General features: G+C 34.2%; 5 protein-coding genes across 11 annotated transcripts; 3 read left to right on the top strand and 2 right to left on the bottom strand.

Annotated features, from left to right (window-relative positions):
• Positions 1–6,987: 6,987 nt before the first annotated feature.
• LOC150032160 (uncharacterized) lies at positions 6,988–7,604 on the top strand. The gene is made up of 2 exons (XM_090308425.1): positions 6,988–7,087; positions 7,168–7,604. Exons 1-2 carry the CDS (start codon positions 6,988–6,990, stop codon positions 7,602–7,604), a joined length of 537 nt encoding a protein of 178 aa, XP_090164551.1.
• Positions 7,605–15,081: 7,477 nt separating this feature from the next.
• Positions 15,082–17,137, bottom strand: LOC120067595 (polypyrimidine tract-binding protein homolog 2-like). The gene is made up of 5 exons (XM_090308424.1): positions 17,063–17,137; positions 15,998–16,090; positions 15,831–15,904; positions 15,469–15,564; positions 15,082–15,311 (listed from the first exon to the last, which is right to left on the bottom strand). The coding sequence occupies exons 1-5, from the start codon at positions 17,135–17,137 to the stop codon at positions 15,146–15,148; spliced, it is 504 nt and encodes a 167-aa protein (XP_090164550.1). The 3' UTR covers positions 15,082–15,145.
• A 37,717-nt stretch (positions 17,138–54,854) lies between these two features.
• Positions 54,855–91,629, top strand: LOC120067208 (metal ion-binding protein). Of its 7 annotated transcripts, none has more exons than XM_090308173.1 (22): positions 54,891–55,141; positions 62,905–63,420; positions 72,749–72,988; positions 76,313–76,444; positions 78,620–78,691; positions 79,752–79,822; positions 80,144–80,243; positions 80,779–80,877; positions 83,332–83,458; positions 84,278–84,411; positions 84,497–84,556; positions 84,741–84,976; positions 85,741–86,170; positions 86,536–86,859; positions 86,979–87,578; positions 87,711–87,884; positions 88,337–88,567; positions 88,652–88,935; positions 89,856–90,135; positions 90,293–90,415; positions 90,795–91,291; positions 91,383–91,629. In XM_090308173.1, exons 3-19 carry the CDS (start codon positions 72,836–72,838, stop codon positions 89,977–89,979), a joined length of 3,351 nt encoding a protein of 1,116 aa, XP_090164299.1. In that variant the 5' UTR covers positions 54,891–55,141; positions 62,905–63,420; positions 72,749–72,835; the 3' UTR covers positions 89,980–90,135; positions 90,293–90,415; positions 90,795–91,291; positions 91,383–91,629. The 7 variants fall into 7 exon arrangements, with proteins under 7 accessions (XP_038874640.1, XP_038874639.1, XP_090164299.1 ...); XM_090308171.1 differs by having other exon boundaries at positions 89,848–90,135; XM_090308170.1 differs by lacking the exon at positions 62,905–63,420 and adding an exon at positions 55,712–55,774 and having other exon boundaries at positions 54,893–55,141; positions 89,848–90,135.
• LOC120067209 (Polyketide cyclase / dehydrase and lipid transport protein) lies at positions 91,558–96,145 on the bottom strand. The gene is made up of 3 exons (XM_039018714.2): positions 95,534–96,145; positions 92,099–92,266; positions 91,558–91,923 (listed from the first exon to the last, which is right to left on the bottom strand). Exons 1-3 carry the CDS (start codon positions 96,065–96,067, stop codon positions 91,741–91,743), a joined length of 885 nt encoding a protein of 294 aa, XP_038874642.1. The 5' UTR covers positions 96,068–96,145; the 3' UTR covers positions 91,558–91,740.
• Positions 96,146–124,363: 28,218 nt separating this feature from the next.
• On the top strand, positions 124,364–136,997 carry LOC120068073 (Cytochrome P450 superfamily protein). The gene is made up of 10 exons (XM_039019750.2): positions 124,364–124,542; positions 125,480–125,713; positions 127,322–127,649; positions 128,435–128,584; positions 129,645–129,881; positions 131,023–131,106; positions 132,930–133,008; positions 134,333–134,454; positions 135,420–135,547; positions 136,771–136,997. Exons 2-10 carry the CDS (start codon positions 125,490–125,492, stop codon positions 136,862–136,864), a joined length of 1,446 nt encoding a protein of 481 aa, XP_038875678.1. The 5' UTR covers positions 124,364–124,542; positions 125,480–125,489; the 3' UTR covers positions 136,865–136,997.
• The last annotated feature ends 7,182 nt before the right edge of the window (positions 136,998–144,179 follow it).

Here is a 144,179-nt window from a genome sequence, read left to right as displayed (position 1 = left end):
TCTCCTGATGATAGCAAAAACCGTTGGTGGATACCATATTTCCCAACGAGCTATCGGGAGATCTTCATGTATCGTGTGATATGTTCAATGCATTTTATTATTATTATTATTTATTTTAAATTTCCCACTTAGATTTGATTTCGATATTAATTGTATTATTTAGTTATTTGAGACTGAATAGATAAATTGGTTTAACGTATTTCTAACTTATATATCTTTATAGTCTTAATTAAGTCAAACTTAATTCAAACATGTCCAAAGTTCAAAATTTAGAAAACTGAAAGTAAGATTTCACAGTAAATCTTTTTTTAAATGAAAATTGGAATAAAAAATAATATTTTGTTTTCAAGGCTGGGCAGTGATTCTCTTTATTGTTTAAATTCCATATAAATACATGAAATGCCTAACCCTAATTGATTTTGTCATTTTACCAAAAAAAAAAAAAAAAAAAAAGAAACAAAATTTGAATTTGAAAATTAGTAGTGTTCTATTTGTGAATTTCTTGAATTCATAAATACATGAAAATTCTCTATTTTTTTAAAATAAATTTGAGAAAATGTAGTGTTCTTTGATGGGTTCTTTTTGTTAACATTCTATAAATACATTAATTAACTTCTCCCTAATTTAATATTCAAAAATTGAAATCATTTTCATAAAATTTTAAGAATTTGAATTGCAGCAATCACTAGCAATTTTTTACTAAAAGTGGGATTAAATGGTATTGTCTTTTTGGACTTTATTAAGTTTCTTAATTACATAAAATTAAAGTTTGATGTTTTAATATCCTTGAGGTTCCGAAAACTATTTTCGGAACCCAAAATAAATTTTTGTTTTTCTTAAATGCATTAAGAAAAATATGAACTAATAAATATGAGTTATTTTAAAAAATGTAAAATAATATTTTATGGACCTTCTTGATTTCTTTAATCAAATAATAAAAGATAAATTTTGGTAACCGTTTTCATGAGTGTTGTAGGGTACTATCTTTCTTACACAAAAATGACTCCCAAACTTGTATATAAATTTTGGTAATTGTTTTTATGGGTATGTTTATAGGATGCTATCTTTCCTACATACAAATGACTCCCGAACTTATATATGAATTTACATAGACCAAAATACTTTTTTTTAATTAGGCAACCAATACCTTTAACATGATTCGTGACGATCCCAAAACTATTTTAAGGTACTAAGATTTTTCTTACATACAAATGACTCTCTATGACCCCAAAACTCTTTATTTTAATAGATCCTTAAAAGAGATTGACCGCTTTGAGTTGTAAGTTGTTTGGATTTTTGATATTTTATAATGTAAAAAAAAAAAAATACATATTTTATTTTATCTCAAAATGTATGATTCATTACTATATAAGCATTCATATTACTATACAATATGAATCTGGTATGACTGCTGATTGCTTATTTATATATGTGCCATCGTGGATTTATAAATCTTTTTATGACTTTCAATGTATAGCTACAAAACACAGTAATAGTAATATCAACCTATTTAGGAAGCTATAAAATATGTAATAAAAATATTCATCAAAGCTATAAAAGATTTATAGAAGCTAAGAACAATTTTTGAACCATTGAAGGTTTATTATAGGCCTCACTAAATAAATAATTATAGTAGCAAATAAATGCTAAAAATATGTTTTTAAACTTCTTAAAATGCTATCTTACATTTTACCATGTGCTATTTAAAAGTTTATTTTTATGACTTTACAAAAAGTCAGAGGATTAAATAGAAACTCAAAACTTAGATATCACAAAAATATTTCTTTTTTCAAAATATTATTAATGTTTTCAATATCTTATCAGATAAATGTTTATATAGGGAATATATATATTTATAAGCTACAAAGATGAAGTGTTTACTTATTAAAATTGCACACATTGAGACTTCATTTTAATGAGATTTTTTTACCATAACTAGACTTAATTTTTGGCAATTGGGGCCTTAATAATTTAGATGTAGATGAAAGTAGTGTCTATACTTAATTTTAAAAAATTTAGATAATTTAGATATAGATGAAGTGGTATTGGCCGAGATTAATAAAAAAAAAAAAAAATTGGAGATGAAAGTAATGTCTATAGACTAACTTGTTGAATATTTGAATATAGACATGATCATAAAATTCCCACAAACATTAATATTGTTTGGCAATATTTTGGCAATATTTGAATATGAAAACATATGAATCTTCCCAATTAAAAGTTATAATTGGGGAAAATAAATGACATATTGACCATATGTTCCAAAAGCTGGGGTACTCATTACACTATGAGAATTAGTTATTGTCTTATAAAACCATACCTTATTGGCTTTATATGTAAAATTCAGAAAAAACATCATCGGACGCAGAATTATTTGGAATTGCGTTTCAACTTCTCCTTCATAACCTACGATTTTGCACTGTCCACTCTACACAACAACATTAACCAACAACAACCTTAATTCAAAAACATATCTATCAAATTTCAAATAATTTTGTTTTTGTTCCTAAACTTTACATATATATAAAAGTTCATTATTGTTCATAGTGTAATAAAATACCAAATATTTGTTTTGAAACTTATATACATTATATGAAATTTGTAATTCAACGACAAAGCTCTCACAATTCTTAAAAATAGTTTAAATCACTTAAATATAACACTCTCACAATTCATTTGAAAAACATTTCTATATTATGAGATTAAGGCCAATGAACAATACCTCTTTGGTAAGAATAATCTCCTTAGATTGAATAGCGAACTTGACTCGAGAACCCGTTACAGTAACACAAACTGCGACACATACACGAGTTATGTTAAAATCATAAACTATTTTATTTCAAGTAATTATGAAATAGGAAAAAAAAGAGAGTGTAAATAGTAACAAATACCAGTATCTTGATGGAAGAGAGGTAATTCTTTTATAATCCTTCTTAACTCTTTAGAAGTAACAGTGAAAAAATTTCCATATTCAACTTGGCCTAAATTCTCTGCTTGGGGAGGTGACAGTGTCAATTCATGATGCAGTGGTGGGACATCATGGCCTAAAAGTTATATAAAAATTAGAAAACAATATGTAACTACATATGTTCTTGAAACCAAAATGTAACAAGATTCTCACTATAAGAATTTTGATCTCTCCCGACGGAAAGGATTCTATCTAAGATGTTGCTTAAAAATGACAAGAATATATAGTATGATGTAATTAGAAGCAAAAAGGGTAGAAATATACGAACTTGGAGTCTCAAATCTAAGGAACATTTGGTTTGTTTGATCCAAAAGATGTATTGTCATTGAAGAAAAACTTCCACCATCCAACATAGCATCATGGAAGGGTTCAAGGGAAACCTTAGAACTTTTATTATGATCGACGGAAAAGTTGGTGAACAATCGTCGTGACAATTGCAGCGTTGCAACGAAGCGAGGAGAACGGTGCGAGGCGATTATCATGAGCATCAATGGCGTAAATTTCACGTCAGCATCCTTAGCAATTTGAGCCAGCAAGGAGGTTGCGTCGATAAGAGGTTCAAATTGCTCAAGCCTGACTAAGAACATGGTGAGGGATGGAGAGAATGACCAAAATTTTGTTTTTCAATTATATTTCTCAAGTTTAGACTATTAGATATATATTCGAAATTTGAATAAGTCTATAGTTACTAAAATATTTGGAGTTTGTTAGTCAGTTTTATTAGAGTTATGTTTTCCTTATTTTTAGTTGGATTAGTTGCTGGAAATCAGCTAAGTAATTAGGTTTTAGCTTGATATTTTCTTTGTAGATTGCCTATATATATACATATAGTTCACCAATATATGATCTTTCTTTATTAAATTCTTCAGCAGCCACTTTCTTTTCCTTTTATATTCATCAACTATATAATTCAAGAGGTTCCATTCTAAAGTTGTCACCTTTGAATAGATAATTAAATTGGAACACGACGGCAATAAGTATGAAGAAAGAGATGTTGCTAACCCTTCATTTAAAAGACTTAGGAGTTTGAGATATTTAACTTACATTATTAAGAATATATTATTTTTTAGTGTTAAATTTGTGATTCCTCATTTAAAAGTGGCTAACAAAATTCTTCGTTATTTCAAAAATACTTTTGGATATGGATTATTTTATTTATCATCTAAAAAATTTTAACTTGAAGATTATTATAATCAATATTTAAAATATCAATGTGGATGAAAATGTCGAGGTTTCAATTTTAAGGAAATGTTGATGAAAATATTGGTAAAATATTGATGTCAATAGGTAATTTTTCTTGGTAAAATGTCGAAGTCAATGGGTAATTTTTCTTGAATATTTATAGGTTTTTTAAAAATAAAATCATAAAATAAATATTTATATTATATTCACATTGGTGACATTTTAATTTGTTGCTTATTTTTTTGTTTCATGAATATTTTACGATACAATATAAAAAGTGAATTACCTTAACGTCGATGTCAAAATCATTAAAATGTGAAAATATTGATGAAAATTAAAAAAAAAAAAAAAAAAAAAAAACAACCATGATTGTAATAATAGTGATTATAGATCCTAATCTTTAAAAGGGGCAATAAGAAGAGAATTTGTATCTTCTTCCTTAAATCTTTTAGGGGTGTAAGTTATTGAGTTGGGTAGATCCATGTTTGTTAAGCCCATAAAGAAAGCAATATTGTTGTTTTGCTAGAAGTCGCTAATTTTGTGATGAGGATCTCGCGAAAATTTGGAAATCTCTCTCGCTAATTTTGTGATGAGATCTCGCTCTAGAAGAAGGAAATCTCGCTAGAAATGAGGATCTTGAAGATTCTTATGAGTGAGATCCTCATTGTTTTTTTATTTTTTTTTTTATAGAAATATGTTATTTCTATTTACTTGACTTATTTGTATTTACTTGACTTTATTACCAATTGGCTACTACTTACTTTCAACTAACATTCAAATTAATTACTACTTACTTTCAACTAACATTCAAATTAATTTCACTCTTTAATTAATGAGGTTAAATTAATTTCACTCTTTAATAAATGCACTCAACTCTCTCCAACAACCACTTTTTTCTCCAATGCACATAACTCTCTCCAACAACTCTTCTATTTATAGATGACTTCCTTTTATATTTCCACTGTCTTTCTCAACTATATTTCTACCGTCTTTTTCCACATTTTATATTTCCACTGTCTTTCTCCACTAAAAAATGTATGCTTTTGTTGGTTACTCTTTAGTTCAATTTACTTTTTTTGTTGGTTACTCCTTAGTTCAATTTCTTGTGGGGTCCAAACTAATTGCACAAATCATTCCTAATTAGTTTGAGGATGTTTGTTATTTTGAGGTTCAGAGTATCTCCTATTTTTAGGACTTATTTTTTTATTTTTTTTATGAAAATATGTTATTTGTTAATTGTTGGTCACATTTTTTTGGGAATACTAGTTCACAAATTTTTTTATTATTGGTTGGCGACATTATATTTTTTAATCTGATACTTCTCAAAATTTTTATGAATTATGGGTGAAATAGTACTGTTATGTAATTTTTTTTATCTAATAATACGTTCATTTCAATTCTTTTTTTTTCAGCTTCAATAAGAACATATTCTATACATTTTGGTGTGTTATTATCAAGCTAGTTTCAGGATTAATTTTTTGTATGTCTTACTATCATTTCACAATCAAAATTGATTTTTTTAAAAAAAAAATTATGTAATTGTAATGAAACAATGGTATTAATATTATAACCAATGTTTAATTTTTGAAAAATATAGTTTCTAATCGGTGACATAAGAATTAAAAAAATATTGCACATCAATATTCATACAATCGGTTCACCAAGTTTTGAAAGTATGGAAAAATGCATATTTTTTTCTATATACATTGTTTTAACACATCTTTCGCTGAAAATTTGTTGTCCTAGGAACTAGGAGTATGAAAAGTTTTAGAAGTTGATACAAATTGTTCATAAACCAATCTAGGGAAAAATTAAGAAGAATAAGAAAGAGAGAGAAAAAAAAAAAAAAAAAAAAAAAAAAAAAAAAAAACTAGGCCCTTAAAAAGACTTAACTAAGATACCCTCAACCCTATCCTTAGGGAAAAAAAACCCACTAAGCCCTTGAAAACATGTATTTTTAGATTATTATAGGTACATTGGGAAATAACACCATAAATCTAAACTATAACCTAATATGTCCAATATCGATGCTTGACATCGTTTGCTATTCTTTCTTAATCATGAAACATAATCCGCCAAATACCTTACACCCTTTCAGGAACAACTTGTGTATCCCTTTCCCTATAAAGATGGATACTGTTGAAGACCTCTTTTCGATCATGAGAATTATTTCGCACTCTCAAATACAGTTGTTCATAACACTAACCATGTTATTGAACAACTACTGAAGGATAGAGAGACAATTGACATATGCTAGGCACTGCATTAGGCAGTTGACCTTCTTTCGCCTAATTTACGAGAGTGACTTGGCATGCTGTGAAAGCACCCGAATGGATAGACGAACCTTTACGATTCTATGTAATATGCTACGGTCGACTGGTTGTTTGGAACCAACAAGATGTATGGACGTCGAAGAGATGGTTGTGATATTCCTATATATTCTTGCAAACGATGTCAAGAATCGAGTGGTACGCAGAAACTTTTCGAGGTCTGGTGAGATAGTTTCGAGATATTTCAACGCAGTTCTTAGGGCAGTCTTACAACTTCATACTGTTTTGTTAAGAAAACCAGAACCAATCACAAATACATGCACCGATGGAAGATGGAAGTGGTTTCAGGTACAAAAAGTACTTAGTTTTTTATATGAATACGTCATAAATATGCATGCAACGATAGATTTTTTTTTTAATTCATTCTGATCACTTGAGAGAAACAGAATTGTCTAGGTGCACTAGATGACACATACATTAAAGTGAATGTTAGTGTCGTCGATTGACCTCGATATAGGACGAGAAAGGGAAAGATTGCCACAAACATTCTTGCGGTGTGTGATCAAAATGGGGAGTTCGTCTTCATTTTGCCAGGTTGGGAAGGGTCTGCAGCCAATTCAAGGGTTGGATGCGGTTTCACAACCGTACGGATTGAGGGTTCCAAAGGGTATAATAATAACCGTATACATTATTTAAACATGCGTACATATCACAACACATGTGCATGACATTTCGAAATGTGTACAGGGTACTATTACCTATGTAATGCTGGATACCCCAACGCTGAAGGATTCTTGGCGCCGTACAGAGGGAAACAATACCATCTCTCTGATTGGCGTGGAGTAGGAAACGCACCGACAACTGCAAGAGAAATTTTTAACATGAAATATTCTTCAGCAAGGAACATTATCGAGCGAGTGTTTGGGTTGCTAAAGGGGCGGTGGGCTATTCTTAGGGGAAAATCATTCTACCCAATACAAGTCCAATGTCGAACAATAACTGCATGTTGCCTTATTTACAACTTGATCACAAGGGAGATGGGAATCGGTGCAATGCTTAACGTGCCTGATGAGGAGAATTCTGCATCAGTTGATCTTGATGGAGATCATATTGAATTTATTGAATCATCGGAGGAATGGACCAAGTTCAGGGATGACTTAGCGGTCGAAATGTTTACTCAATGACAAAGAGCCTGATTATTAAATGTTCATTGCTTACTTTTCTTTTACAACTGAATGAAATTTAATTATGGAACATTCCAAGTATGTCGTGAAAATATTTTGTGCCAAGACTCTGTGTGAACAAGTTAAATTGGAACATATAATTTCAACAGTTTATCCTTTGTTTGTGCATGTGTTTAATTTATAGCATTTTTTCATTCAACAAACATATGCATGCAGCATAATGGCAGGTAATGGTAAGAGGTATAAACATGTATGGTCAAAGGTGGAAGACACTAAGTTGGTGGAAGCTCTATTGTATTTGGTGGAGACCTGTTGGAGGTCCGACAATGGGACATTTCGACCAGGATACCTACAAGATTTTGAGCGAATTCTGCATGAGAAAGTGCCCGGGTGCACACTGAATCAGAACACCATTAAATGCAAGGTGAGGAGTCTGAAGAAACAATACAATGCAGTATCAGAGATGTTAAGTCAGTCGAGGTTCGATTGGAACGAGGAGTTCAAATGTGTCCAGGTCGAGAGGGAGATTTTCAATCTTTGGGTTCAGGTAAGATTCTAGAAAAAAAATGTACAGGTACGTATTATAATATAAATATTAATAATGTGTATGTGTATCAATGCAGAGTCATCCTAATCTAAAGGGGATGTGGAACAAGTCATTCTCACATTACGATGACCTCTCCACCGTATTTAGGAAAGACAGAGCAGTAGGGCAATCAAGTGAGGACCCATACGTGATGGCGACGAATGCATTCAGAGAGTTTGAAGATGAGATTCGACTTGGATCACAGGACTGTCACACCCCTGAGGTTCGCCAGACAGAATCACCATTAAATCAAGATGAAATAGATGAAGAACCAGCAGAATAATCTACAGGTAGAGCGAGTGTGCCTGCCGAGTCATCTTGAGGCAGTAAGAGGAAGAAGCCATTATTCCAAGCTGAAATGATCGACATCATGAGATCGACTGTTGAAATGCAGAGCACACACATGGGTAGACTTGCATAGTAGAAAAAAGAGAAGTATGAGCTAGAGTTCGAGCGTCAGAAGGAAGTAGTAAATGCCATATACAGCATTGATGGCCTGGATGAGGATGATCAAGTCACCCTTATTGACCTCGTTGTCACAGACATTCAGAAGACAAATTGCTTCCTTGCAGTACCAGAACACGCACGGAAGAGGTACTGCCTCCGTCTACTAGGAAGAAACATGTAGATTGACCACACCCCTATATTTTGTTTATAGTTCTTTTGGATAACACAAATGGACAATGGACTGTCATGTCGAAAAGAATGATAACTTTTGTATACTTGAAAACATGTAATTTTTGTGTTTGTAAATATAACTAATATTATAAATATCGAAAAGAACATATATCTTGTGAATTTTTTTTGGATATATATACATACAAACATTCAATATGAAATATATATACAAACATTCAATATATACACATACAATATACAATATACCAATTAATTGAGCAGCAATATGAAATATATTTTGTTGGTATGTTTTACCGATTGAAGAGAATTAGAATTATTACAGTTTTTGAAAAGAATATATGAAAAATAATCTATTATGTTCTACAAATTGAGAAAAAAAAATTGAGATTGTCCAGCTTATGTCATAAATGATTTGAGAAAATACGTGTATATTTAAAAATTAATCAACAATAGCAAAGCATAAAACTAAAAAATAAAAGAATGAAATAAAAAACAAACAGAAAAAAATAAAACTAATCTCATTCACAAAAAAAACTGCATCAGATTCTCCAACTCAACTCAACTTAATTCTGCACGACAAACACAGACAATAATTACCAACTCAACTCAACTCTGCACAACAAACACAGACAATTTAACTCCCCAGATAATTTAACTCTTCAGATAATAATTACCAACTCAACTCAACTCAACTCTCTACTTTTATCACATACCAAACACACCCTTAAAAATTTCTATTTGACCCTCATTCAATATTTTCCATTTTGCCATCACACTTTCTCATTCTCGTTATAACTACAAAATTGCATCACTCCATACTTCATTTCTTTGTCTTAACTAATAGAAAGAATTTTATAATGAAGTTTTCATTCTCCATTTCAAGATAGTCTCGATCCTCCTTTGTATCTCGGTTGAATTGGTTACTTTTTTTAGAGGGTTTTTGTTGTCATCTCATAGTGAAGTCTTCTCTGGATCATGGTTTGTTTAAGAGAACAAGGGAGGACGTTTAGTTAAAAAAAGACTAAAAAATGGAGAGATTCGACTTTTTTTTCTTTTTTGTAAATTATTCCATAAGACGGCCAAACATGATACAAAGAAGACTTAAAATACACAAAACGAAGCTGCATGAGTTTGTTATTGTTCCAAGGAGAAGAAAAGTAAGAAAAATTTGTTAGGCCAATGATGTTTCTATAGATAAATTGTTATTAAATACATTTTATTTAATATATGAGTTGTATATATGTATTTGGTTGAGTAGTTACTCGTTTTCAGCTATTATATTTATGTATATAATTACATTGACGATGATAAAAAGTCAGATGGTTATCATCAGACTAGATTAAAATCTTAAATTGTTTTTAAATATAGAAAATGAACTAAAATATTTATAAATATAGCAAAATTTCAATGTCTATCTACAGTAGATCATGATGTACTACTATTTGTGTAGATCATGATAGACACACATAGTAGTTTCGATAGACTGTAATAATTTATTATTATTTGTAAATATTTTTTATAGATTTATCATTTAAAATTATTTTCAAAATAAAAAGTTAAATAATTATTAAATGGAGCCTAAATTATTTGTAATTTTAAAAAAACAATAGGACATGGCTTTTTTTAACTCTATTTTAAACTCCAAACGTAGTAGAGTTATGTCAAGCTCTCCTTAATTTTAATTGGCTTCTAGTATAGCCATTTTTGCTATAGAAAATTGGTAATAAGGAGAGATTGTTTTTTTAAGGGAAAAAAACAATTAGAATAATGGGACTTGGGAGTAAATAATTTTTTTTAAGAAAAAAAAAAGGTTAAAGACCATACACTTTCATTCAAGTAAGACTTACTTTTACCCTTTTAATTTTTTAACATTTTTTTTGTTATTTAACTTTAGAATAATGCAATGATTTTAATCTCGGCCTATACTCAATTTCGTTACCATAAAAAAATCTCATTAAAAATTAATTCTCAATGTATGCAATTTTATTATGTAACCCTTCCATCTTTGTAGGTTATAAACACATTTAGTCCCTTAACATTTATTGATCTACACATAGGTAAGATATTATTGTAAAAATTATTAATAATGTTTTGGTTAAAAAAAACATTTTGTCTCTAAGTTTTGGGTCTAATTTACATTTGGTTCCCAAGTTTCAAAATGTACTATAAGAGAAAAATGTACACTTAGTAAATATTATGAAATGCTTGACTTTTTATAGCATTTTGTAAACATCATAAAGACAAACTTTTAAATAGCACGTTCGATCTTTGTAAAATGTAAGATGGCATTTTAAAAAGCTATAAAAATATTTTATTTTAGCATTTATTTGCCACTATAATTATTTATCTAATGAGGGCTATAATAAGCCTTCAATTGTTCAAAGTTTGTTCTTAGCTGTTACAAACCTTTTATAACTCTAATGAATACTATTATTACATATTTTATAGCTTCTCAAATATGTTCATATTACTATTATTGAGTTCTATACCTTACTACACATTGAAAGTAATATATATATATATATATATATATATATATATATATATTTATAATCTACATAATCAAGATGTATATATCTAAATAAGCATTCATACAATATTCATATTGTCCAACAAAAAGGAGATATATAGTCATGAATATCATACAATTGGAGATGAAACAAAACATGTTTTTTATATATTACAAAACCCATGAAAACAGTTACCAAAATTTGTGTGTAGGAAAGGGGTTAGCACCCTACAACACCCTTTATTGAAGAGGAAATTTTGGACCAATCACAAATTTTCATGTCATTCACTAAATGAATGATGAAACTCCAAATAATTGATCTTGGGACCAATTAAATGTTGACATGTGTCCCCAAATTGAAGTTGAAGATATAAATAGGCAAATTCTATTGATGCCACGTGTTTTCATCGCAGATATTGGATTAAGTGAAATTAATTTGGCTAATTTGATATTATAATTTGGGCTAAAATCCAGTTGAGCCGAGAAATTGGCTTAATTTGGCCGAAAGGCCAAAGTAGGTTCAAGTCCAACTAATTAGATCCAAGGGTCAAGCCCACTAGAGAACTCTATAAATAGAAGAGATCTTTTCATTTGTGGGGTCAAAAATTTTACAAAGAGCCTAGAGAGAATTCTCCTAACAATCAGAAGACTCATAGACTCCTAAAGCTGCACACTCCTTGAGGATACACGTATCCTAAAACTACAAAGACTTTTCAAAGACTTCAATTTCAAGAAAATCACGTGCTCCGCTTCTTCAAGTCAAGCGTACGCATTCAACTGAGAGAGAATCAGAAGATCGGGTACTAAAGATCGAACCACATCGCATCAAATCAACATCAACATAAATTACACTCCACGAAACAAGTTTCTCCGAAAACCTCGTGCGAATAAATTGGCACGTGCAGTGGGACATCTCTACCTCTTATCACTCTCTCAACATCCAAAAAAATCAATGACACCAAATAAAGTTGCATCCAAATTAACTACTGCAAGCGACTCTTACATGGGACATGTCACCCGCATTTGCTCAAAAGAGATTCTACAAGGACAAGAGCAGAGCTCCTTCATCGAGCATAGCATTCTGAATCAGATGACAGAGTCTCCTAAAGGTGGGGTTGTCATCAAGGAAAATCCTTTGTTTGACAACTCTACTTCTGCCTCCAATAAGTCAAAGAAGGAATCATACCTAGATGTGATGTCTGTCATGATGGCAGATGTGACGGCCGAGGTAGCCATAGAGGAAATAGAAAATAAAAAAAAAAAAAAGATAAATTTTCTGATGAAAGATGTTGAGGAGCGAGAACATAAGATCGCTGCCTTAAGAGAGAAGATGCAGGCTCATGAAACTACTAAGTCAAGTCAAATCCCTACTGTTAGGTCAAATGAAAAAGGGAAGACCGTGTTGCAAGAAGCTCAATTGCAGCAATCAAACTTTTTTGCCTCTTTATCGATCCAATAGTTGTAAGATATGATCATGATCACCATAAGGGCTCAATATGGAGGCCCGTCTTAACCTCCTTTATGTATTCCAAGTCACACACCTACAGAATTGATAACTTGAGGATGTTTGTTGGGTACCAACCCCCAAAATTTCAGCAATTCAATGGAAAGGGTAACCCGAAACAACACATTGCACATTTTGTCAAAACATGTGAGAACTCAAGAACCAGAGGAGATCTGCTAGTCAAACAGTTTGTCAGAACCCTAAAAGGAAATGCTTTTGACTGGTACACTGATCTAGAGCTTGAGGTGATCGACAGTTGGGAACAGTTGGAAAGAGAGTTCCTGAATCGCTTCTACAGCACCAGACACAATGTCAGTATGATGGAATTGACAAATGCCAAACAACAGAAAGAAGAGCAGGTCATCGATTACATCAGCCGATGGAGAGCTTTGAGCTTGGACTGCAAAGACTAACTCACCGAACTGTCTGCAATAGAAATATGCACCCAAGGTATGCGCTAGGGACTTCCTTATATTTTACAAGGAATAAAACCTCGTACGTTTGAGGAATTAGCAACTCACGCCCACGATATGAAGTTGAGTATTGCCAATAGAGAGATGAAGGATTTCCTAATCCTTGAGATGAAGAAGGACAAAAAGAAGATAAAAGGCGCTAAGAAGATTGTGAAAGCACCATGAAGGAATCAATGGTCGTTAATACGAATCAACTAAAATTTTCTTCGAAAGGAAAAGAGAAGAAAATTGAGAAGAAAGACGTCGCCTAACTTTAAATGAGAGGCAGGAAAATTTTTATCCCTTTCCTAATTTCGATGTTGCAGATATGCTTTAGCAACGGCTAGAAAAGAAACTTATTTAACTTTCGAAATGCAAACGACTAGAGAAAGTCTAAATGAGAGATTTTCAAAATGAAGAAGAACATGTTGATGATGAAGATGATGAGGGATGGATTCTCATAATGTGTCGTAAGAAGAGAAAATCGAGTTCTACCTGAAAAGATTTGCGCTCCTATTGGAGTTACAGAAGAAGGAATAGGACTCATAAAAGGAAAAGGAAAAAGAAGGCTTGAAAGCCCAGACTTGTTAAGTAGGAAGATGAGGACTTCCCTCAACCAGGCGACAGGTGACGTTAGCAAATTTCCTGCCGAAAAACTTCTATGGCCATTGTTCGAGGAAAGTTCCAGAGGTTGTTTCATGTCACGCTGTCAGCACGTCAAAAGAAGAAGATACTCCCCTAAGTTCATCGAAAGTGATGGAAGAATCAAAAGACTTACTATCATTCAGCATAGATGACCTGCTGTCACTCTCCCAAGCAAACTAAGACGGCTCTCATCGACGCGTTGTTGGAGTCTAATGCATCTAGTGTGCCGACCTCTATGATGCATGTGTATGCCTTTTGCTGTACATCCATAGGTTTCTCAAACAAGGATTTATTGTTGGGATCAAAGTTACATAATAGGCCTCCGTACGTCTCAGGATCGTTCGAGAATAGAGAGTCGGGCGAATTCTCATTGACAATGAGTCAACCGTCAATATAATGCCTAAGAAAATCATGAAGCAATTGGGCATCCTCGTGGAAGAATTGTCGAATAGCAAGTTGGTAATTCAAAGTTTCAACCAAGGCAGCCAAAGGGCGATAGACATAATATGCTTAGAACTCGTCATTGGCGACCTAAAGGCCAACACATTGTTTCATGTCATAAACTCGAAGATCACCTATAATCTGTTGTTGGAACATCCTTGGATTCATGAAAATGGGGTGATAATGCCAACACTGCATCAATGTTTCAAGTTCTATCAAGACGGGATTAAGAAAGTTGAAGTAGACTCTAATCCATTTTCAGAAGATGAGTCTCACTTTGCAGATGCGAAGTTTTATTTGAATAGTGAGGGTGTTGGTGAGGTAATGTTTGTGGAGACTCCATTAATAAAGGATGGAGTCCAAGTCGAAATCACAAGTAGATGCAGGGAAGGAAACAGGTGACAAGGCTGAGCCTCTAGCTCCAAAGAGGGTGAGGCATCCAACAAGTTACAAATACATCGATTTTAAAAGATGAAAAGGCTCCAAGTCCTCTAATCTTACGCTATGTTCCTTTGTCGAGGTGTAAGGTGACTGCATACTGCATATTCTCAATGGAGGCAAGAAGAACATTACTCTCTGGTTCAAGTTTCTTTCCATCCAAACCCACGGTGAACTGCAAAGGTGACTGACGGAAAATTCAATCAATGGATGAAAAGGATTTAGAAAACATAAGAAACAAGGTGATAAGAAGAAATGCCAAGAATTGTACTGATAAGCCAGCACTTTGGTCAAAAGTATATCATTTGAAGCTTTATTTTTATTAATTTATTTGACTACATTTGATGCTTTTTCTGTATCACATGCGAGTAGGATGAATGGAAAGGAGAATTCATGAGCACAACTTAACAACATGCCACCTAATGCATTCCTTACCTGACCACATCCATCTATGGCTGACGGAGCAACAGGAAGATAAGGATTAGTGTAGTCCCTGAATCAACATACTATCAGAAAGTAGAGCAGGAAAAAGAGAGTGATAAAATAGACAAGGTACTTAACAGGGGAAATTTATCTTAGATATTGTGAAATGTTACACCGAGTAAAAATAACACATTCATAGAAAAATAGATGCAGAAAGGTGGGAAAACCTGCTTCGGTGGCTCTGAAATTTCACAGTCAGATCAGTATGGGCAGAGTAAGTAATTCTAAGGGAACATGGTCCAACGTGATCAGGAAGCAGATACCTGCAAGTAAAAAATAATTGATAATACATGTGAAAAAAGAATAATGACATACAAGAATCTAAAACTTAGTATCTTTTTAAAGAAAGGCCGAATACTGCTGGCAATGGAATGAAAAATTTTCAGTCAATATTCTACAATGCTTTGACTACTATGAACAAAAATAATCATAGACAGACACCAAGCTCGTGCATGTGCACCTCTTCTACTGCTATATACTCCATAAAAGAGGGCAAAAAACCATGTGTAACATTCAATACAATTGTCACCTAGGGATGCTTCTCCCATCCAAGGCATTCTTAGCAGATGAGGCAGTCTCAGCATCCGAAAATTGCACCAACGCCTAAAATGTTCACATCAATATATGATGAGATTTTATCCAAGCTCAGAAGAAACAATAGTGCAATTACCACTAAGATTATAGATATTCACGGACCTGAAATCCAGCTGTTTTCTCAAAGGTAGTAATCTTATGCACAAACCCAAAGGCAGAAAAGACCTGGCATATTATTGAATAACCTTCAGAATGCAATGAAACAAAATGATATCACACCATTTATCACATTTTCAGTATATCCCAACACCTATTAAATGACTACTATCATGTGAATTATTTACAATCATAACCAAAGCAAACCTACCTAAATCTCCAAATATAGACCAAGTAGGATGTCTAAATGGAATAGCTACAACTAACCAAGTAGGCGTAAGGTGAGTTTCCTTTTAGAGAGTGCTCAAAAGGCTTGAAGGTCGGGGTATTGAAATCTTAAAAGAAAGATTTGTTACACCACTCACGCCGATAACGAGCAAGAAATCCATGAACCTAAGGGAGACTTGACAAAGGTAAATCTGCCTGAAACACAAATGAAAGACAGAATTAATCTTAAAGCTTAAAATTGCTAGTAAAAGCAAGGTATGACTTCACAATTCACAACGAATATAAGAGTTTGAGCATTTATGAGCGACCCAAGCTTTCTTCAACCCAAAAGAATCTTTTTCATGAGGGGCATGTTATGCTTGCATCGAGGAAGGGACTTGGATATAAGTCGTCAAAGCTAGTTTGCACAACCAGAAGAGTGAAGGAAAAGGCGGTTGACAACAATCATATAACTACAGAAGAAGTCAATAATGCAGGAGAAAATGAGGGCAAGGATACAAAAAAAACCTCAGCCTTCAACCGTATCAGACCGCCTATCGTGCATGCTTTGGTCTTTGAGAGATAGAGCATTACGAAAGTAGAGAGAGAAAGTCTACACGTGACCCTTAGCTCTACCAGACACTCAGCCTTTTGAAGGTTTACTTTGCCTTACGAAGGAGAAGAGGAAATTGTCTGTCAATCTCTAGTAGTAACGTGACCATTAGCCTTTGAAAGATTAGGTGCGTTTCAAAGAAAAGCGAAGGATCTCGTGCGTCCATTTTTTATCACCTTAAGCACAAAGGTGTTGAGGATCACTTCAGCAAGTGTGTCTCCAGTTAGATAAAGGGTAAAGAAAAAACTCACAGTGTCATCCTTAATATAGCCATAAGAAAGAAGAAGTCGATATCTCATGCGCCAATCTGGTGGCACCTCAGCCATAAGGATACCGAAAGTCCATCAGGTAAGAAATCATCTTGTGAGGCAAGAAGTGACAAAGAAGTTCATAGTATTGTTCCTTCACGAATGAAGGGAAAGACTTATTATTCTCAACACAATTGAAGGTGCACTGAAGGTGAAAAGGCACGACATTGTCTTCACTAACCCTCAAATTGGAAGTTTAGAGCATGAGGAAGGTGAAACTTCATGTCACTACATTACCATCATCTAAGAGTCCGAAGATGAAATGACCGAAGAGGAGGTGGAAGATGCTCCACTAAGTCTGGAGGATGGTGGTCAATCCACGATGGACGAACTCAAAGAGGTGATCCTTGGCACAGTAGAGAAATCGCATCCAACTTTCATCTACGTATCTCTCTCTGGAGAGGAAGAAGGAAAATATATGAGTTTGCTTATTGAATATAGAGATGTTTTCGTTTGGTCGTACAAAGAAATGTCGGGGCTTGATCCAAAAGTAGCAGTCCACCATTTCACAATCAAACAGGGGTGTCGGCAAGTTAAGCAAGCTCAATGAAGCTTTCAACCAGAACTTATTCCCCAGGTTGAAACTAAAGTCAATAAGTTGATTAAAGCAGGGTTTATCCGTGAAGTCAAATATCCAACGTGAATAGCCAACATTGTCCATGTTAGAAAGGAGAACGGACAGCTTCGTGTTTGTGTAGACTTTTGTGATATAAAAAATGCATGCCCGAAAGATGATTTTCCATTGCCCATCACGGAAATCGTGGTTGATGTGACAACAGGGCACTTTGCCTTATCCTTTATGGATGGATCATTTAGGTATAATTAAATATGAATGGCTCTCACTGATGAGGAAATGACGGCCTTTCGAACTCCAAAAAGAATATATTGTTACAAGATAATACCCTTCAGGTTGAAGAATGCTAGCACTACTTAGCAACGCGCCATGCAGAAGGTGTTTGACAACATGTTACACAAACATGTAGAATGTTATGTTGATGATCTTATGGTCAAGTCCAAGAAACGACAAGATCATTTGAAGGATATGAAAGTTGTGTTCAATCGTCTTCGAAAATACCAGTTGAGGATGAACCCTCTCAAGTATACGTTCGGTGTAACCAGAAGGAAGTTTCTTGGTTTTGTTCTAAGGCATCAAAGGATCGAGATAGATTAATCCACGATCGATGCCATTCAGAAGATGTCGAGGCCAAAGAATTTACATGAGTTAAAAAGTCTTCAAGGATGTCTAGCTTACATCTGAAGGTTTATTTCCAATTTGGCTGAGATTGATGAAAAAAGAAGAAAATTTTGAATGGGATGAGGCTTCTCAGAATGCTTTTGATAGCATAAGGAAGTACTTGCTTAGCCCTCCTGTTTTAGGCGCTCCTTAGTAGGCAAGCCGTTGATATTGTACATTGTCGCATAAGAAAGATCGTTGAGGGTAGTGTTGGCACAAGAAGGGGAGAAGGGAAAATAACATGCTCTCTACTATCTAAGCAAAACTTTGATTGGAGCTGAAATCAATAACTCTCCTATTGAGAAAACATGTCTTGCACTCTTTTTCGCTATCAATAAGCTAAGACACTATATGCAAACCTTCACCGTTCATTTAATTACGAAAGTCGACCCCATCAAGTATGTCCTATTTAGGCCAATCATCTCTAAGCATTTGGCCAAATGGGCAATCATGCTTCAGCAATACGACATTGTCTATGTGCCACAAAAGGCGATCAAAGGAAAAGCATTGGTCGACTTCTTAGCAAACCACCCAATTCCATCAGATTGGAAGTTGCAGAAAGACTTGCCCGATGATGTAGTTATCTTCACAGAAATCACAGAACCTTGGATCATGTTCTTCAATAGTGTAACATGAATGAGTGGTGCGGGGGCAGGCATCATCCTCATTTCACCAATGAAACACTTGTTGCCCTATAGCTGTGCACTTACTGAATTGTGCTTGAACAATGTCGCCGAATACCAGGCCTCCAAATGGCTTTGGAGATTGGGGTATCGTGCATGAAGATTTCTAGTGACTCAAAGTTGATAATCAATCAGCTCTTACTCCAGTATGATGTGAAGCATGATGACTTGAAGCCTTACTTTATTTATATTAGACAGTTGATGGAGAAATTCGACAGTGTGACATTGGAGCATGTCCCGAGGTCCGAAAATAAGAAGGCAGACGCCTTGGAGAACTTTGTTGCCGCCCTGACAATTCTAGATGATGTATCCCTAAGTATATCACTTCATCGAAGGTGGGCTATACCTCCAGTCGAGACTGAATGTGAAGAAATGAATGCGATATCAGTTTGCTTACTTGATGAGGAAGATTGACGGTAACCCATTATAAACTACCTTGAGCATGGAAGGCTTCCAGACGACCCCCATCATAAAACTGAGATTTGAAGAAAAGCTAGTCACTTTATTTATTACAAAGGGTTTTATACTGCCACTCCCTTGAAGAATTCTTTCTTCGATGCCTTGGAAAAGAGGAACCAATGAAGGCTTTAGAAGAAGCGCATTTAGACGTCTATAGCACGCATCAATCTAAACCAAAGCTACAATTCCAACTGAAAAGAATGGATTATAATAGGACTCCAATTATGTTGCAAAAAGAAATAATAAAAGAGAAAAGAGGAAGTCAGTGGTTGAATCGGTTAAGGAGTATTGTCAAGGTTGTTGGGAGAAGTTGAGGTATAAAAAGAAGGAAGAAACCGGAATGGGGGTAGCAAAGCCTAAATATCATAAGTGAAGAAAGAGAGCTCTCGAGAGTGGGAGTTTTGGAAGTCTTTGTCGCGGAGAGGTCATCACAGTGTGCCGTTCATCGTCTACTTCTATTAGGTGATTTTGTAGCAGAGTTTAGCGATCGTGTAGCATTTGGTAGGTGATCATGTAGTATTGGGTAGGCGATCGTACAGAAATTGGTAGGCGATCGTATAGAAACTGGTAGGCAATCGTATAGAAACTGGTAAGCGATCGTGTAATAGTTTGTAAGCGGTCGTGTAGGTGTTTTTGAGCGATCGCGAAGTATTTTGTAAGCGATCGTTTAGTAATACTAAGCGATCATGTAGAACTTGTAAACGACCATTTAGAGTTTGGTAAGCGATCGAGTAATAACTGTAAGCAACCGTTTAGTCTTGTTTGATTCTCATCGTTTAATAAAGAAGTTGTTCACCATTCAATTGATATTTCGGAAGATTGTGCCAACCTGTTACGTTAATAAATAATTTCAAGAATCAGTTTCCTAACAAATTAGTATCAGAGCAACCACCTAGGCAAGCATGGTTTATAAACGTTTTAAAGAGAAACTGGGATTACTAGAACAAAAGATCACTGGATTCAAAATTGAAATACAAAAATTGCCAACTATAGTGGAAAATTTTGCATCCTTGGCGAAGAGCATAGAGAATTTGGGATTGCAGGTAGAGAAACATCAACAAATGCTCTTTTCTTATGTTACGAAACTGGCCAAGAAGAGGCAAAAGTGATGGAAGAGGTAGAAAGGTCGAATACCCATAATGTGTGCAAAGAAAATAGTTTGGGGAAAGCCGCCGGAGAATATGTGATTTACGACCGAAACAAATTCAAGAAAGTCGAAATGTCGGTGTTTAGCAAAAGCGATCCAGACACGTGGTTATTTAGAGCAGACCGCTATTTTCAAATTCATAAATTGACTGAATCTTAGAAGATGACGGTGGCAGTTATGAGTTTCGACGGTATTGCATTAGATTGGTACCAGTCAAAGGAAGGCAGAAAGTCGTTCAAAGACTGGGAAGACTTGAAGAAAATGATGCTTGTGCGATTCCGATCTTTGAGAGAGGGGTCGATTTGTGGAAGATTCTTGGCTATAAAACAATAGATGACGGTGGAGGCATATCGAGATCTGTTCGATAAGTTAGTACCATCGTTGTCGCATCTGCCAAACGAAGTTCTTGATGAGACATTCATGAACGGTTTGGCGACATGGATAAAGGTGTAAGTTGAATGCTGGGATCCCACCGAGTTAGCGCAAATGATGTCGCTGGCACAACGGGTTGAAGATAGAGAAAATTCGCGGGTCGAAGCAGGACGAGCGCGGACATACGAAGGTAAGTTCCAAAATTCGAACGCTTCAAAATCCAATACTGACAATGTGAGTAAATCAGTAAGCGAACATGATCCGAAAGAGGGAGAGAGGACCAAAGAGTCATTTCTGATGAGAACCATCACCTTGTTAGGAACATCAAATAATGATAACCGGAGAGAAATCTTGACAAGAAGATTATCAGATGCTGAATTTCAGTCGGAGAGAGAAAAATGGCTCTGTTTCTAGTGCGATGAAAAATACACGGTTGGACATCGGTGCAAAGGGCGAGAGTTGAGAGAATTGAGATTACTCGTGGTGCAGGTGTCCGAAAAGGAGTGGGAGTTGCATGAGGAAGACGAAGCAAGAGAAGAGACGTTAGAATTGCGTATGCTGACGCTAAGTGAGGAAATTGTTAGAGTTAAACAACATGCAGCGAAAGTATCAAGGATCCATAAGCATTCTAATTCACTAATTTTGGCAAAAACTAAAGCATGTTGTTCATAAAAATGGTTTTTCAGAACATACCTTTGAAGAACTCTTTAAGAAAATTGTCTGTTCAGCTGCTATCTTCACTTGATATCAACGTGAACCACCTCAAAGCCTTCCCTACTATGCTCTTGGAGCTTTAGGCAGAGTTGTGGGACTCAAGAACAGCTTGTAGATGTGGAGAAACAAGGGAAGCTCACAGCAGCAAGTTGAAGAAGACACCTTCTTCTTCACCGAAATTTTTCTCTCAAAATTCTATATTCCTTTACTTTTCCAACAACTCCAATCTTCTTTTTATATTAAGATGAACATGTAAAGAGATGGAGTGCATGGCTTGTAGCTCATGCTTGGAGAATCAAAGTAGAGAAGTGTAATAATAAATGTTGAATGATATGATGTGCTGTGATTTATGATATTGCGATACTACGTTCTAAATGTATGCGATGATGCTTAAATGCTTCGTAGTATGCGTTCGTGTAGTGCGTGTCACAAGTTTTCTTGCGCTGGAACCAAGTATAATTCGAACGCAAGTTTTTCAGAGTGATCTGAGGTCGAACATGGGGATTGTTATGATTAATGTGATACTAATGTGGTATTTGCGACCGGTTAAACATAAAGAATAATGAATTGGTTTTGCGAAAAGTAAAATGCGGTAAATAGTAAATTGCATTAAAGAATAAAAGCGATGGTAAGTAAAATGTGATAAAGTAAATTGCGGTGATAAAATAAAGTGCTATAAAATAAATTGCGGTGATAAAATAAATGAATAAACTATTAATATACAGGTTGAGGACTAGCTGTGAAGTTGTGCAAAAGAATCTGATGAATGCAGTGGCAAGTCTTGTGAAATGAATCAGAAAGAGAATGAGTTAAGGGAAAGGACATCGCAAGTTCGTCAATCTTGTTGAGGACGCAACTAAAGTTCTGCTTTCCCTTGGCTTACACTTTCAGTGATCGGCCGTGTTCCCATATGTCTATGGTGAAACAGGGATGAACTTGATGAACGCAAGGTTGTTTCCATCTCTGGAAATACTTCTTGCTTTAATTAACGCATTCTTCCAACCTTCTTTCGATAGGCAGAATAACATCTTCACTTCTGGTCTCACAGGTGAATATGTCGTCGAGCATGCTTTAGCTAAACTCAGTCGATTTCCTTAACAAGGATTAACTCACTCGCTTAATCCTTCCCCTTACCCTGGGGATTAGTTACACATGATGGAGAAAATGGATGTTACAGATAGTGAATGGAAAAGACCAGAGAAATGACGATGAATACGATAATGATATTGAAATCTAGATATTAACGTTTGTTACAGATAGTGAATGAAAGATTAAAGATAGATGAACACAGTAGAAGAATGGAAAATAAGAACAAATACGGAAAGAGTGTCAATGTCTTGACACAGATCCCGATCGGAGACGTCGTGCTTGCCGGCGTGTGGAAGAAATGGAGTGGAAAGCTTCCCTTTCAGGCTTGAATTCTAGGTAGAAGTGACCTTTCGCACAGAGCTTCTTTTTCGGGAATGGAAAGAATTGCTTGCTCAGAGACTTACCTCTCAGTCTTGTCTCGTCTTTCTCTCGGATTTTCTCTGGATTGTCTCTTTAGACTAGCCTCTTTAACATTGAATTTGAGGAAGCTATTTATGGACCTTGGCTTCTTCTGTATTAGTGGTCCCACTTTGAAAATCTGATAATTCCTGCCATGGCATAATGGAAAAGTCCGCTCTGCTCCACGATTAATTTGTCAAAACCATACAACAGAAAAGTTGTACAGTGTCAGAAGTCCTTACGAATGCGTTGTTCTTTACATCTTCGATCAATCGCCGCATACATGTAATTGTTTTGATCTCTTATTGATTGCCGCATGAGGTGGAAATGCATTGATCGCTTGAATCCATGATCAATCGTCACATGCGCTGCAATTGCGTTGTTCTTTCTTTGTTCTTGAATGATTGCCGCATGCTGTGATAATGCGTTGTTCTTTTTTTCCTCAAGCGATTGTCGCATCCGGTGACCTATTTTCTGCAAAACAAAGTTTTAGACATTCCATTTTGCTATCACAATGGGGTTAGCGAGTGTGCTTACGACACTTTATAATTTTCATATTTCTAAGCCAATTTCTATACTGTCGACGCAATTTTTCCTTCTTTTTGCTGCATAATCTAAATAAAAATGGTATAAATAACTTGTATTTCTACAAGTTCTCAAGAAGATCATGGTTTGTGTGTGAGCATAAAGATGATGATAATAGAGAAAAACCTTTTTCCACTTTGTGCCATGCAAAACGAATTTCCATTTTATTTTTAAAACAAAAAATGACTTTTAAATCATTTTCATTCAAAAATTGATTTTATTATATTAATTTAAAAAATTAATTAATTTAATATCAAATTAATTTTTGCACAATAATCATCTTTATATATTTAAATCATATTTAAATATTTATTCTCTTGTTCCGTTTAATTTGAACGTTGCAAATTAATTTCTCAAGCTACGTTAAAGCGTACCCATTTACGAGCTAGTAGGGGGACCTCGCGGACCTACAAATCATGGGCTCCAACGATTCGAGATTAATCGGCTAAACTCATTAGACCGATCTGACCCTCATTCGTTAACTAATGGGTGATTCCACTAAAGCCCATAGCTGAACTCCCCTTATTGTAGATATATTATGTCCACTCAATATAACTATGATTAGTAAGTTAACCCTTCACAGGTTGCTCGTAATAACGGCTGGGTCGAATCTCTATTTTACCCCCGAAATTACCTCTTGTTCCTTAAGTTCCACCGATCCCCTAATGAACAATTGATTTGTGATCCAATCAACAAGTGGAATCCCTCTCAGGCCAATGAGAGGGTGACGCCTCTTGTTCAAGACCCAGAATCAGCACTTGAAGGGAATAACCTCTCTACTAACACTAATCAGGTAGGAGTGAATTCCCTCTTGCACCCTATGTTCTCAGCTAATCATCCGGTCTTATCCACAAAATGGTAAGCTTATTGAGCAGAGGCAATTGGTCTACTCTCACCATTTGCATATCAAAGGATAATCCCGAACAAACAAGAGTTCATAGTTAGCTCAGGATTAAGGTTAAGTTACCTAGGTCATCGCTTCGAAATTGTCAATCTTAAACAGTAAACAGCATTATAAAGTAAGAGTGACAGGTTTCATGGTCTGATTTTGCACAAAACTCATTTGCACAGGACACCTGGTGACGGGAAATTAGAAGTCAATTTTACTCGACAACTAAAATCCCGTGGACACAGTATGTGATGCATGTTCTTAAGATATGCGTTATTAGTCATGCGTTGATGGTCATGCATGGGAATGAATATGCGCCAACAAATGTATGTGATGACTATGCATCCTGTCACAAGTTTTCTTGTGCACACGCCAAGTATAACGTGAACGTAAGTTTCTTGGGCAATCCGAGGTCGAACATAGGGACTTGTAGCTATATGTATGCAGTGATGTGCATGCGGCGGTTTAAATAAAAGAATGGAAGGGAGGTGGCTAAGTTAACCCTACTCCTACTCCTATCTAACAGACAATGCAATGAGAATATGCATGAGAGATAGAGATATGACAACACTTGATATGAAATAAATGAATGGAAAAATAGATAAAATGCGGAGATGATTTCATTGCAACCCTCAAGAGTGACTGCAAAGGGCAACCTTAGTCAACGCAAGCCATGCAATCATGTTACACACACGTGAACTTAACTCTAGAATATATGCAGTGTATCTGCGATATTACTGAGAAGCCTATGTTGCCTAGACCTCCATAACCAACTCACTAGCTCCTACAGCATAAGCATGGTTGCCGCATAACCCCTTATCCTACTTCCTGGATGCATGCAAATCCATTCTGTAGGGTGCATACGTTGTGTGAAGCAAACAGAGCTTATCCTTAAGTTCCCCATTCTTGCTTATGCGCTCCAATCCGCTCTCCCGAGTCTTAGATTTGTGTTTTAGACTACTCTCCTAAGTATGTCTAAATGATGAACGATGCGCTCATAGGACAAGGTAACCATATGAACTTTGCTGACCTAAGATTGTTACTATTCCTAGTGAACAATGCGTACATTGCTTAATGCGACCAACCACTTACCCTCCCGGGCAGTTGATTATTGCTGACTTCACTCATAGACAAGCAATGTGTTAGCCTATAGACAAGCATTGCAGCAGCTTCACACTAAGAAAATAAGATTACACACACATTCATGCAACACACACCTCTCAATGGGTTGCTACATGCTTCATATCCCTAATCCACATGACTAAGTATGTGATACCCAAGCAATCCCACTAAGTGTTGCAATGAAAGTAAAGATGGTAAGCAAAGAAGATGGAGATGGAGTCGAAGGAAATAAAAAAATGCATTGAAAACAAATCGTATTAATTTCTTAATCACAAAATGTCATACAATACAATATAAGAAAAGAAAGGAAAATGAAGTGACCGGCTGGAAGCATAGTCTTGCTTCCAGTGGATGTGCGTCAAGGTTGTCGGTGGTGCCATGGATGGGCGGAGGAGATGACTCTCTCGAGATCTAGCTCTGGTCGAGGGCTCCGATCGTCACTCGAAATGGATGAAGGAGGTGAAGAACTCTCAAACATCTTCTCACGTAGTTTGTTTGGATCACGGGGAAAATCCCCGGTTCATAAGGATCATCACTGGATAGCTTGAATTTCTTCTCATTGACTTTTATTTATAGAGCTTGGGTCACCGACAACATTAATTGGACTGCTCTGAGTCTGACGTTCGGCGCGTTAGTCTTTTCTGAACCTCTGCCACTAACGAGGTGGTGGGTGAAATGTCAGTATCATCTTTTGGTTTTTCTCGAGGTAGATGCGTTGATGCGTTCATTCCACCAACCTTGTGTTGACCCCATTAGAATACGTTGTCGCGTAGCCACAATCATTTAATGACCGCGTTCGCTTAATACCACAACTCTACACAATGACCGCAATCGCTAGGCAAGCGCAACTCCTATGCGATGGACACTTGCAGTTGATTACCACAACATCCATGTGTTGATCGATGCCTTTGACCTTGTGATGGAGTATTTCTCCGCATACGATCGTCTATGCGGTAATAAATGTTTGAATAAAGGTTTGCACAAAATAAAACTTAAGACTTTCAAAATTTGAAGAAGCTAATAAAAGTAAAGAATGTCTTGCATTGATTAGTTAGAAGATGTGGTGAACTATATGTGCCATCATAAAAACATCGCAAAACAACGCAATCGGGAAAAAGAGAATTTCAAAAGGATAAGGCATACAAGATAACAGGAAAAGACCTTAGGTGGAACAGCGCATGCGCTCATGCGTTGGAATCCACGCGATTGAAGCCATCTGTTGAAGGGTGAAAAGAATTCTTTCGTTGATCTACAAACCGAGGAGACTAATTGTTGCACCTACAAGAGAAAACGTACCACACCCAAGGAAGCAACCATATATCCAAAATAACAATAAAAATAAAAATAACCTAAACTAAGAACGCAAAGTAAAGATAGAGCAGAAGACATCCCTGGAAAAATAGGAGTGTTGTCACCGCAAGGAGTCTTCCATGCAGGAGATAGCTTTCAACTGCTCGGGTTAAGTTGCCCTGACCATTGGAACTTCCGACAATTATTGGGCGCATGTTGGCCACCATGAGCTTAGAACTGTCTTCAGCTCTTGCGACTGATTACCCTTCTACCTCGGGGTGAACATTGGCTTTCAGCGCATCACCTACACTTCAATATTGTTTGCAACTTGGTCGCACAAGCTGAAATACTCCCAAGATAAAAAGTTTGCTAGCAGAGACACAAAACTTAACAAATATTTAGCTGCCAAGTACCCGGCAACGACGCCAAAAACTTGGTGATGGGAAATTAGAAGTCAATTTTACTCGACAACTAAAATCCCGTGGACGCGGTATGCGATGCATGTTCTTAAGATATGTGTTGATAGTCATGCGTCGATGGTCATGCATTGGAATGAATATATGTTAATAAATGTATGCGATGACCATGCATCCTATCACAAGTTTCCTTGTGCTCATGCCAAGTATAACGCAAACGCAAGTTTCTCGGGTAATCCGAGGTCGAACACAGGGACTTGTAGCTATATGTATGCGGTGATGTGCATGCGGCGGTTTGAATAAAAGAATGGAAGGGAGGTTGCTAAGTTAACCCTACTCCTACTCCTATCTAACAGACAACACAATGAGAATATGCATGAGAGGTAGAGATACGACAACACTTGCATGTAATAAATGTATGGGAAAATAGATAAAATGCGGAGATGGTTTCATTGCAACCCTTAAGAGTGAACACAAAGAGCAACCTTAGTCAATGCAAGCCATGCAATCATGCTACACACACGTGAACCTAACTTTAGGACGTATGTGGTGTATCTTCGATATTGCCGAGAAGCCTATGTCTACCTAGACCTCCATAACCAGCTCACTAGCTCCCGCCACATGGACATGGCTGCCACATAACCCCTTATCCTACTTCCTGGACGCATGCAAATCCATTCTGTAGGGTGCATACGCTGTGTGAAGCAAACGGAGCTTATCCCTAAGCTCCCCATTCTTGCCTATGCGTTCCAATCCGCTCTTCTGAGTCTTATATTTGTGTTTTAGACTACTCTCCCAAGTATGCCTAAATGATGAATGATGCACTCATAGGACAAGTTAACCACATGAACTTTGCTGACCTAAGATTGTTACTATCCCTAGTGAACAATGCATACATTACTTAATGCGACCAACCACTTACCCTCCCGGGCAGTTGATTGTTGTTGACTTCACTCATAGACAATCAATGTGTTAGCCTATAGACAGGCGTTGCAGTAGTTTCACACTAAGCAAATAAGAATACTCACACACTCGCGCAACACACACCTCTCGGTGGGTTGCTACATGCTTCATATCCCTAATCCACATGACTAAGTATGTGATACCCAATCAATCCCATTAAGTGTTGCAATGAAAGTAAAGATGGTAAGCAAAGAAGATGGAGATGAAGTCAAAGGAACAGAGAAATGCATTGAAAACAAATTTTATTAATTCCTTAATCACAAATGCTATACAATACAGTATAAAAAAAAGCAAGAAAAATGAAATGACCGGCTGGAAGCAAAGACTTGCTTCCAGCGGATGTGCATCAAGGCTACCGGTGGTGCCATGGATGGGCGAAGGAGTTGACTCTCTCGAGAACTAGCTCCGGTTGAAGGCTCCGGTCGTCACTCGGAATGGATGAAAGAAGTGAAGAACTCTAAGCCATCTTCTCACGCAGTTTGTCTGGATCACGGGGAAAATCCCCGATTCACAAGGATCATCCTCGGATAGTTTAAATTTCTCCTCATCGGCTTCTATTTATAGAGCTTGGATCACTGACAGCATTAATTGGACTGCTCTGAGTCTGACGTTCGGTGTGTTAGTCCTTTCTGAACCTCTGCCACTAATGGCATGGTAGGTGAAATGTCAGCATCATCTTTTGACTTTTCTCGAGGTAGATGCGTTGATGCGTTCATTCTACCAACCATGCGTTGATCCCATTAGAATGTGTTGTCGAATAGCTGTAATCATTTAATGACCGCATTCGTTTAATACCGCAACTCTACACGATGACCATAATCGCTAGGCGAGCGCAAATCCCACGCGATGGACGCATACGGCTGATTACCGCAACATCCATTGGTGATCGATGTGTTCGACCTTGCGATGGAGTGTTTCTCCGCATGCGATCGTCTATGCAGTGGTCCGGTTTCCACGTTTGCGTCCAATTCCTGTTTTAGCTACAAAAATAAAACATTGAACGCATAATAAAGCAAAATAACAGGTTAGCTGAGATTCAACATGCTGATCGACGCAAGCTCATTTTCTCGTGAATTCCTAACATGGTTGACGAAAGCTCAATATATTCAATAACAACTTTATTGAATTCTCAGAATAAGTTCTAATGTTTACAAACCACGAGTTTTAGGACATAAAACCCAACAAACTCCCACTTGGACTAAAACTCTAGTGGTAACTTATATATCCGATATATAAGACTAAATTTCTGAGTTTTATAGAGAAATACAATAAACTAGGGCATCACATACGCATGGTTTTTGCCATTTGGTATCTCATACCTGATATTTCTTCCACTTGCCCTAGGTTATTAATCTCTGGTATTTCTAGTCTTACTAGATGATTCTTAAACACTTTAGCCGAGAGAATCATTGTAAACATATTAGTATACAGATAGGTTTCTTATGGGAAAATCATCTTTTTCTCAATAATAGCTAGGAAACACATTTACCTCCCACTACATTAAGGTACTCTCAACTTTGATTAAGATGGTCTGACCTACCTTAACAAATCTTGTTAACAGTCAGAGGTAGAAATCTTAAATTCATTATACTTCGATCTTACTCATTTAAATATCTGAATATTTGTTGATGGCTATTAACAATTTGATTCTTAATAGAAGTTGCTAGAACAAACATAATTTTTTAGAAAAACATTTCATTCATAACAAAAAAATATGTACAAAAGGTTCATTACAAGGTTTAACAAAAGCAGGTAATATACATCTTCATCAGCAACTTCTCCTACTAGATGAGCTGAGCAAACGGTCTCCAGGATTTAAGCAGCTTGTTTTCCTTTCTCTGCTCTCTTCTCTACAAGATATTTAGGGAAATTTCTCTTCCAGTGCCCCAGCTCGTTGCAGTGGAAACATTTTCCTTTCTCTACAATGGTTTTCTTACTCTTCTCACCAACAGGATTTTTTCCTTTCCCATTGTCTTTCTTCGCTGGAATATTCTAAGTCTGTGAAGACGAGGCAACTTCAGGCTTGAAGGACATTCCTCTCTTCTCAACAGAAACAACATTTACTTCTGGTACTGGTTCCAGACCTTTAGTTCTCAACATGGTCTGAAAAACCTGCAGCTCATTAAGTAGAGTTGTCAAGTTGTATTCGATTTTATTTATCAAGGCATTGGTACAAAACTACAGAAAACTCTTCGGAAGAGATTCTAGAATAAAGCCAACTTGACTTCTCTCATCCATCATAGAATTGTTCACTTCAGCCACATTAAAGTGGACCATCATGTCCAGGACATGTTCACGAACATTGGTCCCCTCTTTCATGCGACTGTTGTAAACGTATTTGATAGCATCATGCCTCATGGTGAGGGACGGCTGTCTAAACATCCCTCTTAGAGATTCCATAATCTCTTTGGCAATGTTCATACCCTCGTGTTTTTTCATCAAAACGTTAGACAGACTGGCAAGAATATAAGCACGGGCTTTATCATTATCCTTGATCCATTTATCAAACGTTTCCCGAACAGTTCAGTTGGTATTTAAGCTAGGAATGAGAGGATATTCCTCCGTTAAGACAAATCTAAAATCGTCTATCGTGTGTATTATATTCAAATTTGATTTCCAGTTTACATAATTGTACCCAATCAGTTTGTCTGAAGCCAGCAATTGTATAATAGAACTCATTATTCTAAAATTATAAAAAAATATTATAAGTGAATTTGCTTTTAAATCTAATCAAGTTTTAGCAAAGTGATAATGTACCCATAATCATTATTTTTGTAACGATACTTAAGTGATTTAGAACAAATGCTACCGTGGGGCAGTTAAGAATTCCTTCACAAAAGCAAGACAGTTCCTGACCAAATACTATCTCCAGAATAACTCATATTCCTATAGTCATTTAGTTATCGTTTTCGGTCAAGATCATTACTAACACTTAGTAAGTCTTATAAGTGTAGACCTGCCATTTTCATATCTTACAGAATGGTATAAGTATGACTCCAAAATAGAAGAAAATACCCAAGACGGAACTATAAGGCCCTATTTATTTTTTTGAAGCCTGGGTTGTTCCAAATCCTATGTTACAACCCTCCGTAGGAATCGCTGCAGTTAACGACTAGCTAATGCCACATGAAAAATGACAGCAGGCACAACATAAGAATCTCGCGGTTCAAATTAATGGAGGAGACCATAGGACAATGTTGACACATGTCCTTCACCCACTTACTATGAACGACTTCCCCCATTCACTTTGTTATTGACCCATGCAAACATTTTTTGTATGAAGCAGTCGAGGTAAAATCGACAAGAAGCCGAGTATGGATCTCACAGTGTGAACTCTTGAAGACGTGAGAGTTAATAACTTTTATTCTCCCACTGAAGTGTTCTAAATGTTTGGGTATATTTATACTTAGGTTAGACGCCTAATTTCATACAACATAAGTCTAAGTAATTTATCCAAATATAACTCTTATAATTGGATTTAACCTACAATGTCTAGGTGATAAACCATTTTATTATCTCACATCGCTCACGAATGCTCATAAAACCGATTACTAACGCTCAATTATTCGGCTATAATCCCCAGGTAGGAGGTATTCCGTAGACCGTCAACTTAAATACCCCCAGCCTTCAACAGGATTATATATCGGTTGAGTTTGTAATCCTAGTTCTACAAGTTTAACGACCTATTTTAACTATTAAAACAAGTGGTTAACCTAAGTGAGCATGCAACTGTTCTTTGTTATGGATTTTAAACGTCTAACCAATTTTATAACGGCTTACAAAATTTAGACATGTTAAACATCCACGACAAATAACAATGGTATCTAATATAACTATTATATTAAACATAACCTTAACATGCATACTATATATCATAACAATTATAACATACTGTCAATGCAGGTTAAATCTACTTGGCATATTGTATGCATATATATGAATTGATTTAATTATCACATACATCTCATTCATAAACAATTAAATACTAATTGTTATGGTTTTTGTTTTGGCATAAACAAGCAAACAAATAGCTAACTATTACAAACAGCTTCATAATCGTCTTTGAACCACTCAAACCACTCCAAACCAAATCCAAAACAACTTGAACCGGGTTGGACGAGTCTGAACCGGACCAACCACAACCATTTGAAGTTGAACTGGATTGAACCTTGAGTAAACCGGTCGAACCGGTTACTCTCAGTCTAACCTTAATATGCTGCTAAGGTCGATCGTGTAGCGTTTGGAGGTAATCATCTAGCGTCGTCGCCTTGGGTTGAGAGGAAGTACACGATCGCTTAGTATTCATTGGAAACTAGACGATCGTTTAGCTTTATCGCATAGGACTAGACGATCATTTAGTTCCATCGTAGTGCAATCATTTAGCTCCATCGCATAGTACTAAACGATCGCATAACACCATCGCCCAGCACATTCAAGTCATCCTTTAGTATCCGCTGCAGCTAAATGATCGTATAGCTCCATCGTATAGAACATCATCGCATCACATAACATTTATCTACACGATCGCTTAGATCCGCGACCAAACGAACGTTTAGTGCTATTGCATAGCATTTCATCGTATCGTTTAGCGTGCATCGTTGCTAAACGATCATATAGTGCCATTGTTTAGCAAAATCAACGTATCGTCTAGTTCCCACTTATAAAACTAAATGATCGGGTAATGCTATTGTATAGCAAATGAACGCAGCGCTTAGCTCCCATAGGTACACGATCGTTTAGCATTCAACATCACAACAACCAGCGCATATTACTAAATGATCATATAGCTTTTCTTCTCATTGTGTAACGTCTAGAGCTAAACGATCATTTAGCAACTAGACCTCAGCAACAGATTTAAGCAGAAGCTGAAAACTCTGGAACAGCAGCTCGACCTCCTTCGCTTGTTTCTTCAATTACATCTTAATTTCAACTCTAATAACTCCAAATAAATTACATACTCTTGTTAAATGCTCATCAAACAAGAGCCAATTACAAATTTAATTGAGAAATTAAAGAGAATTAAAATGCCAAAACAGAGAAAACCATAGTAGTGTATCAGTTTCATATATCTCATGAAAAAACACCCACCTTGCAAAAATTAGACTGGATTGAAAGCTTAAAACCTGGCTCTGGTACCAATTGTTAGAGTTTAACAACATGCAGCGGAAGTATCAAGGATCCATAAGCATTCTAATTAACTAATTTTGGCAAAAACTAAAGCATGTTGTTCATAAAAATGGATTTTCAGAACATACCTTTGAAGAACTCTTCAAGAAAATCGTCTGTTCAGCTGCCGTCTTCACTTGATATCAATGTGAACCACCTCAAAGCCTTCCCTACTATGTTCTTGGAGCTTTATGCAAAGTTGTGGGACTCAAGAACAGCTTGTAGATGTGGAGAAACAAGGGAAGCTCACAGCAGCAAGTTGAAGAAGACAACTTCTTCTTCACCGAAATTTTTCTCTCAAAATTTTATATTCCTCTACTTCTACAAAAACTCCAATCTTCTTTATATATTAAGATGAACATTTAAAGAGATGGAGTGCATGGCTTGCAGCTCATGCATGGAGAATCAAAGTAGAAAATATCATGGTTTGTGTGTGAGCATAAAGATGATTATAATGGAGAAAAACCTTTTTCCACTTTATGCCATGCAAAACGAATTTCCATTTTATTTTTAAAACAAAAAATGAATTTTAAATCATTTTCATTCAAAAAATGATTTTATTAAATTAGTTTCATAAATTAATTTAAAAAGTTAATTAATTTAATATCAAATATTAAATTAATTTTTGCGCAATAATCATCTTTATATATTTAAATCATATTTAAATATTTATTCTCTTGTTCCATTTAATTTGAACATTTCAAATTAACTTCTCAAGCTACCCTAAAGCATACCCATTTACAAGCTAGTAGGGGAACCTCGTGGATCTACAAATCATGGGCTCCAACGATCCGAGATTAATCGGCTAAACTCATTGGACCAATCTAACCCCCATTCGTTAACTAATGGGTGATTCTACTAAAGCCCATAGCTAAACTCCCCTCACTGTAGATATATTATGTCCACTCGATATAACCATGATTAGTAAGTTAACCCTTCACAGGTTGCTCATAATAACGGCTAGGTTGAATCTCTGTTTTAACCCCGAAATTACCTCTTGTTCTTTAAGTTCCACTGATCCCCTAATGAACAATTGATTTGTGATCCAATCAACAAATGGAATCCCTCTCAGGCCAATGAGAGGGTGAGGCCTCTTGTTCAAGACCCAGAATCAGCACTTAAAGGGAACAACCTCCCTACTAACCCTAATCGAGTAGGAGTGAATTCCCTCTTGCACCCTATGTTCCCAGCTATTCATCCGGTCTTATCCCCAAAATGGTAAACTTATTGAGCAAAGGCAATTTGTCTACTCTCATCGTTTACAGATCAAAGGATAATCCTGAATAAATAGAAGTTCATAGTTAGCTCAGTATTAAGGTTAAGTTACCTAGGTCATCTCTTCGAAATTGTCAGTCTTAAATAGTAAACAGCGTTATAAAGTAAGAGTGACAGGTTTCATGGTCTGATCTTGCACAAAACTCATTTGCACAGGACACCTCCACTCCTCATGTCTCAACATGCACGAATTAGGATCACTTCGTATGTAGCACTTTACAACACTTTCTAACAACTATAGAGTAGGTTGCATCCAATAGTATTACAAGAATAAGGTACCCAACCTTATTCATATACTATAGATCATTTTGACTATTTACTCGAACCTGATCCACTTGTATGTCTCCACATAAAGTTCAAGTACTCATATAATAGTCAAGGGACTTGGGTTTATTGGATTTCTGAAAAACAATATATTCAACAACAACTTTATTGAATTCTCATAATAAGTTCTAATGTTTACAAACCATGAGTTTTAGAACATAAAACCCAACAGAAATTTCACCTATTGCTAAACTGTCTGTGAACTCAGTTTTGGGATTGACGAACCCACGAACAATGAAGATTAGAGGGGATATCAAAGGAGAATCGGCAGTGGTATTGATTGACTGTGGATCTACACATAACTTCATAATAAAGGGTCTAGCGAATCGTCTGCAGTTGAACGTCACAACCACGACCAAATACGAAATAATTTTGGGATATGGAACTACTCGTGGAAATGAAACTGGGAGATTGGAGAGTGCATGATAGTTTCATTCCATTGGAGTTGGAAGGTGTTGACGTGATTTTGAAGATGCAATGGGTACACTCTTTGGGGAAAACATAGGTCGATTGGCAGAACCTAACAATATCATTCGTTCACGAGGGTTGGAAGATTACTCTGCAAGAGAATCCAAGTCTGACAAAGGCAAGGGTTAGTCTGAAATATACGACGAAGATATAAGATGAGGCCCTGCGAGTACTTTAGAAGCATGTGAGGGTGATTCAAGAGAAAATGAAGAAGGGTGTTAAAAAGATAGTTGTCAAACATAACTTTACCTTGAGAACAAGGTAAAAGTGGGGGGGGGGGGAGGTAATGATAGGACTCCACTTATGTTGCAATATCAAAAAAAAAAAAAGAATAAAAAAGAAAAGAGGAAGTCGGCGGTTGAATCGGTTAAGGAGTATTGTCAAGGCTGTTGGGAGAAGTTGAGGTTTAAAATGAAGGAAGAAACTAGAAGGGGGTAGCAAAGTCTGAATATCACAAGTGAGGAAGGAGAGCTCTCGAGAGTGGGAGTTTGGAAGTCTCTGTCGCGGAGAGGTCATTGCAGTGTGTTGTTCATTGTCTACTTCTACTAGGCGATCGTGTAGCATTTGGTCGGTGATCGTGTAGCATTGGGTAGGCAATCGTATAGAAATTGATAGGCGATCATATAGAAACTGGTAAGCGATCATTTAGTAATACTGAGCGACCGTGTAGAACTTGTAAACGATCATTTAGAGTTTGGTAAACGATCGAGTAATAACTGTAAGCAACCGTTTAGTCTTGTTTGACTCTCATCACTTAATAAAGAAGTCATCCATCGTTCAATTGATATTCTAGAAGATTGTGCCAACCTGTTATGTTAATAAAGAATTTCAAGGATTAGTTTCCTAACAGATTACTATTAGCCAAGAATGATCTAAGATTCGATGGAGTATGCAAAAAATTGTGAGGCTTGTCAATACCATGCAAACTTCATTCATCAACCGTCCGAGCTTCTGCATCCGACTATAGCTTCATGACCTTTTGAAGCATGGGGAGTTGATCTTGTTGGCCCTATAACACCTAAGTCATCAGTAGGATATTCTTACATCCTCGCAGCCACTGAATACTTTTCAAGGTGGACTGAGGCCATTTCCTTAAAAGATGCTTAGAAACAAAATGTGGTAGACTTTATCTACACTCACATCATCTATCGATACGGTATCCCCCATTGAATTGTGACAGATAATGGGAGCTAGTTCTCCAATTGCTTAATGGACAGGTTGTGTGAGAAGTTCAAGTTCAAGCAGTTCAAGTCATCCATGTACAACGCTGTTGTAAATGGGTTGGCAGAGGCATTCAACAAAACATTGTGTAACTTGCTAAAGAAAATTGTCTCTAAGTTAAAGAGAGATTGGCAAGAGAAGATCAGTAAGGCATTATGGGCTTATTGAACCACTCATCGTACCCCTACAGAAGTCACACAATACACTCTTGTCTATGGAGTAGAAGTTTCCCTCCTTTTCGAAAGAGAAATTCCGTCATTAAGGATAGCGGTGCAAAAGGGATTGACTACAGAAGACAATGCTAAGTTATGTCTTCAAAAGTTAGAAGCACTTGATGAAAGACGATTGGAAGCTCAATAAGCATTGGAATGTTACCAAGCGTGAATGTCTAAAGCCTTTGATAAGCACGTGAAGTCTCGATCATTTCAAGTCAGTGATCTGGTGCTTGCTGTAAGAATACCCATTATCAGGACGAAACATACGAGAAATAAGTTCACACCTAAATGGGATGGACCCTATATCGTCAAAGAGGTCTACACAAATGGGGCATACAAGATCGTTGATCAATACAAATTAAGAATTGACCCAATCAACGACAAGTTTCTTAAGAAATTTTATGCTTGATAAATGTAAAAAAAAACACTATTTATCGTAAGAGTATAAACTATATGTTGCTCTTGGCCCGCATGAGCTTAAAAGGTGAATGACCCAAAAAACTTATGAACTATGTTATGAAAAGTACGTCAGCAACTTAAAGAACTTTAAGTTCAATCGCATAAAAAGTGGAAACTTAAAAGAAACTTCTAGCACTGGAATTTGTCATTAAAAAAAAAAAAGTGTCTTCCATGTAAGAGAAAGTTTCTTGACACTACAATAAACAAATCCAGCAACTAAAAGAGTTCAGAATTACAAAATTCTTGAAGCCACTTCACTGACGCATGTTTAGCTAAATAAGGCGGATAACATTGAATCATGGTACCCAGTTGTAGTTCTCCGTTTTTGCTGCATGGCTTCTAACATTTTATGTAATATATCTAAAGTCGTGACATCTTTATAAAAAAAAACTAAAGTAGTCTCAATATTGTTTATAGTCTCTCGCATTTTCTAGGCGTCAAGCTTATGTTGATTCAAAAGATTTTTATTCTCGAAGATCAGCTTGGATATTTCGACTCATTCAGTTTTGATAGCTCCCAACCTCGCTAACAATTTTTCCTCTTCTTCGATGGCTTGAGAATCACGCTCTAGTAGTACTTCTCTCTTAGCAAGGGTACTACTTTCGTCATACAATAACTTCTCTAGGTTAAACTTGGCCTCCTCCAGACATTGGCTTTTACTTGTCTGGGTCAATTGAGAAGAAAATGACGATTGGAACCTATTTTATTTCCCTACATTTTGAAAATATTCATCTACGAGTTTTCTAAGAGGGGGAAGGTTGGCACCACAAATGTAGGAAACTGCTACAAATATCTCGTGAGTTTCTTTTTCTAGACAAAGGAACTTCTCGAAAGGAGTACGCATGATTTTCTTATATATAGTTTCCCACATGGCTAAGACAGTGTGACATTGAACATCAGAAACGACATTGGCAGCACAAAATTTGGATACCTTAGAAGCAGCCAGGGGTGTTGTTTTATTCACTGTCTTGGGAGCTCCTTACCCACAAGAGTATTGGGGTTGATGCCCTAAATCTCGTATGATCCTATAGTTTGTAAACCAAACATTTGTGATGTAATAATATGAGATATTTTATTTACTACTGTCTATGAAATATAAGATATTTTAATTGCATTAACCACAAACCAATAAACTAAGATCCCTAGTTATCGTTGTAACTTAAGCATGTATGTGGAGACATACAAGTGGATCGTGCCTCAAGTGATAACCTAAATGGTCTGTAGTATATGGATAAAAAAGGAAAACGTTATCCTGGTGACACTACAGATACAGCTCGCTTTGTAGATGTTACAAGTGTTGTAAAATGCTACAAATGATCTGATCCTACTCATTCATGTGGAGACATCTGAGCGGGGGTATCCTATACAAAAGAGTTTGTATAAGACCGGACCACAAAATGTTTAGTCTCGTTATATAAAGTCGTTCATGACAGAGACTTTCGTTTCACTAAAATGACCATAGGTAATATGACATCAATCCTGAGTGAGTAGGGAACTCCTGCCTATGAGGACGGTTCTTTGATTTGCATGGGTGTGAGTGGCCAGATCGCCGACTTAAACCTGCCACTTTGGGGATTTGTCTGATTGGGGAGCTGAGAACACAGCTACACAAGATGGAATTTACTCTTTCCCCGAAGTAGGGGTAAGTAGATAAATTGCTCCCTTAAGGGCTGATTCTGGGGCTTGAACAATGTGGCGCCACACCTTCTCATGGCCCGAGAAGTGTTCACTCATAGTAGGACTATGATGTATTGCTCATTAGAGGATTCAGTGGTACTTAAGGAGTTAGATGTAACTACAGAGGCAGGCAAAATGGTAAAATGGCCAAACTGTACTTACGAGCGATTTATGAAGGGTCATCACACTGTTGATTGGATATATCCAATAGACACAGAAATATATATGTAGTGCAAAGAGTGCAGCTGTCGGTCTTTAGTGGAATATCCGATAGTTAACGGATGGTGGATACCATGATTAAAGAGTTTAGTCAGTTTTTCGCATACCATTGGAGCTTCAAGCTATAAGTCCTTAAGGTCCCCTTGGTAGCTCAATGGATCCAAGTTGAAAATCAGTTTTTGAGTTAATTTGAAGTATTTAAATTAACAAGATGAAATTTGATTATATAGAATATAATTAAACTGATGCAATTATGTGTGATATAATTGATTTGATGTATTAGATATATTAATTAGAGGAATTAATATAAATATGATTTATATCAAATGCAATAAAAGAGAAAAAAAACTATGGTTTAAATATTACATATGACGTGATATTAAAACTATAGGTTATAACTATAATATGATAAATTAGTTATTATATTTATTTATAGTAAAACAATTATAAGATAATTGTTTGGTTGGTTATTATTTTCTCCTTTAACTGTGAATAGTGGGAAGTTATTATCAGTTTTAATAACTGAAGGATAAAAGGAAAATTGTTTCAATTTTTCAATGATCGCATCATATCGATCAGGTGAAGAAAAGAGCTATATGATAGCCTTTGAAAGAGTGAACGATTAAGTATCAAGCAGGGAGTTTACTAGATGATAGTTCCTCATTACCCCAATGATCGAGTACCAAGTCTTACGATATACTTTCTTATTCTCCAACTTACTCGATTGTGTACTTTTTCTTTTCCTCTACCAAATACATACAGAGCCTACACCTCCTCGATTCTCACACTGAGAATATCAAGGTAGCCCCTTGGTAGTGTCGAGTATTTCTGTTCGAGTGTCGAGGATCGAGTATTGCTCGATTGTGTTCGAGGATCTGACAGTTTGTGATTTACACTGGATGTTCGTTGCGTTCGTGCATTTGATCGAGATTGCTTGGACGCGTGACTGGTGTTGATCGAGGGATTACACGAAGAATAGTGCTTTAAAGGTAAGTCACTCGATTCTAGTTGGTTTTAACTTAAAATCATGTTGTAATTTACTCGATGATGCATAATTGTTCTTGTATGATTGTAAACGTGTTGTTCTTTCACAATGGGTTTAAAACAATATTGCTTCCACTCAACGGTTCTCTTGAATCAGAGATCCTTCAAAGAGGACAAGCTAGAGTCAAAATTGTGCCAACAGAGGCCCCAGAACTGCCAGTACGGACAAATGCAAGTTCACAATCATTTTTACTCGCCAAGGCTTTTGAAGTTTCCCTGATTTGTAAGATTCTCTCTATTAAAGGCACGTTGGAACAACTAATTTCTTTGATTAGGGGATCTGAAACTTCAACATTCCCAACATCTACTTTCTCTTTAGTGTGATAGATGTCTTCAAAGGTAGCATAAACTTGATAAAATCGATTGATGGGATTCACTGGCAACACTTTAGAAGTATTGATTCTCTCGACGGTTGAGTCGACAGAGAAAGCCCCATTAGAGATTCTTCACTTCCTTGCATTGCAAGTTTTTTTAAGAGAGTTGTTCAGAGGTGACTGCAAAAAAAAAATGTAAACCATATACTCAAGAAATGAGATAAGAAGATTAAAAGAGAATGGTTGATATACCAGTTGAGAGCATTAAGGACCGCTGGATTGTTTTGATCCCTTTAAAAAAAAGTCATGATCCAACGCCTTTGGCTTCTTGGAGGGTCTTTTCCAATGACGGTCACTGGTGCTACTAGGGCTCTCCTCTTCAATTTAGTTTAAAGCATCTTTCTGCAAGATAACTATTATCACTTCAATCAAACGAATATGTGTTGCCCCCTTGGGTGGCCTCTTTACCTTTGGGTAGTTTAGGTTGTGTCAGAGGAGGAATTGCACTGGTCATTAAATGACGTCTGTTCTCTTAAAAGTAATTTTCGTGCTTTGTCAGCTACCAATCCTTGAACCACTGAGTAGCATGGGTGTGCGGATCTAACTTACGAGCCGGCAGGATTACTCAAGTTAACGTCTTACGTCTCGTGCATATTCTCTAGTAATATAACACATTCTTCGATGTGATGGCAGGTGGTATTCCCCCTATATCATTAGGAATTTCCTGGTAAAAATTGAATTATTGGCTAAATTGAGAGGGATTATATGATTCTATAGTCCAAACATTACCACATTAGGAAGATAGGTAGAATGATCGCATACTGGAGAAATAACTAGACTTTAGGAATGACAAATCTCTGCCATCGGTCATGCATTCATGCCTACTTCTGTTCTGAATATTCACATGCCATTGAATACTTGTACCGCTATGGATCAATTCTCGCACCTCGTACTCATCAAAGTAGATTGAGCCACCCTCGCCAGAAAAGTTGGCCATCTTTGGACCCCAAATGGCTACAGGAGTGGGATAGTGCGTATTAAAATAGTGGGCTAGCCAACCGTGGACATAGTGTATAGAAAAGAGAAAGTCCATGCGTCCAATTGGGTTTGAAGCTTTAGTTATCAGCCCTAGGCAGTGAAATATATTGGCTAAATCCGGAACGGTAAAACTATAGACTGTCCCGTCAACCATCAAGCTAGCAATTCTAAAGACTCTAGGGCAAAGATTGCCTCCCTTTTTATGGGAACACAAAAAGGCATAACCAACATGATAAAAAAAAACAGCCAAATATGTTTTATCCTTCAGGTTGTCTTTTATCTTGAGTTCTGCGAATAGCATATTTTTTCTACTCGACCATTCTCGAAACTCGATCTTCGTACCATCAGGATTCTGTGTAGACTGAGAGCGAGGGGCTTTCTTTTGCTTCATGTAGTAGGTTATCATATCTTCGAGCCCCTAGGAACCAAAAAGAAATCCAAAAGCTAATGGACACTAGGGAATCATTCTTAGAAGGTGTCCTGAGATTTTCTCTCTGCAAAGAAACTATTGAATAATACGCCTGGAAAAGATGTTCACAAGTCTTTGGTAGATATTTCTCCTTACCTCGATAGCCAGTTAATTCTTTAAGGGAAGGAGTCACCTCCTCATAAAAGCTCCCCCTGATTGGAAGACCCTCAAATGACCATAGGTCCCATAAAGAAATTGATAATTCGCCTATCATAGTGTGAAGAGTGTTAGTTGAAGGACACCAAGCTTCGCAAAAGGCTCGAACTATATCACTATTACGATCATATGTGTATAGAGAAGCCATCACTGCGCCAAATAAACTGACATCATAAAGAAATCACTCATTTCGGCCGACTACAAATTCAAGGCACTTCTAGTAGTAACCAGTAAAGCCAAATTCTCCAGAAACCTTCATTATGGCATTCTAATAAACCTGACCTTCAATTATACGATGTCCCAGAGTTAACACGTGGTCGGATTTAGAGGTCTTATCGTGAATGGAAAAGTCTCGACTTCGCCACAAGAAAGTTAAACCCATCTTTTATTGGCTAACCTTTATCTTCAAGAATCACGAGGTATTTCTCACCAAACGAGATGTGTTTGATAAAGTGAACCATTGTTCTGATAAAAAAAAACAACCATAAAGGAAAAGTCTCGACGGCATAATCCAAAGGCAGTTAGACATAAAAAAAAAAAAAAAAAAAAAAAAAGGTAAGCCCCATAAAGCTTTACTATATTTTAAGCTTTAATGGGTTGTTAGACCGAGGTCATCCTTAAGTTGAACAAGAAGTGATATAATAAGGTTGTTTAGATCTTTTCATTCTGGGTTCATCCCTACGCTGATTAAGAAGTGTCGAGGAAATAAGATTATTTAGACCTTTTTAGAGTCATTCCTATGTTGATCGAGAAGTGATGTAATAGAGTAGTTTAGACCTTTTCGGGGTCATTCCTATGTTGATTAAGAAGTGACGATGTAATAGGGTTGTTTAAACCTTTCCAGGATCATCCATATGTTGATTGAGAAGTGATGTAATAGGTTTGTTTAGACCTTTCCAGGGTCATCCCTATGTTGATCAAGAAATGATGATGTATTAGGATTGTTTGGATCTTTCCGGGGTCATCCCTATGTTAATCAAATAAGGTGAAGGAAATCAATCATGAGGATTTCCATCAGCAGCGGAAGGATCGTTCCAAATTCCATTCGAAATTGAACATAAACAATTACAGTCACAGAACAAAAACTAACAGGTCATGCACAAAATGAAATTACAGCATGCTTTCAAGAATGTCAAGGGATAGAGTATAAGTATCTTTGAAGAACCATTCTTCAAACTCCTTCGATTAGTCTCCAAGTGTCCAAGAACTGTAACGCTCGAGCATAACAACCGATACAACAACATGATCAACAACAAACACCACGCAAATAACAGGAACAGCCAAAAGCTCCTCGAACACAATCGAGTTGAGTGAGGACACCACCACAATGGTTACCTTGGTATTCTCAGTGTGAGAATCTAGGAGTTGTGGGCTCTATATGGACTTGGCTTGAGGAAGAGACTGAAGGACAACAATTGTGTAGACGATCGAGCAAGTGGGAGATATGATGTTGTCTATCGTATAGATGAATGCTCGATCATGTAGAAGATGGCATCCTATCGTATAGACAAAACTATGCGATCGTTTAGCTATGATCAGCTTAATGAACTATCGTAAAGTTAAAGTCCACGATCGTTTAGTCTCTGTATTGTTATCGTTTAGTGAAACACTTTCACTTGATAGCTTCTCCATGAGTTATTTCCGAATGTAGTAACTCTTTAAAATTAGGAAAACATTTTTTCTTTTATCTCACAGTTACCATAAAACCACCAATAACCTCCCACTCATTTGGTTATTAGAGAAAAATAGATAATTATCAAATAATTAATATTATTATAAATAGATATGATATCCAACTTACCATATTACATTTATAACCTATAGTTTTAATATTTCATCTTATGAAACATAAGAACCATAGTTCTTTTTCTATTTTATGGTACTTAATGTAAATCATATTTACATTAATCCTCCACTTGATGCATCTCATACATCATACCAATTATATCATATATAATTGAATTTCTTCATGTTAATTTGAACACTTCAAAGTTCAAACTAACTCCAAAAATTGATTCTCAACTTGAATCCATTGAGCTACCAAGGGGACCTTATGGACCTATAGTTTAAAACTCAACGGTACGTGAATAACTGACTAAACTCTTTTGTCATAGGATCCACCATTCGTTAACTGCCAGGCACTTCAGTAAAGATCGACAACTGAATTTTTCTCACTACAGATATATTTTTGTGTCCATATCAACCTATCAACAATGTGATAATCCTTCACAGATCGCTCGTAAGTACAATTGGAGAAATTTACCATTTTACCCCTATAGTTACATCTAACTCCTTAAGTACCACCGATTCTTCTAATGAACATAAATCATAGTTCTACTATGACTAAGCCCTCTCTTCCAAAGAGAGGATGTGGCCATTATGTTCAAGACCTAGAATCAACCCTTAAGGAAGCAATCTATCTACTTACCCCTACTTCAGGGAATGAGTGAATTACGTCTTGTGTAACTGAGTTCTCAGCTCCCCAATCAGAAAAATCCCCAAAAAGGTAGACTTGTTAAGTTGGCAATCTGGCCACTCTCACCCATACTAATCAAAGGACCGCCCTCAAAGACAGGAGTTCCCAAAACACTCAGGATTGAGGTCGTGTCACCTATGGTCATTTAGGTGAGATAAAAGTCTCTAGTATCAACAACATTATATACAGAGTCTAATCATCTTGTGGTCCGGTCTTATACAAACTCTTTGTATAGGACACCCCGCTCGCATGTCTTCATATGAATGGTCAGGATCTACCATCTGCAGTAGTTCACAACACTTGTAAACCAAGTGGGTTGTATTCGTAGTGTCACCAGGATAAGGTATCCCTCTTTGATCCTTATACTACAGACCTTTTAGGTTATTACTTAAGGCATGATCCACTTGTATATCTCATATATATGCTTAAGTTTACATACAATAACCATGGATCTCTGTTTATTGGATATGAGTAAATGCAAGATAAAATAACTCTTATTTTATTCATAACAATATGTAAAATGTTTACAAACTACAAGACTCCGGGAGAATTAGGACACCAATCCAAACATAAGGTTGTTAGACCTTTCTAGGGTCATCCTTATGTTGATCAAGAAGTGATGTAATAGGGTTATTTAGACTTTTCCGAGGTCATTCCTATGTTGTTCAAATGAGGTTGTTCAAGATGTGGCGGTATAATAGGGTTGTTTAAACCTTTCTGAGGTCATCTCTATCTTCGTTAAGGCGGCAGTCATATATCGAAGCATTTCTACAAAAAAGAAATCACCATTTGCAAAAATAATAATAATAATAATGAGTTGGCAAGATAAAAAAAAAAAAAAAAACTAAAAGTTACTCCCTCGAATGCAGTTACAAGTAGCTTTAATTTCTGTAAAAAAAAAAAAAAAAAAAAAAAAGGACAAGTTAGTAAAAAAGTAAATTCCAAATGATGGGAAATGGAAATTTAAGAAAAAATTGAAGAAAGAAAAGGAAAAGATTGAAAAAAATGGAAAAAAATCCTTAAAAAATAAAAAAAGGAAAAGAATTTTTTTTGAAAAAAAGGAAAAGAAAAAATGGAGAAAGAAGAGAAAAAATAATTAAGTAAAATTTAAAAAAAAAAGAAAAGAAAAGGAGGAGAAGGCGGGTTGAAAAAACCCTAGTTGCCTCCCACTTCCTCTTCGACGGTCGCCAAACGAGGGCAAGTGCGGCGAGCGACGATGAGTGGCAAGTGTGCGGCGGCAGAAGTCTCATCTGAAAGCATCAAATCTGTCAACAAATGGGCAGCAAATGACAGCGGGTAGCACGACAACATTGGATCTGTAACTTGAGCAATGGCGGGTGGCATAGCAGCATTAGATGGCAGGACGGTCATAAAACGACATCACAGCAACAAAGGATTCATGTGAAGAATAAACATCTAACTAGCGGCTGTGGCTTCACTGCTCGTGGCTCTGGCACCTCGGCATGGTTGGGTGGCTACGTGGAGTAGCTAGAGTTAGAGATGTCCATTTAATCCACAGGGACCCGCCCCATCTCCGAATACACAGGGAATGGGGGAAGGAGTGGGGAATTTTTTTTCCCATTTACATTTCAGGGCCGGGGACGGGAATATATTCCTCGTCCCCGGCCTCGCCCCGAGTATATATATATATTATAGAACCTAAATAGACAAGTAATTTCCTGTCCCCTCTCGTCTCCGTGTCCGTGTTTTCCTTCTCCGACTCTCCCTCTTAGCTTCGAGTCTCTGACTGTCAACATCCCACTGTCGGCTCTCCCTCACAATCACTCGCCCACTGGCCCACTGTCACTTGCTCGATCACTCCCTCACAGTCACTTGCTCAGTCAACACCCCACCGTCAGCTCTCCTTCACAGTCACTCGCCCACCGGACCAACGTCACTTGCTTAGTCACTCCCTCACAGTCACTTGCTCAGTCGACAGTCGAATCCCTCTCCGTCGGCTCTCCCTCACAGTACCTCGACCACTTATCTACTGTCCGATCTGCCGACTCTCCCTCGAGGTATGCCCGAGACTTCAAAATCCGAATATTACTTTAAGATCCGATTTGTTAGAAGATAAAATTGAGTTATAGTTATTTTATTTGTTTGATTTTTGGTATTTTTGAATGGTTATAAATTTGAATGTATGTACGCTTTTTGGTATATTTAATCTTTGAATGTTGGTATTTCTGAATGGTTAGAAATCTGATCTGTTAGAAATTCAAATTTGATTTTTTTGTATGTCTGAAATTTCGGTATGTTTGATCTTTGAATGTTGCTATTTGAATATTTGTAGGTGAAAATGACTCTATCGAATAATAATGAGTTAGAACAAGGTGGTTCAACTCAAACATCTATGAACATGAGCAAATCAACACCAATAAACAGTATTTCTAGTGGTAATGATCAATCTACACCTATTACGTTAGATACCAATGATAATGAGGATGTACTAGAAAGTAATAGGTTGACGTTAGTAGTATGGAATCATTATAAAAGACAAAAAATTAATGACACTATGAAAGCAATATGTAATTATTGTGGAAAAAAGTTATGAGGGGAATCTAAAAATGGGCAAAGCATTTACATGACCATTTCAAAATTTATCCCTTACGGAGACAAAAAGACATTAGACAATCATGTTTGAAACCTACTAAAACCAATGAAGGAGAAGTAGTCTTAAATCCGACCGATTATGAAGCTTCTAGAAGAGATCTTGCTTATTCTATAATTTTACATGACTATCCAATAAACATGGTTGAACACAAAGGGTATAGAAAGTTTTTGAGTGGTGTTCAACCGTTGTTTAAGATGATTTCAAGAACCACGATGAAGAGAGATATAATAAAAATTTATGAAGAAGAGAGAATTAAAACAATGAAGTTTTTAGAAAACAATAGAAGTATGGTTGCTCTTACTACGGACATGTGGACTGCATCTAGCCATAAGAAGGGATACATGGAAATCACCACACATTTTATTGATAATTCTTGGGTCCTACAAAGCAGACTCTTAAGGTAATTTAAATCTGTTATGTTGTTATGTATTTTTTTTGTTCATTTGGTAGTTTTCATTTTAATATATTATTACATAATACTACTATACTAGGTTTGTACACGTGCCACATCCACATACTGGACAGTTACTTTCTAAAGTATTAATAGAATGTATTTTTATTGAAACATAGATCGTAAATTATCCATTTTAACAGTAGATAATTGTTCAACAAATGATGCAATGGTTGACATTTTATTAAGGAAGTTAGATTTAAGGACACTATGGTTGCATGGAAGTTTGTTCCACATTCGTTGTTGTGCACATATTTTGAATTTGATAATGAAAGATGGTTTGGCTGTAATTTCGGATGGTATAGAGAATATTAGAGGTACTGTTCATTTCTGGACTCTTTTTGTAAAAAGGAAGGAAAAATTTGAAGAAGGAGTTCGTCAATTACAAATTCCATGCACTAAAAAACTATGTCTTGATTGTGTTACAAGGTAGAATTCAACCTTTGTGATGCTCAAAACTGCTTTGGAATACAAGGATGTTTTTCCTCGTCTAAAACAACATGTACCACTATACACTTGTCTTCCTTCAGATACTGATTGGAATTTTGTAAAATAAATGTGTGATAGATTAGAACCATTTTACTTATGACTGAGTTGTTTTCTGGGTCAAGTTATCCAACCTCCAATGTCTTTTTCGAAGAAGTTTATCAAATTAGATTGGAACTTTCTAAGTGGCTTAACTCTGATGTTGAGGAGGTACAAGTAATGGCATCAAGAATGATTGCTAAGTTTGAAAAATATTGGAGTGTGATTCATGGTGTATTGGCAATAGCTACAGTATTAGCTCCTAGGTTTAAGATGAGATTGATCCAATTTTATTTTCCTCAAATCAATTGATCTCATCATACTGTTGAAATTAAACGTGTTAGAGACTTATGTTGTGATTTGATGGAGTTTTATATTTCAAATTCAAAAACAATAGAAGAACCTCAACGTTCTACATCTATAATTAGTACTTCTTCAACTTTAAGGCAAGATGGAAGTAGTAGTTCAACTGCTCTTGTTAATAGGAAAGATCGATATCTCAAGTTTGAAGAGTTTGTTAATAATGTTGAAAATGATGTTGATAATGTCAAATTAGAGTAGGATCATTATTTGGATGAGTCTCTTCTATCGTGGTAACATTTTGCAATGGTGGAAGTTGAATGGAGTGAAGTATCCTGTTTTATATCAAATTGCAAAAGATATTCTAGTCATTCCCGTCACTACTGTTGCTTTTGAATCTGCATTTAGTATTGGTCGTAGACATGTAGGTCCACATCATTCTCAAATTCATGAAAATTTATTGGAAGCTTTGATGTGTACTCTAGATTGGTTATGGGCAGAAGGTATGAATTAGTATTATTGTTTAATTTATTTAATAAACTTTTATTATTTTCAATGTAAGATCTAATTTTTCTTTTACATCTCTTAAATAGATAAGCATACTCCTATAGATGCTAAAGATTTGGAAAATGTTCTTGAGGATCAAGATCCAGATGATGTAAGTTATAAGTTTGTGTATGATTATTATTATTAATTTAATATTGATTTATATTAAAATGTACAATATTTGTGTTATTTTTCAGGAATCATCTCTTACAAAGTTGGATGAAATTCGTTGATGGCAGCTTGGTTTGGTTATGTTATTATCATGTTGTCATGTTGTGTTGTGTCTTAAACAAATATGTTGTTGTTGTCATGTTGTAACTTTTCTTAAAACAATTATTGATGTATATTTTTATTATTTAAGTTTAATTAGAATTTTAATGAGAATTATTGATGGATTATGAATTGATGTTTTTATTACTTAAGTTTATGTTGAATTTTAATGAGAATAATTGATGGATTATGAAATTTGAAATGTTTTTAATAGAAAAATTGATAATATTCTATTGAAATTTGTACTAAGAAATGTTTTGTTTCAATTAGAATTGCATTAGAAAAGTCCATAGTTGTAACTCCTCCTCAGCAGAAGCGCGTGAACACACGTGCCAATGATTTTTTTTTTTTTGGAAAACTTGAAAAACAGAAGAAAAAAAAAGTATAACATGTATAAGATAAACATTAATTCCTCCCCACGTCACCAACACTTCGTATTGTGAAATTCTTCCTCGAACTCGAAGCTACTTCCAAGTACATGAATAACCACAAACAATGGACACCACCAGTCAGAAATCTTACTATTCTCCAGCAAGAATCGAGATTGTGGGATTTCACTTTTGGAAGGGAAAGTTTTTATAGAGAATGTCTTTTATGTAAAAGCTTTGAGAGAGAATTACTTGAAATGTTAGAGAGAAAGATGTAAAGAGCTTCTTCTCTCAAATCTCTAATAAAATTTTCTCAATATGAGAGTGTAAAAGAATTGGTTCGAGGAGGAGTTACAACTCTCCTCCACCAATACATAGAATAACTTCTTGGGGAGTTATTCTCATTTAATATATATATATATATATATATATATATATTAAATCTAAGTTATCATATATAATTGAATAAATATTAATTAATTAATTATCATATATTTAAGGAAAATTATTTCAAATGACAAAACTATTAAAAATATTTACAAAATATAATAAAATTTCAGAATCTATCAATGATAGATATTAGTAGACACTGATAGACATCTATCATTATTTATCAATATCAGTGATAGAAGTCTATCATTGTCTATCAATGTCTATCATTGATAGAGTCTGAAATTTTGTTATACTTTGTAAATATTTTGGTTCATTTTTCTATATTTGAAAGCATCCTTGTATTTAATATCATTTGAATCATATTCAAATAATATCCTCTCACATAACTTATAGTTTTAATATGAATCTCATTAATATTAATTTTAGCCTATATTTTTATATGAATCTAATTCATATAAATAATATTTGAATATTATTTAAATATTTATTTCTCTTATATAACCTATAGTTTTAATATGAATCTCATTCATATTAATTTTAACATATAGTTTTAATATGAATCTCGTTGATATTAAATTTAACCTATAAATATAATGTGAATCTCATTCATATTATTTAATATTTGAATCTTATTCAAATACATTATTCTCTCATATAATAAAATATAAATTTGAATCTCATTCAAACTTAACTTCATATCATAATATATATATATATATATATATTATATTATATTATATTATATTAATTGTATCTCATACAATTAATTCCCTTATATAATTTAAACAATTCAAATTAATCCAAAATTAGATGATTCTTGTTTTACCTTTAGTGAGCTAGCAAGGAGGCCTAATGGACCTACAAATTAGAAGCTTAATCAATTAAACTCTTTAGTTGAATTAATCAAAATTCATTAATTGCAGGTTACTCCACTAAAGGCCCATAGCTGCACTATTCGCACTGTAGATATTTTTTTTGTATCCATGGATATAACTAATCAACAATAAGTCAACCCTTCACAAATTGTTTGTAAGTACAACTAGGTCAAATTACCGTTTTACTCCTATAACTACATCTAACTTTTTAAGTCCCACTGATCCTCTAATGAACAACCTATTTATGGTTCTACCATAAACAAAACCCTCTCGGGCTAGTGAGAATGAGGGGCTCTATTGTTCAAGACCCAGTGTCGAGACTTAAGGAGCAATTCATCTACTTACCCTAAAGACAATAATGAGTGAATTCCATCTTATGTTCCCAATTTCTTACTAGGACAAATCCCCAAAATGGTAGGCTTATCAAGTCACTCCCACCCATACAAATCAAAGAACGCCCTCATAGATAAGAGTTCATAAGTCACTCAGGACTGAGATCGAGTTACCTATGGTCATCTTATGAAGTGTTAATCTTTTAAATCAACGTTGTCATAAAGAGAGATTAATCATTTCGTGGTTCGGTCTTATGCGAACTCTTTGTGTAAAATACCTTCACTCACATATCTCCACATAAACGATTAGGATCAAATTATTTGTAATACTTTACAATTTTTGTAACAATTACAAATGGGGTCGTATCCGTAGTATCCACAGGATAAAATGTCCAACCTTATCCAAATACTACAGATTACTTAGGTCATTACTTGAATATGATCCATTTGTACGTCTACCACAGACTGTTCAGGTTTCATAAAATAATCTTGGATATTTCTTTAATGGATAATTGCATATATAAAACAATTAACCATTATTTCATATAACTGATTATTCAACGAGGTTTAGGACATACATCCTAACATATTGTAAATGTATGTGTAAATGTTGATGCGAGAGGAGAAATTTAAAAAAGAAATGGAAGTAATCACAAAATAATATAAATTTTGGAAATAATTTGAGATAAAACGATCTAAAAATTATGAAAGTTTTGAATGCTAAAAGAAAAAAGAACTAACTTCAATTCAATTTTGAGGTGAAATGATGTGAACATTTATTGAAAAAAGTTTGAATGAGGTTAAAAATAAATATAGGTTTTTTTTTATGATTTTTCCAAATTCAATTTCTTTAGAAATGAAAGTTTTAGGTCGAAAATAAAACTAAAAATTGAGAAAAGTTGGAAATTGAAACAAGTAGCATATACAAAAGCTTAATCCTTTGTCGAAAATAATATTGGTGTATGAAATTATAGAATTGTGTGTAATCAGGAACGTAAAATCGAAAAACTTGAACTGGATTAATATAGTTAATTAAAATAATTGAAATTTTCTCCGAATGTCAAGATTTCTCAAATTTTTCTCAAAACCTTGAAATTTCGTCAAAATGAAGAGAATCGAAATATTCTATCTCAAAATTTCGTCAAACATGAGAAAACAAAATTTTCCCAACAAAATTTTCGAGTAGTAACTTTGGTATAATTTATGTCCCAATCTTAGAATATTATGTTGAATATATGATCCATTTTCTCCATATTGTGACACGTGGGATTCTTTTTTTCTCAATATCGAAAGTTTGAAGATTGATAAGTAGTAAATATATATACAAATCATGGTTAGATTGTAAGTGAAATTTCTATATATTTGGAGAAAATTAGAATTTAGTCTAATTAAAATTTAGTCTTTATTATTTAATAAAACTCTCTTATTGAAAGTATAAGGATTAAATTTAAAGAAAAATTCATTAAAAATATGGGAAGTAAATTAAATAATTGAAAGTACAATAATTAAAACAGAACGAAATCCTTTAAAAAAAGATAGTTGCCAATATAGACATTAGACCAAAAAACATTAGCAGATATAACATAATGTAAAAAAAATTACAAATATGGCCAAATTTAATTAGTCTATCAATGATATAACATATTATTGATAGGAGTCTCCTAGTAATAGACCATATCATTAATAAGAGTTTCTCAATGATAGAAGTCTATTGCTGTTAGACTTGACTATATTTGCAATTTTTAAAAATGATGTTATACACTCAGTTATTATTCCTAAAAATGTCACTAATTATAATTACCTTTATAAAAAAAAGATAAAAAAAAGATTTAAATAATATTTTAACTTTAGAATTATTTATATAATTGTGAAAGTATGGGAAGTCAATTAAATAATTGAAAGTATAATAATTAAAATTGAACAAAATCCTTAAAAAAAAAAGGAAAAAAAAAAGAATTTAAATAATATTTTAACCTTTAGAATTATTTACATAGTTGTCAACGTTATAGAATGCTAGCATGCTCTTCCTATTTTGTATTTCTAATGTAAATAAAATCAACATATATTCTTTGGTACAACGAATGAGAGTATGGGATTTTTTATTTATTTATTATATATATATATATATATATATATATGTTAAAAGAATGTGTGCATTGCGTGCTTCACTTTGACAATAAAATGGCTAATTATATTATTGTTTTAAACTAATAATTAATAATTAAATGGATTATGGGAAAATTTGTTTATTAAAACAATGTGTGCATTGCATGCTTCACTTTGACAATAAAAAAGTTAATTACATTATTATTTTAAACTAATAATCAATAATTAACTACACTAAAAATTGATGTTAGAATAATACAAATTTAAAATGGAAAAGGAGTTGCCTGTATATAATCTTTTCAGTTTTATCATCAAACCTTCGTAAATACAATAATTTATTAATAGTTCTTCTAAATTAACCATTAAGAATTACAGAAAAATCAAACTATCTCTCTAACTAAAAATCATATTAACTCTAAATTTCGCAACGTATCAAATTTTTACTCCAAACATCTTAAATATAATATTATAGTTTTTTTTTTCGTTATTCAATAGTTGCTAAATTCCTATTAATTTTAATAAAAAATTAAGAAGCTCTTAAAACATATGAATTAAAAAAGAATTTAAGTGACACAATTAGCTAAACTAATGCATAATGTTGACTATGGAATGAAAAAAAAAAATCATGTACTTTTTCTTCAAGTTCCATCAATTTCACATATAGTATATGTTTTATGTTTTATAATTCGTTAAATGCAGATAAAAAAATCTTTTTAACGCTCTTTGAAATGAAAAATTATCAAAATGTAATAATCACAATACTTGTTAAATTTAAAATTAAAATGATAATATTTGTCAAAATTTGAAGTTTAATTAGATAAAATTAGATCAAATCGAGACTAACTCAATTGATATCCAAATGGATTAAAAACTACGAGGTCGATGTTTCACATTTTTAGTTCCAATTGTACTTAAAAAATAGATAAAATTATAAATTTAGACTAAAATTATACCGTTTATCAAATTTAGAGGTATTCATTAAGTTTTTAGATAAATTAAAACGTATTATTAACGATTAATAATAATTAGAAAATTAAAAAGAAAGAAAAACACAGCCCACGTTTTTCTTACAGAATTAAAAAAAAAGGAAGAAAAACTCGCCCACTTTGTAAAATAAAATAAAAATAAATAAAAGAAAGAGGAACCTCAACCCTCTCATCTTCTCCTTCAATCTTCACGCCGTCTCCTCCGACCTTTCCAGCAGCTCACTGTCGTCGCCGTCGCCGTCGCCGTTGCCGTCGCTGTCGCTGTCACCGCCTCTCTCCAGTTCATTGCTGCCACCGCCGTGTATTCCTTCACTCGTGTCGCCGCAGCCTCCTAGCGGCTTTACGCTGATTTTATACTCTCTTCTTCTTACGGGTATTCTCCCAATCTCCACACTTGTTTTTCTCCACTTGAGAAACATAAATCAGGACTATCTAATTGAAGATTAGATGATCTATTGTTTTCGAGCTGCCTTTTGATTTGTTGCATATGTCTGTCAATTGAGGCTTTAATCATCCGTATATATCTTTGGTCTCTGCTGAAATTGCCTTGCGACCAATAACTTTCCAGCATCTCCTTTCTTTAATTATCAGAGAATCGGTCGGAAGTAATCTCCTTTTAATTATCAGAGAATCGGTCAGAAGTAATCTATCGCATTATCCCATTCTCTTTTAATCCATAGCTTGTAGGAGTTACTTTGATTCACCGAATAACCTCAAACCATATTTGTATATGTAGATTATAGTCGGAAATAAGACAATTAGTTTATTTATTATTATTTTTTTAAAATAAAATTAAGATTCTCTCCCTCAGATTAACCAATACGAATCTATGATTTTTTTGGATTTATTGCAAACAAGATTCATCTATATGCTTTATACTTCATGTTAAGTCATTATGGAGCTCAAAAGAAACTAATTGAGTAAAGATTGAATCAATTGGTAGATTGGGAGGCTTGGTAATCATGTGGGATGAGATGCAAGGCGAAGGTTTTAGAAGTGTTAAAAGGTGGCTATCTCCTCTCGGTGGAAAGTATCTTTTCTGCAAAATAAAGTTTTCTGGATTGCAAATTTATATGGTCCAAATGAGATCGTGTAATTCTTATTGTGAAGATTCATGGAGTGTGGGGTGATTTTAATACAGTCCATTGGGTTCATGAGCAACTCCCAATTTGAAGATAGACTAAAGGTATGCAAGTTTAATAAAATTATGGATGAGCTTGGTTTGATGAAAATTTCTATAAAATTCACATGGATTAGGGAAGATAGTGGGCCTCAGTCTTTGTTAGATCACATTTTTTGAGAATTAAAGAGCAGATCCCAATTGGAAGACAAACAAAGAATGGGATTCCGTGTTTGAGAATTAAAGAGCATCAAAACTGGACCCATGGCTTAGGGATACTTCTTTGAATCTTTGTTTTCCTAAGCTTTTAGTTTTTGCCATCTCTACGTCTCATTGTGGCTTGGTTTCAAATATATAGGATTCTCACTTTCTGTCATGGTCTCCAGTTTTTCAGACATTTGAAAGATGATGAAACCATTGCTTTCCAAAATCTTTTGGGTCTTCTAGATACCATCAAGGTTGGTTCTATAATCTATTGAAGATTCACAATCATGTCTTCATGTATTGTTTGGGTGAAATCTTTTATCAAGGAACTTGCTTCTACGTCTCCTATGCAAAATTATCTGTTTTGGGCCAATGGCAGCCTTAATACATCAAAGATTTTTAAATGGATTTTCTCAAATGTGTCAAAGGATAACATTCTTCAACTAGTTGTTGGTCCTTTGTTGCCCACAAAATCAAATCTACTTTGGTTAAATGGAGTCAAAGCTCTTTGACCAGTTTGAACTAGAGATTCTTTGAAGACAAGCATCTCCCTTGGTTTGACCGGTTTGAATATGCACGATTAAAGGCTTCATCACAGTCTCCTCTTTCCAAGCCTTTTGCTGATTTTTCTTTTTATGACATTTGTCAAATTGGGATTTTTTTTAGAATCAACTTTCATTAAGTAAAAAAATGAAAGAATACAAGGGCATACAAAAAAAAAAGCCACAAAAGCAATCTCTCTAAAGAAAGGGTTTCCAACTAAGTCAGATGTTACCTAGGGAATAATTACAAAAAAGTTTTGAAACTGAAGCCCATAGTGAAACATGAAACCTCACTAAGGATCAAACTTCAATAGGGTCCTTATCCAAACCTCTAAATACTCTATTGTTCCTCTCCCCCCAAATATCCCACAAACAACACACCTTCGGAAACCACAAAAAAAGGGTCTTTCTCTCTGAAAGGCGGATGAAGAAGGAACGATCATCACACGAATATCCCTCTGGCAAGCTATCTAAACATCAAACTCCTACACGAAGCAAATCTACACATACCTTGCAAACTGACAACCCTAAAGAAGGTGATTTAGGTCTTCCTCCACCTTTCGACAAAGAATACAGTTGAAAGGACCCATTAACGAAGCCATCTTCCTAGCAACCTATCCAAAGTGTTCTTTTAACTTAGCAAAACTTGCCAGGGAAAGAACTTGATTTTCTTTGTTATTTTAATCCTCCAAACCACATCAAAGACTGACTCACTAACAGGAGAGGGATCCAACAACAACCTAAAGAAGGACTTACAAGAATCAATAGGATTAGGCCTCTAGACACAAACATTCCTTCTCCCTTCCTTAAAATTGCACTCTTCCAACAAAGAAAGAAGAGAGGCAACCTCCGTTGTCTCCCTATTGGATAATTGACGACGAAATTTGAAGGAAAATGACAGCGCTCTCTGACCAAACCAAAACATAAGAGCTTAGACGAATTTTAAAGTAAGACAAATGATAGAGATGAGAAAACACGGAGTAGAGGGAACTATTCCCCACCCACTAGTCTTCCCAAAAGTACGTACCTTTACCATCTCCCACGATGCAATAGACCAAATGGGAGAGAGAGGGAAACTCAAGCGAAATATCTTTCCAAGGATTTCGGTGTGTGCCTTTGACCCCCTTCGCCACCCAATCAAAGGGATGGGTGTTGTGCTTACTCACAATGATTCTATGCCACAAGGATTCAGGTTCAAGGGCAAAACATCAAAGCCACCGAGCCAGCAGAGCTTTGTTTTAAAGCCTTAAGGGGGTGTTTGGCCCAAGGATTTAGGAAGTAGGAAATCGAGACGAGTGGAGTTGTGAACTCCACTCTTTGTTTGGTCCAAGGAGTTTGTAGGTTCCACTACTAAAAAACATCAATTTTGTACCTTATTAACTCCTTACATTGTGGACCCCAGGAGTTCACAACTCTCCAGACTTCATAACTCCATGGAGCTCACAACTCCAATCCTTGCTCTAAGTCACAGGGTGCCCAATGATCTCCCAACTAACTAGATGAGGACCCTTTCCTTCATCCACCCCTTTCTAAAGAAAGTCTCTCATGTACTTCTCAAGGCTTTTGCAAACTAAACTGGGGGCCAAAAACAGGGAGAAGTAGTGAACGAGCATGCCATTCAGCACTGATTCGATCAGTAGCCTACTAGCCTTGGAAAAAAAACCTTTCTTCCAAGAGTTTAACCTTTTATGGATCTTCTCAGAAATGGGATCCCAAAAAGACACCTCGGGTTACACCCAGAGGAAGACCAAGGTAATAGGAAGGGAAAGACCCAACCTCGCAGCCTATCACATTCGCCCACCTTCCAAGCTTATCCTAATCACAATCAATACCCAGGGTTTGGCATTTGCTCCTGTTAATTTTAAGCCCAGATATGGCCTAAAAAAACCCCATCATATGGTTAAGGATCAAGAAGGAATCCTCATCACCAGAACATAACAACATTGTATCATCCGCAAACAAAAGATGAGACAAGGTAACCTCATCAGAACCAACCCTAAAATTTTCTAGGTTCTTAAATATTGACTTGAATTACAACATAGAAATTAATTATGTCGTATTGTCGTTTTTATTTTACTGCAATAGTTGTGTCTTGTTTTGGGATGTGATGAGGACGCTATGGGTTCGTCAACCTAGTTGAGATATCCGAGTGCGCCTACTGATCCCTCTGGCTCCTATCTTCCTATGATTATGTCTCTTTGTAATTCGAGCATTAGTCTCTTTTTCATTTCACCAATGATATGTGTTGTTTTCGTAAAAAAAATTAAATGACGGAATACAAAGAGAATACGAACACAATAACCTCTTAGCCCTAACAAGGCAAGCTAACATAAAAAGGGACTCTAATCAAACAAGATAAGACCTATAGGGTTATTACAAATACTTTGCACACAAAGGGCTAAAGAGAGGTGTAAAATCTAGAAAGAGGCCACAACTCCCTCCAAGTCTTTCAAACCCTCTAAAAATAGCATTAAAGCTAGGAAACCCAAGAAGCAACCCTTCCTACGGAAGAGGGATGGAGAAGAAGCTCCTCCACCATGGAACTAATTCCCTGTAAGTTAAGCCAAGCTAAAGTTGAACGTCTCCAGAAAAACAGCTTCACACCAACCTAGACAAATCACATGACCATAGGAGATGATGATGGAATGCAAAGCCATATTTTTGGTCACTTTACTATTGCATGGTAGTTTTGAAGTAGAGTATTTAAGGCTTTTGGATGGTTCACAGTTCTTTCGAAGGATATAAAGGATCTCTTCAACTATATCATTGTGGGTCACCCATTTTGAGAGAGAGCAAAGAAAAAGTCCCTTCTCCCCTTAGAAATAAAAAAATGTCCAAAAGGGCCTCAATATCAATTGACTCTCTACCAAATATGGGCTAAGAGAATTAGAGAATGAGCTTTTAGAGGAAGAGAGGATGGAAGCCACATAATGATATTGGCAATAATATTAATTACTACAATACTTTTCTTGAGTTTTTTCATCTAATGAAATTGGGTACCATTTTTCTTTGAAAAGGGAACTACTTTTTTATTGATAAAATGAAAAGAGATTAATGCTCAAAGTACAAGGGAACTGAAAGTAAAAATTCCAAAATTTTCAAAACGAATACATAGGAAAGAATAGGAGAAAAGGACTAAGCAAGAGAAAAAATCAATCCAAATCTAACGTGAAGAGGCTTGAACCTATTCTAAACCAAAGTGAGCAATTCAATGAAGAAGTTTATCCTGTAAAGATTGTTGAATTCTTTCAAACCAAAGCTTTAATAGAAATCTTGAAACCATCTAAGCCTGCAAAAAAATGCACACAAAATATTAAAGGGATAAGCATCAAACATATGCAACAAACTTTGACCATCTTTAATAAAAATGATCTTGGAGAGTGTAGCTTCAACCTAAGAGACTACCACCAAAACAAAGTGCAAAGGAGCATTCCTTAAGATTGGGGACAATTTTAACCCACTTAGAAACTTGAAATCGCTAGTATTACATTTTGAAAATCTCTCTCATAGTTTATACTACCAACAAGTTGTACATTACATTCATGGACATTACCAAGAAAATTGAATGATGAAAAATACAAAGAACTTTCGAGGTTATAAACTCTAATGGGTGGTGCAAAGGAAAAAAAATAAAAAAATCAACAAACTAAGGCATGGATATCAAAGCCCCTTAATTTCTACTAATACTATTAATATCATTAAAGGAGAAGCTTGCGAATAAAGAAAGAAAAAACAACAATAAGAAACTTTAATGTTGATTCCAAAATGTTCTCAAACTAAATGTTAATCTTAAAAAATTCTCTAAGTTTTTCAAGCCATACCTCAGAGGTGATAGCCTCAATAAAATCAACGCATATTAGTTGAGCTTTTGTAAGCAATCAAAGAGGAAGAAATGAGTCAAGAGGACAAGGATTTACATATTAGTTGGATAGAATTGGACGATTTTAAACTTCTAGTAAAAGAGAGATGAAATCTTTTTTTGAAGTTCTTAGGAGCCTTTTGGATAATCTCGACATAGACGATCCAATCAATATATTCAACTTGTCACCTTTGAAGAAAGAATCTCGTTCTTGGCTTTCTTTTTGTTTCAATGTATTGATCGACGCCCCCTTCAACCAAAAGTTCTTTTAGAAATGTTGTATTGATGAATATAATCTCTGGGTTGAGAAGGCCATCAGTCGTAAGGGTCATTGTGCAGAGGTGGTTAAGCTTAGTATTAATGGGGCCTTAAGGCCCTTGACGAAGTCATCATTCCTCTGGGAAAAGAAAAGAAGGGATGGATGTTCTTCAACTCTTTTATTAAAGAGCCCAACGAACTTGCTCCAACATTAATACCAAGGTTACATACAAGGACGTATTAGGAAAAAACCCTATTTTGCCCACATTAAACCACCAACCATCCTCTCTAACAAAGGGCTTAGAAGGTATTTCTTCTTCTCCTTCCTCTTCTTTTATGCTTGCTTCTTTCAAGTTTGAACAATGGAATATTGAAGCATTTTATAGAGATATGAAGTGTTCATCTTATGGGGGTGGACTAAAGTACGAAATTTACCTATTGATCAATGGTCTTTTGACACTTTCAAGCTCATCAGAGATTTTTGCGGAGGTTACATCGAGAGATCTAAGAAAACCTTGGCTAGAATGAATATGATGGAGGTTAGTATAAAGGTCAAAGTGAACAAAAATGGTTTCCTTCTGACCTACCAGCTCCCCAAATTCCTCAGGTTTCCAATTTTTTGTTGGAAAAGGAGCCGGAATCCAAAGCACATTGACCGGAGGCATTTGAATGTGCTGCCTTAAGCGATGTACTCAATGCTTAATAGTGTGTGTCCCATTGTCCAGGTTAATGCCCCAACATAACCCCCTATTATCCTATCAAATAAACTTGCTCCTTCTCTTTTGACTGATTTAATGGTGTCCTTGCCGTTAGCCACAAGTCCTACTGATACATCCCATCAATCCCTAGTTTTTTGGCTCAACCTTGTTATTGATATTTCTCCTTTGATTGAAACAACTCAATCTTCAAATACTCCATCTTTCCCACCCACTTTTCCTCACCCATCTGGTGTCACATCCTATCTTCCCCCCTTTTGAAAGACCAACCAATCCCATCAGCCCTTCCTTCCTTCTCATCCAAAAAAAACCTCACACGCCACCCATTACCCGTTACTGATATTTCTCCTTTGATTGAAACAACTAAATCTTCAAATACTCCATCTTTCCCGCCCACTTTTCCTCACCCATATGGTGTCACATCCCATCTTCCCCCTCTTTTGACAGGCCAACCAATCCATGAGCCCTTCCTTCCCTCCCATCCAAAAAAAACCTCTCATATGCCACCCATTCTCCCTCATCTGATTGCTCCTCCATCTCTCACATGCCAAATCAATCCCACACGCAACCCAAACAAACTTTCTCTCACACGCAACCCATTCCCATTTCATCTGAATGCTTCACCCTCTCTCATAAGTTTAAACAATCCCTTTCTCGGCCTTCCCTCATCCTTCTTCTTCTTCTGCTCCATCGATCTCTCCAAGCACAATGCTAACCATACTACTTTTTCCTCCAAAAACCATTTTTCGCCAAGGTGTTAAACATTCAACGACCATTGTGCTGCCATCGGATGTCGATTTGGATCTATACCTATCAAACCGTTTGGTGACCGCACCTAGCTCTTCTCAATCTTATGTTGAGGTTTTTGGCAAGATGTGGGATTTGAATCCCACATTGTTAATTTTAAAGGAGGATGAGTTTCATCCCTCGAAAAAGATCTCATATCCTTTGTTTTTAGATATCCCAATTAGCAAAAACTTTAAGCTTATGTATGCTAATTAAATTCCTTTTTGGCATTTTCTACTTTGAGAGTGGGAAAAAGAAAAAGGGTTGTGAGCAGACAAAAGCTTTGAAGAGAGTGATTTTGTAATTAGGGTCGGGGAGAGATTTCTGTGTGGTTGTAGCAATTTTTCACATAGTAAAATTTTCTGGTCTGTGGTTTTTCTCCAATTGGGGAGTTTTCCACGTAAATTCTTGTGTTTTTAGATTTGTTGCTTTCTTTTAATTTCTCTGTTATTTTCTGCTTAATTCTTACGGTAGAAGTGGGAGGTTTTTCCCAACCAATGGTATCAGAGCGTCAAGATTGTAGTTTCTTGAATTTCTAAGTATGCTTTGTGGCTGTAGTATTGTCTGATCTTCCACATCAGAAAAGAATTCTTGAAACGGGTTGCGGTATTATGAATAGTGTGGGTTGTTCACTATTTGCTATTTTGCTAGGAAATGAAGCAGATATGTCAAGCTTTATGAGTTCAGTAAAGTTTGATGTGGAGAAATTTGATGGAAGGATCAACTTCGGCATGTGGCAAGTATAAGTCAAGGATGTCCTGATACAAGGCCTTGAAGGGAAGATTAAGTAGTGGTGCTTCTAAAAAGTTAAGCGGTGATGTTGATCTAGGAGAATCCAATGGTGGTTCCAGTAAAAGGTCTAAGACGTCCAGCACGAGCGATGAAGATTGGGAGGAGATGAATTTGAGAGCTACAAGTGCAATCAGACTAAATTTGGCTAAAAATGTTCTTACAAATGTGCATGAAATTTCAACAACCAAAGAGCTTTGGATGAAGATTGAAGCAATGTATCAGGCAAAAAGCATCTCAAATCGGTTGTATCTGAAAGAGGAGTTTCACACGTTGCGAATGTTGGAAGGTACAAAAATCTCAGATAATCTGAGTATTCTCAATGGCATCGTTTCTGATCTGGAGGTGATAGGAGTGAAGATAGAAGATGAAGATAAGGTACTCCAACTCATTTGGTCACTTCCACCTTATGGATGCATGAAACCAATCTTAATGTACGGGAAAGAAACTTTAGATTTTGCTGAGGTTACTAGTAAACTTTTGTCAGAGGAAAAAAGACTAAAGAGTGAAGGGCATACTTCACAAGAGAATTTAGCATTGATAGTTAGCAAATGTAAGAAGAAAAGTTTGTGCCAAAAAGGGTTTGTTGGGAATGTGTACAGTCTGGACACGTGAAAAAGGATTGTCTTAATATAGTAGATTCGTCAAAAGGCATCTGAGTCAGATGCTAACATTGCCTTTCTTGCTAGGGAGGGGAGATAGTGACCCCCTTTGAAGAAGAAAATCATCCTCGTGGTATCAGATGTGTTCGCTTTACCATGATAGAGGATGTGATATTAGCGGTTCCACAGGTTGCACACGAGGCATTGACTCGGTAGTTATTCAAGGTGTATGGTGGAAGTTAACGTCGATGACTGAAAGACTTCCAGATGAGCAAGTAGGTGGAAGTTGCACCATAAATTATAGCAAGACTTATTGGCATGTGACGTCAAAGGAAATTCTTGGAAGGCGGTATTCTTCCAAGTGGTTTACTCTTTTATGGAGTGATTTATAATTCTTTGAGTTGGGAATTATGATTGTTGGAGAAGACAATGGACTTTTCAGAAGATGTGGATTCTTCAAACATCTTGTCAAGGTGGAATTTGTTGAGGTTTTTGGCAAGATTTGGGATTTGAATTAGAAGGAGGATGAGTTTCATCTCTATAAAAAGATCTCATATCCTTTGTTTTTAGATATCCCAATTAACAAAAACTTTAAGCTTATATATGCTAATTAAATTTCCTCTTTTGCGTTTTCTACTTTGAGAGTGGGAAAAAGAAAAAGGGTGTGAGTAACAAAAGCTTTGAAGAGAGTGATTTTGTAGTTGAGGTCGGAGAGATATTTTTGTGTGATTATAGCAAATTTTCACATAGTAAATTCTTTTGGTCCATGGTTTTTCTCCAATTGGGGAGTTTTCCACGTAAATTCTTGTATTCTTAGATTAATTGCTTTCTTTTAATTTCTCTGTCATTTTCTGCGATAGAAGTGAGGTTTTTGAACACCTTGTTCCTTTGATGAGCCTCTTGATGCACAATGGTATGACTTCATTCCTCCACTTATAGACAAGGTGTTCAATTTGCCTCGCATTCTTGCATTGACGTCTTGAATTAGAGAAAATGGCCTTTGTATTATGGTCATTCTTGCTAGGACAAGGAAAACACAAGCAATATGAAACAAAAGAGAAGCATCAAAGAGATCTGAAACTTGGAGTGCTCAATCTCAAATGAGAAAAAAGCTTCGTCCATCCTTTGAGAGGGTTCATTGTCGGCTTGATCTAGCTAGTCGGTTTTCTATTGGGTTTTCTCCATCTCGATTGTCACTTTTTTTTTAACCGAAGGATGCTTTGGTTTGGATGTTGTATCACTTTGGGGATCTGCATCAGTTTGATGTTCCTTGGATCGTTGTTTTGTTTGGCCTCTCCATTCTTGTGGGTTCCTTGTATCAGACAATCCATTTTACATCATTTTGTCATCCCTCACCCCCCATTGGTTACATTGTAATTTTTTTTCGTCTTCTTTTGATGGGGTTGTTCTAGTTGATTCATCTTGTTCTTGAGTTATTTTTGTTGTAATCTCTGGGTATTTCATTTATCAATGAAATGGTTTCTTATCCAAAAAAAACTTGTCACCTTGACTAAACAATGGGTAGAAGTGGTGTAGCCTAAGTAATCTCAAAGAGTAATCCTCCAAGAACCAAGATCGTGGATCTTTTATTTTTCTTTTAAAAGGAAACAACCTTTTATTAATCAATAAATATAGTATAAGAGATGAGTACTTTGATAATAAAGGCTAATACAAAGAAACCAAACAGGATACTAAAGGATCAGTAGGTGCACCCGGGCATCTCAACTAGGTTGACACCCCCATAGCATCCTCATCATATCCAACATAGAGAAAAAGCCATCAAAGGCTAATAAAAGAGCAGTCTAATGAGACAATACAAAGAAAATCTTGCAACCGGACAAAGTATAGAACTAAGCTACAAAAATCTAAATTACGTCAAGAAGTTAAGACAATTAAGAATACTAACGAAAGAGAAGCTGTTGTCTCTATCGTCGATGCTTCGATTAGTCTTCCATCTGAAAGAAAGGCTGCCAATTTAAACTTATGTCTTGCAAGGAATAGGCTTCAAAGCAATTAGAAAGGGAGCACCAAAGAGAGGCGTTGAGTTTTGCCACCTCAAAGCGAGTAAACCAAGGAGTTTCCTTCCCATTGAACACTCTTTGATTTCTTTCAAACCAGATTTCAACCAGCATTGCTTTTACCCCATTAATCCATAGTAAATTGGAGTATTTCTTTAGAATAGGACCTGAAAGTAATTGTTGTACATTGCTTCTAAAAGAAATATCAAAGACCCAAGAATGTTGAAGCAATTAAGGAATTCTTTCCAGCAGTTGAAGGCAAAACAACAGTCAAAGAATAAGTGTTGAAGGTCTTCTTCAACTGATTTACAAAGGACACACCAATTGGGGGAGATAGAATAGCAAGACAGCCTTTTTTGCAGCACCGAGGAACAATTTAGGGTTCCAAAACAGCATTATCCAAACTGTTATATTAACTCTTCGAGGGCTATTGGACTTCCATAGGCTCTTGTGAAGGCTGGTTGAAATTGGGGTGGTCTCAAAAAGGTGATTAACCAGTGATTTTACCGAGAAAGAGCCATTTTTTTCAAGGGACCAAATGCGAATGTTTTCCTTATTGGATAATTTTTGCTTAACCAATATTGCTAGTAGGGATTGGAACTCTAAAATCTCATCATCTTTTAGGTCTCTTCTGAAGTTTAGAGTCCATGAGGAGGTGTGATAGTCCCAAAAGTGTGATATTGAACCGTTGGGAAGTGATGTTAAGCCAAAAAGGGAAGGAAATCTGTCTTTTAACTGAAAAGAATCCAGTCAAGGGTCTTGCCAAAATGCAATTCTGGTTCCATTCCCCACTTTAAAGTCTGCCAACTTCTCAATATTCACCCAAGATCTTGAAATATTTATCCAAGGGCTTTGAAGACTACAATGGACCTTGCCAGAAGTGTGCTAACCAAATTGACTGCTACCATGAATACTCAAAATAACTTGACTCCAAAGGGAGGGTTGCTCTTTTAGGAACCTCCAACCCCATTTGGCTAGTAAGACCACGTTTTTAGCTTTTAAACCTCCAATTCCGAGTCCCCCCATCTGCTTGTTTCTTAGAGACTATCTCCCACTTTGCTAAATGATTTATCTTTCCCCTTTTAAAGCCTTCCCAAAAAAAGTTTCTGATGATTCTTTCAGTGGCTGAAATCACTTTTTTAGGCATAAAAAAAGAGGACATGTAGTAGGTTGGGAGGTTGGCAAGGATCATGGATCTTTTATTAGAATGATATTGTGTTTCATATAAGAGGGGAATGTTCCTATTTATAGAGTTTTATTACAAGTGGGGGTAAAAGGAGAATTGACCTAGAATATTGCCTATTTACCCAATTAACCCTTATTCTTCTTACATCATTCTACCCCTCCAAAAAGAAAACTCGTCCTTGAGTTTTAGAAAGAAAAAAAATGAAACAATCAAGAAGTAAAATGAACTCGTTCAATGGCATATGGCCAAACTAGCCTCCTACATTTTGAACAAAATTATTTCGATTATGAAAGTAAATTCGAGACAAAAAAATCCAATATTTTCACCAAAAGATGAACTTCTCCATCGATCATAAACCTAAAAAAGAAGTTTCCATCAAGCTCTTTCAAAATCGTAACCATACGACCAACCACAAAAGAATTAGCTTCCGAAGAGAACCCTTCAAGAATCACATTTTCTTCATCTTTTGCTTCAAGTTCTTTGACGTTGTGTAAAACAATTTCCAACACAATCGGTGTGTCGTTCTTGGTTGATTTTTTTTATTTTTGTTTCGATGTTCGATACCTCATTTCCATCTTCTTTGTTGGATTTTCTTCTTCACTTGAAACTACTTCCGAATCCACATTTTCAAATTATTCTTTTTTATCTTTTACTTCGTTTGCGTGATTTTTGCCCAATCACCTCGGGAGTAGCTAGTTTGTCAAAGAAAGGATATAAACTCCTGTTTTGGCTAATTCAATGTAACCGTATAAACGAAATGCCATATAGATCAGATAGATGCCCTTCACCCCATTGAGTGTTCTACCTCGGGCCATCGACATCATACGCTCTACTAAAACAGATTTTGCGAAAAACCAACTATATCCGATCTTGGTTGGCCTTTCACCCCTAGCCACAAGTCTTCCCTGTATTTTGCCACATATGTGGGTTCGATCCTCCAAGGCCCGTTAGAGCTCTCTTCCACCACCTCATGGCTAGATCGATTGGTTTCCTTTCTCCTTATCCTTGGGGTCTGCTGGAGCTTCTTTTGCCTTCATATTCGATTCGGTATTGCAAAGAAAAGAAAAGTTCAGGCAAGAAAAAAAGAATGAAATACAAATGGATTGCATTAAGAAATTAGTATACCAGTAACAATTCTAAAGAAAGCCTGAACTGGCCTCCTTGACCAAGGAGCATCACGTTGGCTTTGAAGCAGCTGCATGGTACTGCATTTTGTAGACATGCCTTCAGTTTAGGTCTTTGATGATTGTGACCAATATGCTGAAGACTCTTCCGACCGAGGACAACCTTTTTAATTTAACAGGCCACAACTAGCCCTTCCTTCCCCTAAAGCCAAAACTGAAATGGCTCAGGTGTCTTGAGTGCTGCGGATGGTTCTCGCGATGCTGGCGATTCCTGTGTAGCCAGTGGAGCTAAAGCTGTAAACTCTGATGTTGCTAGGGAATAGTGCTTTGTTGGACTTGTTCCTTGGTAAGATCAAAGATCTTTCAATGCTCCTACTAAATTCTATCAGGAGAATCAAGCTTGAGAAAAGATAGGCTTTTGCCTTGTTCACTTAGAGTTCTTTCTGAAAGAGAATATATGCCCTCCTTTAACTCAAAGGATTAAACCTGAATGCTCCCTAGGACTCGGACGATTCCACAACGTAGAGCTTCAATCAATAGGCCATTTCAGTCTTCTTTTATCCTCAACAATGCCCAAACAATGCAATAGCTTCGGTTAGAGCAAAGCCCAAAATGGCATAACCAAATGATTGTTTAGCCAATGATGGATTTCACTCCACGGAATGGATCAACGACCTGAACATGTTTCCAATACCGATAGTAGCTCCCCTCCCGTTCAGTCCAGTCTGGGAATCCTCTTCGTGGATAATTATATTTCTTAGAGGGGTACTAAATACAACTCCATGAATGAGCAAAATGAAAATTGCATTAATTATAAAGATCTCTAGGGAAATGGCTAAAAAAAGATTGAACAATGGCAGTCATAACTATAACAGTCCTAAGGTAGCGAAATTCCTTGTCGGGTAAGTTCCAACCCGCACGAAAGGCGTATTTTTTTTTCGTTCTTCGAATGACGCTAGTGGAGACAAATTCCTTTGAGCGATTTCCTTTTTTCTTTTTTTTTCTTTCCAGTGTAAGACAGGAAAGTGCCTTTTTTTTGTCATCCCTGCAACTTTCCAGATTTTGTATTGAATGCATGGCGTAGCTAGGTCAGAAGTGAGAATGCTGACGTGAGACATGAGTAACGAGAAATCCTATGAAAAACACGATCGCCTGCTAGTGGAAGGCTTTCTGCATTCAGTCAATCTATGCAAAGTGAGTCGATCCCTAAGGAACCCCCGAAAGGGCTGCCGTCCGATGGGCACACAAAATGGCCTTCTTCGACCGCCTTGAGGCCTTAATATCAAGGAACACCCCCCTCTCCTCAGGCTAAGGAGGTGTCTACACAGGAATCAAAACCTCTTTTATATTCTGTCGATTCACTAGCAGCATCACTTGATTGAAGAGCAAAACAGGGATGAGGAAAGCTTTTTGATCTCGAAGATTTTGATGATATGTAAACATTCTTCTTCTTGTGCCCAGTGGATTGAAATTCAAAGAGTTGGAAGCTTGCCTACAACCCGCATCGGTGGCTTGGAAATTGGGTTAAGACAAACCGAGTCTTCTCACAACACAAATGGAATTCAAAGGAGAAATATAGAATAGAAACCAAAGCGTGGTGCTCTATGGTTCTTGTTTTAGCTTGGTAATCACTGTAGGCATTTATCACTTTGAACTTCTTGGACGTTTATACATACTTTTTCTTTTGTCTTTCAATTACAATATTGTTTCTAATAATAAATAAAAGTTATAGGTCGGTCAACCCCTTTGATTTTGTCGGTCTTGGCCTCTATTCACACTTACACATCATATGCTTATTTGAGCAAGTATATCATGTCGATTGCTCAATCGTACTTTGGCCATCTTACGTGGAGCTGAATTAGGTTTTTTCAGTGTTTTTTTTTTTTTAATAAAAGATGAATAGATAGGGCCATGATACATTCTGGAATTTTGTAAAGAAATAGACTCTTTTCGTCCTTGGATCGGGACTATGAATTGATTAAAGGGACTAGAGCTCAACTGCAACTGATTCAAAGGGGTAGACTTAGCCCGCTGTTTAAGGGGCTTTGAAAGACTTATGAAATCTCATCAAGAGTATATACTCTCCTATCATACGGATTCATCCCAGCCATTAGGACCTCACCTTTCCTTTGACCAACGGGTCCTCGAACCAACCTGTCCTCCTTTTCTATTCCTTAGATTGAAGATTGCTAAATGGTTTTGAATCTCACTCGAATGCTTCCTGCTGCACGAGATTCGACAGTTGGGATGATTGCGCTGTCACTAATATAATTCGGAATGGATAGTGGAAATTCTCTCTCGGGCTAGTTGTGATTGGTTGGACGTTCTGGGGATTCATGTTAGCTTTTAAAGACTTAGTGCGTGCAATTAACAAGAAGTTCCCTGCGGGGCTAATTCCCCAGTTCCCGAAGGAGGTCAGTTTACAGCTTTCCTCTCCTTATAGTCAAGTATATTATATAACCTCGAAAGGAGAATGAATACCACTTTAGCGAGTCTTTGTTATTTTCGAATAAGCCAATTCCCTGCAAACCACTTTTTTTCCTATTCAAAGATCAACCTTTTGTCTCTGTGTTTTCACATCGAGAATTCTTTGCAGTACAAACGTGCTATTCCTTTGAGGCCTTCATCTTTTGGTTGTTCCTGTACCACTCATTGTGGAAAGTCCCTCTGTGTATGCAACTATTAGCAGCTTTCGATGCCCTTATATCGTATCGGGTCTTCCATTTTTCTGAAGTTGTGAAAATAAGATAGAATACCGTCAGCGTAGGATGTTGCTTTCTCTTTAGTTGCCTATCCCACTATTGGTGATGGCGGTGCAACTTGTGCTGCTTAAACGAATGCTAATGAGTAAAATAGATACCTAATTGATGAATCTTGTCTCCCTTTTGTGGCTTTAGCACGCTTCTTGTTATCTTGTTACCAAACAAATTGCATGTGTATAGATGGGATCAAGACCAGTGGGTCAGTTCTCTCCCGAGTTTCATTAGTGTGTTGTAACCAGAACACAAACTTTTTTGATAAAGTGTGACATTTAGGTGTCTCACTTCACTCGCTTGCTTGCTAGTTACATAGCGAGAGTATATAGTCATTTCCTTACTTCCAATGTAACAAAGTATAGGAACTACGACGGTAGTTGATTGCTATTCATCTGCCTCTTATTACAGTCGAAGTGCCGTTGCCAATATATGAAGAACCTAGTTCTTCAATCATATCTGTACCAAATCCTTTCGAAACAAAATATGATGCGAGGACCCGATCCACCAACTATCTGAAATGTTGGCAAACAGGGCCAATGTAATGACCAACACTACCTTTTTCTGATCATCATGGCTTTTTTTTTTCCCTTTGCCCTTCTTTTATGAGCATTCAAAACTCAAGTGACCTTTCTTCTTGCAGGACCAATCGTGATTCCTTTATTTTTTCTTCCGTATATCAAATCAATCTGTTCTTGAACTCTTGCAAATGAATTGATAATTGGTCAATATGTTGAGTCATTTTTCCCAATGAACGTTGGATTTCTTTTGTTGTTTTCTTTATTTCCTCCAATGCTATGGGATCAAAGTAGTCGTTTTGTGGAATACTTGGATGTGTTTCAATCTCGTAGTGGGTATATGACTCATCCATTGATTTTCTTGAATCAATTTTTCTTGATCGTGTTTCATGACCAAAAGAGTAATTTTGAGGCCTGAACGTTCTTCTTAGGTTGTAAACATCTGTTCTTGATGATTCTTTAATTCATCTAACTCCCAATCTTTACATCGACTTATTGAAAAATGAGTTTGATTTAGAAACGCCATCAGTCATTAGAATCACTAGAATCAAATTTCCGATGTGGATAGTGATAGGTTCTTTGAGAAAATTGGGAATGAGCAAAATTAGTGTGTTGAGATTCTTCATCGGAATCATTTGAGTCAGAATTCCAGCATTGTTTTTGGAAGTAAATTTGATTTTTTTTCCTATATTAACTGTTGTATTTTTTTCTTGGATATCTTCTTTGGTCGGTAATAGTCCATGCTTGCAAAATCTTGAAAAATCTTCAGTTTCTTCTTTCTTTCTTGGAATTTCAAGGGTTCTCCCTAATTAGATGTGCGTCGTTCGGTAATGAGCACAACTCACAAAGCTCCCTCTTGCAATTGACATCGCCAAGAGTTTTCCGATCTTCCACCGGCGGTTGGCCCAGATGGCTGCTCTGATACCAACTTGATGTAGTCTAAGTAGTTTTAAGGAGTAATCCTCCAAGAACCAAGATTGTGGATCTTTTTCATACAACTGGGGGATGTTCCTATTTATAGAGTTTTATTACAAGTGGGGGTAAACAAGGAATTAACCTAGAATATTGCCTAATTACCATATTAATCCCTATTCTTCTTACATCAGGAAGGAAAGTAAAAAAAGTGTTAAAAACATCTCTTTCTATTTTGTTGAGTGATGACTACACTTTGGAATAGAAGGATGGTGGTATTTCATTTTTTCCAAGCTCAATAACGAATCTTGTAGTAAAATTCAAAGACCATATGTATTTGTGTTTCTCCCGAGCTACTAATGCTGCGTTGAATAATTTGTGATTGGAACCGTAAATAGTTGCAGTTTTGTGAGGATTAGAACATAGGGAATGATTTTTTGGATCAGATTGAATACAAAAAAGATGTTAAATAGAATTAGAATAAAATATTGTGTTGAAAAGTGGAATTTTATTTTGGATATTATTGAAAGAGGTAAACATATTACTCGTGTGACTATTTGTAACTTTTCATCCATTTGTTTGCGATTCTGCAGGTTGATGTGTTTATAGTGGCAGTGAAAGTTAATAACTTGGTAGTACAGTATTGTGGTGGTGCATGAATCTTTGTTAATGATTGAGCTATGTCGTTGACACCGAAGGAGCCAGAACATGTTATGAAGTTTAGAGGAGGATCAGTTCTGGGTAAAAAGACAATTCTTAAAAGTGACCATTTCCCTGGATGCCAGAACAAGCGATTATCACCTCAAATAGATGGTGCTCCAAATTACCGTCAGGTGCGTTCCCCTACTTTTGTTTTGTTTTTCCTTTCCACTTCCATAAGTTTCTTTTGCTTTTTATCATAATTTCATCACATCTTCGTGACTACCACCAATATTTATCATAATTATTCTCCATCTTTTATGTGGTTCTGATGTTACTTCAAATTTCTTTCCAATAATCTATGGTTTACAAATTTTCAACAAATATTGCTTTCAATTCTACTTGTAATTAAAAAAGGGCTGTTTTTTTTTTTTTAAATTGCCTTTTCAACCTCTTTCCCAGATCTTCCCATATTTTGCCCTTTTTTATTCAATATTTTTTTTCCTGTGCTCTTTCTTTATTTCCTTACTTTCTTGTGTATGGTTTTTAGTTCTAATTAAAAAAAAAAAGAAAAAAAAAAGCATTTTTACAATATGGATAAGACATAAGGTTTTACATTTTATGAATTTTATTTTATTTCAAATGCACCTTGAACCTCATACCACCTCAAAGCTTACACATCGCCCCTCTATGAAGAAAAGCCTTGAGGCCTTTTTTTTTCCTTTAAAAAAAAAAAGAAACAACTTTCATTATCAAAAGGAGAATACAAAACAAGGGGAAATGAGATATCCCTGCACATCAACAGGTTATAAAAAAAGAAGGCCAACTGGTGTAAATAAGAATTAGGCACTAATTACAAAAGAATTTAGAGGTAGAAGACCAAGTAGAAGCAAAAAGAGGGGCAAGATCCCAAAAAATATCCCGATTTAGTTCATGACCACAAAGGATCCTTGAGTTTCGTTCAAACCAAAGCCTCCAGAGAAGAGCGAAGACCCCATTGGAACAAAAGGGTTTTTGCCAAAGCATGAAACCTGGGGCCTTCAATAAGCTGAAGAAGTGCATCAAAGGCTTTGCTAGGCCAACACCATTGCAAATTGAACAAGCCAAGCAACCTTCCCCAACAATCCGCAGCAAAGGGGCAAAAAAGGAAAAAGTGCATCAAGGGCTCCTCACTTCTGTTACAAAGAACACCCCAAGTATGGGAGAGAGCATAAGTATGTAGGGTTCTTTGGATTCTACAGATATTGATCCTTTCATAGGAGAAAATCCATAAGAGGTTTTGACTTTCTTAAGACAATTGGCTTTCCTACAAGATCAGAACTCTGTTTGTCGTAGCTTCCTTCAAAACAAGCTTGGGAGAGAAAGACTTAACTGAAAAGAGGCCATCATTTTCCAACATCCATAGGGTAACATCATCTCTATTTTTCCAACATCCATAGGGTAACATCATCTCTATTACTAGGCCTGTAGGCTTGGAGCTTGGTCATAAGAAGACAGAGAAGATGGGAACATAAAACCCATGTGAAGAAGATTGTGCCAATAAAATTGAAACTATGATTAAAGACAAGAAAAGAAGATTTGCAACTTTGAGCATCAGCACGATCGGCAATAATGGAATTGTTGTCGAAGCCCTTCTAGTGAGCTTGGTGATTTCTCAACTAGATTTCAATGTGTGTTATGCATTGTTGCATACAAAGAGGAGGAAGATGACTCGACGCAAATTCAATGTGACCGACTCAAAACCTATCAGGTCATCTTGGTGTTTTCTACCCCAAGATATGTGTGGCCCGACTTATGTCTACACATAAGCCCATCCATTTTAAAGAATTGGCCCGTCCCATATACATAATACAATTGAAGATTTTTCTTCATTGGGTATGATTGTAGTTTTTTGTTTCATGATTTCCATAGGAAGAATTTCAGTGGCCCTTCTGCCATGACAAGCTGTTTGTTGGTTGATTGGTTGTTTCTTGTTTTCAGCAGTATATTGTTCGAGGGTTTTTGCCAGCTAAGAATGAGCCTGAAGCTATTCTCATTTAAGCAATTTACTTTTCGACTTCATTTTCTTTTCAAAATTCATGGACGAGATTTGTTATTTATTTATTTATTTTAAGGGATAGAATTGATGTAGTATAATTAGTAGTTAATCTTGGGTAAGTCCATGATTATCCTTTTTAGTATCTTGTTTGGATTTTAGTTCTTAGTGGATGATTGCAAGGAAGAATTCTTGTTTCCAGAGGTATAAAGCAAGGGGATTGCTTTCATCTTTTCTCTTTCTTATTGTAAGTGAAATGTCTTTCTTTTTTTTTTTTTTTTTTTTTAAAACAAACTTTTCATTGATATAATGAAAAGAGGTTAATGTTCAAATTACAATGAGACATAATAACCATACAATCTAAAAGACAAGGGGATCAACAGGCGCATTCGGAAATCTCAACTAGGTTGACGCACCCAGTCGTTAACTCTAAAAGAGTCTTTTTGAGGGGTTTATAGTGGGTCAAGACAATGTACAAATTTCTATCTTCCAACATGCAAAGTGATATGCTTTTTTGTAAGTATGACAATACAATGCTTGATAATACCCTCATTAATACTATTGAATTGTTTGAATGGTGTTGTTGTTTGAAAGAGAATTGGGGAAAGCCATCTTTGTGTGGGAGTAATGTGGATGACTCCAAGATACAACAAGTGTTTTCTCATTTGAATTGTAAAGTAGAAAAGCAGCCATTCACTTATCTTGGTCTTTCTCTTGGTGGCTAACCCCAAAAAAGACTTAACTCTGGGGAGCCTATGATGTTTGTTTGGAAGTGGAAAGACTAATGAGATCGTATTTTTGGGAGGGTGATAAAATAAATCATCTTGGGACTAGAGATGTGTGATTTATTGTTGTCCAAAATACACCGTTTTGAATACTAGAAGAAAAACACCTACATGGTTATACCTAACAAAATTAAGTGAATACCCAAAGTGGTAGTAATTTAATTTCTATCTTTCGACACATAACCGAAGAATGAAATTTTTTTTTTAAAGGGAGGTCCTAGAAGTGCATGATAATTTGATAAATACCCACCAAAATATGGAAATTTAGTGAAGTACTCCCGAAACAAAGTATGGAAAGCTATCTATATTGCAAGCTCTCATTGAGTTGTTTTGGCTCTCAGAAGGCAAGGATTTTGGAACACTCTATTGTCCTTTAAATGTTTTCATGGTTGATCTCTATTTGATTGTAATTGTCTCTATTTTTTATATTTTAATTTAAATTTTCCTTTTAGTTTCACTCTCTTTAGAGTTTGTATCCCTTAAACACTTATTCCTAGGAGGCGTGTCTTGTTAATATATATAGTTTCAATTTTCTGTTCTGAAATCAAAATGCAAACACTTTGTTAGGCTTCCCAAAATCTTCCCCCGAGGACCTTTTGTGTGATACTGTAATTATGGATGCATTCCAATTAATTAACTGGATGGTTAATTGTGTACTTCACCATTCACACATTCTATTTTTGACAATGTTTCTTTAGGCCGATTCATTACAAGTCCATGGTGTTGCTATTCCTACAATTCTTGGAATTCAGAATGTTCTCAAGTATGTTGGAGCTCAAAAAGATGGGCAAAAAGCTCAAGTTCTTTGGATTAACCTTCGGGAAGAACCGGTAAATCCCTTCATCAAAATGTTCTTTTTTTTTTTGGTAGGTAGTTTTTAACCTTTGTTTTCTGTACCCTCCAATGCTGCTATACTCAGTAGGTGAACAAAATTATTGAGAATTTTTTATGATGAGATAAATTTTGGAAATTATGCAACCTTTATTTTTATTTTTATTTTCATTATTTGAAAATACGAACTTATTGAAATAATGAAAAGATAAAAATCGAAGCACACTAACTCCCAAAAGGGAGTGAAAGAGATACAACACGAATCAAGTTTTTTTTGGTAAGAAACTGAGCCTTTGTTGAGAGAAATGAAAGAACTTAAGAGGGCATCCAAAGAAAAACAAGCCCCCCAAAAGAAGTCCTCAACTAACTACAAGATCAGACTCCAATATAAAAGAATTACACCTTGATGTAGGAACAAGATGGGATAAGGAAGAGAGCTCAAGAAATGGATTCTCATGTTAATATGGTATCCGAACCCATTGGCTGTGGAAACCGTGGATAATAAAGACTGGAAGTCAAATATTTCTTCCTACTTCAAAGTTCTTCGAAAAGAAAATTTGTCAAGCATCTACTTGGCCCCCTCAATAATAAAAAAGACAGTCCATTCGGAGGAACATACGGCAAACAATCTGGGAAAGGAAGGTTTCAAAGAAAAGTTGCCCATATAAATATCAAGCCAAAGTAGAATTCCTCATGTCATTTCCCAATGTGAAAGAGCAAGTAAATAATCTGAATAGTCTCTAAATGAAAAGTTAAGTTTTTTTTTTTTTTTGGTTTAAAAAAAATTTGACAGTTCCAGCAAGTATGATTCTGATGGTGATTCAATTGCAAGTGCTAGTAGTGATGATTTTGATAGATCTGAACCAGAGGAAATTCAAGAAGACGAAGAGTCTTTCAATGAATATGGCAAAGGTTTAAATCAATTATTTCAGACAGGGAAAGATCAGTTAATAGGCAAGGCATGTGGTTTATCAATTCGTCCTCTGAATAAGAAGGAAATTCCTCAGCATTTGGTTTCAATAATTGAAGCCTGTGACATTATGCTCGGATGAAGTAGTCTCGCTCACCAGTGAATAATAGATGATTTTTCACACGAGTTGCCGATCCTAGTGACCATCTTCGTTGTTTCTTTTGCCCCATGGAATGGGAGTTTTACTCCTCTGCCTTACTTGAAATTTGTTAAGAGAATTTGTTGCCTGAGCAGCAAGATAATTATATCATCAATTGGGTTCGAACAAATTTTTGTTGAATTCATCTTTTGGCCTTCCGAAAGTTGTTTGGGTCCTGATCCTTCTGTGATCTACCCTTGTGCTGGCTGTGTGGTATGGTTGTATAAGAAGACTGTTTGGCTCAGTTCAATCTGGTTATGAGTTCAGATCCAAACCTCATCTACTCTCAAAAAGCTTTGTAACTCAAGCTTCAAGCTTTTCTCTTTGCCAGAAGATTAATAGTATGGAATTTTTGTTCCTTGGGTATTTGTATTTTAGTTAAAGCCCAATTGGTTCTAAGGATTAGTCTCTTTCATTTTGTTCTTGTTGCTCCAATTTCTTTGTTGTATTTTTTCTTTGTTTATTTTATTGTACTTAGTCTCATTTCATTATATCAATGAAAAAATCTCATTTCTGTTTCAAAAAAGAAAAAAAATGACAGTCTAACATAATGTGAACTCTTTATTGTCCATTTGAATCACGAGGGATAAAATGGATTTTTAAGGTTAAGTACACGGTGTAAAGTTTTTTCTACTATTATTTACGATATAATTAATTAAAATTAAATAATCTCTACGTTACTCAAAATTATTTAAACAAAAATAGATACAGCACTTAGATTTGTTGGGGTATTTATTGGAAAGCTAGAGGTTTCCTACCTTGATTGATCCTAACTCAGAAATATAGTCATTATAGTCCTTTTATCTTTAATAATTACATGTTAGTTAAATTTACTATGGATATTGTGTATTTGAATTTTTGGCCATCTAGCATATGGTGTCGAGTAAAATGACATCATTTCCTAAAAAGTTCCCTGATAAACTCATTGGCATATTTTTATTTTAAAAGGAAACCAGAGAAACCCATTGGCATATGTTATTATTTTCTTAATATTTATAGTTAAACCATTACGTCACTTGGAATAGGTTTTGATTTTGTTTATTCATTTTTATGTATTTGGATTAGGTGGTATATATAAATGGACGTCCATTTGTTTTGCGCGATGTGGAAAGACCTTTCTCCAACCTTGAATACACGGTAAGTTATTGGAAAATATTATCCTTAAAAAACCATCACGTCTTTAATTTCCTTGACTAAAGAAGTTTGTGCAATTTACCATCTTTAATGGAAGAGTCTACTTATTTGTTGTGCATGTGAAAGTGATTAAAAATTATCTTCTTCTTTAGGTTGTATCCAAGAGCATATTCTTTGTTTTGGAGATTCATTACCTCACATTTTACTGTGTCTTTCAATTCTTAGTTTTCAACTTATTATTACTCGTTTTATATTGTTAGGAGTGGTTGTGTAGGTTTTCTTCTCCGGCTGTGTGATTCGTATTTAAGATTGAAATTGGAACTCATGTTTACATCTGGGTAGCGTGACTTTTTTAGGATTATTGTAGTGGTTCCTCGTAGTCAAGTCATGTATTTATCACATTATGTATATCCCTCTCTAACTGAAACATTTTAGAAAAAAAAAAAAAAAAAAATTCTTGCTTTTTCTACTTATTATCAGTGCGCATGTGCACATTCATGTTTTTTATTGGGTTGTAAATGAGAGAAGTTGCATAATCAGGCTAATTTAATGGTGAGAATCAAAGAACTTCCTAGTAGTTTGGTTTGAGGTTAAATTACAAATTTAATCTTGAACTTTGTAGCTTGTGTCTGTTTGGTCTCTGAACTTTCAAAACGACAAAGTTAGTCCCTGAGCTTTCAAATTTTTTAAAATTCACAGATCTATTGGACACAAAATTGAAAGTTTAAGGACTTATTAGACACAAGCCTCAAAGTTCAGGTACTAAACTTGTAATTTAACCTTTTGATTTTATGGTTGTGCTGATAGTGTCATTCGGATTTTAATTCCCCTTTTTTTTACATTTTTCTATTAGCCTATTTTCTAATTTAAAATTTTGGTTCTGTTTGATGTATAGAAAGTTTGTAGGTATAACTTTAAAATGTTTTAAGGCTTAATCTAAATTATGAGGATTTGGGGGTATTTAACATTTAATTCCTCTCATATGCTATACTCTATTGCATGGTAAAGATCATATTGTAAAGTATAACTAGGTTTCATGTGTTTGTGTTTGAATTTGAATTAGGGAATCGACAGAGCTAGGGTTGAACAAATGGAAGCTCGATTGAAAGAAGACATCTTAATTGAAGCTTCAAGGTATTTTATCTAAGAAGAAAATGTGTAATGGGACTTTAGGGCTACAAAAACAAGAGACTTTAGGGTATGGCCGTATGGATTCAAATCTATGATAGCTACCTACATAAGATATTTGACAATCAAATGCTATAGCTATATACAAATTTATAAATCCTTATATTTTTTTTTTAAAAAAAAGAAAAAAAGCTTCAAGGTTAAGTATATGTGCTGCGTATTTGATGTTAAATAATTGATTGCTTTTTTATAAAAAAAACTGTTATCTTCTATTTTACTCTTGTTTATTTGATGGCAAATTTAATTTTGTTAAATCTGACTTAGCAGATATGGGAATAAGATTCTTGTGACCGATGAAATGCCTGATGGTCAAATGGTAGACCAATGGGAACTGGTGTCTCATGATTCCATCAAATCACCTCTAGAGGTATCAATATTGTGTTAGAGCATTAGGAGGGAACTGGTGGGAATATTATTAGGAATCTAGTAGTTATATGTTTGTAATTGCTTAGAAATTGGCTTGTATTTTTTCTTCACTTTTTTTTTCCTTGTATTTTGAGCATTAATCTCTTTTCATTTCTTCAATAAAAAGTTTTGTATCAGTTTCAAAGTTTCAAAAAATAAATAGAGGGAGTCAGAATTTTTGGAGTCAGAATTTTTGGAAAAGCAGTATCTGGACAAAAATTTGTATTGATGTTAAGAGGGAAATTTACACTGTCCAAACACTTCAAGAGGCTTGGACTCTCCCGCAAACTATTTCTAAAATTTGCCTATGCCAACCTTCTAATTTCTCTTCATAATCATAAACACAAACCACTTTCTAAGCATACAATTATATCCCTGCTAATACTCTTACTATTTCTAATGTTCTACCACTTTAAAATTCGCTTTAAATTTAGTTTTAGTGTTTTCTTTATTAAATATCTACGTTCAGACTAGCCAAATGTTACTTTTTGATGCAGGTATATGAAGAATTACAAGTGGATGGAGTCCATGTAGACTATGAACGTGTTCCTGTAACTGATGAAAAGTCTCCCAAAGAGTCAGATTTCGATATTTTGGTGAGTTTTTAGTGTTTTGAACTCTTAATATATACCAATTTTGTTTCGTCCTACTTACAGTATTTAATTATGCATTACATAAGATAGCTTTGTTGAGACTCTTATGCATAATGAGAAGGAACTTTTTTTCTTTAAGAGAAAGAAGTGGGGTATCTCCATGATTCATTGAGTGTTTTCTTTTAACTGGAAAGTCAGAGTTTTTAGTTATAGGAGGAGAACAGAAAAAACTCTCTTCTCTCTATATTTTTTTCTTTTTTATTTTTTTGTTAGGTCTCGAAGATTCAAAGATTATTTCAAGTCAAGTAAGTGCTCAAGTTCTTCTCTGTAATTTATCTTTTCAGCAGCTAAAATTTACGGATTTAAGCCACTGTTGCTTGAAAAAACTCATTTTTTTTCCATTCAAATTGTCTAATGGTGGATTAACGTTGGAAGAAAAAAAGGAAGAACAACTTCTTAAGGATGGTGTCTACATGTAGTGAAGTTAATGCTGGTGTTATTGTCAATATCGAGAGTGAGATGAAAGGTTCGACTATTACTGGCCCTATCAAGAAGGAATGCGCTGCACATGCTAAGTATTGCAAGTGCTGCTAATACCATAGTGTGAGAGTCAGATATCCTAAACAATTAGGGAATGCCATATTTTTGGAGTCTTTTTTTTCGTTTGGTTTGCCTTTGTTTTGTTTAAGACAGAGATGCAGACTAATCTTTTAGGTTTCTTAATCTGACAGGATCTCTTGAGTTTGTTTTACTCGTTTTGTTTTTGAAACTTTTGCAGTTTTGCTATAGATATTAAGCACCCATGTTTTATAACTTTAATATTTGGAGAAATATTAAAAAGTTTGATGCTCTTAAAATATATATACATACCCCTTGGACATTTCTTATTAGAAAACAAAAGATAGAAATAGAAAGTAAAATAATTTGGTCAGCAAAGGTCAGAAGCATTCAGACTTGGTCAATTTTCATTCTCAGAGGGTTTTTCCAAAGAAGAGTAAAAAAAAAAAATTGTTAAAGCCAAGTTTTGCTCAAGAATCAGAGGTCCTATGCAGATTTGGTCTTGAAGTAACTGATTTGGATTGGGAAAATTTGATGGTCATATTAAAGATTAAATTCCCAAGATGATTGGAAAGACCTCACAAGAAATAAGACTTGAGATGATTTGCTTAGATTTGAAAATTGAAGGATTTAATGTGGCCTCGGAGAACGTGATCGTTTGCTTCTTTCTGCAACTCTTCACAATCTGCTTGAAACCTAGGATTTCGGAGGAACCTTAACAAAGCTGAAGTTTTGGAATGGGCTCGTCTTTTAATCTTTTATCTTCGTTTGATGACATGTGGGTTTGGCCAAAAGATCCTTCCCATTGTTTTACCATCAACTCTTGAATGGCAGATTTAATTCATTCAAAGGGCCAACATAACCTTTATTTGGTTCTTTTGAAAGATCTTTATCCTAAGAAAATAAAAACATTGTTGTTGGAGCCTAGTCATGGGGGCATTGATACAGCTGATCGTTTACAATGCAGAGTGCCTAGTATCTCTTATCTCCTTTGTGCTGCGTCATGTACTTTTTGGTGGATGAGGATTTGACTCATCCTTTTGGTGGTTCTTTGCCTCTTTCTACTGGTCACATATGTTAGGTGCTTTTGGTTAGGGTTTGGCTTTACCATATATTGGGTGGATCTCCTTGCTTCGATTTTTGTGGGCCATCTTTTCATGGACCAAAGAAGTCTTTATGGCTTGCTTTCAACCATGTCTTTTTCTTGTATCTTTGGTGTGAAAGGAACGGTGGAATCCTCGGAGATAGTTCCTCCAGTTTTTATAGCTTTTTGAATATGGTATCTTTTATTCTCTCTATTGGTGTAAATATAAACACCTTTTTTTTTTTATTGTCTTTCTTCTTTAATTTAGTTGGTGGTCTTTTTATGTAATTGATTTTTCTTTTATATAGAAAAGTCAATTACGAATGGGCCTACCTACCCATTATTTTGTACTTTCTCTGTCTTCTCACGGAAAGGTTCTTGCGGATTTTGTTTTGCAATATTCTAGTAATTAGAATGAATATTAAATAAGGAATGATTCCGTATATAGTTCTTTCTTTCTTTAATGATGGAAGATGTCTAAGCTAGCTGTGCCTTCGACCGATCTCATTAGACATTTTTTTGCTGTATCATTTATTGTTAAATATTTAATATGTAGTATTCTATGTAACTGACTAGAGCTTGAATCCACAATTTTAGGGGCTCTACGTTTAGTTCAATTGAAGTAGAAGCACCCACAAGGGCATAGTTACAACTTGCCCAAACTCATGGTGTTGTATAGTTGTCCCATTCATTTATCTTTCATGGATGTTGTTTATGCTTCCTGGACCAATTTTTTTTCAATCTTATTGTTTTATTTGTAGCTTGGTTGGAATGTCTTGTTAGGTATGTTATCTAGTCTTCATTCCTGTATACAGGTTCGCAAAATTTCCCAAGTTGATGTAAATACAGAGATAATTTTCAATTGTCAAATGGGCCGTGGGAGAACTACAACTGGAATGGTGATTGCAACTTTGGTCTACTTGAATCGAGTTGGAGCTTCTGGTATTATTGTTACCTTTTGTGTTCAAATTAATGTTAAGTGTCTATAACTTGTAGATATAATTGTTAATTTTTTTAACATTATTCCTTAGATAATGTTGCTATTGTGGTGTGATGAAAAGTTAGGTTTTTTTGGGAAGTGTTAAATCACCCATGAATGGCCTGCAAGCTATATTTTAGTTTTATTAGTGTGTGGTCTCGTCATGGTGTAGTGCTCTCTATCCAAAAGTTTCAAGTGTTTTTCCATCCAAGACTTCAGATAGGGAGAGCTTTACTGTTCCTTTTTAGTTACTCTTGTTGAAATTGTTATGTTTCTTTTTGTACTTTTTGTAAGTTTTGTTTTTGTGGTTTCTTTTGGTTTTTGTATTTTAGAGCAATAGTCCCTTTTCATTTTCTTAATTGAAAGTATGTATCTTTTTAAAAAGAAAAGTAGTGGTCCCAGAGACCCTGTAAAATCCTGGTTTAAATGAGAGAATCTTTCTTGTTGGAGAGTTAGGTTCCTTATTTGAAATAACTTATATAGCCAAAATTTTATCTTGCAGGGACATCGAAAATATGCTTTTTAGGTCTTATTTTGTTAGATTAGAGCGCCTTTTGTTTTAGTTCTGCTCCCTTTGCTCAGTCATTTTTTTTTTGTTGGCCTTTTGTGTTCTTCCACTTCTTCCTAATGAAAACGTGATTTTTTATAACCAAAAAAAGGAGGAAACGAACAGTTCGTGCAGGCACATTAAATTTATATACATAATCCCCTAGATTACTTGGATTTTTGAATGAATTAGATAAGCATGATGTTAATGTTAATCTTCTTACCAAATCAACTAGGTATCACAAGGACAAATTCAATTGGAAAAGTTTCTGACTGCAGTGCCAATGTCGATGACAATTTGCCGAACTCAGACGAAGCAATTCGTAGAGGAGAGTATGCAGTTATAAGAAGCTTGACTCGGGTACTGGAGGTACTTGCTGCTGTCTCTTACCACTTTTTGCAAAAATTTTTAGCTAGTATTTTTTGCCTATTATAGCAAGGATAATTCCCCTTAGGGTGGTGCTGAAGGCAAACGACAAGTGGATGAAGTCATAGATAAATGTTCCTCCATGCAGGTAATCTTCGAACTTAATGGATTCAGCTATACCTTCTTGCTCATTGAAGTTAAATTTAGGTTTTTTTTTTTTACCTGTTATTCTACTTTCTGAGAATCCTATTTTCTTGTTGCTTTATGGTTTATTTTTCAATTTTTATGGTGAAGTTCACAACAATAGGATGTGTCATTAAATTGAACTACAGAATTTGCGAGAAGCAATTGCCACATACCGCAACAGTATTTTGCGGCAAGCTGATGAGATGAAGAGAGAAGCAGCATTGTCATTTTTTGTGGAGTACTTGGAAAGATACTACTTTCTCATATGCTTTGCTGTTTATATCCATTCAGAGAGATCAGCGTTACGTTCTACATCATCTGGTCATTGCAGTTTTGCTGAATGGATGAAAGAAAGGCCTGAATTGTATAGCATCATACGCAGGTATAACAATTTGCATTGTGTAAATCTTTCAGTTCTGTCTTCATCTTCTTTTTTATTCATGGGGGTTGGATACCAATTTCAACTTGAATGCAATATTTGTTTTGGATAACACAAGAGGCTAAAGAAACAATTGATCAAAAACCTTGGCATTGCCTTGGAGAAGCTGTGGTAAAAGTTGTTGGGGAACTTTTTCTGTTTAATTAATGGGGTTGGCCGTTGGTTTGTGTCCTACATTTGTAATTTTTTCTGATACAAATTTTAATTTAAATGGTATATTTGATTTGGATAACAAAGACGCTAAAACAATGATTGGCATGAATACTGGCATTGCCTTGGAGAGGCTGTAAACATTGTTGGGGAACATTTTTTCCGGTGGCCAGTTTGAGAGAGATACAATACAATCGCTGCTATGGTCCAACCACTTATTGTATTATATCATACCAATCCACATTGACTTGGTTTTTCTTGATTATGCTAAGTTAGGTGTTAGATGTTAAGTTGGCTTTCAGGAATCTATGTTCACATGATTGTCATCCAAATATACAATACGTAAGTTCTGAATGCATCAATTGTAGTTTGGCGTGAAATGTAATTGAGATACTTCTGCGATATTTATATATGCATTGACAAGTACTATCTCAGATTGTTTACGCCATTAATTTTGTAACTGAATTCACATAAAATTTCATCACTCCTTGGGAATTTTAGATTTTTGGAATATACTTTAGCTAACTTTCTTTCCACGCTGTGTTGTGTGTTTGAAGGTTGCTGAGAAGAGATCCTATGGGTGCACTTGGATATGCAAGTTTGAAGCCTGCCCTCATGAAGATTGCTGAATCTGCTGATGGTCGTCCTTCTGAGATGGGTGTAGTCGCGGCCTTGAGAAATGGGGAGGTTCTTGGAAGTCTAACTGTGTTAAAAAGCGACCATTGTCCCGGTTGTCAAAACCAAAGTCTACCCGAGAGGGTGGAAGGTGCACCCAATTTTAGAGAAGTCCCTGGATTTCCAGTCTATGGAGTGGCAAATCCCACCATTGATGGTATTCGATCTGTCATTAGAAGAATTGGAAGTTCAGAAGGTGGTCGTCCAATTTTTTGGCACAATATGAGGGAAGAACCTGTTATCTATATCAATGGAAAACCATTTGTGCTCCGTGAAGTGGAAAGACCGTACAAGAACATGTTGGAGTACACGGTACCTTACATTCAACATTTTCATGTAAATAGGAGCACAACATTAAAACGTGGTTGATGTGACTTTGGGACAATATCCATGCACAAGAGAATCCACACTTCACTATGGCAAAATTTATATGAATTGACTGTCACAACAGGAAACCTCTGACTAAACCAACAATCATAGCAAACAAACAACATATGTATGGGTTAGATTAGCCAGCAGCTATACCTTGGACAGAAAATTACCTCCCCAACATAACTCTCCCTGCATTTGGTCTTGACAATTCATATGATGCAATAACCGCACCTATTCCTTTTAAGCTATTGTTTACACCATTTCACCATGCTTTGGGAAGTCACGATCATACAAATTCTTTTCAGGGAATTGATCGGGAGCGAGTGGAGAGAATGGAGGCACGACTAAAAGAAGATATTCTGAGGGAAGCTGAACGCTATAGAGGTGCAATAATGGTCATTCACGAAACAGACAATGGGCAAATTTATGACACTTGGGAACACGTGAGCTCTGAGTCTGTTCAGACTCCATTTGAAGTTTTCAAAAGACTAGAGTGTGATGGCTTTCCTATTAAGTATGCACGTGTACCAATTACTGATGGTAAAGCTCCTAAAAGTTCTGACTTTGACGCATTGGCATTGAATATAGTTTCTGCTTCAAAGGATACTGCTTTTGTGTTCAATTGCCAGGTTGAAGTTTCCACTCTACCCACTTTGCCTGAATGTCAACTTGTGGATCAGAGAATCATGATCATCATTTCTTTCTAATTTGTTTTACTACTTTTTAATCTTTTGTTTTATATTGTTAGATGGGTATAGGAAGAACAACCACTGGAACTGTAATTGCCTGCCTATTAAAACTTCGGATGGATTATGGAAGGCCTATTAAAATTCTGCTCAATAAGAAAACTCGTGAAGAAGTGGATGGCAGTTCGTCGAGTGATGAAGATAATGAAACTAACGCTGTAGTATCACCCTCCACATATAAAGAAGTTAAACAGAAGAACCAGAGCCGTGTGTTTGGTATAAATGACATCTTATTGTTGTGGAAGATTACGAGACTATTTGATAATGGCATGGAATGCAGAGAAGCCTTAGATGCTATTATTGATCGATGTTCTGCACTGCAGAATATTCGCCAAGCTGTTCTGCAGTACAGAAAGGTATTTAATCAACATGTGGAGCCAAGGGTGAGGAGGGTAGCCTTGAACCGTGGAGCTGAGTATTTGGAGCGTTATTTCCGTTTGATTGCTTTTGCTGCATATCTTGGTAGTGAAGCATTTGATGGTATCTGTGGTCAAGGAGAAGGTAGGGGAATGACATTCAAGAATTGGTTGCATCAGAGTCCAGAAGTCCAAGCAATGAAATGGAGCATAAGATTAAGGCCTGGGAGATTTTTTACTGTGCCTGTGTGTCCTATCTTTCCCTCTCTCTCTCTCTCTCTCTCTCTCTCTCTCTCAGTCTCTGTCTATATATACTTAAGTTACCCAATGTCAGAAATGAAGGGCATATACTGAGTAATATTGAATTTGGAAATTCAGGAGGCGTTGAGAGCCCAGCACGAGTCTCAACATGGAGATGCTGTTATGGAGGCTGTTGTTAAGGCTCGTTGTGGTTCTGTTTTGGGCAAAGGATCCATTCTTAAAATGTACTTCTTTCCTGGGCAGAGAACTTCCAGCTATATACAAATTCATGGTGCACCTCATGTGTTCAAGGTATATGTGTACTTTTTCTAGTTTCTTTTCTATAATGATATCTTGACCTATTTAAAGTGGTTCTAAATGGTTTTTTTTTTTCCTTTTTTTTTTTGATACCTGTGAGTGTCCGTGACCAACTAACTTACTAAAGAGATTCTAAATGGTAATCCTAGCATGCGAAGAATTATTAGTTATTATATCATACAGATATTTTTCCTTTATGTGGGATTAAGGCATTAGTTTTCCATATTGCACTATGTTTCTTTTTAGTCTACCTTTTACTGACCTTGTTCTTTTTGTCTTGTTTTTAATCTTTCATTCCTTCCACCGGCAACTCCATGAAATTCCTTTGTTCTTTAACCCTTTCCCCCTTGTTGGACTTGGTCTTTTATGCCCTTTATATTATTTCATTTATCTTAATATACAAAATAAATAATGTTCTTATATAAAAATTCTCTATTGGACCCAAGGTTGATGGATACCCGGTTTATAGCATGGGAACTCCAACAATTACTGGAGCACGAGAGATGCTAGTATATTTACGTACTAAGCTCGAAGTCGATGCATCTTCTTCTCCAAATGTGACAATAATTGATCTCAGGGAGGAAGCGGTTGTTTACATCAATGATACCCCATTTGTCCTCAGGGAGCTGAATAAACCCTTTGATACTCTCAAGCATGCTGGAATCACCGGTCCAGTGGTTTGTAACTGCATACATGCTTATTGTCTATGAATAAATAATCAAGCCAAATATCCCAACTTCGTTGAATGTGATCAAATGTAGGTAGAACACATGGAAGCACGACTAAAAGAAGACATAGTGTCAGAAATCAAACAGTCTGGTGGTCGTATGCTTTTACATCGTGAGGAATATAATCCCTCATTGAATCAATCCAATGTTATAGGATATTGGGAAAATATCTTTGCCGATGATGTGAAGACTCCTGCTGAAGTTTATGCACATCTGAAGGATGAGGGACATGATGTTACTTATAAGAGGGTACCGTTGACCAGAGAAAGGGAAGCATTAGCTTCTGACGTTGATGCAATCCAGTTCTGTAAAGATAAGTAAGTACCTTCCCCCAAAAATTCCCATGCATCTCCATGTTGATATATTTGTATGGTTAATAAACACTTCTGATCTCTAAAAGTTCATAGAGCAACAATTTAGCCCAAATGTAGTTTATAACGATTTAGTCTTTATAATTTAGATTTTGTTACAATTTAGTTTCTAAGCCTTAATATGTAACATTTTAGTTTATGTACTTTAAAATTTATAACGACTTCATTCTTATTGTAAAATGAATCATTAAGATATAGATTATTTTTTAATACCGATAAGCTAATAAAGACAATATGGTTTTAACTACAATACCAAGTGTTACATGGTAAAAATTGACACTTCATTTCGATGGAATTTGTTTGTGGTCAAGATTGAAGTGTTAAATTTTTTAAATTGTATGTTGAAGTCAACAACTAGATTATTACAAATTTGAAGTTGAAGGACTTTATTGTTTCAAACTTCCAAATATCAAATTGTTACTTTTATAAAAAACTGAGGGACCAAAGTATTTTAAAGCCTATTTTTATAGTGATGTGAAAAATATGGTCAAACAAAAGTATTTTCCAGGTTTTAAGGATGCCCACCTAGACCTAATCTCGAGTCCATGTTCTTAAAGGAGCTTGTTTGTGGAATGGCTTTACAACAGTGACACTACTGCTTCAAGAATTAAAATGCAATAAATAACAAAATTTCCTTTGATTTGCCGTTATAGTTTATAAGCTTTTGTTCATTATTTACGAGGTGGTTCAGATACACGAGTTCTATAATTGGTTAATGTCATGTGGTGTCGGACTATTTTGATTCTCAAGCCTCCATGTGTTATGGTTTCAGAAACTAGCTTTCATGTTTCTCAGTTTTGTAAAATTTTCAATTCTTTGTACAAAATTCAAATTCTTGAAATAATTTTTTTTCTCTAGCTCTGCAGGATGCTACCTCTTTGTATCACACACAGGTTTTGGAGGAGCAGCATATGCAATGGCGATTTTATGTATAAGGCTTGGGGGCGAGGCAGATCATTTTGCAACAAATATTCCACAATCCATGACTAATTCAGATTTATCTTATGCATGTGGAGACAGTTTGCATGCTCAAGCATCTGAAGAAGCAGCATTCAGAATCGGGGATTATCGTGACATCCTAAGCCTTACACGAGTTCTCATGTATGGTCCTAAGAGTAAAGCAGATGTTGACATTGTCATTGACAGGTATTCCAAAGATTATTTATGGCTCTTGCTTTATTGTATATGGCCTGTACACCGAAGAGAACATCAACTCCTACTATGTATACGTGCTTGTAACCTGCTGTTGAACGACTCCTTTCTTTTTAACGGTAAGGCTGAATTTGTCATTTGCTTTTCAAAGGTGTGCAGGAGCAGGGCATCTACGAGATGACATTCTCTACTACTGCAAGGAACTTAAAAAATTTCCTGGCTATGATGATGAACATCGAGCTTACCTAATGGACATGGGTATCAAGGCTCTAAGGTCAGTGTTAAATTATTGATTTAATTAAATTCAACGTAACCCATTAGATTATACTTTTGAGTTTAGTGGTAATTTAATAAAGTATCAAAGCATTGAGGTTCTATTTTCAAACGCCTATATTGTCATTTCCTCTCCAAGACTTTCCACCAAAATTTCAAGCCACAATTGGGGATATTGATCCATCACCTTCAACTTTTGCGTTCAGTGTGTCATTAAATTGCCTTGCGTTTAGTGTGTTGCTTGTGCTAGATTTTCTTGCATTTGCTATGATTTTTTCATACTCACCTTTTTCCTTCCACTTGTTTCGCCGATACATTGGGATTTTTTTTTTTTTGGCTCAAATAAGTTGTGTAATTTTAATTCAACTTCGCATCTGCAGGCGGTATTTTTTTCTCATCACTTTCAGATCCTACCTCTACTGTACTAAGGCAGAGGAGATGAAATTCACATCATGGATGAAGGATCGACCTGAATTGGGTCATTTATGTAATAACCTCAGAATCGACAAGTAGTTAGAAGAAGAACAAGCTTGTAACATATATATTCTTGATTGATATCCCTTATCCTAAACTGTCGTCTGCCTGTATGCAATAGGCCAATATACTGCAATAGCAAGATTTCTTGTAAAAGTGTGAATAGGTTTGCCATATGTAGATGGTGGTACGTCAAGATGAAGTCAAACTTAACACCTACTATATTTCACAGATTTATGATTTACATGTTCAGCCAAGTAGACAATAATAGTTACCAAGGAGACCAATGGTCTGGTCTTTGATTGGGACATCCTAATACTCAAAATAATTGCTGTATTTACTGCAATGATAAATGATAATGTCGCCCAAGAACATCTAGAAGCTGCATAGTTGTCTCCATGAAGTAAGCTTATTTTTCTTTACCCCATAATCTCTCTCTTCTCTCTCGTTTATTTATTACAAGGCATCTTTACTGACATGGTATTGACTTAAAGGTTCTGGCAGTCAACTGGCGGATTTGGAAGAATGTTTGTGCAGCATTGAGAGATCATCTACTAGAGAAACTCCAAGCTCGTTGTTTGTAATGATCTAAACGTGTATGTGCCTCATCTTTTGTGTAATATGCACTCTAGCTACAGTCAATCAAGATATATGAAGTAAAAATAAAAATGAATGATGAAGAATACACTATACCCATTTGTTTGTGTTGGAAAATGACAAATCCAATGTAGTTTTTGGCAAGAATTTGTGATGAAACTAATTTGATCAAAGGAATTTATACCATTGCAGTCGGTATAAATGTGATTCTAGGGTAGTTACATTATAAATGTGGGAAGAATCGAATCCAATCCATTAAGAGGTGGTTGAACTGGTTTTATGTACTTCTTCTCGAATACATATTAGGTTAGCCTTTATCTCACCACAAAGCCGGCCCTCAAGAAGTCGAACGGGCAACAGAAGCTTTGGCTTTACATCAACCCTATACGATAGAATTGAATGTATTTCTTGATCTTGCAAGTTATCATCTTCATCAAGCTGCATTAACATAACCTTTCAATGAGTTAGTGCTGGTTTATAAGATACGAGGCCTTTAAAAAGGAATTTATAAAATTCATGGTTTGTGGTATTAATGATAAATAAAAGGACTAAGAGAACTGTAGAGAACCTACTGATATAATTTCTTATGAATGTTACATGTAAGTATAATTACCTGCTCAATTGACCATTCTCCCTCAAAGAGTTCAAAGTCACCTTCAATCATCTTGAATTTGATAACTCGTCTTTTACCCAATGGAAGTCTTTCAAGATCATTCTCATAACAATCTATGATGCCTTTAGCATTAAATTTCAAACCAAAGGCCAAGTTTTGCTCTCCAACCTATCAAAGGAATGTCAAAGCATGTTTAATACACGAAGAAAAGCAGAAGTGCATGTGAAGAGAAACAGCTTCAAATTCAGGAAAACAATATTTTGGTACATAAAAAAATGCATCGCAACAATGGGTAACAAAAGAAGACTAAGTCACAACTCATTGGGCAGCACCAGCTTCAATTGAAATTACAAGTATGGGAAAGTATACTAATTCATTAAAAGACTGACCATTGCTTTTTTCCCACTAACTTCCATCAACCAAATAAATTACTTCTACCTTTTGAACGGATGGAGCGTAAGAACATATGTGAGGAGACAGTGTGCTTCATTTGGGAGGGCTGTGCTCCAACCATATGATGAGAGGATGAACATCCCAAAAATATGCTACATGTTCTTTCCAAATCGGGCCATCAAAGGTTGGCAGTAGACACTGGAACGTTGTATGATTAGTTGACCAATAGAGCTGGTGGAAAGTATGTCCTTACCACTTACCAGCTTCCAAAGAATTCTGTCTAGGAAGGTACTAAACCAAAAGGAGGAGATATGGGGTCAAAAGGCAAACCATTCCTCAATTTCCTTTTCTTTGGATGAACCCCTCCCTCAATTTCAACATCCTTGAGGTTCCTTCTCAAAAAAGATTCCGAGTTTTTGCATCTTCATTCCATATTTCCTCAATAGAGAGGTAAGATGTGCGCCAAGGGATCATTTAGAAGCCAAAAATCATTCCAACGAGTGTTGGCCATGTCCCCAACTTTGCAGGCAATTCAATCGAGAACAAGTTCCTGATATTTCATAATAGATTTCCAGGGACTCTTGGAAGTGGTATATGGGGATCATCCCAGATTTTGGGGCTTCTGGCTACCAGATTATGGGGCAGTGGCATACAGAGATCTGTTCAGATTTTGGGGCTTCCGCATATTTTTCTGACGTCAGTTTCCATGCCTTGCCAATACAATTTGCTAGTGATCCACTTGTAAGTACGTCAGTACTCTCTGTAACGGTGTCATGATGAGAGTACTATCTGCCCCCTGGACAGTTGCTTATCTTGTTGCAAGTTGCAGCACGAAAGTAGGATAATAACAACCTTACTTGAACAGGATCTGCTCTAAAGGTTGTACAACTATGTCCTGAAGTTCTAAGCATGTGGGATAATATCAGTGTCTTGAAGTAGCTCAACCTTGATTTCAACGAATGGGGGTCTTAACTCTTTCTTGACCTTTTCAACATCAATTATGCTCAATGTAGCAAGGGAAGAAAGTCGAACTGTGGGTTGTTGACAAGAGTGCATCCACTGCTCTGTTTTCCAACCACCGGTGACATTGAATTTCAAAGAGCCTCCAGGGCTGAGCTCACGTGAAACCTCTTACCTATTGAATTACCACAAAATTGTCTTTGGATGGCTTGAAGTGCATGAATTCTTAAAGTCTTATGGAGACTTTTCCATTCTTTTAATTTCCAATCAAACAAATTTCTAACTTCTGTTTGATAGAATTTGCTATAGCTTTAACACCACCAAGAAGCAATTTGAAAAATAAGATTCTAGAAAACATAAGAAATAGGATGCAATAACTAGTTACAATGTCTGTTCGCTTAGTATTCTGGAAAAAAGAAATCTTTGAAAATCTAAGGAAATTGTGGGGATTTATCCGGTGCACTTCAAAAATCATCAATTTAGCTTTATCGTTTTGAAACTTGCATTCAAGCTTAAGAAATTCTGCAGTTTCATCCCAGCAAACATTGAAACCGAACTCTTCTGGCAGAGGAAAGATAATTCGTTCGAGTAGTGGTAAATCACTGCCCTTTGGTCTTGTTTCAAAATGCAGAACTTCTCAAAAGGAAATGTGCTCTAACTAACTACTTTTGGTTTTTTAATGAGAAATTGAGGGCATCATTGGGAGAAAAATGAAAGAATACCAAAAAAATAGCATATAAAGACGGTCCAACAAGGGAAGACTACCCAAAAAAAGAAAGAAGAAAAAAGAAAAACAATGAAAAAGCCAGCTTGCCACAAAATCCACCACTTGTCATGAAAAGGCGAATTTTGTTGAGCCTGAAAAGGTTAGAGATCCCACTTAACTTCCTACTTCGACTAAAGGGTCTTCAACCATTTGTCTTCACCGTAAATATCCGAGATGACTCTTCACCACAAAGCATCCTTTTATTGCGTAAATCTCCACAACCACCACTTGAGTAAAAGAGCACTATTCCCCCTACTGGAAAGCTCCAAAACCAAGACGTCCATGACACTGGAGGGAGGTTTTTCCCCAATTCACCAACAAATGAACACAAGGCCGAAAGCTTCCTCCTTTCCAAAAGAAACTCATAACCAGCCTATCCATCTAATTAGTAACTCCCATGGGAGCTTTGGGAATGCAGACATAATAAAGGGGAAGGCTACAAATGACAGACGATAGGGGAGAATAGAGAAATAATAAAGAGAGCTTTGAGAATGGAGAAATAAATAGAGATGCAATGGTTGTTATATTACATAGCAATCATGATAGGAGAGCATTTCATCCATACAAAACAACAAATGAAACCGAGCCGCAGCTCGGCATTCTTGTAAGTGTCATAGAGGAGATTATACCTTAAAAAAATGGAGCTTCCCTAATGGCTAATTCATTCAAGAAGAAGAGATCTGATATGTCAGTTCCTGTCCTCCCACGAGTACAGTCTCAGTCTAAAGAGATTGGGAAGGATCTTCTAAAGATCAAGAAAGTTTACCTTTTAGCTCTGGTGAAAGGGAAAGGCAAATAAAGAAAATGAAGCTTCCCTAATGGCTAATTCATTCAAGAAGAAGGGCCAAACTACACATTCAAGGCTTCATAACATTTGGTGAGAAAGGAAATTAAATCTTCGAAGGGAAGGGATAGGATTTAGTTTTGTGTTCTCATATAGTTCTTATGGACGCCTAGGCGTTAGAAGTGAGGTCTAGAGGCACTCCTCACACATGGAATATTTATTTAAATTCTTACCACTCCCTTCACAATATGGATAACTATATAAATTTAATTGATGACCTTTTGCACAAAATCATTAATATCAGTTGGAAATAACCTGATTCTGTTGGAATTTTCATCCCTCATCTATTGTTATAGTAGCAAGTTAAAGTATATCAGAATCAAACTCTTAAGCTGGGCTATGGTATATTTAACCTTGATCATAACCAATCTTAAAAGACAATGCTCCAGAAATCATGAAATATGTTCAAATTCCTGCATAATTAAGAACATAAAGAGGAAAAAGGCAATAAAGAAGAAGAATAAAAGACTACCTGAAACAGTCGGACATGGTTGCCAATCTTAAAAAGTATTTGGCTGAGAGCAAGCCCAGGTATGAAATCTGCCAATCTCTCATAATCAGTCAAGATATTCCACACGGCCTGGAGTGGGGCATCAATACCAATCCTCGAGTAAATTCTGCGAGAGTTGCTACCCAACTTCTCGATTTGGATACTTAAGCCACCACCGTCGTCAAAACTCGTTTCAGATTCTGAGGCGTCAGAGTAATCGCCATTGTCGTCACTATCTGAGAATGTGGAATCGGAATTGGAATAATAATTTCTGAACGCGGACCGAAAATGTTTGGGAGGATAAGTAATAGTATCTGAGGAAGAGATGGTTGATTTGGTGGTGGGGATGACGAGACGTGAAAGAGAAGGATCGACTCTGAAAGTAACTACGACGGCAAGGGCGGCGGGGGCGGTGGCCGGAAAAGTTGAAGCTAAACGGGAAAGGGAGGAGGAAGTTAGTGAAGAAGAATACGTTGGTTCGGAGGAATGGAGAAAGGAGAGCATCGTCGTAAACATTAATGTGCGGTGGAGATTTGCACTCCTCAAATCCTATAGTCTCGCCCACGGAACCGCCCTCATATCTTTTTTTTTTTTTTTTTTTTTTCAAAAATAGAAAGATAAAGAGAATTTATTTATATAAAATAATAAAATTTAATTATTTTAGACTTCTATCATTTTCTATACTTCTGTCAATTTTTATTAATTATAGACTTTTATCAATTTCTATTATTTGATAGACGCAGTATCTATCAGTATTTTTTTTGCTATTTTTGTAAATAATTTAATATTTTTTTCATTTTTCTATTTTGTTTTTAATTTTGCGACTGTGGAGTAAAGGATCGAATATCTAACCTTGTTCGTGATGTTTGTACACACTTGATGTCATACTTTTTTTAATGCAAGTTTTCTAACACGTGCATTGATTGTGATATTTTCGATTATATTATCATTTTGATATAATTCTCGTTTCATTTTATTATATATTAAGAATAAATTTCTGTAGAAGAGTTTGAGTAAGCATCCAACATTGGTTCGTTATACTTTGAAAAAAATATTTATTTGTATCGGTGTAGAAAGTTAAAAATTATTAAAACTCGAAAATTTTACATTTTTTATATAATTAAACTAAATTCATAAATTTTATAATTCTTTTTTATGAATAAAATTGACAAAACTTTTAATATTCAAAATCTTTCCCAATCTAACTTTTTGCATAGTCCTTTCTTATTTTTATGCATGTCATTTAAATTATTGGTCTGTGTGTACTTTAGACCTATGTTTAAAAACTGACTAAAAAAATTAATAAATATTAAAAAAATCCACTATTATTAAATATAATTATAGGTAAAGTTTTTTTTTTAAAGTAATTATAGGTAAAATTATAAATCTTAGAATCAATATTTAGAAATGAATTGGTAAAACACTATGTTCAAGTTGTTTGTATTTTAGATTTTCACTTTTTTTTTCAATGTTATAAGTAAATTGAAATTATTATTTTCAATGCAACTCTTTTATCTAATTCTTAAAAATGATTGAACTATCAGCAGATAAAAGCATAAGTATTAGAAATAATTTGACAAACTGTAAATATAATAATGTTACCACAAATTAAATTTAAAAATCATAGAATATACAAAATTTCATAATATTATTATTTTATATTAATTACTATTATCATTTTAAAGAAAAACTAAATACATCATCACAAGAGAGATTATTTGTATATACTTAATTTAAAGCACTGTTTGACTTAATTTCAATTGAAATTTTATCATTTTCAAGCACCCTGACCTATTTGCATGGTCTCAAGTATTCTCTTAAATTACAATGTATTAACATTGCAACACAAAAATTAGAAGAGAGTTTAAATGTTTGTGAAAAAAAATGCTTATATGGTTGTAGAATATAAAAGTTACAATATAAAACCTTTAAAATCTTATCATATACTTGAGGTAAATTCATAAATTTTAGAAATTAAATTATAGAAATAAAGAGATTTTTTTTTTTTCATATTCTAACATCTTATTTCTTAAATATGTATATGTTATGGATGGATGTGAGAATATCAGAAGATAATAAATAAATAATATTGATGTAAATTCTAATTTTAGTTTGAATTTGAATTAAATAATAATAAATATTGAAATAATTCTGAAAAAGTAGGTAATACTTTTTTTTAATAAAACCGTAACAAGAAGTTTTTTCTTCTCATTATGATTTAAATATTAAAAAAAGAAGTAATAAGAACAATAAAGGTTTATTTTTAAAATAAAGGTTAATGTTATAAATTTAAGATTTGTTGAGGTGGCAAAATAGTCCAACAATATTCTTCCTTTAGTCCAATTTTTAAAATAGTATGATAAGATAATTATTCTTAAATAAAAATTATTATAACTTCTTGAGAATGAAATGAGCAATCTCTTTACATCCCAGTTCTTTAGATCCTTTAAAAAAATATGATTACTTTGTTTTATTTATAAACGATTAAATTTTAATTAAATATTGGCAATTAATTAAAGATTTTATGAGGCATTAAGTTACACATGCTTTGTTTTTCTCAACAAAAGAAACATAAGCTTGTAAGTGCTGAATAATCTTTTATTTTTCAACGAATATTTTAAACTAAAAATATACAAATTATAAAGAAAACGAAGAAAATAAATATCCAAGATATGCTAAAGTATAAATATTTTTATAGACAAACTCAATTATTTCAACTTCATCAAAAGTGGAATTATAACGTTATAACCTTTGAATCTGATATATAAATTCATACATGCACGATGCTGAAAGGATGTAAGAACACCCGCGGCGGAATGAACGTAGTCCCCAAAAACATTGATCTTCATTCTACTAAACATGCAATTTTCACAGAATTAAGAAGAAATAAAGGGTGGAAGAATATTCACCCTTAAAGACCAAATTATCTTCATGAATCCTCTCCCGATGATCAACACGAACAATTCAAACTCTTCGAATAAACTCACGAACGCAGCAACAATTTTCCAAGAATTCGTACACCACCACGCGGCAACCTCGATATTCTCAAAACTGAGAATCAATTGAAAGTGTATGAGACTCAAAAATTAATTTTTGGAAGCGAAGGAGAAGTAATCTCTTGAGAGAAAATTTTTCACAGAGTCTTTCTTGGGAGAGCTTGCCTGTCTTTCGTACGTCTGAGAAGCAGGAAGAATAAGAAAATCATACTCTATGCGCGATTGCTATAATATATACTTCCTTGACCACTTCAAGACAGATCGATCTTAAGAAGAAAATATAACACATAACCTATAATTTATATCATATCACATATAATATAACTTATAGTTTATTATTACATTTAAGCTATAGAATTTAATATGAATTACATTAATATAATTAATATTTGAATCATATTCAAATATTTATTTCTCTCAAATAAAACTTTATATTAAAATGTATCATATAATTAATTCCCTTTATTAATTTGAACAATTCAAATTAATCTAAAATTAATTTGATTATCATTAATCCCAATTGAGCTAACAAGGGCACCTTATGGACCTATAGATTAAAGTTTCAATGGTACATGAGTAATTGATTAAACTCTTTAATTAAATTAACCAACTTACATTAATTGTCGGTCATTCCACTAAAGACCGACAGCTGCACTCTTCGCACTATAGATATATTTTTGTGTCCATTGGATATAATCAATCAACGGCACGTTGACCCTTCACAAATTGCTCGTAAGTACAACTGGGCCAAAATTACCGTTTTGCCCCTATAATTACATCTAACTCCTTAAATACCACTGATCTCTATAATGAACAATAAGTTATAGTCCAACTATAACCAAACCCCTCTCGGGCAAGGAGAGGGTGTGGCGCCACATTGTTCAAGCCTCAGAATCAGCTCGTAAGGGTGTTGGGATTGATGTCCTAATTCTCCCGGAGTCTCGTAGTTTGTTTGTACATATTGTTATGAATAAAATAATAGTCATTTTATTTTGCATTTACTCATAACCAATAAACAAAGCTCCATGGTTATTGTATGTAAACTTAAGCATGCATATGAGATATACAAGTTGATCATGCCATAAGTGATAACTTAAAAAGGTCTGTAGTATAAGCATTAAGGAGGGATACTTGATCTTGGTTACAATACGAATACGGCCTGCTTTGTAGAGGTTTGCAAGTGTTGTGAACTACTATAGATGGTAGATCCTGTCCATTCATATGGAGACATGCAAGCTGGGGTATCCTATATAAAGAGTTTGTATAAGATCGGACTACGGGATGATTCGTCTTTTTATATAACGTTGTTGATACTAGAGACTTACACTCACCTAAACGACCATAGATGACATGACCTCAATCCTAAGTGTTTTGGAAACTCTGCCTTTGAGGGCGATTCTTTGATTAGTATAAGTGAGAGTGGCCAGATTGCCAACTCAACTACAGGGGTATAACGGTTAATTGGCCCAGCTGTACTTACGAGCGATTTGTGAAGGGTTATCGCACTGTTAATTGGTTGATATGGACATAAAATATATCTGTAGTAAGGAGAGTGAAGTTGTCGGTCTTTAGTGGAGTGTCCGTGAAGGAAATCATACATGAGGATTTTCATGAGCAGCGGAAGGATCATTCCAAATTTCAATCGTATATGAACACACTCAATTACAATCAAGAAATGGAAACAACAGGCTATGCACAAAATCGAAATTATAGCATGCTTTACTAAGATCAATGGAAGAGCACACATACTTTTGAAGACTCATCTTCAACACCCTTGATCACGAACGCTCGTTCACAGCAACACAGCAAAACAGCAACACGAACGCTCGAAACTTCGACCGCTATACAACAACATGAGAATCCAGAAGTGTGGGCTCCGTGTGGACTTAGTTAGAGGATGAGACTGGAGGAAGAACAATCGTGTAAAAAATTGAGCAACTGGAAAATGTCAAAGTCTATCGTATAGACGATGCCCAATCCCAATCGTTTAACAAAGGTTATGCGATCTTTTAGCAGAAGTTGCACGATTGTTCAACTCATCGGCCAACAGAGTGTATAATGCCCCAGGCCCAGGATTCGGAATCTGGATGGCCCCGGCATTCCCCTGCCTCCCCTGCGACCTGGCTATATCATCCTCACTTGTTTTGAATGATTCTAGAAGTGAAAGTTGTCCCCACAAACCAACACGGGTCTTTTCAACACGCTTAACTTTGGAGTTCTTATGATTGAGCCACCGAAAAGGAAGGTTCACCTTGTTGGTATAGGTAGTAACTTTCAATTCTTTTAAGCCTTTCTTAACCATACTTTCATGTCCCTAGGATCCCTCTCATTCGGATGTGATACCAGTTCATTCATGTACTCCTCCTGAATTCGGGTCGTTACAGAGTGTCTATTGTATAGAAACACTCCACGATCATCTAGTCTCTCCAAGTTATCATTTAGTAAATCGTATTTACTTCACAACCTTTTCGTGAGTAATTTCCGAGAATGGAAATCTCAATTCAACTACTTCTAAATTTAGGAAAACATTTTTTTCTTTTATCTCACGGTTACCATGAAAACCACCAATAACCTCCCACTCAATTGTTTATTAGAGAAAAAAAAGATAATTATCCAATAATTAATATTATTATAAATATATATGATAACCAACTTACCATACTATATTTATAACCTATAGTTTTAATATTTCATCTCATGAAACATATAAACCATAGCTCTTTTTATATTCCATGACACTTAATGTAAATCTCATTTACATTAATCCTCCACTTGATGTATCTCATACATCACACTGTTCATATCATATATAATCGAATTACCTCTCATCAATTTGAGCATTTCAAATCAATACCAAAAACTGATCCACGACTTGGATCCATTGAGTTACCAAGAGGATCTTATGGACTTGTAGCTCAAAGCTCCAACGGTACGTGAATAACTAACTAAACTCTTTAGTCACGGGATCTACCATCCGTTAACTGCCAGACACTCCACTAAAAACCGACAGTTGAACTCTCCTTACTACATATATATTATGTGTCTATATTAACCAATCAACAGTGCGATAATCCTTCCCAGATCGCTCGTAAGTACAGCTCAGCCAATAACTGTTATGCCCCTATAGTTACATCTAACTCTTTAAGTACCACTAATCCCTTTAATAAACATCAGTCATAGTCCTACTATGACTGAGTCCTCTCTTACAAAGAGAAATTGTATCCATCATGTTCAAGCCTCAGAATCAGCCCTTAAGGGAGCAATTTATCTACTTACCCCTGCTTCGGAGAATGAGTGAATTTCATCTTGTGTAACTGAGTTTCCAATTTCCAAATCAGACAAGTCTTAAAAAAGATAGGCATGTTGAGTTGGCAATCTGGCTACTTTCACCCATACTAATCAAAGAACCGCCCTCAAAGGCAGGAGTTCTCAAAACACTCAGGATTGAGGTCATGTCACCTATGATCGTTTAGGTGAGTGTAAGTCTCCAGTATCAATGGCATTATATACAGAGACGAATCATCTCGTGGTCCGATCTTATACAAACTCTTTGTATAAGACACCACCGCTCGCATGTGTCCACATGAATGGTCATGATCTACCATCTGTAGTAGTTCACAACACTTGCAAACCTTTACAAAGCGGACCGTATTCGTAGTGTCACAAAGATCAGGTAACCCTCCTTAATCCTTATACTACAGGCCTATTTAGGTTATCACTTAAGGCATGATCCACTTATATATCTCATTACATACTTAAGTTTACATACAATAACCATGGAGCTTTGTTTATTGGATATGAGTAAATGCTAGAATGAAATAACTCTTATTTAATTCATAAACAATGTGTATAAATTACAAACTACGAGACTCCGAGAGAATTAAGACACCAATCCCAACAGTCTAGTAGTTAACATATGGTGGACCCCTGTGATTAAAGAGTTTAGTCAGTTATTCACGTACCGTTAGAGGTTCAAGCTACAAGTCCATATGATATAAAATAGAAAAAGAGTTATGGATTATGTTGAGAATCAGTTCTTGGTGTTGATTTGAAATGTTCAAATTGACAAGAGAAAATTTAATTATATATGATATAATCTGTGTGATGAATAAGATACATCAAGTGGAGGATTAGTGTAAATATTATTTCCATTAAGTACCATAAAATAGAAAAAGAGCTATGGTTTATGTGTTTCATGAGATGAAATATTAAAACTATAAGTTATAAATGAAGGAACTCTTATTAAAGAGTACCTATGAGTGGAAGCAAGATCGTTTCAAATTCATTGTGACAAAAATACCGCATTTATAAACAAACATACAAGTTATGCATTTAACAACAAATTACGGCAAGGTTGGAACTATTAAACAACAAAGGGATGAGAGACATACCAGTTGAAGAACTCTTCTTCTCTTTAAATCTCGCTCTTGTCAAGCTAGCAACTCTCGTTGTCACTGTGAACGTCAAGTCTATCGCCCACCAAATCTCACTATCGTCTACCACTGAACGAACTTCTCAGAATAGACAGAAAGAAGGACATAACCACTCAGAAACCTTGGTATTCTTGGAGTGAGAATCTAGAAGGTGTGAGCTCTATTGGATTTGGTAGAGGGGAGGAGGAAACAACGATCGTTTACCACGATCAAGCAAGTCGGAGATATCTGGAGTTTATCGCATAGACGGGTGCTTGATCGTTTAGGTAAAGGTACACGATCATGTAGTAAAAAGGGGTTGTTCAATTAGACGACTGTTTAGTAAAATTGCTCGGGTACGCGATCGTTTAGAAAAAACTATGGGATCGTTTAGGAAAAGCGCACGTGTACGCGTTCATTTAGTAAACTTTGAGCCATCGTGTATGCTCTCGTTTGCTAGGCGATGGGCAGTGTACTAATCGTGAAGCAATTAATCGATTTCTTTGCAAAATGAAAACCATTTTTATTTTATCCTTCAGTTACAAAAACTGATTGCAACATCCCATTATCTCATTCGGTTACGGAGAAAAAATCGCCAACAATTATCCTATAATTGTTTAATTAAAAAATAAATATAATCATATTATATTTATAACCTATAGTTTAATATCACATCATATGAAACATATAAACCATAACCCTTTTCTTCTCTACTAGATATAAATCATATTTATATCCTTTTCCTCCAATTAATGTATCTCATACATCATGTCAATTATATCATATATAATTGACCTGTTTAATTATATCATATATAATCAAACTCCCTCTTGTCAATTTAAACACTTCAAACTGACCCAAAAATTTATTCTCAACTTGAATCCATTGAACTAACAAGGGGACCTTATAGACCTGTCTCGAAACTCCAACGGTACATGAATAGCTGACTAAAATCTTTAGCCACAAGATCCACCATCCATTAATTGCCAAGCATTCCACTAAAGACCAACAGCTACACTTTTCTCACTACATATATATTTATATGTCCATCGGTTATAACCAATCAACAGTATGATAACCCTTCACAGATGCTCGTAAGTACAGTTGGGCCAATTTACCGTTTTGCCCCTGTAGTTACATCTAACTCCTTAAGTACCACTGATCCCTCTAATGAACAATACAACATAGTCCTACTATGTGTGGACACCTCCTGGGCCATGAGAAGGTGTGTGGCACCACATCGTTTAAACCCCGGAATCAGCCCTTAAGGGAGTAATCTATCTACTTACCCCTGCTTTAAGGAAGGAGTGAATTCCATCTTGTGTAGCTGAGTTCCTAGCTTCCAAATCAGACGAATCCCCAAAATGGTAGGTTTGAGTCGGCAATCTGGCCACTTGCACCCATGCAAATCAAAGGATTGCCCTCAAAGGCATGAGTTCTCCACTCACTCAGGATTGAGGTCATGTTACCTATGGTCATCCTAATGAAGTGAAGTCTCTATCATGAACGACTTTATATAAAGAGACTCACTCTGTGGTCCGATCTTATACAAACTTCTTTGTATAGGATGCCCCTGCTCGCATGTCTCTACATGAATGATCAGGATCAGACAATCTGTAGCAAGTCAGAATACTTGTAACTATTCTACAAAGCAGGTCGCATCTGTAGCGTTACCAGGATAAAGTTTCCCTCTTATATCCATATACTACAAACCAGTTATCACTTAAGATATGATCGACTTGTATGTCTCCACATATATGCTTAAGTTACAACGACAATCAGGGATCTTAGTTTATTGGTTTGTGGTAAAGCAATTAAAACATCTAATGTTTCATAGACAATAGTGAAGAAAATATCATATATTATTACATCACAAGCATTTGTTCAATAAAATGTTTACAAACTACAAGACCCAGTGAGAGTTTAGGGCATCAACCTCAACAATAAATATAAGATGATAAGTTGGTTATCATATATATTTATAATAATATTAATTATTGGATAATTATCTCTTTTTCTCTAATAACCAATTGAGTGTGAGGTTATTGGTAGTTTTATTGTAAACGTGAGATAAAAGGAAAAATGTTTCCTAAATTTAGGAGAGTTGCTTAATTCGAAAAGAAACTCATGGATTGCTATCAAGTGGAATCATTTCACTAAATGATAGCTGAAAGAGAGACTAAACGATCGTGGAGTGTTACTATACGATAGTTCACTCAACTGATAGTAGCTAAACGATCGCAAGGCATTATCTACACGATAGGTTGCCTTCTTCTACACGATTGAGCATTCGTCTATACGATAGACACTTCTCATCTCCCACTTGCTCAATCGTCTATACGATTGTTGTTCCTTCGGTCTATTCCTCTAACCAAGTCCACACAAAGCTCACACTTCCAGATTCTCACACCGAGAATACCAAGGTAATCATTGTGGTGGTGTCCTCACTCAACTCGACTGAGTTCGACGTATTGGAGGTTCGTTGGGTTCGTGATCTTGAAGATCATTGAGTTCGTGTTTGCTGTTGATCGTGCTGTGTTGCGGTCGTTGTGAAAGAGCGTTCGTGATCGAGGGAGTTTGAAGAATGAGTTTTCAAAGGTATGATACTTTATCCCTTGATCTTATCTGAAAGCATGTTGTAATATCGTATTGTGCATGACCTGTTAGTTTTCGTTTCTTGTACTGTAATTGTGTATGTTCAATTCGAATGAAATTTGGAACGATAATTACGTTGCTCATGAAAATCCTCATGTCTAATTTTGTAATGACCTGACCCCCTAGGACTTAGGTTAGGCCGTTACTAAATACATGCATGCATGGAACTCAAAACGACACTCAGTTATGGCAAAATAAATGCTAATTAAATAAGGTAAGTTCAAAAGACTTTCATTAAATTCAAATACTAAAACAATAGTAGAGTACCCATAAATCATAAAGGATAATAAATAAGTTTGAAAAACGATTCTTAAAAGTAAGTTTTAACCATCAAAACTAAAAGTTAAGAGAAACATGAAAAGAACTCTAAATCTCATGAGCGGAAGCGTAAAAACTAGTCCCAGTGGCTCGATCATGAATTTCGCTTGTCCATCGTCAGTGCATCTCTACCCTTACTTGAAACAACAACACGAGAAAGAATGAGTATAAAATACTCAGTAAGTAACTCCACCACTGGGGTCAGGCTAGGCATCTATGTCCTCTAGATACCTACCTCTGGTGAAACATATAAACTGCTCTAGTCCTCATGGGACACATATTCACATGAAACAAAAAGGAGACTGAGTTCTATCCTACTGTAGTTAAGTATGCCCACTACCTCTGGTGAATCCCGAAGGAGACACAAAACTGGTGAATCTCGAAGGAAACACAAACTGATGAATCCCGAAGAAAACACAAAATCTAATGGCCATATAATTAATCAATAAGGACACTTGCACAATCTCAACATTAAAATTATCACTATATGAATCTATGACATACATATATACCTCAACATCATGGCTCTATAACATACACATATACCTCAATATCATCAGATTCAATACAACCATATGGAATCAAATACAATCTCATACTAGCATTCAAGTGTCTATGTGCACAAATAAACCTTTCAGATCTCCTACCCGAGCGTACATTGGTTATACTATGCTATCAGAATATCATGCTGTCATACTGCCATAACATTCATTTATCGTGCTAGCATACATCTAGTGCCTGGCCCGTGGGCAGTTCCAGTACTAAGATTACTTACCTTAAATTTGGTCACAATTTAATCCAAGTAATTAACCCTGTTACAACTCTTGGAAGGCTTTGAATCCACCCTATAACATACATTACAAATTTTAGTTTAGCACCCCTGGTCCAAAAATAACAAATCCAAAGTTCTAAACTCATCTGGGTTCTAAATCCAATTAACCAAATTATTTAAAGATCTTTAATTTAACTTTACCTAAATCGAAAATCCGCAGACAATCTCAGACAGCCAATGAAACCAGTAAATCTAAGTAAGACCCTGACATAAGAACGCAACCAAGTTTTAAAATTAAAACCAATACCTAATCACACATATTCCAAATACTGCCAAAAATCCGGGTAAACTCACCCAAGATGTGATATGAGGCGCCCATATGCTAAACAACTCTAACTTCACTAAACAGCACCTTAATACCTTCAAGAACATGAATCCAAAGTTGACACATAAAGGCCTCAATCGATTGGTGCTAACAGTAAATGGGCAGTCAAGAATCAATTGAAAACAACCCCAACCAGTCGAAATCTTACCCAAGTTGACAAATCTGATGACGGCACGAGCAATGACAGCGGCGACATGAAGAATCCGGTACAGATCTGGTCGATTGCACCGCGGTGGCACCGATGCAGACGCGTATGGAGCAGCGTTGGTCGATTCGGACGAAGCCGCTCGAACGCGGGCGGCTTTGGCGTGGGAGACCGGAATCAGATCTGGGTGGCTCGATGTGGGAGACCGAAATCAGATCTGGACGCCGATTGAGGTGCAAAGAAGCTGAAGTCGAAACTGGGTTGTTCGCGGCTCAGATCTGGGCTGGCGGTCAAGGTCAGCAGCGAGTGGCAGGGAGATCGGAATAGCTGGTCGAGGTCGGCAGTGGGGAGATCGACTGCTAAGTTTGCGTGAGGAAGAAGAAGGAAGAGGGGAAGAAAAAGAAAAAAAAAAGGGAAAAAAAGGAAAAATAAAATAAAATATATTATATTATATTTTATTCTTTTCTTAATCCACATAAATTCTTTAAACTCCCTTCTTTTCAACAAGATTTAACTACTGCCATTCAATTCCAACATAAATATTTTCCAATGTCCATAATTAAATTCCCGCAATTACACTTAAGGTCCAAAATTCTAAAAACGTCCTCAATTAGTTAAAAAAAAATTACTAAAATTACATTAATACTACTAAAAAAAATATGGGGTGTTATAAATTTCCTTTAAAGGGAGCAATTTCTCTACTTGCTTTAACTATAGAGAATGAGTAAATTCTTTCTTGTGAAGCTGCATTCCCAGCTCCCCAATTAGACGAATCTCCAAAATGATAGGCATATTGAGTTAGCAAAACTGGTCACTCTCACCCATGCAAATCAAAGGAATGCCTTCATAGGCAGGAGTACACAACTCACTGAGGATTCAAGCCAAGTCACTTATAGTCATCCTAGTGAAATGTAAGCCTCTTTTAGTAACAATGTTATATAGAGAGACTATTCATTTCGTGGTCTGGTCTTATACAAACTCTTTGTATGGAATACCCTTACTCATATGCCTCCACATGAATGATTAGGATCAGACATTTTGTAGCACTTTACAACAATTGTAATAACTACAAAGCGGGTCATATTCATAATGTCACTAGGATAAGGTACCTAGCCTCATCCATCTACTACAAATCGTTTAGACTATCACTTAAACACGATTCACCTGTATGTCTCCACATACATGTTTAAGTTACAGGAGATAACTTTGGATCTTAATTTATTAGTTTTTGTGGGTTAATTCAACTAAATCTCGAATAAAATACTCTTATTTTATTAGATAAATAAAATGTTTATATAATACAATTATAAACTACTAGACCACGAGATTTAAGACATCAATCCCAACAATCTCCCACTTGTCCTAAAGCTAGTGGGGTGTACATAATAAAAATACAAACAAGTACAACAGTGCACAGAAACAAGAAACTAAGGCATACAATATGTGTCAAATAAAATCTCCCACTTGTCTTAGACTAAATGTGACTTGTCTCGTAGACCCAGACTCTCCATGTGGCTCTCAAATACCTTAGCCGTGAGGGCCTTTGTAAACGATCAGCAACGTTATGCTCCGAAGCGATCTTTATGACGATCACGTCTTCTCAATGCACAATCTCCCGTATCAGGTGATACTTGTGCTTAATATGCATTTCCATACTTATGACTCATAGGCTCCCTGGAATTAGCCACAACACCACTATTATCACAATAAAGGGTGTTGGGCTTTGACATGTCTGGAACAACTTCCAGATCAGTTAAAAAAATTTTAAGCCAAACAACCTCCTTGGTAGCTTCACAAGCTGTACATACTCTGCCTCCATGGTAGAGTTAACTATGTAACCTTGCTTTGTGCTCCTATATTACATAGATCATCCTTTAAGAGTAAACACTGATCCTGAAGTGGATTTCCTTGAATCCCTATCAGTCTAAAAATCAGAGTTAATGTATCCTATAAGGATCAAAACCTTAGTCCATACACAAATATATAGTTTATTATTCTCCTAATATACTTGAGGATGTTTTAATGGCAATCCAGTGATCTAATCTTGGATTAGACTAATATCTACTGACTATCCCCACTGCATCACAAATGTCAGGACCAAGAATCGATGTATAGAAGATTTGTCTCGTCTCCTCAACTTCTTGAGGTGTATTAGGAAACCGTTCCTTAAATAAAACAACTTCATGCCTGACAGATGGCAAGCCTCTCTTGGAGTTTTGCATCGAATACTTGATAAGTATTTTGTCCATGTACAATGCCCAAGACAAAGACAGCGATTTGTTCCTACGTTCTCTAAAGATCTGAATGCCCAGAACAAATTGCACCTCTCCCCCAAATCTTTCATTTGGAATTGGGGTGCCAACCACTATTTTTTGTTGGGTTATATGTCATAAAAATCACAGTTTGTAATGTTAAACATATTCTATTATCAATAAAGATGTCATGACGTTTATTCAATAAAACTGTTGTTGAATATGTAAATTCTATTTGTAAAGTCTAAATCCAATAAACTAAAGATCTAGGGCTATTATATGAATACTTGAACTTTATGTGGTGACATAAATATGGATCAACTTCGAGTAAATAACCAAAACAGTCTATAGTATATGAATAAGGTTGGGTGTCTTATTCTGGTAACACTATCGGATGTGGTCCACTTTGTAGTTGTTACAATTTGTTATAAAATGCTACAAACAAAGTGATCCTGATTCATTTATGTAGTGACATGAGGAGTGAAGGCGTCCTATGCAATGAATTTTCATAAGATCGGACCAAGAAATAAGTCACTCTTATTTTATAACATTGTTTACTATTTAAGACTGACTATTTCAAAGCAATGACCTAAGTAACTTGACCTTAATCTTGAGCTAACTATGAAATCCTGTTTATTTAGGATTATCCTTAGATTTTCATGGGTGAAGGTTGACTCAACAGCGTTGGCTTAATAAGCCTCCCATTTCAGGGGTAAGACCGAGTAGATAGCTAGGGACATAGACTGCAAGATGGAGCCTCCCATTTCAGGGGTAAGACCGAGTAAATAGCTAGGGACATAGACTGCAAGATGGAATTCACTCCTACCTACTTTTAGGAATAGTAGAGAGGTTGTTCCCTTAAGTGCTGACTCCAGGTCTTAAATAAGGGACCCCACCCTTTCATTGGCCCAAGAGGGACTCGGTTTAGTGATTGGATAACAAACTAATTATTTATTAGAGGATCAGTGGGACTTAAGGAGCAAGATGTAATCTCGAGGGTAAAACAGCTTTTGACCCAAACAACCTATGAAAGGTTGACTTACTAATCATGGTTATATCGAGTGGACACAATATATCTACATTGAGGGGAGTGCAACTACTTGGCTTTAGTGGAATGATCTGATAGTTAACGAATGGTGGTTAATTAGGTTAAAGAGATTAGTCGAATAATCTTGGATCGTTGGAGTCCATGAAGTCCCCCTACTAGCTCATATCGGACTAAACCTTAAAACAGTATGACGAACAAAATAAAAGTGTTCGAATTCGATTTTTGGAGCAAAGCGTTAAATATATATGATATATTTAACGTAATGTTTAATTGTGAATTAAACATGAAGAGAGAGAAAATAGAAGATATTTAAATAAGATTTAAATATCAAGATTATGAATAGGAATTCATATTAATTGGGATTAGTATTGAACTTAATATTAAATTAAATTAATTAAATTATTTTATATTAATTTAATTTTAAAATTAATTATTAGAATTAATTTTGAAATTAAATTGAATTGGTCAAAATTGCAATAAAAATCAAAATTGTTGACTAGGTAAAAAAATGTAATGAAAGTCAAAAAATAAAAATTGTTGACTTTGGACTTTGAGAGTCAAACTTTAACCTTTGATCAAGTTGGTGGAAAGATCCAACAATTATGAGAAGGAAATTCCAACTTTGCATTGCTAAATGTTATCTTCATTCGAAGACACTTTCCCTACTAATCCCATTTTGAATTAGTAGATTTTCTAATGTCAAATTCTCATCAAACTCAAAGTTTCATGTGTTTAAATGAAGATAACATTTAGCAATGCAACCTATTTTATGAGATTATTTGATAATCTCAACCTATTTTCTCTCAAATCCTTAATTTTTCCTCTCCAAATTAGTCACTCACCAGATCCCACCATCCCGTTCTAAGGACGAAGAATAGTCGAGAAGACTCTCGTGGTGGTCTATGAACCGTTTGTGAGGAGATTGGAGCTGATTTGGAGAAGAATTGAGACTACGAAGGATGTATATCCTCTATCCCTTTGTTCTTAATTTAATTGCATGCTTATTCTTTGAAATTAACCTAATTAGAGTACTTTAGATCCGTTATTTCTTCCATTCTGCATGTGTTTGTTCTATCATATTTTATATCTGTCAGTAGACCTAAATCATTCCCAATTAGTAGGATATCATCTACGTATAACACTAAGAAAGATAATGAAGTGTTGATGATTTTCTTGTAAACACAAGGTTCATCAACATTTTGATCAAAGCCATAAGATTTGATCGCAAAATCAAATCTTATATTCCAAGATCGAGAATCTTGTTTCAGTCCATAAATAGACCAAATAAGCTTGCAAACTTTTTGCTTTTGACCTTGGTCTATGAATCCCTCTAGTTTCTACATAAAAATAGTCTTCTCAAGATTGCCATTTAGAAAGGTAGTCTTAACATCAATTTGCTAGATCTCTAGTCATAATATGCGGTAATGGACAGAAGTATCTAGATAGACTTTAACATGGTAACATATGAGAAAGTCTCCTTATAGTCATCTACCTCAACCCGGGTATAACCTTTTGCCACTAGTCTAACCTTAAAGGTTTGCACCATACCATCTACACATCTTTTTCTCTCATATATCCATTTGCAACCTATTGGTTTTAGCTCATCAAGTTGATCTATTAAATCTTAAATTGAATTGAAGTACATAGACTCCATTTCAAGAACCATAACTTCGATCCATTCAACTTTGTCTACATCCTCCATTGCTTGTTTATAAGACAATGGATCCTCAACGTCGCCTTCAGATATGACGGTTAAGGTTTATATTAAACCCATATAACGAGCAGACAGGCTCGCAGCCCTTTCACTACGTCGAGGCTCCTTCAATGGTTGAGGTGGATGTGACCTACTAGATGAACCAACATCAACAACTCTTGTTTGTTAGGTTTTATGCCCTAAAACTCGTAGATGGTAAATGTTATTATTTGACCGTCATCAATAAAGAGTTATGGATGTTAAATCAATAAATGTCATCATTTGTATTGTTGTCTATTTTGTCTAAATAACCCTAAAGCTAATAAACTAGCATCCAAGGTTGCCTTATGAGTCTTGAACTGTATGTGAAGACATGCATGGATCAATGTTCAAGATATAACCTAAAGGGTCTATAGTATAGGGATAAGACTGGGTACTTATCCTGGCAACATTATGAGTACGACCCACTTTGTATTTAATACAAACGTATTGATCCAATGTGTTCGTGTAGGTGACACGCGAGTGGGGGTATCCTATGCAATGAGTTTGCATAAGACTGGACTGTAGAATAGTAACCATTAGATATAACATTGTTGACTAGTTAGGTTTATATTTCAATAGGATGACCTAGGTGACTTAGTCTTAATCCTAAGTATATTATAAACTTCTGTTCACGAGGAATTGTCCTTTGACTTGCATGGGTGAGGGTGTGCAGTTTGCCAACCCAATATGCCTACCATTTTAGGGACAAGACCGAGTGGGGAGCTGGGAACATAATAATATAAGATGGAATTCACTCATTCCCTTCTTGAGAGTAAGTAGATGATTGTTCCTTTAAGTGGTGTCTCTGAGACTTGAACAAAGGGTCTTACCCTCTCATTGGCTCGAAAGGGGTTTCTGTTTATTGGTTGGACCATAAACAGGTTGTTCACTAGAGGAGCATTGATACTTAAGGAGCCAGAGGTAACCCAAGGATAAAACAGTAATTTGACCCAGTTTGAAGTTATGAACACTCGTGAAGGACTAGCTTGCTAGTATTGGTCTATATCCATAGACACAGAAATATATCTATAGTGAGAAGAGTGTAGTTGTGGGTCTTTAGTGGAGTGTACACGTAGTTAAAGAATATTGATTAATTTGGTTAATGAGTTTAACCAATTAATCTCATATCGTTGGAACTTCTGATATACAGGTCCACCATGTCCCATCGTTAGCTAACTAGAGGATACTTAAGAGGGATAATTTGAATTGTTCAAATTAATTTAAGGAAACTATATATTAATGTGATTAATATATAATTAATAGGGATATGATCTATAATCAAATTGGAAAGTTATATTTGAATAAGATTCAAGTTAATTAAATCAAGTGAATTATATTCACAAATAATTAATTAATAGAGAGGTTCTTCACATATACATGGAATGTATATGATAATTAAATGTAATCATTAAATTGAGTTTAATGTATAAGTAGTTATTTAATTATTGTGAAAATCAAAATTAAATAAGTGTTATTTAATTTGACTAATTAATTGAATAAGTGTTATTTAATTAAATGAGCTAATTAATTAAATAAATATTATTTAATTAATTATAGAAAAGGAAAATATATTGGGAAAGATCATTTGTCCTTCTCTATATAAAGGCCTCTCCATGGCCCTTTGGGAATGCAAAGTATTGAATACACAATTCTCATTGCAGAGAAACTCTGACAATACACAACTCTCTAGTGTTATTGTGCAAATTTTTTTCTAAGCCATAAATCCTCTATACTCTCCAAAATCTTATTCTCCTCTCCCTCTCTCAATAGTTGAATATCGCCTATCTCTCTATTGGAATCTCAGAGAATAACGAGGTAACTCTCATAGTAATGTTTGAGATCACTCAAGGAGTTATTCGTGATCAAGACTGTTTGGAGATCCATTCATTGGAACCTTGGAAAGGATTGTTCTAACCCTTTCCCCAGTAGAATGCTAGTTTATGTGTTTATCTATTCCATCTAGTATAATGATTTTGTTTATTGTAAAAATTATATCGCGGTATGTAAGGCGATCTCACACAAGCGAAACGCTTCCGCTACAGGATTCAATCCCTTCATTGTTTATGTACTTGGCTCTTCAACAACTCTTGTTGAAGGTTTAAGAGTTTTGCTGGAAAGCTCATTTAATACTGTCTTACTGTGCGGTTTGTGTTCCCTCATGTGGTCCTCTTCTAAAAATATAACGTTTATCGACACAAACACTTTATTATCTTTAGGATCATAGAAGTAACCACATCTCGTTCCTTTGGGGTAGCTTTCAAATAAGCGTAATTTTGAACAAAGTTCCAGTTTCTTAGGATTAACCTCAAGCATATTTGTTGGGATACCTCAGGTCCTGTAATGGCGTAAACTACCTTTATGTCCATCCCATAATTCCAAAGATGTTTCAAAAACATTATCGGATGGAACACAATTCAATATAGGTTGCAGTTTGTACTGCATAACTCCAGAACGAATCAGGTAAGTGGGCGTAACTCATCATCGACTAAACCATGTCTAACAAGGTTCAATTTTTCCTTTCTGATTCACCATTCTGCTGAGGCATACCAGGTGCTGAGAGTTGAGATACAATTCCATGTTCTATCAAATAGTGTTGGAATTTTCATATACTCTCCACCTCGATCAGATTAAAGTGTCTTGATTATTTTACCTAATGCATTTTCAACTTTAGTCTTGTACTCCTTGAATTTTTCAACGGCTTCAGACATATGTTGTATTAAGTAAACATACCCATACCTTAAATAATCATCTGTAAAGGTGATGAAATATTTTAATCGTCCTCTTGCCTTAACATTCATAGGACCACAGAAATCTGAATGTACAAGTTTTAATGGTTCTTTGACTCTATAACCTTTTCCAGTAAAAGGTCTCTTAGTCATTTTGCCTTCAAGGCATGACTCACATACTGGTACAGAATTTTCTTCTAACTCATTTAGAAATCCATTCTTGACCAACCTCTCAATCCTATTGAGATTTATGTGACATAATCTTAGGTACCAAAATTGAGCATTTTTTTAGGAGAAACTTTTTGTCTTTTGTTTTGAGTTACCGTAGTTCTAAACAATTCAATATTTAGGAGGGTCTTTGATCCTAATGGCCTTAGCACATAAAGGTTACTATCTAACTTTGAAAAAAAAATTTCAACACCATTTTTACAAATAAACAATTTATTCACAATAAAATTTAAAGTGCAATTCTATTCAATAAGCACTTTACAGAAATCAAGTTCCTTTTTATATTAGGAACTACATATACATTTTCTAATAAAAGATAAGATTTTTGTAAAAAAAAAAAAAAAAAAATGGAGTCCTCCAACTGCCACAACTGAGAGGACGTGTCCAATTTCAACTCGCATTGTCATCTCACCAGTCTTTAGTGGCCGCTTGGAACTAATTCTCTGAAATAAAAAACAAACATTGTTAGTCACACCTGCATCTACTATCTAGGAAGAATCATTACTCTCCACTAACAAGTTTCCAACACTAGTAAATCATATTTACCTTGTTTGGCCTTCTTCTTTTTTGTCAAATACTTAGGATAATTTTGTTGGGTTTTATGTCCTAAAAACTTGCAGTTTGTAAAATAATAAACATCTTCTATAATCAATATACTTGTTCTTGATTTCATAAATTGTATAAAAGTCTAAATCCAATAAACTAACGCTCATGACTATTGTATGAGTACTTGAACTTTATGTGGAGACATAAGAGTGGATTAGGTTCGAGTAAATAGTCAAAATGATCTATGGTACATGAATGAGGTTGGGTACCTTATTCTGGTAACACCATTGGATGTGGCCTACTCTGTAGTTGTTACAAAGAGTTGTAAAGTGCTACATACGATGTGATCCTAATTCGTACATGTTATGACATGAGGAGTGGGGTCCTATGCAATGAGTTTGCATAAGATCAGGACCAAGAAATAAGTCACTCTTACTTTATAACGTTGTTTACTGTTTAAGACTAACTATTTCACCTAGATGACCTAGGTAACTCGATCTTAATCCTGAGTTAATTATGAACTCTTGTTTATCCGGGATTACCCTTAGATTTGCATAGTTGAGAATTGACTCAACAACGCCGGCTCAATAAGACTCCCATTTCAGAGGTAAAACTGGATAGATAGCTAGGGACATAGAGTGCAAAATAGAGTTCACACCTACTCGATTTAGGGATAGGAGAAAGGTTGTTCTCTCAAGTACTGAATCCAGGTCTTGAATAAGGGGCCCCACCCTCTCACTAGGCTGAGAGAGTTTGGTTTAGTGATTGGATCACAAACCAATTGTTCATTAGAGGATCAGTAGGGACTTGAGGAATAAGACGTAATCTTAGGGGTAAAACAGATATTTGACCCATCTGTTATTACGAACAACCTATGAAGGGTCGACTTGCTGATTATGGTTAAATCATGTGGACATAATATATCTACAGTGAGGGGAGTGCAACTATGAGCTTTAGTGGAGTGATCCATTAGTTAACGAATAGAGATTAATTTGGTCTAGTGAGTTTAGCCAATTAATCTCGGATCGTTGGAGCCCATGATCTATAGGTCCGTGAGGTTCCCCTACTAGCTCGTAACGGACTAGCTCGAGAATAGCGTGATAAGTTAATTTGAAACATTCAAATTAGAATTAAGAGAATTAGTAATTATATGAGATATAATTACATGTTTAATTTTAGAATTAAACGGAATGGGAGAATTTATATATATTTAAATATGATTTAAATATACAAAGATGGATATGTGTTAAAATTAATTTAATATTTGATATTAAATTAATTAAGTTTTATTTAATAATTAATTTATGAAATTAATTAAAATTTTCATTTTTTAAAATCAAAATAGATTTAATAAAATCAATTTTTAATTTTTTGAGATAAAATTGAAAAAGGAAAAAACAAAAAAAACACTAAAGGGAAAAAAGAGTTTTTCCATTATCCATCTTTGTAGTTGCTCACACATGAAGCATTTGCTTTGACTTTGTCTTCTCCAAGCATGAGCTGCAACTCATGCAACTCTTTTCTTTGCATGTTGATCTGCTATATAATGAAAAGATTGGAGTGAAAATCAGGCATGCAATTTTGGTTTGAAAAAAGAGTTCTTCAGCTGATTTTCTACAGTGAGTATTTCTCCTTCTACCCTGGATTCATACTTGTTTTGAGTCCCACAACTCAATCTAGAGTACCAAGAGAATAGTGGGGAAGATTTGAGGTGGTCTACAATAAGATTTGGAGAAGATAGTAGAAGTTTTACAAGAGGAATGTCTTGAAACTCACTTGTTTATGCAAAAGCATACTTTATATTTTGCCAAAATTAATGAATTTTGGTGCTTAGATGATTGTTGAATGAAATTCTAATTGTGGCATATGGAACGTGATGCGTAATACAATGTAATGTAATGTCGCCGCAAAGTATGGGAGAATGGATAGATAGTGATGATGTGGATGGAGTGGTGGATGATGACATGTGGATGATGTGTATGCACTATTCGATAATAAATGTGATACTACGTTCTAAAATAATATATGCGATGTTGATGATATGCGTTCGTAGTATGCGCATGTCACAAGTTTTCTTGCGTTTGAACCAAGTATAATTCCAACGAAAGTTTCTCAGAGTGATCTGAGGTTGAACACGAGGATTATGATGATCAATGCGATACTAATGTGATATATGCGACCAAAAAACAAATAATAATAAATTGTATTGGAAAAGTAAAATGCGATGATAAAATAAAGTGCAATGATAAAATAAAATGCGATGATAAATAAGATGCAGTGACAAAATAAATAAACAAGTAGATGACTGTCTGTGAAGATGTGCACTGATGGAATGCGACGGCAAGTCTTGTGAAATGTGTCAGAAAGAGAATGGGTTGGGGGAAAGGACATCGCAAGTTCGTCGATCCTGTTGAGGACGCAACTAAGGTTCCGCTTTCCCTTGGCTTACACCTCTCAGTGATCAGCCGCGTTCCCATATGTCTATGGTGAAACAGGGATGAACGTTGTGAATGTAAGGTTGTTTCCATCTCTGGAAATACTTTTTGCTTTAGTTAACGCATTCTTCCAACCTTCTTTCGAGAGGTGGATTAACATCTTCACTTCTGCTCTCACAGGTGGAAATGCCGTTGAGCATGCGTTAGCTAAACTTAGCTAATTTCTTCAACATGGATTAACTTACTCACTTAATCCTTCCCCTTTACCCTGGGGATTAATTATACATGATGAGAGAAATGGACGATGAATGTATGATGGAGAACAGAAAAATGACAATGAATATGATAATGATATTAAAATCTAAAGACCAGCGTTTGTTACAGATGATGAATGAAAGATTAGAGATGAATAACAGTTGATGAATAGAAAATGAGAACAAATAACGAAAGCGTGTCAATGTCTTGACACGGATCCCGATCGGAGACGATTTGCTTGCCGGCGTGTAGAAGGAGTGTGGTGGAAAACTTCCTTCTCAGGCTGGTTTCCCGGGTAGAAATGATCTTTGCACAGAGCTTCTCTCGGGATTTTCTCTAGTTGTCTCTTCAGACCAGCCTCCTTTCTTTGGAATTGAAATAGCTATTTATAGACCTTAGCACCTCCTTCGTCAGTGGTCCTACTCTGAAAAGCTGCTTTTTCTGCCACGGCTTGGTAGAAACGCCCGCTCTGCTCCACATTTAATTTGTCAGATCATACAATAGAAAAGCTGTACAATTTCAAAAATCCCCGCAAATGCGTCACTCTTTTCATCTACGATTGATCACCGCATGCGGTGCAAATGCGTTGCTTGTTTGCATCCATGATCGACCGTCGCATTCGATGCGAATGCGTAGCTCTTTTACATCCACGATCGACCGTCGCATTCGGTGCGAATGCGTTGCTCTTTTTGTCCTCGAGCGATCATCGCATGCGGTGACCTATTTCCTGCAAAACAAAGACTTGGACATTCCATTTTACCATCGCAATGGGGTTAGCGGGTGTGCTTCTAACACTTTGCAACTTTTGCGTTTCTAAGCCAATTTCTATATGTTCGACGCAACTTTTTCCTTCTTTTTGTCACATAATCTAAATAAGATGGGATAAATAACTTGTATTTCTACAAGTTATCATACCCCCAAATTTAGATATATGTTTGTCCTCAAGTATATCTTCTACTAAGGCAATTCGGCTTAAATCCTATCCTAACTTTGCGTCGATCGGCTACTCTGAATGCTCCATCTCTACATAATTTCTCAAAATTACTAGTTCCTTCTATCCTTTGAACATTTCTTCAACATGCTCTATTTTATTCTTATCTAAGACAAACCTCTGCTCAAAGTTCTCTTCTTATTTTGAAAAGAATGTTTTTCCTATTTTTGTAAAAACAACGAAGTGCCCCTTTTATGTGGTGGCCTGGTTTATGTCTTCCTATAGAGAGCGTTGATCATGGTTACACCTTTCTTTTTGGCTTGCTCCACGGGTGTCATGCGAGCATCTGACTTCGGTTGTGTACCAAGCTCAACTTCAACTCTTGATCCTTAGCCAAGTTTTCACTTTAGCTGGTCAGTGGAGTTATCTCTTTAATATATATATATATATATATTATATTGTGTCGATCCTGGTAACCTACCTTCGTTTTGGATTGCTCCCACGGGTGTCATGCAAACATCCAACTACGAGCAGGTTCCTTTCACAACTTAACTCTTATCAGGTTGGGATTTTCCCTTGTACTGACAGCGAATTTTTTTTTTCTTCCAAAGAACGCATTTGCTTGATCGCATCTGCTCAGACCTTTCCCACCCCTTAAAAAGTCGCAAGGTCCTCATTACGTTGTTTTAGACAGAAGAGACAAAACATTTAGTCAAAATTTTGAAAAGAAGGTTTGAGCAGAGTCTTGTAATAGAGAAGGTAAAGTAGAGTTATTGCGATGAATTATCTAAGTATTGGCAGAAAATGCAATATATAAAGAAATTGCGCAAAGGTTATGCATAATGCTCGTCATGGCAGCGGAAATAAACAAGCAAAAGAAAAGAAAGGAAATACCTCAATAAATTGACAAAGGATGATATAAATAAAGAGGCCAAGGCATAGGGAAAGAATTGAAATGACTGCAAAAAGAATTCAAAATTGTGAAGGAGGAGATGGTACACTCCCAAATTTAACTTTGCGGCGGCATTACATTACATTGCGTTACGCATCACGTTCCGTCCGCCGCAATTAAAATTTCATTCAACAAGTTTTTGGCATCGTTGTCGGGGATTGGCAACTTTAGTGCTGAATATTTTTGTGATATTTTGCAGGACAGATTTCTGTTGTACAGTCTGTTTACGTGAAGAGCAAGCTGACGGTGCATGAGTACTGGAACAGAACCAGAATTCGACGCCAACCCAGAGATTGAGAGAACCTTTCGCAGAAGAGCACATCAAAACCGTACTAGGCGTAGGAGAAATATGGCAAATAACAATGAAAGGGCCGAGAGGAATCAGGGAATGAATCGACCACCACAAGACCCAGACTTTCTGGCCGCTGACTGCAACATTCCCATGAGGAACTATGCGGCGCCTAATCTATACGACTTCTTGCCTGGTATCGTAAGGCCTACAGTAGAGAAGAATGTCAGATTTGAAATTAAGCCTGTCATGCCCCAAATGATTCAGAATGCGGGTCAGTTTGGAGGTTTACAAGGAGAGGGCCTGCATGCACATCTGACCAGTTTTGTAGAGATGTGCAACACATTCTCCATCCCTGGCGTGACTTCAAAAGGCATAAGACTATATCTTTTTCCATATACACTTCGAGACGAAGCAAAGAGGTGGGCTCATTCGTTGGAGCCAAATGAGATAAATTCATGGGATCAGAAACTTGTTGAATGAAATTTTAATTACGGCGGACGGAACGTGATGTGTAGCACAATGTAACGTAATGTCGTCGCAAAGTATGGGAGAATGGATAGATGGTGATGATGTGGATGGAATGGTGGATGATGACGTGTGGATGATGTGTATGCGCTATTCGATAATAAATGCGATACTACGTTCTAAATTAATATATGTGATGCTGATGATATGCGTTCGTAGTATGCGTGCATGTGTCACAAGTTTTCTTGCGCTAGAACCAAGTATAATTCCAACACAAGTTTCTCAAAGTGATCTGAGGTCGAACACAGGGATTGCAATGATCAATGCGATACTAATGTGATATATGCGACCGAAAAACAAAATAATAATGAATTGTATTGGAAAAGTAAAATGCGATGATAAAATAAAGTACGATGATAAAATAAAATGCGATGATAAATAAAATATGGTGACAAAATAAATAAATAAACAAATAAATAAACAAGTAGAGGACTGTCTGTGAAGATGCAAGTATCTGATGTAATGCGATGGCAAGTCTTGTGAAATGTGTCAGAAAGAGAATGTGTTGGGGGAAAGGACATCGCAAGTTCGTCAATCCTGTTGAGGACGCAACTAAGGTTTCGTTTTCCCTTGGCTTATACCTCTCAGTGATCAGCCGCATTCCCATATGTCTATGGTGAAATAGGGATGAACGTTGTGAACGCAAGGTTGTTCCCATCTCTGGAAATACTTCTTGCTTTAGTTAACGCATTCTTCCAACCTTCTTTCGAGGGGTGGATTAACATCTTCACTTCTGCTCTCACAGGTGGAGATGTCGTTGAGCATGCGTTAGCTAAACTTAGCTAATTTCTTCAACATGGATTAACTTACTCGCTAAACTTAGCTAATTTCTTCAACATGCATTAGCTAAACTTAGCTAAAACCGACATTAAAGATCCGTTTTTTTAACCGACATCATACATCTCCGAGACTACTATTTTCAACTGACATTGAAGCCCAAAATTGTTGTAGTGAATGGTTCTTTGAAGTTTTAGTAGTTGAGACAATATTTGAATTTTTTTCCTTTAGGTATTCAGAGTTCATATCCAAGTAAAGAAGTAGAGATGAATCTAAATGTAGGAGGAAGAGGAGGGTAATTGTAAATTGCCAAAACTGTAAAAAATATTCTCCAATATAGCATAATGCCACAGTCTATTAATGATAAACACTGATAGACATTAAACTTTCAATTTTGTTTCTAATATATTTGTGAATTAATTTTTTTAAAAAAATCATGAATTAAAAATAAAAAATAAAAGAAAAAAAATACTTTTTCGGTCCCTAGATTTTGGGTCTAATTTCTATTTAGTCTTTAGATTTAAAATATTACACATTTAATCTTTAAGTTTTGAGTTTGGTTTCAATTTACTCCTTAAGTTTCAAAATTCTACAATTTTACCCTTTGACATTTGAGTTTTGCTTTAATTTGGTCCCTATATTTCAATGTTTACACTTTTGACCTCCATTTTTCACTTAATACTCAATTTTCGCCTTTTTTTTAAACAATACTTTCCTTCTTTAGAGTTAATTTATGTTGACAGAATTATAATTAATTAAGTTTCACTATTTTTAATTAATTTTAAAATTAAATTTAAGTTTTACTTCATAATTATTTTTAGTTAATTAATAGAAATTGACGATGATTGAAAGTGAGTATTTAATGAAAAATTTAGGTTAAAGATGTAAAATCTTGAAATCCAATAACCAAATTGAAACCAAACTCAAATCTCAATGGTAAAATTGATTATATGAAACTTAAGGACTACATGTGTAACATTTTAAAACTTAGGGATCAAATAGAAACTAGAGACAAAACCTAGAGACCAAAAAAATATTATAGGTAGATGTATTAAGCACAAAATTAAAATCCCAATGATTTTTAGACACAAAATAGAAAGATTACGACATGATTTTTTTTCTAAATTATACTTATTAGACACTAACTTGAAAGTTCAAAAATATTATATACTTGTTAAAGTTCATGAATATAATCCATATGACACCAAATTTGAACGTCCAAATACTCAACTTCTAATTTAGAAAAATTATAGAATAAAAGATCCAAATCCTTCCATCTCAAATAATGAGTAGACGTCTTAACATTGAACAAGAAGATAATTAGATAACATATAAGTGTTCTCAAAAAATATATAATTTAGTAGTATCGTAGTATCTATTCCTCTCGTTCATTATTTGACACATAAACAATAAATGGATGCAATACAATGGTAATGCATTTTGATTGAATCACAATTCCCTTCCCATAGGAATGTAGCATAATTTTAAATAGATATACATGCCCCTTCCCAATGTGCCACCTATATCCTTCTCTAGATGTAGCTCCCTTCCCCAAATTATGCTCCTCCATTATATATGATGATAGCTTTGACCCAACTTTGCTTTGAAGAAAGTTTATGTTTTGAAAATATTGACATCTCACAACTCTATAGAGTATACATTATTGGGGTCACGTATAATCCACCAACTTTAATTGCTTAGCATTATTTATTTAGTTGAGGACTTCCACTAAGTTTTGACTGAATCTAGATCTCTCCTCTTCTCGAGATTATTTATAGGACCCAATTTTAGTATTTGGATATATATGGTATATTGCTTATTTGATTTTGAAATTTTTATGGAGATAGCTTAAAATAAAATGAATAAAAATAAATTGAAATGGTGAAATACAATTTGTTTAAAGAAAGAAAAATGGATTTTTGTTCATTTTGGAGGAAAAATAGAGTAATTTATTTTTTAGATCTCTAAATTTTCAAAATGACTTTTTAGTTTCCAAATTTTTAAGAAAATTGTGTTTGGTAGTTAATTTTATAAAATGTAATTTTTTTAGTCTCTAGAATAGATAAATCTCTCATGTAATTTTTTATTTTTAAATAATTATAATACATTTTAAAATTTAAAATAATTTTAGAAAGACGATATAATTTTTAAAATTATAAAAAAAATTAAGGGACTAATTGAACCTATTCTTAAAAACACACCGACTAAAACATGTACATTTTTAAACTTGTGGACTAAATGCACCTATTCATTAAAACTCGATATATTTTAAAAACTTATAGATAAATCCACATATTCTTCAGGCAAAAAAAATAATTTTCTGAAAAAAATAAAAAGATAAAAGAAGATAAGTGCCCAACTTTTTCTTTTGGGGAAAAAAACAAAAGAAGACAAAAAAGACACATAAAAGAAAAAGGAAAAGAAAGGAATAGGGAGTGGTCAGGCAAAAGTCAGACAGAGAGAAAGAAAGGGAGAGGAGAAAAGTCATCTGAAAATAAGGAAAAGAGAGAAAGAAAGGGAGAATGATCAAAAAAATCAACTTATTAGAAGTGGAATTAATGCTAAAAATTGATGGAAGAAGTTGATAGCCAAAGGTTTTAAGCTTGGTAAGTTCTCTCTCTTTAAATGTTGAATAATATTATGAAAAAGAAAATATATATATGTAAGTTTTCAAAACTTTGATTTGAGTTTTTTTTTTTTTTTTTTTTCCTTTCCCCATTTCTTGTTAGTCAAATGTTTCCATGGATTTTGTTGGTTGAGTATTTGCATAAAGATAGTTTGGAATGAGAAGAAGAATTAGTGAAAAAGTGGAGACTAAAAAATAGAGTTTAAAGATATAAATGGATGAACTCATTGTTCTTGTCGGTTTCTATTTAGTAATAGATTTTTTTTTTTTACTTCAACGATACGTGAGATGGGAGACTCGAACCTTTAGCCTTTTGATCAAAGTTACACGTTTAGTATTGATTGAACTATGTTCATGTTGCAGCAATTAGCATGTAAGCAAGAATTGGACGATTTATAGGTTTTCTATTTTTTTTTCTTGTTTAAAAACTAAGATTTCTTTATCTATAAAGAATGAAGAAAGGAAGAAGAAGCTTTATCGTAAAAATGGAGAAGAAAATGGAAGAAAAAAAAAAGGGTAGAATAGAAGATAAAAAGAGTGGAAAATGAACAAGAAAGTAAATGATTTACTGATTTGTACTAAAGAAAATGATTTATGTTTGCTAAATTGAATTAATGATTTACTATGAAATTTTCAAAGTTATTTAGGGGTAATGGTGTGTCAATGTGACAAAGCATTAAAATTTTGCATATAAATTTAGTTAAACTTTGCATTTTTGGCAAAATAATTATGTGATATGCATTACATCATAGTTAATTGATATTTTTAATCTTTAGTTCATATACAACTAATTTAAATGATTGCAAAATATAACGATATTATCTTTAATAAAGATCTGTTTGAAATGATTTTTCAAGTACTTCATTTCAAATCGTTTCGTTTTTTCTTTTAATATGTTGGTCTTGAAATTTTGCCAGATCAAAGACAATGTGGGAACCCTCCTGCGAGATGTGGACATTTTTCATGCTTACATTGTTGTCCATTACTTTCCTTTCAAAAATACTAAAAAATCACCAAAATGATCAAAGTCAGAGGAGAAACACATTTCCTCCAGGGAGAAGAAGCTGGCCTGTTATAGGTGATAGCTTCAATTGGTACTCTGCCATTGCAAGTTCTCATCCTTCCAAGTATGTTGAAGAACAAGCCAAAAGGTAATCTAATTAACAACCAAAACATTATAATATATATATATATATATATATATATATATATATATATATATATATATATAATTCACTCTTCTCTTGTTTTGCTTTTTAACTTTGTCGTCTGTTTAAAATAAATATTTGTATCTTTTTAGTAATGACAACGTTACTTTTGACATTCTATAAAGGTTTCAAAACAACTCTTGAAATAAAAATTTGTTAGGATATCATACTAAAATTAGGTCATATAACGGATGTAGTCATCATCTAAAATATATCGCAATTCAAATTTTTGTTTCGAGTTATTATTGATACAATATTTTTTATTCTAATTTCACGTTTTAAAGAATTAATTATTACCTAAGTGGTGGTAGTTTTTAAATATTAATAGAAAGTCAAAGATAATATTGCAACATGAATATTTTTTACAATTTAGCATATAAAAAATATTCCTACACTTTGAGAAAAGTTTCAATTATCCTTAGATTTTGAAAAGATTCACTTTACCTTAAATTTTAATATTTATTTTGTTTTAAAGCAAGAGTTCATGAAAATTAACATGTAAAATTAGAAAACATATGTAATATTGCAGTCTGTGAAGCACAGACACGGATATAGATACGAGATACGAATACATAGGATATGATGATAGACCAATTTCTAAAAAACTAGGATATTGATACGTTAAAGATATATTTTATTTTTCTTAAAAAAAAGCTAGGATATAAATAACTTTAACATATAATTTAATGACTGTAGTACAAAATACAATACAAATACTGAAAGACAATACAAAAAGCAACATCTAAGATGTTGAAGTGAAATAGTCAATAAAATGCAATAAAAAAATGACTCATATTGATTAGAAAGAAGATTAGAGAAAGAAGTATGAAGATAAACTAAAAACTTCTTCGTTGAATGTTGAAGATATTCAAGTGGGTTATATTTTGGTGGATTTTGTAGGGATTTAAATGTGAAGATGAAGATTAGATAATTTTAGGGTTTGATTTTTTTTTTTTCCTTTTTAGTTTTGGATTCGAGTAGTGAACTTTTTAAATAGGTTGCCTAGTTTTAAATTAGAAAAATTAAATGAGTTGCTTATCTTTTTTCTTTAAGAAATGTAAGCGTAAAAATAGATACGTCAAATTGTGTGTCATATACGTATTTGGAAAGTATCTGAAAATATCGGTATCTGATACGGATCTTTTACCTCACATGAAGTATTTGTGTTTCATAGATTGCAGTAGTAGTAGTTATTATTATTCAATCACTACCAAGATGGAGGATTAAAACAATCACTTTTGGGAAAGTAGTTGATTCACTATGCTTAGATTGACATACATAATATTATTTACAACTATATACAAAGTTTCTCAAAAGACATTATTAAAATAATTTATTTAATCAATTTTTACACATCATATGTCATGTCAATTTATTACATGAATGAAAAAAAATTAATTGAAAAAAATCCAAATTTCAAAATTTCAAAGTCTACAACCACAATTTAAAAAATTACCTAAAATAAGTTCAAGTAATTTTGTATATAATTTTTTTTTTGTTACTTTTACTAAAACATACATTGTTTTAACCAATTGAGCTTACCAAAAAAAGATATGGGAAGATCTTCTCGTGTCATGTTTTTGGAAAATATACAGTGGTATCGATCGATCCAAAGTTTAATAGATATGTGATGCAAAACGAAGGGACATTGTTTCAATCGAGCTATCCCAAATCTTTCAGAGATTTGGTAGGCCTCAATGGTGTGATCACAGTCCAAGGAGAACAACAAAGGAAACTCCATGCAATTGCCTCCAATTTTATGCGTATAAACAAACTCGATTTTAGCTTCCTAAAAGACATTCAAACCATAATCATCCATTCCTTGTCCACTTTCCATGACGGTCATCAAGTAATATCTCTCCAAGATGCTTGCAGGAAGGCTAGTATACATATATTATTTGTTACATTTTTACGAGTTTAGGTCGTCTTGTTTGATAGTCGTTCAATTTTTTTTGAATTTTTTGTTTCTTTTCTCACGGTTGATTTTTTTATATCGTAAACAAGTATTTGAATTCATAGTCAATTTTTTTAAAAAAAAAAACAAATTTTTAAAAACTTTTCTTTTTTATTTTTCATAATTTTCCTTGGATTTCGAAAACAAATAACAAAAGAAAAGAAAACTAATAAGTAGAAGTAGTTGGTTTATGACTATTTAACTTTTAAAATTTTAAAATTAAAAATTAAATGGTTATCAAATTGGGCTTTAGACTCTAAGCTTTCAAGTTTGTGTCTATTTCGTCTCTAAACTTTTAGAAGTATTGAACAAATTCTTGAACGTTAATTTTGAGTTTCTAATAGATCCTAAATTTTAGAAAACGTCTAATATTTTTTGAACTTTTAATTTTGTTTCAATCTTATACATCCCTAATGTATTAAAAAAAATTTAAAAGTATTGATCTGATAGATATATAATTAAAATTTTTAATTTTTGTATTTTTCTTTTTTTAGAAAAAAAAGGTCAAGACATTATTAGATACCAAATTTTTTTTTTAAAAAAAAAGTAAAAACCTATTTAAAAATATTATTTTAAATTAAAGGCTTACTAGATACACCTTAAAAAAATAAAAAAGAAAGTTGTAATTTAACTTATATATTTTAATTCTAGCTGTTATTTTTAAATGAAATATTAAATAATAGAAAATATATATTTTTATTGCGTCTCAGATTGCCATTAATATGATGGTAAGTCAGCTATTGGGTGTGTCAAGTGAATCAGAAGTGAATGAAATTAGTCGGTTATTTTACGACTTCGTGGATGGCTGTATATCTATTCCTATCAACTTACCTGGCTTTGCCTATTACACCGCAATGAAGGTAACCCATATTCCAACCCTACTAAATATATTGACCTTTTTTAAAAAAATTATAAATTTAATTCTTGAAATTTCAAATTTGCTTAGTAAAATTTTAGAATTTTCAAAAAAAATGTCTAATAGTATTCCTAACTTATATTGTGTCTTAAGAAATCTTGACCTATTATGTTTAACCAAAAATATGATTTTGGTTGGTTTATTATAGTTTCTATTTTAGTTTCTAAATTTTAAAATCTTTTTAAGTATGATAAGAGGTATGGAGACTCGAATCATATATTTTTTTTTTATTGTTAATACATATTAGGTGTCAATTGAGATAATGGTTGCTTTGGCAATTTCAAGTTGTTGTACTTCCACCTATTAATTTTCAGTTTAGATTCGATAAGGTTCATAATTTTCAAAATTTTATACTTTTAATTTTCATTAATATCCACTTTTAATTTTTGTGTTAACTTTTCTATTTATGAATTTGAAAGAATTAAATTGATTGTAATTAAAAGTGGGTATTAGTTACTCAACCATAAAAATGTGAAATCTATGGACTAAATATGAAACTAGACTCAAAATTTAAGTATAAAAAATATAACGTTTTGAAATCTAAAAAATCAAATGACAACAAAATTGGAACCTTAAAGATATGGATATAATATTTTGAAATCTAAGGACCAAATGAAAACTACTCAAAATTTAAGAAAAAAATGATGGATATATAGATATAAACTTGATTTTATGATTATTAGGATCCTAGAATTTTCAACTTTGTGTTTAATAGACTCGTAATTTTTTTTTTAAAAAAAACACAAAGTATAGGTCAATAATCTATTAAACCACAAAGTAAAAAATTAGAGACTTGTTAGTGACAAAATAGAATGTTAAATGATTTATCGAACAGATGTCAAGGTTTACGAACCAAATAGATACAACACAAAGATAACTTATTAGACATTTTTAAAAATTCAAGAACCGAGTAGATTGCACAAACGAGAAATTTCAACTAAACATTGTAATTTAACCTAATTTAATTTATGTACTAAGGTAGTTGTGGATTGTGTATAGCATAGGCAAGGAAGCAAATCATAAGCAAAATTAAGAAGAAAATAAAGATGCAGAAATCAACGGAAAGGAGTGGGGAGGGAGTGCTTGCAAGACTACTAGAGGAGCAAAAGTACTTATCGGATGAAGCAGTTGAAGATTTCATAATCAATCTTCTTTTTGCTGGAAACGAAACCACTTCTAAAACAATGCTTTTCGCAGTCTATTACCTAACCCACTCGCCTAAAGCAATGAAGCAACTTGTGGTACGTTCCTGAACTAAACTAACAAATTTATACTTTATATATATAATCGTCCGACGTAGGAGAGAGAAACTAAAAATTAGGTTAAATTGTTCGGTATTTTCTTTCACTTTTATTTTGAAAGGCTCGTTTCTACTTTTTTAAACTTTGAATTTTGTTTCAAAAAGGTACCCTCTTAAAAAACGACACGTTGGCTAATCTATAAATATATATAGAAGTACGTATGTGACATCATTTATAACACCGTTTATGTAAATTGACCTGGTAATTTATGTAAAAATTTTATTATGAAAATTATTTTAACAAGATGTTTTAAAGTACTCTTAGCTATTCTATAAAAATATGTAGAAATAATACGTATGTGACATCATTTGTATAAATTGATGCAGTATAACTTATGTAAAAATTTGATTATGCAAATTATTTAATGAGATGCTTTATTAAAATTTGTTTTAAAAAAACACTCTCTAGAGAATTGATACATTGGCTAATCTATAAAAGTATATAGAATTACGTATTTAACATCATTAGTGTAAATTGACGTGATAACTTATGTAGAAATTGATTATGAAAACTATTTCAACGAAATGTTTTAGATTGAATAAATGGTAACAATAATTTTAATAGTTGATATAGTTATATATAATATCACATATGTTTTTCAACTTTTTTTTAGTACTTCCATTTTTTCAACTCATGATTCTATCATCTCAAAATGTCGAATGTGCAAGTTTTAGATTAGATGAGTTGGTTCATTTTGACATTTTAATCTTGAATTTTTCTTACATATTTATTAACTAGTGTATTTTCAAAACATTCTTTATAATTTTTTGTAAGAGAGAAATTTTTTTTGATCTACTTCTTAAAAATGTTTGTAAAATCTTTACAGAGAAACAGAAATTATTAGAGGATTATTGGTTTCATGAAAAGAATATATGTACTACTAAAATTTGGCAGCGATTTTAAAATTATATATAACAAATTAAACCCATATTTATTTTAAAAATAGAAAGTTAAAAAAAATCATTATTAGATAATAATGAAATTTCTATCATTTAATTTTATTTGCCTGTTAAGTTACTATTTTGATTAGAATTAATTGAATCCTTATTTTTGTTTCTCTGCATGAATTTACAAATTATAGGATGAACAAGATGCTTTAAGAAATAAATATGGAGATAATACAATCACATGGCAGGATTACAAGTCAATGTCCTTTACCCAGTGTGTAAGTTGCTTCCTTTTTGTTACTATTTTAGAGAGGAGAATAAATTTTGGTTACCTTCTTTTCTATTTCTTTAAAAAAAAATGCTAAATTACAAAAAAAAAAAAAAAGTTTGAACTTTTTACTCTTATTGAAAGAATACTCCTATTCTCTCCAATATTGCAACGTTAGACTTAACTTTTCACAAATAACTTCAAGACTATATTTAGGGTCGTTTATTTAGTGAAAATCCAAAATTCTCATAAAGTGGACATCTAGATTACGGTATTTATTTTGCGATAATGTAATATGTCTGAACATTTAAAGATTCTCGAACATCTTAAGATGTCTTTATGGTAGATATAATATCAAGAGTTTTGAATGTAAACATGGATTTTTTTAGATTTTTGTGTTGAGGTCAACTTCTTTTTACTTTTTTAAGACTTTTTTATATTATATAAATATCACTATTATTTATTTTCATTTTATAATTAAAATAAATATTATCAACTATTTATTTCACTTTCTTTGTTATATTGTAGTTGTTTTTATTTTTTAGAAAGATATTTAAATATAAATATAAATTAATATTTATTTTATAACAAATAAAATAATAAAACTATATTAATTTAAAAAAAATTAAATATGTTATATAAGTTCAACTTATGTAAGATTATTTATAAATTAACGAATAGTCGTAAAGATATCTTTGGAATATGATGTATTTAAATCCTACTAAACAAATACAGGTATCCAAATATTTCTATATATCTACAAAAACATTCATACAAAACAAACATGATTATCTAATGACGTCGAACATCTGTAATTTTGGACATCTAATTATTCTGGTTATCCACAATACCGAAAAACAAACGTCCCCTTAAAGTAAAAATATGTCAGAATGTTGGACGAAACATAAAACACCGTGACAATGACAGCTTGGAATAAAAATTGGAACTAAAGCACCATCACTCCTTCCAACTTACCGTACTAGACTTGATACAAATCATGTCCATGATATTCAAACATATGTATATTCTAAAGATAATTTTGAAACATTACGAAAGATCAAAGTCTAATGTTATAACTTTTGAAAAAAATGGATATTTTTAAAATAAATGGCAGTTTTTTTTTTCTTTGTGTAATTTTAGACTAAACCAATGTACTTTAATTAGGAATCATTTTTTGTTTTCTATATTCTTTTTTCACTAAATTATACCATATCCATTTCATTTGGTAAATATTCTGTCCTTATTATTAAGGAAAAAAATGGCAATAACCGTTGAGAATATTATTTCCACTATTAATTCAAGTTTAAAATATTTCAAATTTATGGATTCAATCACTTTAGAAGTCATGTAGCTACAAAATAAAAACACATCATTTTTTCTTAAAAAAATCACCACTACCATTTTGTGCCACATGGGTGATATATATATATAAACCATAATATTAATATTTCGAAGCTTAATTAAATTATAAATTTAATACCTATAATTTGAAAGAATATTAAAATTTAATCTTTATATGTGATTTTAAAAATTAAAATTTAGTCATATTAAAAAGAATAAGTTTAAATGTAACCTATATGATTTGATAAAACCTCATAAATAGTTGTCATGGTTTGATAAATTACTCACAAATAATTTATATGGGACTATTAATGTTAGTTTTATCAAATCATTTATAGAGACTAAATTTTAATTGTAAATTAGAGGGACTAATTTTTAATTTTCTCTAAATTACAAAATTAAATTTGTAATTTATCCTATTTCGAGAAAAAAATTATTTTTTTTAAAAAAAAAAAGAAAAAGAAAAAAGCTAAACGAGTCGTGCCAACCCAGGTTATTGATGAGACACTTCGACTCGGAGGAATTGCGATTTGGTTGATGAGAGAGACAAAAGAAGAGATCAAATACTCAGGTGCACAAACTTTTTTTTTCCTTCTTTTTTGCGGCATTTTTTCATTTTCTTAGTAGTATTTTTTTCATTTTAGAACCAACATTTTTTTTAAGAATGAGTAGTTTAAAATTGAGTTGTTTTTAACTATAGAAAATTATTTAAAAAATATATATTTTTAAATATAAAAAAATAGATAATGTTATTTTGCTATATTTAAAAATATTTTCAGTAATTTTGTCATTCAAAACAATTATCATTTAAAATTGTATAGCAAAAATTCAAACCTTAAATATATTGAAAAAAAAAATTACTCTAAATTTCCCAATTAAACATATTTTGAACCATACGTTTTTTTTTAAATTTTAAAAATTATTTGATAATATAATATTAAATTTATCTTCACCTATAAAATTTTTTAATCAATTAGTGATTTAACAGAAATCATTTCAAATGGCTAAAATTTTGTTTAGGTTACAATTGTTATTTCTAACACATTCTAGACTAAGAAAGTTCCTTCAAGCTTACGGCTTACCAGTTTAAATAATTAAAATTTTAAAATGGGTGAAACATATGCATCATTATGTTTGGAATTGGTTTAATTACGGTCGACTTTCAAAAAAATTCATTTTGATTTTGAAACCTGAAAATTTGTTGGAATAAGATAAAAATTTATCTCGATAGCTAATGGGTAAAAATTGAAAAATATGTAAATTGACATGAATAGTTGAGGTATAAAAATTCATTATACAAATGATTTTAACGCATATAGCAAAAAATAGTAATAATGATCACATATTTTATATAGAGTTGTAAATTATATCACACGTCTCTTTAATTATAATGAAAATGATATATATTTTAAACAATTCTAAAGTTTAAGGATTTTATTTTTCGTTTAAGCAAATTTCAACGTGAAAATATTCAAAATCTTTGAACATAATTGAAAATAACGCTAAAATTTAAGGGTACAATATAATATCACTATAATTTGTTGAGTTGAATTATGATCACTATAATATTTCCACACTATAATAATATATATTTTGAAATAGGGGTGAATATGGTAGACTAAAAAACCGAGTCGATCAACCGAGCCGAAGCTGATTGATTGGTCGGAGAAGGAGAAGGGTCGGTTGGGATCAGTTTGGAAAAATTCTCAAAACCAACTAACCGATTTTCACTCCTCAACGGCCAAGGTCGGTTTGAACATTTACTAAACCGACCATAGTCGATTCAATGACGGTTTGATCAAAAAATTGACTTTGATCGACCAATGGTCACCCCTACTTTGAAAAGGATTTCGAATAACACAAAATCTAACTTTTAGTTGTATCATATTGGATAGATTACGTGATTCCAAAGGGAACTTTTGTTGTTCCATTTCTTTCTGCTGTACATTTGAACGAGAATATATATGAAGGAGCTTTAACTTTTAACCCTTGGAGATGGATGGAGCTTAAAAATCAGGTTAGTCCATGCAACCATTTTAAGAATGACATACAATGACGAATTTTTTTGTATTCATCTATAGAGACTACGTATATGTTTGGATTGATGTTTTAAAAAAATATTATTCATTTAATCCTTGAATTTTTAGCCTATGAAGTTTAAAGAATAGATTTAAAAACTCTATGAGTAATTTTTTTTTATTACTATTTTAAATATTAACATATTATTTAAATTTTAAAAAATAATAAAAAATTATTTTTTATCTCCAAGTTGTACATCTGGTTCGTAAATTTTTAAAAATATACCTTTCTAAAAATAGTCGAATAGGTGCATTTAGTCCTTATCTAGGTTTTCAAAATGTACCTTTTGAAGTCCTTGAATTTTTAAGAATAGGTTTAAAATATCTTTAAAATAATTTTTTAATTTTTTAAATAAATATATTATATTTAAGATAACAAAAATATTTAAAAAATCATTTTAGAGATAAGAGAATTTTTTAAAAATTATTCTTCTAATTTAAAATACATTATAATTATTTAAAATAAGGATAATAATTTATTTGAAGTACCTTTTAAACATATTTTTAGTAACTTGGTACTAAAAAATGTACATTTTGGAAACTTAAGGACCAAATACACCTATCTTGAAAACATAGAGATCAAGCACACCTATGAAATCAATGACTAAAATAGTATTTTTCTCATTAAAAAAGCAATCATTTTTCTCCTTCCACCCTCTTCTTTCACTAATCTTATTAATTTAAAATGTCATATTAATATTTAAAATAATTAAAAAATCTATTATCCAGGAATCTTTTAAATTAATTCTTAAAAATTCGGAGAGTAAAAAGATTACATTTTGAAATGTTAGTAACCAAATAGCTAAAAACGTATGAACTAAAAAGGTGATTTTTTTTAACTTGAAAAATGTCTGTCCAAACAAGCATGAGGGTTGTTTTCGTAAAATTTGTGGTTGATTATTAGGAAATGAGAAATTGGAAAAGTAGCCCATTCTTTTCCCCGTTCGGAGGAGGTGCTAGATTGTGTCCGGGAGCAGAACTGGCTCGTCTTCAAATTGCTCTATTTCTTCATCACTTTGTAACCAAATATAGGTGAGTTCATAAATACCTTATTTAAATTTTGTCTAATGTATATCCAAAATTTTAATTTGTATTTACTATACGTATTTGATAAATTTATTTTTTTAAAATTAGAATACTAAACTTTCAAATTTTTTTTCTAATATGTCAATGATTTTTTTCAAAAAAAGAAATGTTTAAGAAATAATTTTGTAATTTTAAATATTTATGTATCAGATATACATAGACAGAAAATTCAAAGTTACAAAAAATAGTATTGGTAACTATATCTTGTTTTTTTATTATTCTTTCTTTTCATGAAGAAATTGAAACATGTTTGTAATTGAAAATGTAAAATCTTGACATGAAAATTATTTTTAATATAAAATATTCAAGTTTTTTTTTATGGTATATTAAGATATTTATTATGCATTTTGCAACTTGACAATGAAAAAGAAAATTATTTCAAATGGTAAAACTATTGAAAATATTTACAAGAAATAGCAAATTTTAGAACTATTAATGATAGACACTTCTATTTTGTAAAATTTTACTATATTTTGTAAATATTTTGATTTATTTTTCTATATTTAAAAACAGTCCTAATAAAAATATAATATTTTTTTATTTATGTTTTGGGAAAAAAACTAGAAACAGAACCAATAAACTTGAATTTGATATTTTAAAAAAATACAGACTAAGAAATATTCTGTTGAAATGAGAACTAGAAATAAAAACAAGATTAAAGTATCATTTTAGTCTTTTTATTTTGGATTTTGTTTTATTTTGATCCATATCCTCTCAAAAGTGATTTTGTAGTCTATAAACTGTATAGATCTTAAAATTAATCTAGTTTGATTATTTTTTTTTTCCCAAAAAAATTTAGTCACTTATAAATTTTGTAAGAAAATTATTATTAATTAACTATTTTCAATAAAAAATAATAATTTTAAATGACTAAATTTAAGGTTCATTAAAATTTAAAAATATTATGACTAAATTTAAGATTCATTGAAACTATAAAAATTAAAATTAAACTATTGAAAGCATAAAATAAAATAAAATTTATAAATACAAACATCAAAATGAAATTCTAACTTAAAAATAATTACCACAAACATTTTTATTTTCTAAGAAACTAAAAACAGAAACGTTATAAAAAAAAAAAACCAGCTTCAGTAAAGTATATGTGAATTAGTGTTTTCTCCCCAAAGGGAATTCAATATTTGCATTGTGTCTAATGAATATCTTCTCAGGTGGACACAAATTAAAGCAGATAGAATGTCTTTCTTTCCCTCTGCTCGGTTAGTCAACGGCTTCCAAATTCGCTTGAAAAGACGGGAACATTAATTGCATCTATCTTTATACGATTTATTTAACCAATATTTGTCATGTGATAAACTTTTTGCTTTCATTTAAAAAAGAATATTTTTGAACTCCTTTTACCTATATCATTAAGATGGATGCAACACTTTTTATCCAATGATGCTTGTTGTATATTATAAATATGATTTTGTGTTCGCTCCATTTTTTAAAATTAATACTTTAAATCTTGATACAATCTTTTTTTAAAAAAAAGTTGAGCATAGTTAAATTTGGATTGTTGATTATGAAATTAGAGATTTGATCGTTGAAAACAAAAAAGATATTGATAACTATTTTGATTTTGTTAAAAGAAATTAGCTTATAAATACTTATCCTAATTGAGGTTCTTTGAAAATAAATACTCATATTAAACGTATACTTTTTTCCATATATATCACATACGTATTTACTAACACATAAAACTAAAATTTTAGATCATGTTAGATAAGGTCTCGTTTGGTAACCATTTTGTTTTTTATTTCCAGTTTTTTAAAAGTAAGTTTATTTTTTCCCCATTTCTTATAATAATTTACATATTTATTAAATACAATGGTTGAATTGTTAGTCAAATTCCAAATACATACACATATATTTAAAAGCTACTTCTTTTAGTTTTCAAATTTTAGTTTAGTTTTTTAAATCATTGGTAAGAAGTAGATATCAAATGAAAAAAATTGTAGGTAAAAATAGTACCTATAGACTTTATTTTTTTAAAAAAAAAAAAAAGATTATCGAACGAGACATTGTTTTTCTTTTTTATTTTTTGTTTTGAAAATTATACTTATTTTCTTACTACTTCTTTATCATAGCCTTCATCTTTTCTAATTAAATAATAGCTGAATTCTTAGTTAAATTACAAAAACAGAATTGAGTTTTCAAAACCTATTTGTTTAGCTTTCAAAACTTTGCTTGGTTTCATAAAATACTCTTAAAAATAGATCAAAAAATCAATCGATGAAAGTACTGTTTATAAACTTAATTTTCAAAAAAACAAATGGTTCTCAAATAGGTTCTTACAGTCTCGTTAAACATAAATTTCAATTTCATATATAATAAGTCAACTATCGATTAATTTCTTTTTTAAAAATCAAAAATAAATATATTAATGGTCTATTTGATACAAAAATGAAGGTTTAGGAACCTACTGAACACTTTTAGAAATTTATAAGCTAAACAAATACAAACTTGAAAGTTCAAGACTTAATTTTTTTTTTATTACGTTAAGTCAACTACTAATTTATTAACTAATAAATTTTACTTCTAAAATATAATCAACTAATAATAAAATAATATGATACACTGATAGTAGACGATTCTTAACTTCTGTCTTTTTCTCTCGATCTTCTTCTTCTCTATCATGAATTTTGATTTGTTACCTCCAATAAGTCTTCTCTTGAGTCTGCTTTGGATCTCTATATTCTTCGTCACAATGATATTTTGAATTTGGTTCTTGTTACAAAACTCTATCGGATGATAATTATGTTACTTGGAGTCAATTGATGTGTCTAGCTCTTTCCATTAAGAATAAGTTAGGGTTTGTTGATGGATTTATTCTAAAGTCTATTGGTGTGTGCTTTCACTCTTTGAATTCACAATAACCACATGATAATCGTTTAGATTCTCAGTTCCATTTCTAAATCAATTTTCAAGCATTCTCTTCGTTGATTCTACTCAAGAAATTTGGCAAGATTTGAAAATTTGTTTTAAAAAATGGAATGTTCCTAGAATTTTTCATTTAGAGTATGAGTTAACGAATTTGAAGTAACATCAAGCTCTAATACTATTTTAAGAGATAATTTAGGAGAAAATGAATACTTTATTAATTCCATCTCTCCTCCAATATTTATACATTAGAAGGCATAGTAAGAAAAATCCAATCCACAATAACAAATAATGAACAACAAACTACAAACTTAAGCAAAATATCATAATAGTATTGGGAAAAAAATCTTGAGAAAAGTAGGAAAGAATACTCATCTCCTACACATATAAGACTAAAATAATATCATACATGTTAAAAAGTAATAAACAAATTAAACAGAAAAGAAAAGTTTCTCATGTTCTAGAGAAAAGTACAAAGAATACTTATCTCCTACACATTAGGCATCATATTAGGTTAAAATAATAAGTAAAAATATATTCACAAATCAATGGCTTGTTTCGTATATGATTGTACAACGATTATTTTAAAATTTTATATACTTAATTGATTATATTTACAATCATTATTTAAAAATATTAAAGTGAGTTTAGCTCAACAATGAGTGTGTGGAAAAAAAACATATACATACATAATATATATATATATCTAACTTCACAGATATATTGGGGAATTAGGGTTTGTTTGTAGAATGAATTGTTATAAATAAGTGTTTTAAAGTGGCATCGTTATGTGTGCAAAAAAAAGTAAAAGAAAAATTATTTTCTTCTTCTCTTCGTGAAGCACTGTAGACCCCCTATTCGGATTGGTACCCTAAATCTCTTGTATTCTCGTAGTTTGTAAACATTATATAAACAAATTGTTATTAATAAAATAATTGTTATTTTATGAACATACACTTATCCAATAAACTAAGATCCTAGGTTATTTAATGTAATTAAACAAGTATGTAAAGACATACAGGTGGATCTTGTTTAAATAATAATCTAAATGCTCTGTAGTTGATAGATAGGACTGGGTACTTTATCCTGATGACACTACAGATACGACCCGCTTTGTAGATGTTACAAGTGCTGTAAAGTGCTACAAATGATCTGATCCTAATCATTCATGTGGAGACATGAGAGTAAGGGTATCCTATATAAAGAATTTATATAAGACTGGACCACGAAATGGTTAGTCTCATTATATAACGCAATTAATAATAGATACTTATATTTTACCACGATGACCATAGGTGACATGATATGAATTCTGAGTGAATTGTGAACTCCTGCTCATGAAGGTGTTCCTTTGATTTGTATGCGACCAGATTGCCAACTCAATAAGCCTACCATTTTGGGGATTCGTCTAATTGGAAAGTTGAGAACACAGCTACACAAAACGAAATTCACTCCTTCCCCGATGTCGGGACAAGTAGATAAATTGTTCCCTTAATGGTTTATTCCGAGGCTTGAAAAATGTGGTCACGCTCTCTCTTGGTGCGAGAGAGACTTGGTCATAGTTGGACTGTGACTTATTGTTCATTAGATGAATCAGTGGTACTTAATGAGTTAGGTGCAGCTACATGGGAAAAAAGTAATTTTTGCCTAATTGTACTTACGAGTAATTTGTGAAGGGTCATCAAGATGTTGATTAGTTATATACAATGGACACATAAATATATCTATAGTGCGAATAGTGCAGTTGTCGGTCTTTAATGAAGTGATTGATAGTTAATGGAAGTTGGGTAATTTAATTAAAGAGTTTGATTAATATCCAAGTTGTTGGGGTTGATGTCCTAAATCTCGTAGGGTTCTATAGTTTATAATTGTTATGTACGGGCATTTTATTTATGTAATAAAATATTTGATGTTTTATTTCAAAATTAGTTGCAACCACAAACCAATAAACTAACATCAAGTGTTATCTTGTAGCTTAAACATGTATGTAGATACATACAGGTGGATCATGTTTAAGTGATAACCTATGGTCTGAAGTAAATAGATAAGGTTTGATACCTTATCTTGGTGAGAGTATGGCCCGTTTTGTAGGTGTTACAATTGTTGTGAAGTGCTATAAATGATATGATCCTAATCATTCATGTGGAGACATGTGAGCGGGGATATTCTATACAAAGAAGTTTGTATAAGATCGGACCACGAAATGTTTAGTCTCAATATATAACTTCGTTCATAATAGAGCTTACATTTCACCAGGATGACCATAGGTGACAGACCTGAATTCTGAGTGAGTTGTGAACTCCTACCTATGAGGGCGGTCCTTTGATTTATATGGGTGAGAATGACCAGATTGCCGATTCTACAAGTCTACCATTTTAAGGATTCGTCTGATTGGGGAGTTAAGAACACAACTACACAAGAAGAAATCTACTCATTTCCCAATGTCGAGGCAAGTAGATAAATTACTCCCTTAATGATTGATTCCGGGGCTTGAATAATGTAGCATCACACCTTCTCCTGGCCTGGGAGGGATTTAATCATAATTGAACTATGATTTATTGTTCGTTAGAGAAATCAGTGGTACTTAAAGAGTTAAATGTAACTACAGGGGCAAAACGGTAATTTTGGCCCAGTTGTACTTACGAGTAATTTGTAAAAGGTCATCATAATATTGATTGGTTATATCCAATGGACAAAAAAAAACTGTAGTGCGAATAGTGCAATTGTCGATCTTTAATGGAGTGTCCAACAGTTAACGGATGGTGAATAATTTAATTAAAGAGTTTAATTAATTATTCATATACCGTTTGAGCTTCAAATTATAGGTCCATGAGGTTTTCTCGATAGCTCAACAGGATTTAATGAGAATCAGTTTTTGGGTTAATTTGAATTGCTTAAATTACTTGAGAGAATTAATTATATATGATATAATTATTTATTTAATTAATTATATAGATATAATTATCTATTTAATTAATTATATATAGTATAATTACTATAATGTATTTGATACATTATATTATTGGTGAGAGGAAATAAGTTTTTGAATATGATTCAAATATTGATTATATGAATTGGGTTCGTATTGTTAAATTTAATGTAAATGTGTTTTATATTAAATGTCATTAGTGAGAGAAAAGAAACTATGAGTTATATTATATATGGTATAATATTAAAACTATATGTTATATGTTATATTTGATATAACATATAGTTTAATATATATTATATGATAAGTTAGTTATCACATTAATATATATTAAATTATATCAAATTAATTAATTTTATTTATTTAAAATTAATTAAGGGAAGGAGTTGTAACTCCCTCCCCCATATTTCTCTCCATTTTTACGTTAATGGAATACAGGGGTTTGCAGTGTACTTCTTCTTGTTCTTCCTGCAAAAAGACAAAGATTAGATTTTTAACACATAAGAGTTCTGTGTGAAAAACAAAATTCTAATTCCCCTCATTCTCCTCTCTTATCTCAAATTTTTTCCTTCCCTCACAGAATTCCAAAATAGTCAGAGACTACAACTCCTGGGTTCTCTACCTGAGAATATTGTGGTCTCAAAGTGGTGGTGCCCTTTTGGTGTTTATGTTCTTCACAGAGGAGAATGATTCGTGAAGATTTTTTGTGTTTTCAAATGTAAGGGTTTTTTGAAACCCAAAATTATTTTTCTGTTTAGCATGTTGTATTCGTTTTCTGTGAATGCATAATTTTTCTTTTTCATCTGTAAGGTTAGAATTCTGTAAAAATGGGATTTGAATAGATCTACGTCCGCTCAAGGATCTTATCACTAGGGTTCCTTCACAAGCACCATTGGAGCTTCAATCTATGGGTCCATAAGGTCCCCTCTGTAGCTCAATAGGGATTTAATTAAGAATTATTTTTTGATTAATTTGAAGAGTTCAAATTAATTGAAATAAATTAATTATATATGATATAACTATTTAAATTAATTATATGTGATATAGTTAATATAATATATTAGATATATTTAATATACAGTATTTTGAAAGGATTTTGAATATGATTCAAATACTAATTATATGAACGAGATTCATGTAATTATATTTAATATAAATATGATTTATATTAAATACCATAAATATGTTGAGAGGAATTAAATACTTGAATATGATCCGAATATTAATTATATGGATGCGATTCATATAATTGAACATAGTATAAATATGATTTATAAATGTCATGCATTGTTGAGAAAAAATAAAACTATAGGTTATATTGTATTTGATACGATATAAAACTATAGGTTATGTGTTATATTTGATATTGTTGAGGTTGATATCCTAAATTTGGTAAGGTCCTATAGTTTGTAAACATTGTTGAACAAACTCATTATGTATTTAATAAAATATTTGATATTTTATTCACTGTCTCTAAAATATACGATATTTTAGTTGCATTAACTACAAGCCAATAAACTAGTATCCGAGATTATCCTTGTAACTTAAACATGAATGTAGAGACATACTGGTGGATCATGTTTAAGTGATAACCTAAATGGTTTGTAGTAGATGGATAAGGCTAGGTACCTTATCCTGGCGACATTACGAGTATGGCTCACTTTGTAGGTGTTACAAATGTTGTAAAGTGCTACAGATGATCTAATCCTGGTCATTCATGTATAGACATGCAAGCGGGGATATTCTATACAAAGGAGTTTGTATAAGACCGAACCACGAGATGTTTAGTCTAATTATATAACACCGTTTATAATAGAAACTTACATTTCACCAAGATGACCATATGTAACATAACCTGAATCATGAGTGAGTTGTGAACTCTTGCTCATAAGGCGGTCCTTTGGTTTGTATGGGTGAGAGTGGTCAAATCGCCGGCTCAACATGCCTACCATTTTAAGGATTCGTCTGATTGGGGAGCTGGGAACACAGCTACCCAAAATGGAATTCACCCCTTCCCTGAGGCAAGGATAAGTAGATAAATTGCTCCTTTAAGGGTTGATTCTAGGTCTTGAACAATGTGGCGACACACACTCTTTCGCCCGAGAGGGGTTTAGTCATAGTTGGACTATGATCTATTGTTCATTAGAGGGATCGGTGGTACTTAAAAATTTAGATGTAACTGAAGGAAATCGGAATCCCAATTTCCGTGAGAAGCGGAAGCAAGACTATTCCAAATTACACTCATGAATCAACAAATCATTGATAGTCAACTTCAACACAAACGGTTATGCAAATATACAGAGAAATTACAGCATGAATAAATACAAATGTATAGAAAACAAACTCTACACACATAAGAGGATGTGTCTCCACGCTCCGATGTGCGACTCTGATCGAACAACAGCAACCACGAGCACTCGATCTACACAATCGCAACACCGCACGAACACTTTGCACTCATCCTCAACGATCTCCTCGGTCACGAACTCCTTCGCAACAGCGAACGGCCTCCGAAAAACCTCAACGGTGTCGAGTTGAGTCTGACACCACCAACAAGGCGACCTTTGGTATTCTCAATGTGAGAATCTAGAGGGTGGGCTCTGTTCGGACTTAGTGTGAGACAGACGAATGGAGGAAACAACGATCGCGTACACGACTGGGCAAGTGGGAGAATTCGGAGACCTATCGTATAGGTCGATGCCTAATCGTTTAGATAAAACTATGCAATCGTCTAACAAAAGTTATGTGATCGTTTAGCTCTATCATTTA

The sequence above is a fragment of the Benincasa hispida genome, chromosome 12 (genome assembly GCF_027475165.1).
Source record: "Benincasa hispida cultivar pf3 chromosome 12, pf3_genome.v1.1, whole genome shotgun sequence".
Taxonomy (NCBI): Eukaryota; Viridiplantae; Streptophyta; class Magnoliopsida; order Cucurbitales; family Cucurbitaceae; genus Benincasa; species Benincasa hispida.
This window is presented reverse-complemented; position numbering and strand designations above follow the sequence as displayed.

Bases quoted from the DNA above. Each gene is read 5' to 3' on its own strand.
- LOC120067208 (XM_039018711.2), top strand. From the start codon at position 72,836: ATGTCGTTGACACCGAAGGAGCCAGAACATGTTATGAAGTTTAGAGGA. The intron at 80,878-83,331 runs GTGAGTTTTTAG...TCCTGTATACAG, and splicing joins AGTCAGATTTCGATATTTTG to GTTCGCAAAATTTCCCAAGT. The intron at 88,936-89,847 runs GTAAGTACCTTC...TTTTTTCTCTAG, and splicing joins ATCCAGTTCTGTAAAGATAA to CTCTGCAGGATGCTACCTCT.
- LOC120067595 (XM_090308424.1), bottom strand. From the start codon at position 17,137: ATGGCTGAGGTGCCACCAGATTGGCGCATGAGATATCGACTTCTTCTT. The intron at 16,091-17,062 runs GTGAGTTTTTTC...TTTGTTTCATTG, and splicing joins GCTATATTAAGGATGACACT to CATTCTGAAGGTTATTCAAT. The intron at 15,565-15,830 runs GTGACAATTGTA...TTTTACTTGCAG, and splicing joins GATGGGAGAAGCATCCCTAG to GTATCTGCTTCCTGATCACG.
- LOC120068073 (XM_039019750.2), top strand. From the start codon at position 125,490: ATGTGGGAACCCTCCTGCGAGATGTGGACATTTTTCATGCTTACATTG. The intron at 127,650-128,434 runs GCTAGTATACAT...ATTGCGTCTCAG, and splicing joins TCCAAGATGCTTGCAGGAAG to ATTGCCATTAATATGATGGT. The intron at 134,455-135,419 runs GTTAGTCCATGC...GTTGATTATTAG, and splicing joins GGATGGAGCTTAAAAATCAG to GAAATGAGAAATTGGAAAAG.
- LOC120067209 (XM_039018714.2), bottom strand. From the start codon at position 96,067: ATGTTTACGACGATGCTCTCCTTTCTCCATTCCTCCGAACCAACGTAT. The intron at 92,267-95,533 runs GTAGTCTTTTAT...TTCCTTTGATAG, and splicing joins ACCATGTCCGACTGTTTCAG to GTTGGAGAGCAAAACTTGGC. The intron at 91,924-92,098 runs GTAATTATACTT...ATGTTAATGCAG, and splicing joins GAGAATGGTCAATTGAGCAG to CTTGATGAAGATGATAACTT.
- LOC150032160 (XM_090308425.1), top strand. From the start codon at position 6,988: ATGGGGAGTTCGTCTTCATTTTGCCAGGTTGGGAAGGGTCTGCAGCCA. The intron at 7,088-7,167 runs GTATAATAATAA...AAATGTGTACAG, and splicing joins CGGATTGAGGGTTCCAAAGG to GGTACTATTACCTATGTAAT.